Here is a 143,483-nt window from a genome sequence, read left to right on the forward strand (position 1 = left end):
GCTGGTGGCCTGTGTTAGGTGCAGATCTTCTGGGGCCCAGCCTGGGAGAGTCTATACAGAAAGCTTTGCATTTGCTTCTGCCAGGTGTGCCAGGCCACCACAAGCCTGGGATCACTTCATGATAGCATCTTAGTTTTAGGTGTCCCAGATACAGGTAGCAGAACTGTAATTCCCAAGGGTAAATGAGGGTCACTCTGTAGTGACACATCCTGTGGAAAGAGCTCTGAGGGAGAAAGCTATGCTCCCTGGCGCTCTCCATTTGCCGGCAGGGACATAGTTTCTAGTCCCCTCTTTCCTTGGACCTCTAACCTTCTGAGCGTGTGCTCTTTAAGCATGGACTCAGTTCCAATTCCCAGACAAAGCCCTTTGTCCTGTCCCTGCAGAGTGACCGAGGGCAGCTGGTCGGGTTTGGCTCTGCGCTCCAGCACCCTCTGGGATTTGTGGCCCCTTCCATGAGCTTCGGTCTTCATTTTACAGAGTTTTTGTGACTTTCTTGAGCATTCCTCGGTATTTATAGTGGATGCGTGGGTGGGATATCCTATCTGCCCCATTGCCGCGGCAGAATCAAGGCCACTGTGGGGCATCTGCTCCTCCGTGACAAGGCGGATCTCCAGATAGGCCCACCCAGCTGCTGAGACTCAGGCTGTCCTACGAGTTCCTGGCTCCCAACCCTTTTTCTTTTTGTCTTAATATTTCAGCCAGTGCAGCCATGTGTCTTGTTGAGATTTTTGCCTTCACAAAGTGTCATTTAGGCTCTGACTGGGCGCGTAGCACCAAAGTGGACACAAGAGCGGTTATTCTCTTGAGCGACATCCAGCAAACACTCGACAAAGAAAAATTACACTCGCTAGTTTGCAAAGGCCGTGCTGCGTGGTTCATTAATGTTAACGCCAGTCTTCTGAAAAAGAAAAGAATTTCTGCATTTTATTTCTGCTTAAAAGGCCTAACCCTTTGACTCTCAGCTGGCTCATGTAGAAGGTCTCTGATCATTTAATTTTCCAGCAGGAATTCTAAGTTCTGTTACTGTTCTTGGATATATTTATTATACGTTCAACACTTCTGCCTATGGCTGACATTTCAGGAAAAGAACCACAGAAGCCCCACTGTTTCCACTCCTTCCACTTACAGGTGCAGCTGTGTGTCACATGCATGGTTCTTATAAATTCATACAGATCAGCCAAGAGTCGTGCACTGATATGTACCAGGCAGTGAGTGAACTCAGTAGCACTCAGCTGTTGACCCAAAAAAGAGTTCCCAGTTTCTCCAGAGTGTTCCATTCATATACAACAGGAAAACCATCTTCTATAATTTTGTGCTAAGAATTATTTTAAGGGGTAGAATGTTTCCTCAGTTGTCAGATTTTTCACCGTATTCGTTGTTCTTAAATACATTTTGTGGGCTGGGCATGGTGGCTCGCGCTAGTTATTCTGATGCTTTGGGAGGCCACAGCGGGAGAGTCTCTTGAGGCCGGGAGTTTGAGACCAGCCTGGGAAACATAACAAGATCCTGTTCCTACAAAAAATAAAAAAATTAGCCAGGCATGGTGGCATGCACTTGTAGCATTGCTCAGGAGGCTGAGGCAGGAGGATCACTTGAGCCCTGGGTTTGAGGCTGCAGTGAGCCGTGCTCACATCACTGCACTCCAGCCTGGGTGACACAGCAAAGCCTTGTCCCTAAATATTCAAAGAGAGAGAGACACACACACACACAAATACGTGTGTGTGTGTGGGTCTCTCTCTCTCTCTATATATATATATATACACACACATATATACACGCTGCCCCTTATCTGCAGGAACCACTAACAGTTGACAATACAAATAAAAAAGAAGTGAAGATATTAAAGGAACAAATGGAGGCTGGGTATGGTGGCTCACACGTGATCCAAGCCCTGTGGGAGGCCGAGGCAGGTAGATCACTTGAGGTCAGGAGTTTGAAACCAGCCTGGGTAACATGGTGAAACCCTGTCTCTACTAAAAATACAAAAATTAGCTGGGTATGGTGGCACATGCCTATAGTCCCATGTACATGGGAGGCTGAGGCAGGAGAACCACTTGAACCCAGGAGGTAGAGGTTGCAGTGAGCCAAGATTGTGCCGCTGTACTCCAGCCTGGGAGACAGAGGGAGATTCCATCTCAATAAAAAGAAGAACAAATGGAAACTAATCAATTCAGTTTAATTCGGCAGCTTTTCTTTCTTTCACAAACACATGCAATCAGCTGTGAATGTAGACCACATGCAGGCACTGTAATCACGTCCCTGTCTCCATAATGAATTAGATGCAGGGCAGCAGCTTTTCAGCAGCTTCCACAGCGAGTTCGTCAGCATCCAAGGGTTCTGTCTCCCGTGCAAGGTGAATATCACTGTTATTCATCCCTGGAGGATGCTGTGGAGGGTGAATGACGGCTCTTTACTACCATTCATTATCCAACTGAAAACTGCAGATCAATATGAAAATGTAAAATTGAATGTTTACCATAACAAGAGTCAAAAGCATTCAGAAGCAGAGGGCACCGACCGTGGGGTTAATGCTGGACCTGTGACCTCAAACACAGGACTCAGAGAGTCAGAGAGCGTGTGGGAGGCAGAGGAAAATTTCAGCCAGGAAGATCACTTGAGCAAAGTTGGGAGAATCTAAATTTTGTATCTTCATGAGACCAAGATCATTCTGCCTAGAGCAAGATGTTCAAGTTTAAATAAAAAATGACAGAGCAGGTACAAAAACGCAGGCTGAATATCAGTTCTTTATGGGGTGTGCCTCATCCTGTTCAGGCTGGCCTGTCCACAGCGGTGCTGGAGGCTGGAAGTCTATGATGAAGGGGCCGGCAGCTTCCCTGTCTGGTGACGGCTGCTGCCTGGGTCGAAGACAGCATCTTCTCATTGCAGCTTCACATGGTGGAAGGGGCGAGACAGCTCTCTGGGGTCCCTGTAGTAAAGGCACTGATCTCATCCATGGGGCTCCACCCCTATAACCCCATCACCACCCAAAGGCCTCATGTCCCAACACCATTGCTTTGGGGATTAGGTTTCAACATAGGAATTTGGGGAGGGCACAGCATTCAGCCCATAGCAGAGCGGATCACTACAAAATATGTTTAAGCAGCTAAGTGACACACGTGCTCTGGTTTAGAAATATAAATTTACTGAATTTGCCAAGATAGGTACGTATGTTATTTACGGCCTGGTTGAAACAGTGAAACACAGCAAATGTGCTCTCAGGGGTTCATGCAGTTTTTCTTCTTGAGTATTTTCCTATAGTGTTTAAGTCCCTAAACCTTTATTATAAATAGGGTTGCCAGATTAACAAATAAAGATTCAAGTCTCTCACTGAATTTGAATATCAGATAAACAGCGAGTAATTTTTGGTATAAGAGTATGTTTCATGCAATATTTGAAATACACTACTGTTAAAAATTATTCATCATTTATCTAAAATTCAAACTTCATTGGGCATTTTATATCATATGTGGCAACCCTAGTTATAAAGCCAGATGATTAGAAAATACTCTGTCTCTATAAATCTCATGAATATTTTATAGATTATTTAATCTCATTAATATTTTATAGATTATTTAGATATAGCATGTTTCTAAACAGATTCAATGTAACATACACTTAAAAATGCATTCTGCAGAAAAATTCCGCCCTGATGGCTCCAGAGAAATTGTGTTTCCTGACGGGAGGGTGGAACGCTTCCAGGATGGACTGGAAGAGAACTTGTTTCCTGAAGGGACAATCGTAAGGGTGGAAAGGTTGGTAATGTCAGACGATGCGAATCCAAAACATCCCAATTTTTGGTTTTTGTATTTAATAATTTCTTTAAATTAATTTAGAATTTTGTAAGCATTTAAGTGCTTGTATAAATCATAGAAAATAATGTCATGGACTCTAGAAGTTTTGTCTTATAGCCTTGATTTGATCCCTTATTGGAGACTGTGGGATTCAAATTGACTTTTCGGTATTTACTTCCCGACATTAGCTGTGTTTGCATTATAACCATAAAAATCACTCCAGTCGGCCACGCTCGGTGGGACATGCCTGTAATCCCAGCACTTTGGGAGGTTGAGGCAAGCAGATCACGAGGTCAAGAGATCGACACCATCCTGACCAACATGGTAAAACCCCATCTCTATTAAAAATACAAAAATTAGCCGGGCGTGGTGGCACACGCTTGTAGTCCCAGCTACTTGGGAGGCTGAGGCAGAAGAATCACTGGTACCAGGGAGACACAGGTTGCAGTGAGCCGAGACTGAGCCACTGCACTCCAGCCCGGTGACAGAGTGAGACTCCGTCTCAAAAAAAAAATAAATCACTCCAGTCTTCAGTGTGTCCCCACCTCAGACCACGCGGTCTAGAAGCCCGAGCCTATTGCAGAGCACGTGCACACCAATGTTTAAGGCACACCAGGGAAGTGCTCATCAGAACTGCTATTTCAGTGCTGGTTTGTGCAGAGTCAAGATCCACCCAGCCGCCCGAAGGAGAGCGTGGGAAGCTGTTTTAGGTCTTCCCTTTCTTTCCCGATATCCAAGTCACCACGAGCTCCATGGGCTGCGTCTCCTCACTGCCCCACCTCTGCCTCTCTCCCAGTTCTGTGGTCCCAGCTCTCACCCAATCTCTCCTGGCCAATTACAATAGACTCCCCCAGCTTCCTCACAGCAGTCAGAATCTTCCCTATCACATCCAGGGCCACTGTTCTGAAATGATACTACGTGTGTCCCTATCACTCCCTGTGTCAACCCTGCCATCCCTCTCTCTGTCAGATCCAGCTGTCAGCACAGCCTTCAGCCTGCAGGTGAGCAGATGCGGCTGACTTCATGCCCTGCCTCCTGGCCCTCCCCACCTGCCCTCTCTCACCCACGCCCAGTTTCCACCGATGCCCTGAGCCCACCAGGCACCTTTCCTGCCCCTGCCCATGGCCTTCTGCACCTTCACCTACTGAGATTTGGAAGGAGGACTCCAGATCCGGGTAGAGGCATCGCTCTGTGCTCCCCAACCCCCATTACTGGCCTCCACACTGGCAGCATTGGCCCTGGCACAGGCCGCCTGACCACGTGTTTCTCCTCTCCCAGGAATGGAGACAAAACCATCGTGCTCAGTGATGGGCAGAAAGAAATCCACATGGCTCAGTTCAAGAGGAGGGAGTACCCGGATGGCACCGTCAAGACTGTGTATTGCAGCAGCTGTCAGGAAACCAAGTATGCATCTGGGAGGGTTAAGATCAAAGATGAAGCTGGAAAGATGGTCCTAGACAGGAAGGAGATCAGCCCTCAGCACGCAGCATCACATGGGAAATGCCAACCACGGTTTCTTCCTAAAACAGACAAAAACTAATAACAGATTAGCTGCCCCAAACGCCCAAACGATCTTGGAGAGCCACCAAAACTTTAGGACTACCCAAGCCATCTAGAAACTGCAAGGAAAAAGCCATTCTCTCCTGTATTTAGGAAACATGGTTAGAGCAGCATCCATCAGAGAACGGGAGGCTCACAAAAGAAGGACTTTAGTGCCAGGGGTTGTTTTCACCTTAAATGATACTGTGCATGCGTCATTGTCGTCCTCAATATTTTGGTAATGCGATTTAAAGTAACTCAAGAACAATGAGCTATCTTGGTTGTGAAGGAAAAAAAAAGGAATTCTACTCTGAAGACAGTGGATGGAGGCCTTTTCTCTTCAGATGAATGCCAGACCAATGCAAGGTCGTTTGTCAGGCGTAACTGGCAAAACAAATCCATTATTCAAAAGCCACTTTGGGTTTGGCTGAAAAAATGGACCTGCCTATTGCTTTGATTATTTTGAATCAGCTTGTACTAAGAATCGTCACTGAAGCAAACGGAACGATACACTCCTGTACTGAAGAAATGCACTTCTCATAATTCGTGGGAGATTGGGGAAGAAACAAACGTGCAATTTGATCAGGAAGCCACACTCAGGCATCAGATCAGCTGTCTGCCTGGAAGTTTCCATTAAATATAATCTGCAGTACATGCTCCAAGAGTGATGGGTGTAAAGCCTGTCATCCAAATAAGATGAATTCCCTGTGTGCATTCAGCTGGAAGCCCTTCGTGGAATATACATTCTGCAGCATTAGAAGTCAGTACAAGCTTATTAAAACAACATTTCCTACTGATTTGCAAAAAGCCAGATTTACTTTTCATTCTTAACAATCTCCTGAAGGCTTCTCATTAGATGTACAATCTGATTAGATTTATTACATAATTTTGAGGGGGGTCTCTATCAACCTATTTGCGGCACATTTATATGCAAATTGTACACAAGCACATTTACTTGGTCGAAAAGGTAGCATTAAGAGAATCACGAAATGACGGAGTACAATGGGCTGGAAGGTGGGGTGAGTCACCGCCCATCTGTGCCACTGTCTACTGTCACTTTGGAGAAAACCCTCTGCTGACCCCCACTTCCTTTTCCCGAAGTGACATTTCATCCCCTGCATGGCTCAGGGATGCTGTGGGGATGGAGGAGAAGGGACCAGCCACAGAGTGGTCCCGTCCGTTCCACCTGGGTGCTGCTCCTGAAGGGGGCCCCGGAGCGAGCCCTCCTCCCTCTCCCGAGTGGAGTCCTGCATGGCTCCATGTGTTCCTAAGGAGCACAGGTCCCTCTCACAGCACGACCCCCAAGTTTCATGGGCATTAGGCCCAGTCTGCCCCTCCCTCCTCTACTCTCCTGCCCCCCAAGGCCCACATCATGCAGAAGGCCCTCCTTTAGGTCAAGCCGGCTTCCTCTGACTCATTGTTCCTTCTGCAAACCTTCCTGGGCTCACCCCACCCCACCCCCAGGCTAAGGCCCCCAAGTGCTCCCTGATCCCCACACCCTTCAGGTCCTCCTCACACTGTTTCCCAGTGACCTGGGGACCTGCCCGTACCAACCTTGACAGCATGTTGAGGATGGAGCCCAGTCACCTTCACCTTCGCCCCCCAGCATCTAGAGAGGAGAGTGGAGCTTCAGAGGCTGAGAGGTACACGAAGAGGTGAGAACATGGAGAGGAGCCTCGTGAACTCTGATTATTGGTGTCAACGTGACACAGGTTTCAACGTGGAGGCTGACTCCCAAAAATGAGGGCTCTGTTCAGTGTTCAGATGATCAAATTCACCTTTGAAATAACCTTTTCTTGAACACTTAAAGATAGATGCTAATTGGATTAAATTTCCTTAATTAATACTGCACTTACAGGTTTAGCATGGCCCATTCTTTTGAACAAACACCATACACAAGAGACACAAGCCAGCAGCTAAGATTATCACCTCCTTTTTCCAAACCTCCACTTTGAACCTGTTCTACAGCGTTAACCGTTTCTTCCTTATTCTACATTTTCCATACTTTCCTAGAATCATTACTGTAGTTTTATTTTGTGGTCATTTTTACTTCTTTCCCTGCTTTAAAGAAAAAAGCAGAAAGCCAGCGGTTAGTCTTGCCGTGGGTGTGGGTGTGACGGCGGGACGGTGCGACTCCCTGGTTATTCCTCCTCCGGCATCTTACACCCCTGGACGTGGTACTCCACCTTTCACGGTTGTACTGCACATGCGACGTTAGCATCCTCGCGTTTCTAATGAACGCCGTTCACAACAGTTGTAGTTTTTTGCAACCTGGGATCAGGCCACATCATGACTTCCATTGCCTTTGTGAGATCTTTTCCATTTAAAAATCTAAGCATTTAAGTTTTTTTACTGCATTTGTATAAAGGTGGGTATATCAGTCGTGCATGTTAAAACATTTTCTTTTAGTACATTTTTTTCTTCTGATTTTTAAGAGACATTAAAACATTTTCGTGTGCTCCTAAAAGTATCGTAGGCCCTCATGTGCCTGATGGAGACGCTGGCCCCGCCTGGCGTCTTGCCTTGCAGATTTGAGTCTCCCCTGCCTGGAGTTCCATCACGCATGGTCCTGCTGCCCTGAGATGTCAGTGGAACCGTGGTGGCTGTTGGAAACACGGGCATTCTTAACCTCCCGCATGGGCAGTGCCGCCCTGGAGAAGGTTGATCCTGGAAAGGCAGGCTGGGGCTGCAGGGCAGCTCTCCGGGCTCATGCTCGGGGGTCCTCAGGGGTCCTCAGTCGTCTCTGTCATCGGGGTAGGCTTTATTTTCTGCTCTTGGCTCAATGCCCACTTTCCCCAGCCTACTTGGATTTCTTGTGGTTTCCCAGGTTTCTTATCTGCATCTGCAGATAGACACAGTTTATATCCATACTTTAGAAGCAGACAACAGAAGGAATAAAACCACATTCCCCATTTACTAAAGGGAATGAAATTAAATGTGTCTTAGAGTCTTTTATCACAACTATCTTTGTATATAACTTTTTTCTTCTGAATATCATTTTCAATTTGTACTTCATTTAACCATATTTCATTATTTATTTTTTGTTAGGAGTTGATTCTCAAATGATCAAAACTTTTCTGTCTTTGTGTCTCTTCCCCTGATATCTGTGGATGCATCCTTGCTTGCTGGGAACACGGCACCTGGCAGGCTGCATCAGTTCCTGGGGCTGCTGTCTCACCTAACGGGCAGACCTTGGGGATACTGTGGGTTTGGCTCCAGGCCATCACAATAAAGCTCACGTAGCAACAGAGCAAGTCACACTAATATTCTGTTTTCCCAGTGCCTGTAAAGTTTGGTTTACATAACACTGTAGTCTATTAAGTGTGCAATAGCATTAGGTCTAAGGCATGAATATACCTTAATTTAAAAATACTGTATTGCTTTAAACATGCTAATAATCATCTGAGCCCTCAGTGAGTCATAATCCTTTTGCTGGTGGAGGGTCTTGCCTGGATGTTGATGGCTGCTGACTGATCAGGGTGGAGGTTGCTGAAGGTTGGGGCGACTGTGGCAATATCTGAAATAAGACCACAGTGAAGTTTACTGTGTTGTTTGAATCTTCCCTTCATGAAAGATTTCTCTGTGGCATGTGATGCTGTTCTATAGCATTTTATCCACAGTAGAACTTCTTTCAAAATTGGAGTCAGTCCCCTCAAACCCCACCCATTGCCTCATCAACTAAATTTATGGAATATTCTAAATTGTTTGTTGTCATTTCAATGACGTTCACGGCATCTTTCCCAGGAGTCAATTCTATCTCAAGAAACCACTTTCTTTGCTCAACCATAAGAAGCCACTCCGAATCCATTCAAGTTTTATTTGGAGATTGCAGCAGTTCGGTCACCTTTTTAGGCCCCACTTCTGATTCCAGTTCTCTTGCTCTTTCCACCTCATCTGCAGTTACTTCCTGCACTGAAGCCTTGAACCCCTCAAAATCATCCATGAGGAACAGTATCAACTTCTCCCAAACTCCTGTTAAAGTTGATACTGTTTCTCCTCCCATGAACCATGAATGTTTTTAATGGCAGCTAGAATGGTGAATCCTTTCTAGAAGGTTTTTGATTGACTATGCCCAGATCTCTCAAAGGAATCACTGTCTATGGCAACTTTAGCCTTATGAGATGTATTTCTTGAGTAACAAGACTTGAAAATGGAAATTACTCCTTGATCCATGGGCTGCAGAATGAATGTGGTGTTAGCAGGCACGAGAGCAACATCACTCTCTGTGAACATCTCCATCAGAGCCCTTGGGTGACCAGGGACAGCAATATTTTGAAAACAGTCTTTTTTTCTGAGCAATAGGTCTCAACAGTGGGCTCAAAATATTCAGTAAGCCACTCTGTAAACAGATGTGCTACCATCCTGGCTTTGTTCTTCTACTTACAGAGCACAGACAGAGTAGATTCAGCATAATTCTTAAGGCCCTTAGGATTTTTGGAATAGTAAATGAGATTGACTTCCATTTCAAGTCCCCAGTTGCATTAGCTCTTAACAAGAGATATCCTGTCCATCCTGTCCTTTGAAGCTTTGAAGACAGGCAATGACTTCTCCTCTCTAGCTATGAAAGTCCTGGATGGCATCTTCTTGTAACAGCAGGCTGTTTCATCTGCACTGACAGCCTGTGATTTGGGGTGGCTGCCTCCATCACGCGTCTCAGCTGGGTCTCTGGATCACTCACTGCAGCTTCTCCACCAGCACCTGTTGCTTTACCTTGCACTTTCATGTTATGGACGTGGTTTATTTCCTTAAACCTCAAGAACCAGCCTCTGCTACTTTCAAACTTTTCTTCTGTAGCTTTCTCCCTTCTCTCAGGCTTTGCAGAATGGAAGAGAGCTGGAGCCCTGCTCTGGATTAGGCTTTGGCTTGAGGGAATGTTGTGGCTGGTTTGATCTTCTGTAAAGACCAGTCAAACTTTCTCCATATCAGCAATAAGGCTGTTTCACTTTCTTGTCATTGTTATGTTCACTGGAGTAGCGCTTCTAATTTCCTTTAAAAGGTTTTTCTTTGCATTCACAACCTGTCTAACTCCTTGGAGCAAAAGGCCTTGTTTTCAGTGTATCTCAACGTTGAACAGGCCTTCCCCACTAAGCTTAATCCTAACTGTCGATTGAAAGTGAGAGATGTGTGTCTTTTCCTTTTACTTGAACTTAGAGGCCATTGTAGGTTATTAATGGCATAATTCCGCAACTATGTCTCAGGGAGTAGGGAGGCCTGAGCGGGGGGAGAGACATGGGGGGCAGATGGTCAGCGGAACACTCGGGACACACGTGACATTTATTACATTTTCCGTCTTACATGGGTGCAGTTGTTGTTTCCCCAAAACAGTTACAAAGTGAAATCAAAGATCACTGATTACAGATCACCATGACAGATATAATAATAACGAAAAAATTCGAAATATTACAAGAATTACCAAAATGTGACACGGAGATATGAAGTGAGCACAAGCTGTTGGAGAAATGGCACCCACAGATGTGTCCCAACAGACTTGCCACAAACTTTCAATTCCTTTAAAAAAAAAAGTGCAGCACCTGCAAGGCACAGTAGAACAAGGCGCAGTAAAACGAGGGCGCTTGTGCCAGCCAAGCTCTCACCGCGAGCTGCCAACACAGCATGGGAGCGCCATGGGAAAGCCTGTTCTGCGCACGGGCGGCAGAGGGCGCTGTTCGCTAAACAGGCCCTGGCGCGCGCAGAGCAGCTCGGGGCGCGTCTCTGCAGTGACGCGCTCAGATGTAACTTCTCAGCGTGCACCGAGCCGCACGCGGGGTCGCTCAGGAGCGCAGAGGGTTATTCTCCCCCCGGACCAGGCGGGCTGCGCGCTCGGGGAGCCGCGGAGTCCCAGCGAGGCCCCTTCGCCGCCTGCATAGTTGCGCGTGCGGACCCAGGAATCTGGGGGAAAACGTGCACGCAGCGTCCGGACAGCGCCCGGTGGGTCCGCCCCGCGGAACCGAGGAAGGCGGCGCGAGGGTCCCGAAGGCGGGGCCTGCGGAGCCGAAGCACCGGACGGAAGGTCACTGGGGCCCCGAGAGCGACGCGGAGGCTCCCCCGGAAGGCGGGGCCTGCGGAGCCGGAGCGCCGGACGGAAGGTCACTGGGGCCCCGACAGCGACGCGGCGGCTCCCCCGGAAGGCGGGGCCTGTCCCAGCGTGGGCCGCGGTGTGCGGCAGCTGCGCGCTCCTTACCTGCGGTGCCGAGCGGGCTGCGGCCGCGGCTTGAGGACACTCGCGCCCTTCTCTGCTCCGCCGGAGGGGAATTTGGCCAGTGCATCCGGCGTTCTTTCTGGGGCCTTCGCAGCCCACAGCTAAGTTACCCTCAGGAGCATCTCCCAGGCCTGCCTTCCACTTCTCGCTGCCTTCTAGGCGGTTCTGACCTCGGCAGCCCTTTCCTCCTCTGCTTGTGCCCTCGAATCCCATATTAAGGGACATGGGGATCCTGTTTTGAAACAAAATGAGGAAGAACCATAACCTTCATCTTCACAACACTTCCAGTCTCTCGGAGCTTTGTCAGACTCAGAGACCTCCACGCATTTTCCCGGGGTCCTGGAAAGGCTTCCTGGTGCTCTGGCTGGAGACAGCAGCGGGGGCTGGTTTCCTCTGGGTCCTCGTGAGCACCCAGTTTGCGGTGGAAGAGGCAACAAGAACACCCGGGGACACTGGACCCTGTTCTCGGGGTCCCCCGGCTCCCCGGGCTGCCTCTCCGCCTCTCCTCTTCCTGCTTTGGTTTGATGGGCACTGCCCGAGGCTTCCAGTGCACCTGCGGCAGGAGTAGGAAAACGCAGCCTGTTCCATCTTCTCAGGAGGGGAGGCCTGAGGCTTTTTCAGTGACCATCGGGTATCGCCTTAATCCTCCACTTTCGGCGGTTCTGTCCGCTCCACCTCAGGAAGACCGTCTGTGTTCCTTCCTCCGTAGCCCGGGCACGGAAGGCAGATGCTGTGCATATAAATTTCCTGTCTCGTTTGAGACTCTGCGTGAGCTCGTTATGACTTCAGTTTAATCCGCGCACGTTTCACCCTAGGAGAGAGACTGCCCAGATGTGGCAGCGTTTCCTGACAGATGGCCCGAGGCTCTTGCCCTAAAACTTCAAACGCTCACATAAAACCGTCCTTCCTAACGACACCGGCTTTCCGTTTCTGTGAGACTGACCTTACACTTGAAGAGTCATGGAAACCCAGCTGGTGATAAAGAAGTGGATATTTTAAAAGCCTAAGGGAGAGTGGAATCTGGTCTCTGCTTTTCAGGTGGTTCCAGTTGCTTGATTTAGTCTCATTGGAATGTCTGAGCATTTGTGTAAAAGCCCTTAACTCGATTTGTCAAACCCCATAAAGCAGGAGCCGAACTGACATTTAAAATCGGAATAGCCTTGACGGGCTTGCGTTCTTACTTGTGTCCTTTAAATCTTTCCTGGAACAGGGTTGAGACGGTATAAATGTGTAAATGCAAGAAAACAGGCAACCAGCCGTGTTCATTCCAGCCTCGTGTCCCAACCCCTGAAACATGTTTTTACTCTTGTCTGTTTTTCTGAACTCCATGCAGGTCAAGTCATAGGCCTTTTATATTTATTTTTATTATTTTATAATTAATTTTTTTAGACAGACTCTCACTCTGTCGCCCAGACTGGAGTGCAGTGGCGTGATCTCGGCTCACTACAACCTCTGCCTCCCAGAGTCAAGCGATTCCAGTACTTCCGACTCCCCAGTCACTGGGATTACAGGCACGCCCCCACACCCCGCTGAGTTCATAGGCTTTGCCAGCTGAACCCGCAGCCTCCCTGTGCACCCCGCCAAGGTTAGGGTTAGGGTAGTGACCCTTGCTCTCCGCAGTTGTGACTCCCACTCTGTATCCCTATTTGAAGCAGCTCAGTCTTGCCTCTTTCAAAAACATTTTAGCCCACAATGTTTGTATATATTTATTAGGTCCAGTGTGGAGTTTCGATACATGTTTGCATTGTGGAATGACAGAATCAAGCCAAATATCTATTACTTCATAGATACCATTTTTTTTGTGAAGAAAACACTGAAAATCTATTATTTTAGCAATTTTGAAACATACACTACATTATTTTTAACTTTCGTCAAGGTGCTATACAATAGCTCACTAGAACTTCTTTAAAAAAAATAACATTTATTTCTTCATTTTTTGCTTAAAGCTTGATTTTATGAAACATAATTTTTTAAAGAGTTCTGCATCACAGGACACTAAACAGTAGAAATACCCATTGCTTCACAGGTTTAAGTGATATAAATTAAATCTGTAGATTTATTCAATATGGAAAGCTATATGATGATATAAATGTCAAAAAGACCCCATAGAGCAATATTGCATTGCTTATAGATCATTAGTTACTTTCAGGATCTAAACAAAGATTCTAAATATTTGGACTTATTTCGTTGTATTTTACATTTAAATATCTCCCAACCTGTATTGAGTCAAGCGACTTGACAAAAATGTCTGATTTAGAAAGAGCACTTCGTTTTACAGCAAAAATTCTCTCATCTACAGTTACCACCTTCAGAGGAACTGACATTACAGCGCTGACAAAACCTCCTGGTTCTTTGTGAACCATGTGCAGTAAATTCATTCTGTCAACCCCATGGTAAGGCAAACAGATACCGAAAAAATGGAACAATTACACACAGTTCATTAAGTATAATACTGGTTTTACCCATCTAAACATTAACCAAGAAAATAAAACATATGAGCGTCGCTGACCTGATTTCAGGAAAAGCACATTTGGAAGTTACATTATCGTCCTCATGTCATCCTCGGTCATTGACAGGATTTTGTGGGCCACCGTGCTGTGAGCTGTGCGGATGTAGCCATAAGTGAATGAAGGTGGACTTCCTCGGATCGGTCATAAGCTGTGGTCCCCACTCCTTCCATTTTTCAGATACAACCAGATCTTTGCATAAACCATAGATAAATGAACAAGAAACTTCAACAGTGGCAAAAATGTCAGTAACTGTGGTACATCTGATTGCTGGATGGATTTTGTCTTAGACAGCTTTCCGAGACTTTTCTCTGGATGCACCGTCGTCTTTTCTCTGGGTTTGCTTTCATCTTTGGGGCTGCACACGTCTCTTCGACATCTTCATTTCATTTCTCTTGGATATACACCCAGAAGTGGGATTGCTGGATCATATGGGAATTCTGGTTTTTGTTTCTTGAGGAACATCCACACTTTTTAAAACAATGGCTGTTTTAATTTACCTTCCCACCAGCAGTGTACAAAAGCTTCCTTTTCTCCACATCCCCAGCAAAACATGAAGTGTGATGTCACATCATACCTGTTAGAAGGAATATTATAATGGATCATCTTTTTAATATCCCTTCTAGCAGGTATGAAGTGCTACTGTGTTTTAATTTGCATTTCCCTGATGATTCGTGATGCTGAGCATGTTTTCATGTATCTCTTGGCCTTTTGTATGTCTTCTTTTGAGAAGGTCTATTTAGGTCCTTTGCTCATATTTGAATTTTTAAATGTATTTTTGAAACTTGCCCCTTATCGCATACAGAGTTTACAGATATTTCCTCCCAGCCTGTGGGTTGTGTCTCCCCTCTGTTAATTGTTTCTTTTGCTGTGTAGACGCTTTTTAGTTTGATCTAATCTCATTTCTTTTTGCTTTTATTGCCTATATTTTTGGAGTGATAGCCAAGGAATCCTTGACCAGACTAATGTCGTGCAGCTTTTTTCTTATGTTTTGTTCTAACAGTTTCACAGTTTCAGGTCTTTGGTTTGGGCTTCTAATCCATTTGAAGTTGATTTTTTTATACGTTGCGAATAAAAGGTCCAATCTCACCTTTCTGTGTGTAGATAACCAGTTTTCCCAGCACCATTTACTGAAGAGACTGCCCTGTCCCATTGTGTGTTCCTGGTACCTTAGTCGAAGATCAGTTCCCTGTAAGCATATGGCTTCATTTCTGTCCTCTCTATCCTGTCCCACTGATCAATGTGTCTGTGTTCATGCGAGCACCATGCTGGTTTGGTTACTCTAGCTTTGTAATCTGTTTTGAAAGCAAATAGTGCCATGCTTCTGGCTCTGTTCTCTATGCCCAGGATTGCTGTGGCTACTTGGGATCTTTTATGGTTTCCTACAAATTTTAGGATTATGTTTCCTATTTCTATGAAAAATGATATTGGGATTTTGATAGGAATCGTATTGAATCTGTAGATTACTTTGGCTAGTACAGACATTTTAATGCTATTCATTGTGGTTTATGGACACAGGATGATCTTTTAATGTGTGTCATGTTCAATTCAATTCCTCTCATTACATTTTATAGTTTTCAGTATATGTATTTTTCACCTCTGGTTAAATTTACTGCTGAGTATTTTTATTGTTTTGATGTTATTGTAAATGGGATTGTTTTCTTAATTTCTCTTTTACAGAGTTTGTTGTTAGTATGTAGAAATGCAACTGATTTTTACTTGTTGATTTTGTATCTTGCAACATTACTGAATTTCTTTATGAGTTTGCAAGAGTTTTTGAATGGGGTCGCTAGTGTTTTCTATATATAAGATTACGTCATCAATAAACAGAGAGAATTTCATTTCTTTCTTTCCTATTTGTATGCCTTTTTTTTTTTCGTATACTGTCTAGGACTCCAGTTTCATGTTGAGCAGAAGTGGTGAGAGGAAGTATCCTAATGTTTTCCTGACCTGAGAGGAAAGGCTTTCAACACTTCACTATTGAGTGTGATGTGATCTGCAGGCTTGTCATATATGGTCTTTTCTGTGTTGAGGTACCTTCTTTGATTCTACTTTGCTGAAAATTTTTATCATAAAAGGTTGTTGAATTTATCAAATGCTTTGTTTTTTGTGTCTCTATCAAGATGACCAAATGATTTTTGCCCTTTATCCTGTTAATGCAGGGTATTATATTTATTAATTTGCCTATGTTGAACCATCCTTGCATTCCAGGGGAAAATCCACTTGATTCTGTGAAGTGCTATTGAATTCAGTTGGCTAGTATTTCGTTGAGAACTTTTGCATCTATCTTCATTAAGGATATTGGTCTATAATTTCTTTCTTGTAGTGTCCTTGTCTGGCCTTGTAAAATGAGTTTGGAGGTATTTTCTTTTCTTCAGGTTTTTGCAAGAGTTGAGGACTACTGGTATTTGCTATTCTCTAAATATTTGGTAGAATTTAGAAGTGAAGTCATCAGATCCTGGACTTTTCTTTAATGAGTGACTTTCTATTATGAATTCAATCTCCCTACTTGTTATTGGTCTATTCAGGTTTTCCATTTCTTCATGATTAAGTCTTCGTATGTTGTATGTGTCTAGAAATTTATCAATTTCTCTTAGGTTATCCAATTAGTTGAAATGTAATTATTCACAATAGTCTCTTATGATTCTTTGTATTTCTGTGATATCAATTGTAATGTCTCCTCCCTCATTTCTGATTTTATTGTCATCTTTTTCGCCCTCAGTTAGTGAAAGTTTGACAATTTTTTAAAATATTTTTTAATAGCTAAGTAGTTTCACTGGTCTTTTCTATTGTTTTTCTAATGTCTATTTCATTAATTTCTGCTCTTTTTATTTCCTTTCTTCTCCTGACTTGGAGTTGAATTTATTCTTTCTTCTAATTACTTGAAATGAATTGTTCAGATGTTTATTTGAGATCTTTCTCTTTGTTTTGATGTGGACATTTATTAATATAAACTTTTCTTTTAGAGCTTCTTTTGCTGCATCCCATAAGTTTTGGTATGCTGTGTTTCCATTTTCATTTGTCTCAAGATATTTTAAAATTTCCTTTTAAATTTCCTCTTTGACTCAGTGGTTGTTCAGGAGCATATTGCTTAATTTCCACATATTTGTGATTTTTAAAAAATTCCTACTGTTTTTGATGTCTGTTTTTATTCCACTATCGTCAGAAAAGAAACCTGATGTGATTCCAGACTTCTTAAAGCTGCTAAGACTTGCTTTGTGTCCTAACCTGTGGTCTGTCCTGGAGCATGTTCTGTGCATGACTGTCAGGTCCAGTTGGGCCAACGTGAGCCCCAAGCCCAATATTTCCTTACTGCTTTTCTGTCTCATGATCTGTCTGCGGTTGAAAGTAGGGTATGGAAGCCCCCCTGCTGCTATGGTATTGCAGTCTGTGTCTCTGTTCAGATTGATTATTATTGGCTTTACATATTTAGGGGGCCCAATGTTCGGTGCATAGACTGTAAAACTGTAACATGCTCTTGATTAATGCCCCCCTTTGTTATGAAGTAAGGATGATCCTTGTCTCTTTTTACAGTTATGGACTTAAGGTCTGTTTTGTCAGATATAAGGATAGCCGTTCCTGTTCTCTTTTGGTTTCCCTTTGCCTGGAATATCTTTTTCCATCCCGTCACTTCCAGTCTTCCTAAACCACCTGCCAAGGAGTCCACGAGAAGTCATGCACAGCGATGCCCCAGCAGGCAGATCTGCCAACGTGGTCCCAGCCGTGGACCTGAAAATTGCCCTATGCCTTGGCACGAGCCCCATTCAGCTGTGGTTCCAGATCAGTCCTGCTTCCCCGAGGACCCAGAGAGAGACTCCCATCTGAAACACCCACAGGCTTGCGGTGGGTCTTGTTCCACAGCGGATGCTGATGGGGCCTCCCGGCTCTAGGCTATCTCAGCTGTGGCCCAGGCACCATCTTAAAACCAAGGGACCTGCTGGAGACTCAGCAGTTTGGGCCGCCGGGATAGGCTTGCTGACTTCTATCCCATTGCAGAACATGAACAGGCCCTGAGTGCTGGCTCCAGCCCCACTCTCCTGTCACCCAGGAGAAGTTCCAGTCACATAGGGAAACTGCTGGTGTCTCACCCAGCAGAACCCCTGGGTGGAGCTTAATGAATTTGGACCCTGGCAGATCCTGACACAGCCCTGGGGCTCGGGTCTAGCCCTTCCAGGCTATGGTCTAGGAGAGTTCTGCCCAGCCAGGGTTCTGCCAGGAGACACCCCGTTCTGTCACTGGAGTAGGCTTGCCAGCCTCTGTCCTATGATAGATCCTCAGAGAGTCCTGGACTTCAGTCCTGGCCCCTCCTGCCTGCAGACTGAGAGTGGTTCCGCCCACCTGGGGACCCTGGAGGCGTGCGTCCAGCTGTGCCCCTGCAGGCTGACTTCTGACCTTAGTCCACTGTGGGTCTTCTCAGCTGGCTCCAGCTCTTCTCACCTGTGACCTGTGAACAGGCCTGCCCACCCAGGAACCTTCTGAGAGATACGCCTGTCTGAGCTTCCCCCTCCCCACCTTTCTTTCTTAATTTAAAAAAGTTAATTTTTCTTAAGTGATAAGAGTCTTGTTATGTTTCCCAGGCTGGACTTGAACACCTGGGCTTAAGATATCCTCCCACCTTGGCCTCCCAAAATGCTGGGATTGAAAGCATGAGCCTCCATGCCCAGCTTTTAACTTTTTTTATTGTGGTAAAATATACGTAACAGGAAATGTCCCATTAGTGATATTGAGTGAATTTCCCATGTTGTGTAACCAGCACCTCTGTATAGTTTCAGAACATTTTTGTTGCCCTGAAGGGAAACCACCTATCCATTAGCAGACACTCCTCATTACTCCTCCCCTAAACCACCAAAGTGCTTTAGAAAGATTTGCCAGTTCTGACATTTCATATCAATGGAGTCATTCAGTATGTGGCCTTTGGTGTCTGACTGCTTTCACTAGAATAATGTTTTCAAGTGACCTACGGGAATTTTATGTCTTAGGACTGCAGGTGCTTTTTACCTGGCCGGAATGGCAGCATACCTTGATCTGGAGCCGTGACCTCGTATGCTGTGACGGTGACCAAACAGCAACGAGGCCAAGGGGAACCATTTAAATGCGGCTGATTGCCATTCTAACTGGTGTGAGATGGTATCTCAATGTAGTTTTGATTTGCATTTCTCTAATGGCCAGTGATGATGAGCATTTTTTCATATGCTTGTTGGCCTCATGTATGTCTTCTTTGTAAAGTATCTGTTCATGTCCTTCGCCCACTTTTGAATGGGCTTGTTTGTTTTTTCTTGTAAATCTTTTTTAGCTTGTTGTAAATTCTGGATATCAGCCCTTTGTCAGATGGGTAGGCTGCAAAAATTTTTTCCCATTCTGTTGGTTGCCGATTCACTCTATTGACTGTTTCTTTTGCTGTGCAGAAGCTGTGGAGTTTGATTAGGTCCCATTTGTCTATTTTGGCTTTTGTTGCCAATGCTTTTGGTGTTTTGGTCATAAAGTCCTTGCCTACGCCTATGTCCTGAATGGTTTTGCCTAGGTTTCCTTCTAGTGATTTTATGGTGTTAGGTCTTATGTTTAAGTCTTTAATCCATCTGGAGTCAATTTTAGTGTAAGGTGTCAGGAAGGGGTCCAGTTTCTGCTTTCTGCATATGGCTAGCCAGTTTTCCCAACACCACTTATTGAACAGGGAATCCTTTCCCCATTGCTTGTTTTTATCAGGTTTGTCAAAGATCGGGTGGTTGTTAGAATGGCAATCATTAAAAAATCTGGAGACAACAGATGCTGGAGAGAATGTGGAGAAATAGGAACACTTTTACACTGTTGGTGGGAGTGTAAATTAGTTCGGCCATTGTGGAAAACAGTGTGGCGATTCCTCAAGGACCTAGAAATGGAAATTCCATTTGACCCAGCGATCCCATTGCTGGGCATATATCCAAAGGATTATGGATCGTTCTACTATGGGGACACATGCACACGAATGTTCATGGCAGCACAGTTTGCAATGGCAAAGACCTGGAGCCAACCCAAATGCCCATCGATGATGGACTGGACAGGAAAGATGTGGCACATATACACCATGGAATATTATGCAGCCATTAAAAATGAGGAGTTCGTGTCCTTTGTAGGGACATGGATGAACCTGGAGGCCATCATTCTCGGCAAACTGACACAAGAACAGAAAATCAAACACCACATGTTCTCACTCATAGGTGGGTGTTGAACAGGGAGAACACATGGACACAGGGAGGGGAGCACTATACATGGGGGTCTGTTGTGGGGGAGTGGGGGGGACAGCGGGGGGGTGGGGAATTGGGGAGGGATAGCATGGGGAGAAATGCCAGATATGGGTGAAGGGGAGGAAGGCAGCAAATCACACTGCCACGTATGCACCTATGCAGCAACCTTGCATGTTTTTCACATGTACCCCAAAACCTAAAGTGCAATTAAAATAAATAAATAAATAAATAAATAAATAAATAAATAAATGCGGCTGAAGGATGCCCCTCCCCCGGGAGCTCTGCTACAAAGTCTGATTTAGAGCCCACGGTCTATAAACAACAGAGTCATTAGGGTTTTCAGTGATTCATCTCACTCTGAATGATTGTCTTCAAGTTAACAAAATAAGTTTCACCAAATATGGTTGATTGAAAAAAAACACAAAGAGTTAACTCCTGGCCTCTTTTGTCCTGTTTTCACCTAATAATCCTTTAAAATATAATAATCTTTTTCTCATGTTTAAATACATACATAGCATAATCACGGTGTAGCCCATTCAATTACAGGTAGGAGACTGGGTGGTATTTGTGGAAGTCTTTCAAGAGACCTGAGCAAATAAACATGTGACGTACTGTAGTTTAATCACCACTGGAACGTGCTATGCTTTGTCAGAGCTGTTATATTTATATATACGGCCACATCTTCAGTCCCAATGACAGAGTTACCATGCTGATGGCACGGGTTAGGGACGTGAACTGTCGCTTTCTCAAGGATACGAATCCTTGGTTTTTAAAAATCCATGTCACTTGTCTTGATTTTATTTCTCACCACTTAGGAATGTTGCTTATTCATGAGTTTCTGGAGCTCTCGGATTATTCTTTCGACATTTAGTCCATTCCTGGAATCTCCAAGCGTAGCTTCATTGAAAGGAAAAACAAGAACAAAGTTGCCTCCTCGGGGTTCCAGGGCTTTGCTGTGGTCTGAGAGGACAGGCGGGGAGTTCTTGGTCTTGCAGGAGTGCGAATGCATGAGGGACACGTAGGTCGTGAGTGTCTTGTGAGCTGTGTGCCTCCTCTGTAACTTGGGCTTGCTTTGTGGCATCTCCCTCGTGGACAGATGAAAATCCTCCTGCCCACTCACCACCCCTTCCAGCTGGGAGGCGGGTGCAGCTTCAGGACACAGGCTCATAGCTTTCTCCAGCACGGAGTCATCCTCGTTGTACATTCTGCCTGTGAACGAGAGGGACTCATAAGGAAGACAGTCGTGAGCATCAAGCCCACCTCTGTCACTTAGGGAAGTCTAATCAATGGTTTGCTTTTTTGAGGAACGTACTCATGCAAGCAAATTAATATCAATTTTCTTGACATTTACATCTGAAATCTTTGTTAATAAAAGCAACATCACATAAATTTGGATGTAAGTTACTTTTTTATCAGCATGAAGATGAAGAATGTATCTATTTATCTGAAGGGAGAAGAACAAATTATTGGCTACTTTAGGGAAATTCACGTTTTCGAAATAAATGTACTCATGCAGTGTGTGTGTGTTTAAAGGAAGAACAATTTGTAGTAGCACAGCCATGGCTTGAGAAAGTGTTTCTCTTACCAATGTTCCAAAGCACCTAGAACCTGGGTACGGGCTGACAACTCCACCTTCCCCTGGCTAGACAGGCCACCTCCTGAGCTGAGCCAGGCATTCTGGACTCCGGCTTCTTCCTCGGCCAAGGCCAACCCAGAGAGGCAATCAGAGAAAAAGCTCTGGGGCAAGGCGGCTGTGTCAGGCCCTCAGCAAGACCCTTAGCTAATTTCCATTACTTATCAGAGAGGGCAGAGACCCGCTGCCTGGCAAGCCTGGCTGGAAATACTCCCATCCTAACAGCGTGGTTGAACCCTTTGTGAACCCTCCCAGCCTCCACAGCGTGGTTGAAGCTGTTGGTGATGTCCTGGGATTCTGGGTCTTTCTCTCAGCCCACGTTTCCACCTGGAACATTGGAGTGGGCTGACTACCCAGCCAAGACTGTCGAGGGTCTGCAGAGCTCCTGACCGACAGCATCTGATTGGGCTAAGGCACCCTCATTTTGCACCAGAGTGAAGGAGAGCAGCAGCTCTGTGACTGATCACCGCCTCCCACTCTCCCTGTCAGGGCAGCAACGCTAGGTGAGCCCGGGAGCAGAGAATCTGGCCTGTCCCACTGTCATAGTCAGGGGGATCACGGAGGCCCTGGTTCAGAACACACTCGTGTGCACAGTGCACACACACGCACACGCATACACACACACACACACATACACACACGCTTGTTTTCCAAGCACATAGGTCCTCTTCCTTTCCCACGAGCCCTCTGCAGCCTGGGATACAGCACCCACATCTACAGTCAGTCATCCACACTATTTATCGAGCGTCTACCCTGAGCAAGGCATCCTTCGTAAGACACTGGGGTACCACACTGATAAAAATGGCCGGGAGTCCCCGTTCTCATAGAAACCTGGTTCTAGTGGAGGAAACAGACAGGGAACAGCTAAGCAAAATAGAGAACACAAACAAATTCCCACGGAGAGAAGCGTGATTCCAAATCAGAGCAGGTGGGACGACGGGGAGTGTGGGATGGTACACACGCTACCCACACCCCATCTCCACGCGGTGGCAGAGCAGCGCCTGGCTGCGGAGAGAGCAGCTCGGCTCACGCAGGCATCACCAGGTCTGCAGCCCCGCGAGCCCCGCAGCCCGGAGCAGGTGGCGCCTGGCGTGGAAAAGATCCAGCTGAGTGCAGACAGCGGCCGAGGAAGCCGGGCTGTGATTGGACGCCTGAGGGCAAGCACGGCTGTGATTGGACAGCCAGGGAATCTGGTCTGTGATTGGACAGTGGAGGCCAAGCCCCTCTTGGGTCCCCTGTGCCTGGATCAGGGGCACAAAGTGCTGAGCGTGCTGGATTTTCTAGCATTTTTCCTATCAGTTCTTTCTGTCTGTACAGACAGAGAAACAGTGACGATGGTAAATTATGTCCATAATCTCCAAAGGTAATTTTGTGCCTTTGCTCCCACAACCACACACAGCCACACACTGTAAGCTTTGTCCCCAGGCGAGAGAAGGCCGTGCTGGGTGGATGCGACCATTCGCAGCCCCTTCGTTCCAGCGGCTCTCGCGACACGTGGCTGCTGAGATCTCAGCGAGTGTCCGCGGGTGACACTGAGGCATTCTCCCCGTTTGCTTCCAACTGCGGTGCGATGACCGCCTCTGTTCAGTGGTCCCTCGAGCAGCCACCGTGCCGCGCTTCTTCCCTCCCAGCGGGCGACAAGGCCTGCGTGTGCAGTGTGGGCTGTCAGCAGCGCCTGCTGGAAACTCTCCACTGTCCTTGGAAAGGTTTTGCTGGAAAGCTCTAGAAGGACAGACTGGAAAGGTGCCAGATATGATGAAGGGAGAACACCTTGTAAAGACAAGCACTGAAAATTATTGCTCAGTGTGGAATAAAAATGCATATCCACATTTTGGATATATGCATATCCATATATACATGAATCTATATGAATATGTATTCATATAAATTCATATATCTTCATATAAATAGAGACATGTATGTATGGCATGCATATATACAGAATGTATTATTGTCTGTGTGTGTGTGTGTGTGTGTATACATATATATATGGAGAGAGAGATCAAACTCTTCTCTGGACAATAGAACTGCTGGGAGGAAAGGGGCATTTTACTCTTTTATTTCATGCACCTATATACTATTTATGTATTTTCAATAAGAATATCTCATTTAAGAAGAATATGATTTTTAAAGAAAACTGTACTTTTATAAAGGAATTGTCACACGTAGAACTCTACAAGGTAAGCTAAGCCCCACCTGCCTTCTGGCCCGCGCGTTCTTATGGTTGAGCTGCTTCCCCATGCCGCTCTCCAGAACCTCCACTCTGGTGGTCTATAAAGAAGCTGTGAATGGGAGCTCAGGCACCAGGCGCTGCCACCCGGGACAGCACAGCTGCAGGGAAGCCGATTCCACCACCCGGCCCTGGGCTTGTGACCGAGGCCGACTCTCATCCCTGCCAGCCCCACAGGCCGAGGCAGGCAGCCATCAAGGCACATGTGGGCACTGCAGTGTGAGTCCTGGCTTGTCACCCATCATTTAGGTCCCAGCTCGCTTCCCCCCCGGCTGGGCAACTCCTTTTGTCCTGACCGGGTTATGATGGGCTGGAAAGAAGCAGACAGTGGGGCTGGGCTCTGGGATGAACCCTGGCGGACGGCTGTGTACATGGCGATCCTGCCTTCAGCAAGTAGTTTCCGAATGCTGCACATTAGACACGGGAAGACATGTGACAAAACCAGCCAGGGACCCCCCCTTGGCCTAAACACCATGGCTCAGGGCCAGCCTGCGTGGCAGTGAGTGTGCCTGAGCACAGTGTCCCAGATGGCCAGCCACCCTCCCTCTGGCAGGTAACCACACACCTACGTGACCACTCAGTCCTGCCCCTCTGCAGTGGTGCCCCCTCCAGGGCCTGAAGGCTCAGACCTCGTGGGAAGAAATGGGAGCTCACACTGGCTCAGCCAAGGAGAAAATCAAGCTGATGATGTGTTTTGAGCACTGGGAGGATTATGACTCATAAGGCGAGTAAGAGTTCCGTGTTTACAGCATGGCGCCTCCAGGGGTCTGGGGTTGGGGGGCTGTGTGCACTGTGTCCAGGGCTCCCAAGGCGAGGACCCACGGACATCTGTAGCAGGATCCCCCAGTGTTCTCAAGGTGCCACGATTTGTCCACATGGCCACCTGTGTCAACTGCCCTGAGTCCCAGGCTGTGGGTCTGCACCCTGGACATGGGACCAGGGCCCTTCTCAGGAAAATGGGCTGTGTGTGAGCACCACAGGCAAAACTGTGTTTTTCCAAGGAATCCCCAATTTCCTGTGTCTTTCTTACCCAGTGTGTTCACTTAATGATATGATATTGAATGTTGTATTTCCAGTGGCCCAAAAGCCATCATCGGTACCTACTCAACGGGGCAACATGAGCTCTGTGTGAGAATCTAATGAAAAGAGCTTAGCGGAGAGGAAGGGTGTGCCCCGTCTTCCCTTTCTAGTCCTCTCCCCTGTACCCCACCCCTCCCCAGCCCAGGGTTTCTGAAGCTGTTTCTAAACCACTTTTCCCCCACTGCCTTCACGAGGTGTCTCTTAGTTTTTTAGGAGCTGAGTATCTTGACTTATTTGCTCTTCAGCTATTAATTAACACTGAGCCAGACAATATCTAGAAGCTCACACAATTGTTACCCTTGTGGTCTGTGAAGAAAAATGTCACATAAAGTTTAAAACATAAATCCATAGAAGAAAGAGTCCACGCCGCAGTAGAGGGGCTGTGGTGCTCACGTATCCATCGGCTTTGTAGATACAGTGAACCTCAAGTTTCTCTTCAAGGAATCAGTATGTCAGTATGTTCAGCTCTCTTATTCTTTAATTCTCTACTTTAAAGCTTAACTTTCTTGTAGTTTCAGTAAACGTTTCCACCAGTTCTAATCAGTAGTTCACATCTGTTCCCCCGGCCCCCTGCTCCATCCTGACTCATCCCCGTCACCTGCTCCAGTCACCTGCTTTGACTTCTGCTTACCTGCCCTGACCTGCCCATAACTGTCCTTCCCGCCACCCCAACTCTACCCCTGCTCCCTTTAAAATAGCTAATCGGAATTAGACTAGACGGTGAGGTCTAACCCTAGCCAACAGGGGAATGACAGAGCAGGAGGGGCAACCTCCATCAGGCATAAGTGCCCCGTCCCCTCCTTGACCAGGTGTGCGCTGGCCATTGTTCCATCTGTGAGCCGCACCCTTCTACAGAAGTAAATGGCCTTGCTAAGGAAATTTGTATTCGAGTGTTACTTCTTTTGCGGCATTGAAAATCCTACTTACAACAGGATTCTGGTGAAATCTCCCCCATCCCTAGTGTTTTGGAGACGGTACAAGGCTTGTTTTATGAGACAGCCCTGGGTCCAGAAGTAAGCAGGAGCCAGAGAGCATTTTGCCCTGGGTTTTGCACTTCATTTGCATTCAGCAAGTATTTGTTGGATTTTAGTAGAATTTTAGGAGAACGTACGCACTCTGCCGAAACAAGAGAAAGCCTGACCTTGAGGGTGAAGCTTTGCAGAGGAGATTTCACGTGCTGGGAGACCCTGATGCTACGAAAACATTTACTGAAGTGCCCACATACCAGAAAGACTCAATTCATCTTGAAATATCAACAAATTACTGTCTTTTTCATATTTTAAGTGTTATTGATGCAGGGTTTTGGAGATTCTTTCTTGTGACTATAGTCTTTTAACCACTGGGTATTTATAATTTCTTTCTGAACATGATGAAAGGTCTCTGTTACCTTTTATTCATCAGACCAACTATGAAAGAATGAAAATTAAAGTGTGTCTATCTCAAACTTGGCGCGTTCCACAGCTGATTCTAGCTGGCAGGCAAGGCGGGGCAGTGAGGGCGTGAGCATGTTTCAAAGGGAGGCCCAGTGCAGAAATCATCTCTGCAGATGTACCTGCACCCACTTCTTTCCCTGCCGCCTTACCCAACTCACTTTCAGATAACTGTAAACCAAAAATGAAATTGTAAGACCCCCAACTGACTGAAGGGCCCCCTCTTCTCAGCCAAGGGGATTCCGTAGAATCCTAACAATCTCTAGTTCAGGCCATCATGGGAAGGCATGGTCCATGGGCCTCTTCATACCCTCCTTGCTTTGGAATTCAGGAACAACAGGCCAGAATTAACATGAAAACAGAGATCTTAAGCCTGACAAAACACTCTTTGGAGAAATAAGATACCACATTCCAACCAAATTCTACCATGGCATCACATGACAGATAGCAGGCTTTGAAAGAAATCAAAATATTTTACCCCAAAAAACATTTCTTTTACACATTTTGAAGTGGCTCTGTAAAGCTGTCTCTTGAAGGGGAAATTTGCATTTTGTAGAAAATTCTCTTCTTTTTCCAGGACCCCAATGTGATTAGCACAGGGTCTAGCATTTCTTTAAAGGTCTGAACCGGAAACATTTGCTATTTATTGTCTCTAAGGGTGCCACCTATGAGACTTCATCTACATAATAAGAACCTTGGTCTTCACAACCGCTTAGCTGAACCTAGATACTCCTTGCTTTTCTTCTTCTTCTTTTTTCCTTTTTGATTTTGATGAAGTCTCCCCTGTCTCCCAGGCTGTAGGGCAATGGCGCGATCTCAGCTCACTGCAACCTCTGCCTCCCAGGTTCAAGCAATTCTCCTGCCTCAGCCTCAGAAGTAGCTGGGACTACAGGTGCCCACCACTGTGCCCAGCTAATTTTTTGTATCTTTAGTAGAGACGGGGTTTCACCATGTTGGCCAGGCTGGTCTCAAACTCCTGACCTTGTGATCTGCTCACCTGCACCTCCCAAAGTGATGGGATTACAGGCACTCCTGTCTATGGATTCCAGATCCTTACATAATAACTGTTTCAACCAATTATTAATCAGAAAATTTTAGAATTCACCTATGACCTGGAAGCCCCTGCTTCGAGTTCTCTTGACCCTGAGGACTGAACCAATGCACACCTTACATGCACTGACTGATGTCTTCTGTCTCCCTAAAACATATAAAACCAAGCTGTAGCCCGATCACCTTGGGCACACATTCTCAGGACCTGTGTTCTGGGTCATGGTCCTCATACTTGGCTCAAAAGAAATACCTTCAAATATTTTACAGAGTTTAGCTTTTTTCATCACACGCGGAATCCACATTTCACCTAATATTTGGGACACAAGAAAATCTATAGTCAACCCCACTGTTCCTTGAACATTTGCTACAAAATCTGTTGGTGTTTTTACTCGTAATAATGAACTTATCAACATTTTCAGGTGAACGTGAGCCCCTACTCCAAGAAAACAATGATAAGTCGTAAAATACCCCAACTTATTTTTCCAAACCTCCCACCGCCTTTTTCTATTCCAGGAAAGAATCAGCACAAAAAAATCACTCTCCCCCACAGACCTGGGCGGGGCCCCTGTGCCTCCACCGCAGACCTGGGCGGGGCCACATGCACACTTTCTCTTGACCCCATCAGCTGTGGGATGACCTCTTGTTTACCTGTGACGAGGCCAGACCCACACACTCTCTGTCTCATGGTTGAGTAGCTGAGAGTAGAGCCTCTAGACCCCCTGGAATGACGTAGACACATTGAAAGTGTTTCCTGGTCAGCTGATGGGCTGAGGCATCCCCCAGTTCCACATCACCCTGTCCGAAACTTATCTACCATCCCAGAAAAGTCCAAGACAAGCCACCCTGCGGAGACTGATTCCGGCAGGACGCCTCTCCCTGGTACAATAAAAATTAGTCTGCTAGTGTGTTTGGGTTTTATTTCTGACATCACACACGTATTTCCACATGAATCTTAAGGGAAGACTATGAAGCCTCAGTCCACTTTCTCAGGAAATAAGAAGTCTGTCGTCTAATGTCACCGTGAAATGGAGTTTTTTATTCCCTTTTCTTTAATTGGGAAACCAGAATCCTTATCTCCTCTGAAAGGAAATTCAAGGGTGAGCCTGAGAGTCAGCCACACGGGCCGAGCTCCACCCGCAGATGTGGGCACTGCTGCCGGCTGGCCCAGCTGGGCCAGCTTCTGAACAGCCCACTGCTTGGCTTGACTTGTGTACATCGGCACCTGTCAGATGAAGAGGCCGCAATCCACGAGGCCAGGAGCCCCGTCACCTTTCTGACAGCTCCTGATCCACGCAGACTTTAGTCACGGAGCCTAAATCTCCCCTCTCACCACACACAGGCTATGTTGTAAAAAGATACACATTTTATGGGAGTTTTGTGGAGCTGCTGGCTCTTGCACACACACTCTCCTCCCCACGTGCATCTAAAGCTCACCTTTCCGAGGGGCCCTTCAGGCCAGGGAGTGAGTATTAGAATCCTGCTCTGTGCTGGGCTCCTGGTTGCCTTTTATCTGCAAGAAATATTCACTTCATCTTTTCCTTGATTCCCATCCATTCTCCGTGCTGGCCAGGGAGGGCATGTATGACCTTCTAGTCTCAGAATAAACAGGCAGCTTGGGAGTAGGAGGAATTGTTAATGATGTGCCCTGAACCTCCTGGAGCTCCTCTTGGTGGGATGACCTCCTGGGGCTCCTCTCCATAGAGTGATCTCCTGGGGCTCCTCTTGGTGGGATGACCTCCTGGGGCTCCTCTTGGTGGGACATCCTGCTGGATAATCATGGTTACTTCAGCTTCAGAAGGAACCTCTGAAGAATAGGTTGATTTGCTTGTTTATTTTGCTAAGGGAAACAAGGATGGGTTGGGTTTCCTGTTGAAGGGGATTCTAAATGCTGTGATAGAGATAAATGTGTTCTCCTTTTTGTTACTGACACAGTAAGTTCAAGGTAAAGGCCTGCTGATGGGCGTTTCCAGTATCAACTTTGATCCAACAGTTACCTGACTGAGTAGTTCTCTATTTCCTTAACAATGGAGCGTACCTTTTTACTCCTAATTTCATTCATAAGGAAAAAGGGCCTCAGTTCTCTGTCAGTTCCAAAGCACAATTCTTAGAAAAGGAAGAGGCAGATAGTGATGCGCTTGAGTTGTGTATCCGCCCCAGGCTAATTCACCGGGCGTAGGAGGAGTTCAGAGGCCACCAACATGGCCAGGAGGCCGGTCCTTGTGCACGGGGTAGGAACAGTGTGCAGAACTCGGTGGCATTGTCTTGGGGCCACTGCAGGGACATCCTCTGCAAATGAACTTGGTAAAAATCCTACCCTCTTCTGTGAGAGACCAGAAGGGATCAACTTCCTTCTGTGAAAGGAAAATAAAATCTTGGGACCCCATTCACTATGCCAAAGGGAAAAGTTAAGGCGGAAGCTGAGTCATCCGAGAAACTGCCTTTCCTTTTGTTCCTAAGCAGACAACCTTAGGTAGAAGGCCAGCTGTCTCCACGGGCAGCTGCTCTGTGGTCACCTTATCTTAGGTAAAGTGACAACTTACTCAGCATGAGGTGAATACATAGTTGAGTGTTCCCCACCCCTCCTTTTCACACACAGCACGTGGATTCAGTAAGTCTCATCACAGCCTCACAGGAACGTGACCCCATGTTCCCTCTCTCCCCTCCTGCCCACTTCTCCTCTTTAAATGTTGAAGCCCCAGAATCCTCTTTGGAAAAAGCACAGATGGCAGATGTTCCTGTGGTTCTGTGTTCCCTTTTCCCAGGCACATCCTGGGAAAACTTGACAAAACGAACCCCTACACTGACTGGGCCCAGCCTCAGGCGCTTGTTGGTGTACACCTCCCGGGAAACCGGACTGTGGGATCTCTGTGGAGTCGTTGTTTGATACGTAAGTTCTTTCTTTGTTTACCACGCACGTACCATGACAGATGACTGAGTCAGGTTTGTTGTATAGTTTTAAACTCTGAAAATATGGTATCAATTTACGTGCAATATAACTTTCATGCAGATCAAATTTACATTATAAACAATTTTTAAATAATTGTGAGTTCTCAATTATGGGCCCATACTCAATATTCCCATCCAATCCAACCTGCTCACACAGCCTGTCACCTTAACCTCTATCGGAAGCCTTGCTTTCGTCTCTTATCTGAAGCCTACCGCATTCCCGTTGTCCTGGGGTCCTGTTGGCAGCCACTTCTCCTGTAAGATGCGGTGCAAATTGTGCCCTTTGCTTTGCTCCCCCTGTCACGGGTGGACTAGAGATTGTCAGCTGAAATTAAGGCTGTTGAGGCAGAAATAATTTTTTCAAGGTTTATTGAAACGCGAATGTGAGGCTGGACCTGGGAAGACGCACCCACAGAGTTGAGTGTTCTGGAGTCTGTCACAAGGTGAAAGGTTTTTGTAGGAAAGTTTAAATGAGTGGTCTTCTTTATTTGAGGATGCAACACAGAGGTCACAGTCATTAGCTACAGACGATGACATGCAGGCTAACAGTGCCCACATGGAGAAGACTCGGCATCCCCTGCAAGCTCCAGCTTCCGGCTCTGGAGGCCCTTATTCATCCACTGCAGAAAAGTCAGAGCCCAGGGTGTGGCCCCGCCACGTTCTGGCCTGGGGGACTGGGTGGGGAGGCACTCGGGAACCCACAAAGGGAGCTGCTCCAGGTGACCTCGACTGAGCGGCCTCGGGGCTCCCGGTCTGACTCTCTTAAGGACGGAAGTATCCATAATCCTTTTTAAATTGTCCATGGAAACAGCAGGACAAGAAGTGCATAGGCCTCCTGGTGCCTGGGTGAATGTGCTCAGCCCTCTTTGAAGGGAAACCTAAGGATAGGGAATTGAAGGCTTTGAAAGACAGGATTCTATTTAGACGGAAGGGCGCCTAGTCCCTAACAGCAAGGCGGATGCTGCTGTAATGAATTGGGCATCTTCCCTTGAAAGCACACAGCATCTTCCCCTCATTAACAAATGTGCTCCTGCTTCCCCTCCCCCAGCCTGTACAAAGGCTTCGAAGGCACCATCTGAGCTCAGGGAGAGCCTGCAGGGAGTGAGGAGCTGCTCTCAAGGCTGGTGGCCAGCTTTACTGACCCTGAGACCGCATCCTCGGCTTCTGAGTATCTAATGTACAGTCATATCTGTACCTTGAAACATGAGACTGGGTTTTGAGATCTCAAACTACTATGCGTCAATGAAAGGCCAGTGATGGGGCTGAAGAGGAGGCAAGGACGCTGGAATTCCCCAAAGCAAATACCTCCCTGCGCTCGTGGACTTCTTTGAGAACAGGGCTTATTACAAAATCACACAGTGAATTGTGGATTGCCTGGTTTTATCTTCTAGTTATTTCATGCAGTCTCATTTTCCCAGCTGGACTCCACTGAAATTCAACTGACTGTCGAATTCAGGCAGTCCGAATCCCTTTCATACCTGCCACCTTTTTTATTCTCCAAGGATAAGGGTCTAGCATCTTTGTTATGCTCTTCTGTGTGAAACTAAATGCTTTGTCCTTTGATTTTTCTGTTGCACTGCCCTGCTTGATGCAGAATACACCCATATTTTTCTGTGGATCATACCATGAGTATTGCATACTTCATTTATGGTCATACTCAACGGCATCAAGGAAAGAATATGTTTTCTGGTTCCTAAAGTCCATTCTTACTCACATATAACAAAATATAAGCAACGACTTAAAAGTATAAACAGTGCAGCATGTTCTTTACTTTGTATCTTTATACTATCTGAAAGATAATTTTCAGAAATAGGTAAAATCATGACCTGCACCAAGATATTAAAATGCAGAAGCATTAAAGATTTCATTTTACACATAGGACAGGAGGGATCTAGGGTTAGAAACAGAAACAGTTCAAAGGAAAAGTGAAAACATTTACATGGAGTAAAGAATTTTGAAATTAATTGCAAATGGAGAAAAACTGATTTTTTACAAGGGGAAGAAGCCAGTGAAATCACTACTAGACAGGGCAGAATCTCACTCTCTCTCTGTCTCTGTCTCTCTCTGTCTCTCTCTGTCTCTCTCTGTCTCTGTCTCTCTCTGTCTCTGTCTCTCTCTGTCTCTCTCTGTCTCTCTATCTATATGTCTCTATCAGTTACCTGCAATTTGCAAAGGATGTAAAATGGTTCAAAGACAATGAACAGCCCAGAAGTATGTGCTATAGTTTTCCACTGAAACACACTCTTTCAAACATATTTAACAAGAATGTCTTAACTAGAGAATTCACACCACTCTGCAGGAAAAGGACTCTTTTTAACTTCCTTTAATTCATCGTCTGCCTGTGTGCTGCAGGTTGGTGTCTATCTTTTCAAAATTCGAAGCAAAGATTTTCATTAAAAGGTTTTCACCAGAGTTAATTAAAAATCAAAACTCAAATCAAAACAGAACACACAACAAGCTGTTCTAATCCCATGGATGACAACTTTTCCTGGGGATTACAACTCTCAAGCTAACATCAGTGTAGATGATTCTGTAACTCTGTTAAAGAGAAAAACTGCCATCCTGTGGGAACAGAGCCAGGTGAGTCCTGGCTTCCACACTGTGCCACCCTGAGAAGGCCAGGTCTCCCTAGCATCTGTCTGCCGTGCTGCCAGGGCAAAGGAAGGAAGTGCCACATCAGGAAGCTGATGGCTGCATTTGCAGATAACTGATCTAAAGACTCTTGCAGCCCTGAGTTTCAGGGGAATTTGTCTAAGCAGCACCCTATTGCTGGAAGGCATCTAATGAACTAAGTTACTGGCATTCTTGCTTGTCAGATAGCCCTGGAACATGGTGTGGATTTTATCATCATTTTCTTCTTTGAGACTGACAAAGTGTGAATTCTTGCTGATCATTGACCAGTCTAAATTCTAAAGAATGCTACCCATGGATGGAAGTTTTTGCTTAGACTTGAGAAAGGGAGGACAAATAACAGCAGTAGTGTCCTGTGAAAATTTCCCAGACGTGGAGGAGTCCTGGAATAAACCATGGCTTGGATCCCATGAGCGGAAGGAGGAGCACAGCACAGCTGGAATCAGGAGGATTCTGAGGTCTCCTGGACGTGACAGGAGCAGGCTCAGACACTGTGCACAGCGTATGGGAAGAATAACACTGTTGTTCAAGGTTTAGAAATCATTCATAAAACTATTGGTGGGAAAGTAAACTCCTACAGCCACTGTGAATAACAGTATGGAGATTCCTCAAAAAACCATGAATCGAATCATGATATGAGCCGCTCTCCCATTCCTGGGCATTCATCCAGAGAAAAGGAAGTCAGTATATCAAAGAGACATCTGCCTCCCCACATTCATCACAGTGCTGTCACAGTAGCCAAGATATCACACCAACCTGGGTGTCCGCCACCGGATGAATGGTTGAGGAATGTGGTGTATATACACAACGGAATACTATTCAGTCATAAAAAGAATAAAGCCCTATCACTGTGGCCACACAAATGGAACTGGGGGACATGATGTGAAGTGAAGTAAGCCAGGAACAGAAATTTCAACACATGTTCTCGCTTATATGTGTGAGCTAAAAAAAACATGATCTCATAGAGTTAAAAAGCAGAATGGAGGATACTAGAGACTGGAAGTGGTAGGGAGAGGGGAGGGGTAGGGAGAGTCGTGTGAAAGGTCACAGAATCACAGCTGGATGGGAGGAAGGAGTCCCAGTGTTCTGTGCCACTGCAGGATGACCGGAGTTAACAGTAATACACATGGCATCCATTCTCATTGCACTCTCACTAATCTGAGAGAGATAGCCCAGGTCCAATCAAAAGACTCACTTCTTGAATAGTCAAGAGCGTATGACCCAGGAGAAGCACAAGGTCTGCGTCAGAGCTGGACACAGATGAGAACAGGGTAGCAACCCGAATGTGGACCCAGCGTCCCGTCCATGCTGGGTGGGGTGGGGGAGTCTGACTGGGTGAAACCTGCTGGTCCAGCCAGCCTGCTGGGACACATGCCTCACACAGAGCGGGGCCTGCTGATGCCGCAAGGCTGTGAGTAGGCTGCAGTGAACACACGCACTGCATTTGTGCAGGCACATCAGGAAGTCGCTGCTCCCATGGCCAAGAGTTCCTGGGAGACCCCCCACTGACTACCCTTGGGGGTGGGTGAGCCAACCACCAGGTATCATGAAAGCCCAAATTTGGGGAGTGCCAGTTCCTGGAAACTGATTTGCATTCTCGGGACAACCTTGGGAATCATTAGGGAAATAGAAGGATGTGAAGAGGACTGACCTGTACTCAAACAGAAAGTCACGGTGCCAAACGCCACCAAGGAGGCCACCTGCCTCGCTGTTGGGACTGGCGCTTTGTGGGCCAGCAGCTGTCCTGCCAGAGGAGAAGGTGGCAGAACAACAGGCTGAACAAGTCCAACAGGAACCCCAAAGACTGGGAGTTCCAGACGCCCCCGCAGAGTTTCACAGGCAACCAGGCAGCTCAGCGTGAAGCTGGAAGAGCCACATACCAGCCCCTGTGTCCTATGTGCAGCTGCCCAGACACCTGAACACACAGATGCCCACCCCAGTCAGCTCCTCCGGGAGAAAGCCCCTCAACACTTCCACGTGGCGTCACTGCCATAGGAAAAGCAGAAGTCAGTCTGTCTTAGAGCCACACTCTGGGACTCAGTGCCACATCTGATAACACCAGCTGATGTATGAAGAACTTGTTTTTTCTCCGTGTCTGAGAGATATTTATCTGGAAGAAGGTACAGTCATGAGCCTTATCAAAGTAGCTTTGCAGAGGCCATTTGCACCGTGAGCTTGGGCCTTGGGGAAGCTGACTGCATGGGGAATGGTGGCCACCGCTGTACCATGCCTTCATTGCTCGCCTGTCTCCGTGCAGGGCCGAGAAGCTCTGCACAGTAGTTTTGTTGTTTTGTTGTCACCGTTATTGTTTTTAAGGATGAGAAAACAAAGCTCAACAAGACTAAAAGAGGTGCCCACATCATGTAGTGGGTGCGTGATGGTGTCTGGATAGCCTCAGATCAGCTAAGAGTTTCGTTGAGAGAACATCAATTCTACAGGCACCAAAAGGAAGCAGCCTTCTGCATCCCGACCTTGGGTTAATGTACAAATAAAAATGAAAGGAACCCAGTGTGGGAAGCAGAAATTTGGGCAGGAGGAGGAGATAAACAAGAACAGGATGAAGCTTCCGGAAGAAATAACCATCCCCACTGTATCCCTACACACACCTAGAACCCTTTAGCCAGGAGGAGGGAGCACGGACCGTGGAATCTGCAGGATTTTTCCGTTAGCCTGAGTGTACTGCTGTTGGGGTCTGTGAGAATGGCACATCTGCCGGGGTCTCTTGACCTGCAAGAGGGTCCCAATACCTGGAAGAGAGAGTGCGTGGAAGAAAAGAGAGACAGAAAGCTGGAGTCTGGAGGGCTGGCTAGGCAATTGCCCAATTTAGCAATGCCTAAAACAGCAACTTTATTGTGCACATAGTTAGTATATACCTTTGTCCTACCTCATGTACAGGAACATTCTTTGCCCCACCTCATTTACATGAGCATTCTTTGTCGTATCTCATTTACCAGAACAGATGCCATTATCTTATGAAAGGGAAGAGAAAGCCATCGGGCTACAAGCTTAGGCAGCGGAAAACACACAATCGGGTACAATCAAGTCATGCAGGTGGGTCTGATTATCAGGGTGGGGAAACCTATAGTTAAAATGTTAATTATCTGTGCAAGGCACCAGAGAGGCAATAGCCCTATTATCTTTGCAAATAGCAGTCACAAGAACAAGCACGGGACCCATCAATAGAGGGTAAACAAAGCCATAAAACTAGCCCAGAGCAGGTACTTCAAGCCTAGTAAAACCACACAGCCTTCACCCAGCCCTTAGGTCAGTGGACCAGAGATAAACTTCTGCAAACTCAAGCTTCTTTCAATTCTTTCTTCCCCTTAGCTCGACTGCCTCCAGGGGGGAGAAATGTGTCTGGGCTCAAACTCCATTATGGTGGGGACACTTAGGGGTCTCTATGCTGGAGTGATCCCCACATACTGCCAGATGGAAGGAGGGTCACAGAACATAAGTCTCTGCCTTGAGGACTAAACTCTGACCTTTTTCTTCTCCTGCTCAAATTCCTACCTAAGGGGCCTGAGGAGTCTGCCCTACAGGCCACAGAGTCTCACCAGAGGGGTCTTACTAACCCTGTAACGTGGCTCTTTCCAACCTCACTCTGGTATAACTTCACATGGCAGATAATGAAGAAAATCAAAACATTTTAATTCCAAATATGTTTCTTCAGCATATCTTGAAATGTCCATGCAAAGCTGTCTCTTGCAGGGAAAGCTTCATTCTGTGGAGAATCCTGTTCCCTTTCCAGGACTTTTCCTGATCCAGGAGTGAGCCTACTAAGTTTCTGGCACCTTTGAAGTCTGATAAGAAACACTGACCATGGATTCTCTCTAACCTGCTACCTGGAGGCTGTGTCAGCATAATAAGAACCCTGGTCTCCACGACCCCTTATCCCAACCCACACATTTCCTTTCTATTGGTTCCAGGTCTTTAGAGGAACTCTTTCAACCAACTGCCAATCAGAAACTGTGAATCTGCCTATGACCCGGAAGCTCCTGCTTTCCAGCCTGAACTGATGGGCACTTTAAATTATTGATTGATGTCTTATGTCCCCATAACATGTACCAAACCTAGCTGTGCCCTGACCACCTGGGGCACATGTTCTCGGGTCTCCTGAGGACCGTGTCACGGGCCACGGCCACTCACGTTTGGCTCAGGATAAATCTCCTCCAATATTTTGCAGTTTGTTTCTTTTTGTTGACAATCTTTTAAAATGCCTACTTAGGAGACAATTCCGCTCTTACAGAGCACCCAAAGGCGTGCTGGCTGCACACTGATCAGTCTAGTCCCCAGGGCCAGGTACAGGGGTCAGAGCCACAGCAGCTCCCGTGGGCCAATGAGGACACATGGCTGGGGAGGAGGCTCCGTCTCTCCACACCCGACAGAGGCAACACTGCTCCTGAGCTCAGGGTGGGCTGCACCTGGCGTTGGGAGTCAGGGACCTGAGTCCTGCTTCCTCACTGCTCTGGTGGCTGAAAAGATAAGCAGTCACAGTGAGACGGGGCCTTACCAGCATGTACAAGACCAGAGAAGGAAAAAGGGCCGCTTCCCCAGGGATCAGAGCAAAGAGGAGAAAGAGAGTAGGTGATTCATGTCACCTGGGTTAGAAGGACCCAGTAGAGAGGAGCAGGTTGGTGTTATGGGCTCGCCTGGGCAGTCACCCAGGGACCCACACTCAGAAGGGCCTGCAAACCAAATATACAATTCTAAGGCCCTCCAACCATATGAATGAACCTCTTCCTTAGCCAAGACAACCTTAAAATTTAACCTAAGAGTCTGGTTCAGGCCATGATGGGAAGTGGGGGCAGGACAGACCTCATTACACCCTCCAGCACCAACATCAACAGAGACCTTATGTCTGATGAGAAACATTTACCATCTATTTTCTCTGAAGCTGCTACCTGAGGGCTTTCTCTGCAAAGAAGAACTTAGGTCTCCGCAACCTCTTACGGTAACCCAGACATTTCTTCTCTATTGATTCCAGGTCTTTAGATAAACTCAACCAATTGTCAACCAGAACATTTAAAAATTCTACCTATAAGCTATTAATAGAAACACACCCTCCAAACCTCCCACCCCCACTTCAAGTTGTCCCACCGTTCTGGACCCAACCAATGTATTTCTTAAATGTATTTGATTGAAGTCTCGTGTCTCCCTAAGATGTATACGACCAAGCTGTACCCTGACAACCTTGGGTACACGTTCTCAGGATCTCCTGGGGCTGTGTCACAGGCCATAGTCATTCACCCTCATCTCAGAATAAATCTCTTCCAATATTTGACAGAATTTGAGTCTTCATCGACAGGCCCCTTGCTGGCCTAATGCTCAGCTGTCACCACCTGGAAATTCTTCATCATCTTGGGATGTGTGTTCTGAACATGAAGTCCCCTGGGACTGGCAGCGTGCCTGCGGGCAGATTTGCACCACCTACTCGTCTGCCACTGCTCCTGGCCTCTCCATTTGCATACCATCTCCTCCAAGCCCTGTGGGATTCTGGGGCAGCCATGACGGTGGGAGTTTAAGGTCAGTGACGAGCAGCAGAGTTAGCCACCCCCAAAGATGCCACTTTGGCATAAGGATTACTTTGGGCTGAAGACAATTTTAAAAATGTGGATTTAAGTGACACTTTCTATCTTGTCCCTCTTCACCTAAAAGCGAAACATAATTAGTAAAGGTATCCTCCCTCCCCTCTCTACCAAGAAGGACAGAAGTCGGTCACTGGGACAAGTCTAGGCCTTGTCAGCCTGGATGGAGACAGCATGAAGGCATCTGCTTAGCAAGCCTGACTATTGTTAACTAGCCCTTATCCTCCGTGCATTTCCCATGTGTTACCTGGTTGCAGTTTGCTGCCCTAGAAGCTCAAAGGTCTTTTCCGTTGTCTTGCCACTTCTCTAAAATGTATCGTTATTTTGTTCAGAAGCTCTACCAGCCCAAGTTCTATCAAGCCCTTGGAGTGACTCACAGCTGAGTGCTCCCGTGTGTATGCATGGCGTGCGTGTTAATAACCTTGTTTGTTTCTCCTTTGTTAACCTGTCTTTTGTCAGTCTAATTTATAGGACCTCCACCAGAGAGCCTAGGATGGGTAGAAGGAAAAGGAAATTTTTCCTCCCCTACCTGTGTCCTGCTTATGACAGATAAGTGGGGGCCTGACTGCCCTGAGAGGCCCCGCTACCTCCTTGAATCAGAACTTCACAGACAGAAGGCAGGAAACACACGCAGCCACGGAGCCCATCCCACGCCGTCTCACCTGTGCTGCTTCCCTGAATGGCCTTTTCATTCATCCTGGAGACGATGGCACGGAAGGATGGACAGAGGCCAGCAGCCTGGCTCCTTTCCTTCAGTCCTCCTGATGAAGTTCTTGAACTCTGGCCTCAGCAGAAGCACCTGGAGAACTTGCTAAGACCTGGTACAGCTGGGCCCCACCCAGAATTGCAATTCCCTCAATTCACTTAGTGACTCCCAAGGGCTGCGATGCTCCCGGCCAGGGGAGTACTCTGTAAGAACCCATGCCTGGCATAATCCTCCCATCCGGGCCTCCGCCCACATGGCAGCCCATGCCGGCAGCACCTGTATCTTCCTGGACAGCTGAGCTCAAACGCCCCTTTGTGTTAATTTCCTGAGGTCACCACAACAGGAACCCTTGTCCCCCCGTCCTGGAGGCCAGAAGTCTGCACTCACCATGTCAGCAGGGCCACACGCCCTCCGAAGGCGCCACAGCGGCGAGGTGCCACGCCTTGCTCTTAGCTCTGGTGTTCTGGGAAACCCTTGCTTGCAGATGCGTCACCCCAACCTCTGCCTTCATCCTCACGTGCCACCTTCTCCCTGTGTGCCCCTCTCCTCCCATGACAACACTGGTCACATGGAACTTGAGGATCACCTTGCTCCAGTGCGACCCCATCCCAACTTGATCAGTTCTACAAGCGAGGGCTTGTTCACAGGCACCAGGTTAGGGCTTCAACATACCTTTCTGGGGGGCACAACTCAACCCACGACCCTTTCTCCTCAGAAAGTTTCTTCACTGGAAGGCCCCTCTTCCCCCGACCCCTGCCCCACTGCGTCCTTCACGATGGGGCCTGCTCCCTTACCCCACTGACAGCTCCCCGACAACAGCACTCCTCCTATGCACCCCTGGGTGCTCCACATCCCCCAGCATTGCACCCTCTGCTCATAGCTCGGGGCCCGTTTGTTAAGAGATGGCATCAGCAACTTTAACGCCTGGCCAAGTTGTGACAAGCTCTGTTTTAAGAACTTGATGTAGAGTTTCACAACAGTCACTAACAGGTATATGCTGTCATTATCTTCATTTTAGAGAAGAAAAAAAAAGGCACAAAATGATTAGGTGACTTTGAGAGGCCATGACCAATAGATGCCACAGTCAGATGTGAACACGGATGGACGGGCGCTCTAGACCACGCCAGATGTGAACGCAGGTGGACGGGCACTCTAGACCATGCCAGGCGTGAACACGGATCAATGGGCGCTCTAGACCATGCCAGGCATGAACGCGGGTGGACGGGCGCTCTAGACCATGCCAGACGTGAACGCAGGTGGACGGGCGCTCTAGACCATGCCAGATGTGAACACAGGTGGACGGGCGCTCTAGACCACGCCAGATGTGAACGCAGGTGGACGGGCACTCTAGACCATGCCAGGCGTGAACACGGATCAATGGGCGCTCTAGACCATGCCAGGCGTGAACACAGATGGATGGGTGCTCTAGACCACGCCAGACGTGAACGCAGGTGGACGGGTGCTCTAGACCACGCCAGATGTGAACGCAGGTGGACGGGTGCTCTAGACCATGCCAGGCGTGAACACAGATGGATGGGTGCTCTAGACCATGCCAGGCGTGAACGCAGATGGAGGAGTGCTCCAGACCACGCCAGACGTGAACGCAGGTGGACGGGTGCTCTAGACCATGCCAGGCATGAACACGGATTGACGGGTGCTCTAGACCATGCCAGGCATGAACGCAGATGGACGGGTGCTCTAGACCATGCCAGGTGTGAACACGGGTGGATGGGTGCTCTAGACCATGCCAGGCATGAACGCGGGTGGACGGACACTCTAGAACATGCCAGGTGTGAACGTGAGTGGACGGGCGCTCTAGACCATGCCAGGCGTGAACGCAGATGGATGGATGCTCTAGACCATGCCAGACGTGAACGTGGGGGCGAGGGGGTGCTCACACTGACCACCCTCCCTGACTCTGAAGCTTGCCCCGGGTTCATGGGCTCCTGGAGACACTGAGTCTTACCTGGTCTCCAGGCCACTCCCTGAGGAGCAGAGTGGAGCGGAGCCCCATTGCCCATTAGCAAATCAAAGTGGGACACAAAGACAGCTGCTGGGGGATTTGGGCAAATGGCCCGTGTCTGTCTCTAGTAGCCAGGTGATCGCGCACAGCGGCAGCTTTCTTTGCCTTAACCAGTCCAGCCATCCTGACGCTCTTGCCTTTTCTTTCTTGCTGGACGTTGAGAAAGGAACGCCCACTGACACTCTCACACGTACAGCTGGCTGCTTCCCAGTGTCCTACAGGAGAGCTACCGGCTTCCAGCAACACAGACTGGGCTCTGCAGGGGAATCCTGGCCACTCCTGGAGATTCCAAGATCAAAGAAAGGCATTCCGGATGCAACGGATTTTATCTTGGAAAGCTGCTTTGAAGATATGATAGTCACTCCTTATTGTTCACTTTAAGGCAAGCAGTTTACATTTTTCTGTGTCAGGCTCCTCTGTGAAGTGAGTGAAACTGTAGCTTGGTTTGCTCACATCTCCTGTTCTGTCCTGCTGGATTTGCAATTGCGCTTCACTGAATGGCCATCAGACGTCCATTCACCGCTGTGCGAGGCTGGAGTGGGAGGTGAGAGGCGGCCTTTCAGACGCACTCTGCTGTGAGCCCCAATTCAGAAGGCACCCTCTTTGTTGATGCTCCCTAAGAACTAAAGAGAGACTCCAGCAGCACCCTTTCTCCTGGTGCTCTGTCCATAACCAAGCATCCAGGAATGTCCTCTGCAGGCATTTTCTCTGCTCATTCTCCCGGCAATCCTGTGAAGGAGACGTTTTCTCCATTCTACAGGAGAGGACGCTGAGGTTCAGAAAACTCAAGTCAGAGAACGCGTGAACTTGGACTCCGCTTCCTGACCTGTGCCGGACTGTAGGCTGCTGCTGGAGCACTGTGGCGTTGGGTACCTGGCCAGGGTGCTATGTGTCCACCAAACACACTTCTTCCATCCTTGGTGCAAGGTGAGCTCCAATCCCAACCTCTTCTGTCAGGCTTAGCAATGGAACTGAGCAGAGGGGCCCTGTGCTCCACGCAGGCTGGATCCAGAACCTTCCGAGGACCTGAAGCCCTCAGAGGAGGACAGAATGGGGAGGCACAGAGACGGCCTGGAAGGAGCTTGCGGGAAGTCGCTTATCCACCAGGAACTCTGGTTCTGAACTTCTTCTAAGCAGGAGTTAACTTCTCTGGAGTAAGCCCCTGAGGATTGGGCCTTAACACCTGTGGTGTCAGCTGCACTCAAGGAAACCTGGGCTGCTCACTCAGCCCTTGAGAGCCTTGGCGTTCTCATCTCTAAACGGGAGGAGTTGTGATGCCTGCCTTGCGGCATTCGAGCAAGGTGAAATGACTTGAACTATCTGGGCGCTTCCGGACCAATGTCCCACCTTGGGAGGTGCTGGGTGAATATTATTGCTCTACTCTAAGGCAGCCTTTCTACCTTGTTCCTCTTCTCAGCTGCCTTTCTCTGAGACTTCTTCATCTCTCTGTTCGTTTCTGTGAGATGAAGATCGTTACAACTGCCCTAATATTTCAGGGCAAGAAGCACCGTGAGCTGACGTCGCCCTGCCCACCGCCTGCCATGATCATCCTTCTCTGGCAGTACTCAGTCCCCCAACTTCATTTCGTCCAGTGAGTGAAACCAGAGTCCCTACACCAGGGCGGCCGAGCCTAAGCCTCCACCTAATGACAGACATGCTTGAGTCCCACAGTCACAAGGAGGATGAAGTCTCTCCCTGGCTGGACCCAGACTGCAGTCACATCTAAGAGCTCAGCATTTCATGCCCCTGCCAGTGTGTGTTCAGTCAGGGGCAAGCTGTGGCACCGGGCCCGGAAGCACGTGAGGACTCTTACCAGGGAAGGTGGCCGCCCGGGTGGCCTGAGTGGCTGTGTGCAGCCTTTGCTTCCGAGACGTGCCAGGAACAGGCATCTCTGCAGGCCCAGGTTCCTCTGGCGGCCCTCGGAGCAGGGCCCTGTTGGACAAGGTGATGGTGGAGGGGAAGAAATGCAGAGGACTGCCTCGAAGATTAGAGCTGCCTGGAAGCTGGGTGCCCCCTTTCAAGGGAGAAACTCGGGGTTTTGCATCAGGAACCTGTTGAGGAAGTTCTCGTCAGGCCGAGGAACGTGACCAGGACCCAGCCCCATCACTGATGAATGACTGCATGTGTGTGGGAGCCGAGCACAGTGGCTCACGCCTGTCATCCCAGCACTTTGGGAGGCCAAGGTGGGAGGATCACTTGAACTCAAGATTTTGAGGCGGCCAAGGCAAAATAGTGAGAACCCATTTCTACAATAGTAATAATAATAATAAAGCCAGGTGTAGTGTTACATGGCTATAGTTCCAGCTACTTGGGAGGCTGAGGCGGGAGGATCTCTTGAGCCCAGGAGGTTGAGGCTGCAGTGAGTCATGATTGCACCACTGCACTCCAGCCTGGCTGACACAGGGAGTCCCCATGGAAGAAGGAAGAGAACAAGAGAAAGGAGAGAAAGAGAGAGAAAAAAGCTTTCCTTCTTAAACTAAAAAGAGTATGTGTCCATATATGCATCACACACAGACACACACACACACACACACACACACACACACACACACACCCCCTTTCATTAATCACTCGCTATGCCCCAGGCACTTACTGTGTGCTTTACGTCAGCTTCTTGGTACACACATCCATAAGCACATTTGAGGTGAAAACCCTAATCAGCCTCGGTGTCTGGTCCCAGGTGCCAGAGCCGGTAGCAGGGAAGCCACAGGCTGGAGCTGGGTCTGACCGCTAGGCCAATGTAACCACCATGCCGCATGGCCCCTAAAGGTCATGTCCGGCTCTGGATCAACTTGTCTAGTTAGTTCAGGTTTCACGGCGAGGCGCAGAGGACCTGACCATTCCGCGCTCACTGCTCTCTCCCCAGCTGGCTGTGGCCTGAAACTGCCTGAACACTGCGGCCGTCTTGCGTCAGCCATTCAGGGGTGGTTACTCATGGGAGGGCCTCAGCTGGGACAAAAGTCCACTTCTGTCCAATCAGTATAACTGTGAAAACAACCCTTTTGTGCAGGGACAGAGTAAACGAACGTTAAATGTGAATTTGCATCAAGCGGACATTTCCAAATGTGACACTTTTACCCGGTGGCCCATCAGGACAGGATGCGGCAGCCAGAGGGGCCCCAATATGTGACTGAGAGAGGAATGTGTGGGCAGCCGTGACCAGGCTGACAGGAGAGCAGGCTGGGAAAACCCAGCGAGGGGCATGGCTGGAGGCCGGGGAACGGGCAGGCTGTGCAGGGCTTACATGGGTGAGTGAGGCTCCAGGTCCGGCCAGAGCACACCAGCTCTGTGCTGAGGGAACCGAGGAGAGCCGCACCCAGAGACCCAGCCTTGGATCGGGAGCTGCAGCTCAGGGAGCTCTGTGCAGCGCTTCACTGCTCTGATAAGAAAACGTGTACAAGCTACAAACGGCAAATTGAGGAATGTTGGTGATTTTGCAAATGAGATAAATGCTCCTATATTTGCATTTGAAATTGGCATTTGCACAAAATAAGTTGACTAAGAATTTTTAATTTTCCTTCTTAGAATGACAATGTAGCAAATAAAAGAATTCCTAGAAAAGTGGGGTGAGAGACAGCAGAGGAAGGGAAAGAGCTCTGTATTTTAGTACCATGATGGCACTTTCTCCTGCTTCCTATACAGGCCACGCTAATTGTGATATGTCCTGGGGCTCTAGATTCTGCAGCTGGCCCTGGTAGAGAGCTGAGAAGTCAGAACAAAGAACACATGCCCAGAGGCCGCATGGAGGTGGGGGGCCGTGGGCCGAGGGTGTCTGCGTTGATGTTGATCCTGGAGGGAATAATGAGGCCTGTCTGACCCCCACTTTTCACGATGGCCTGAGCCTGTCTGACCCCCACTTTTCACGATGGCCTGAGCCTGTCTGACCCCAGGTTTCCATCACGGCCTGAGCCGTCTGACCCCCACTTTTTAGTTTAAATTTTAAGAGTGTCCTGACCGAGGAGGAAATCCATTCAGATGGTTGTGACATGGGATTTTTCCTTTGACCTTGACCCCCTTTGTGGACAGGAGCTGTAGAGGCTCATTTCACTCAGGTGCAGTCCGTGGACAGCTAAATGTTAACAGCCCAGCAAAGGGTCGGGGGCACGGCCTTCTGCACCTGCCCTTTTCGACACCCAAGTTTTTGTGTGGTATCCAGGTAGAAGCAGGTCAAACGAACTGTTTGAATGATGACAGAGGTGGAACTGGAAAGGGGACAGTGTGGAAAGAAGGTGATCTTCCCCTGAAGCCCCGCCCTCTCCGGCCAGGCTCCCCGCTAAAACACCATCTGAAGTGGTCGCTGTCTATCATAGTCTCTGACGCTCAGCCGCCTGTATCCCCAACGTTCAGCGACTCGCATCCCCACACTCAGCAGCTTGCCTCCCTGCCGGCCTGCCTCAGCAGCTTCTTTGTTCTGCCAGCTGAAATCTTTTGATACGGCCGCAGGATAGGGAACACAGATGGCCAAAAAGGCCAAAGGGTGAGCTGTTTTCACTTAGGACCAAGGTTCTAGGCTTGAGGGTGGACTTTAGCCGGGAGCCTGTCCATTCTGTACCAGTTGGGGGGGCCTTAGAATTGTATTTCTGGTTTACAGGCTGGTCTGCCCGTGAGGCCCTTTGTGACTGCCCAGGCAAGGCCCTAACACCAACCTGCTCCTCCCTACTGTGTCCTTCTTACCCAGGTGACATGAATCACTTACTCTCTCCTCTTTGCTCTGGTCCCTGGAGAAGCAGGCCCTTTCTCCTTCCTCCAGCTTGTGTATGCTGGACCAGGCCCTGTCTCTGTGACTGCTCACCTTTTTAAGAACCGGAGCACTGAGGAAGCAGGACTGAGGTCCCTGACTCCCAACGCCAGGTGCAGCCCACCCTGAGCTCAGGTATGGTGGTGCACGCCTCTAGTCCCAGCTACTCAGGAGGCTGAGGCAGGAGACTCACTCGAACCCAACTCAGGAAGTAGAGGTTGCAGTGAGCCAAGATCGTGCCACTGTACTCCAGCCTGGGCGACAGAGGGAGACTCTGTCTCAAAAAAAAAAAAAAAAAAGAAGAAAGAAAGAGCCAACTGAGACCCCCAGGAGCCAAACCAAGACAGACACCCCGAATTGGGTTACAGACAACCCGTGGTGGAGCTACAAACTGACACCCCTCAGTGGGACTACAGCCACCCCACCAGGGGATACAGAGCCCAATCGGCAGAAGGAAGGAGTCGTTGGCAATGCCTAGGATACGCACCAATCTAGACACCCTGCAATGGGGTGACAGACAGACACCCCACCACGGGGCTGCAGACAGATACCCTGTGATAGGGTGATAGTGAAGGGAGGTCTCCCAGGACTGTTTCTCTATCGAAGTGAAATCCATGCGCATTGGGTCGGCAGCGCGCCCCCCAGCAGAGAGAATATCACAGTTAGACCCCGTCCAAGAGAACTGGGTGGCCACTTGGTGTGGCCTCTGGATCCCTTGCTGGAGGGGGTTACTGAACTATTGGCAGGTGGCCACACGGGCGATCCTGGGTGACATTTGTAACTGCCCAAGGGGTTCCCCTTGCACACTGCATAGACAGAGCGGATTTTTCAATAGAGGGCAATTGCAATAGAGAAAGAGTACTTTACACAGAGTCAGCTATATGGCAGACAAGAGTTTTATCACAACTCAAATCAGTCTCTGTTTAGATTTTTAACCCATTGCTTATATTGTGTTGTATGTGAGTGAGAATGGGCTTCCAGGTATCAGAACACATATTCCTTCCTTAATCAGTTGAGTAAGACCATAAATGAAGTATGCAATACTCATGGTATGATCCACAGAAAAATATGGGTGTATTCTGCATCAAGCAGGGCAGTGCAACAGAAAAATCAAAGGACAAAGCATTTAGTTTCACACAGAAGAGCATAACAAAGATGCTAGACCCTTATCCTTGGAGAATAAAAAAGGTGGCAGGTATGAAAGGGATTCGGACTGCCTGACATGTGACACTCAGTTGAATTTCAGTGGAGTCCAGCTGGGAAAATGAGACTGCATGAAATACCTAGAAGATAAAACCAGGCAATCCACAATTCACTGTGTGATTTTGTAATAAGCCCTGTTCTCAAAGAAGTCCACGAGCGCAAGGAGGTATTTGCTTTGGGGAATTCCAGCGTCCTTGCCTCCTCTTCAGCCCCATCACTGGCCTTTCATTGACGCATAGTAGTTTGAGATCTCAAAACCCAGGCTCATGTTTCAAGGTACAGATATGACTGTACATTAGATACTCAGAAGCCGAGGATGCGGTCTCAGGGTCAGTAAAGCTGGCCACCAGCCTTGAGAGCAGCTCCTCACTCCCTGCAGGCTCTCCCTGAGCTCAGATGGTGCCTTCAAAGCCTTTGTACAGGCTGGGGGAGGGGAAGCAGGAGCACATTTGTTAATGAGGGGAAAATGCTGTGTGCTTTCAAGGGAAGATGCCCAATTCATTACAGCAGCATCCGCCTTGCTGTTAGGAACTAGGCGCCCTTCCGTCTAAATAGAATCCTGTCTTTCAAAGCCTTCAATTCCCTATCCTTAGGTTTCCCTTCAAAGAGGGCTGAGCACATTCACCCAGGCACCAGGAGGCCTGTGCACTTCTTGTCCTGCTGTTTCCATGGACAATTTAAAAAGGATTATGGATACTTCTGTCCTTAAGAGAGTCAGACCGGGAGCCCCGAGGCCGCTCAGTCGAGGTCACCTGGAGCAGCTCCCTTTGTGGGTTCCCGAGTGCCTCCCCACCCAGACCCCCAGGCCAGAACGTGGCGGGGCCGCACCCTGGGCTCTGACTTTTCCGCAGTGGATGAATAAGGGCCCCCAGAGCCGGAAGCTGGAGCTTGCAGGGGATGCCGAGTCTTCTCCACGTGGGCACTGTTAGCCTGCATGTCATCGTCTGTAGCTAATGACTGTGACCTCTGTGTTGCATCCTCAAATAAAGAAGACAACTCATCTAAACTTTCCTACAAAAACCTTTCACCTTGTGACAGACTCCAGAACACTCAACTCTGTGGGTGCGTCTTCCCAGGTCCAGCCTCACATTCGCATTTCAATAAACCTTGAAAAAATTATTTCTGCCTCAACAGCCTTAATTTCAGCTGACAATCTCAAGTCCACCCGTGACAGGGGGAGCAAAGCAAAGGGCACAATTTGCACCGCATCTTACAGGAGAAGTGGCTGCCAACAGGACCCCAGGACAACGGGAATGCGGTAGGCTTCAGATAAGAGACGAAAGCAAGGCTTCCGATAGAGGTTAAGGTGACAGGCTGTGTGAGCAGGTTGGATTGGATGGGAATATTGAGTATGGGCCCATAATTGAGAACTCACAATTATTTAAAAATTTTTTATAATGTAAATTTGATCTGCATGAAAGTTATATTGCACGTAAATTGATACCATATTTTCAGAGTTTAAAACTATACAACAAACCTGACTCAGTCATCTGTCATGGTACGTGCGTGGTAAACAAAGAAAGAACTTACGTATCAAACAACGACTCCACAGAGATCCCACAGTCCGGTTTCCCGGGAGGTGTACACCAACAAGCGCCTGAGGCTGGGCCCAGTCAGTGTAGGGGTTCGTTTTGTCAAGTTTTCCCAGGATGTGCCTGGGAAAAGGGAGCACAGAACCACAGGAACATCTGCCATCTGTGCTTTTTCCAAAGAGGATTCTGGGGCTTCAACATTTAAAGAGGAGAAGTGGGCAGGAGGGGAAAGAGGGAACATGGGGTCACGTTCCTGTGAGGCTGTGATGAGACTTACTGAATCCACGTGCTGTGTGTGAAAAGGAGGGGTGGGGAACACTCAACTATGTATTCACCTCATGCTGAGTAAGTTGTCACTTTACCTAAGATAAGGTGACCACAGAGCAGCTGCCCGTGGAGACAGCTGGCCTTCTACCTAAGGTTGTCTGCTTAGGAACAAAAGGAAAGGCAGTTTCTCGGATGACTCAGCTTCTGCCTTAACTTTTCCCTTTGGCATAGTGAATGGGGTCCCAAGATTTTATTTTCCTTTCACAGAAGGAAGTTGATCCCTCTGGTCTCTCACAGAAGAGGGTAGGATTTTTACCAAGTTCATTTGCAGAGGATGTCCCTGCAGTGGCCCCAAGACAATGCCGCCGTGTTCTGCACACTGTTCCTACCCCGTGCACAAGGACGGGCCTCCTGGCCATGTTGGTGGCCTCTGAACTCCTCCTATGCCCGGTGAATTAGCCTGGGGCGGATACACAACTCAAGCACATCACTATCTGCCTCTTCCTTTTCTAAGAATTGTGCTTTGGAACTGACAGAGAACTGAGGCACTTTTACCTTATGAATGAAATTAGGAGTAAAAAGGTATGCTCCATTGTTAAGGAAATAGAGAACTACTCAGGCAGGTAACTGTTGGATCAAAGTTGATACTGGAAACGCCCATCAGCAGGCCTTTACCTTGAACTTACTGTGTCAGTAACAAAAAGGAGAACACATTTATCTCTATCACAGCATTTAGAATCCCCTTCAACAGGAAACCCAACCCATCCTTGTTTCCCTTAGCAAAATAAACAAGCAAATCAACCGATTCTTCAGAGGTTCCTTCTGAAGCTGAAGTAACCATGATTACCCAGCAGGATGTCCCACCAAGAGGATCCCAAAGAAGTCATCCCACCAAGAGGAGCCCCAGGAGGTCACTCTATCGAGAGGAGCCCCAGGAGGCCATCCCACCAAGAGGAGCCCCAGGAGGTCACTCTATGGAGAGGAGCCCCAGGAGGTCATCCCACCAAGAGGAGTCCCAGGAGGTCACTCTATGGAGAGGAGCCCCAGGAGGTCATCCCACCAAGAGGAGCTCCAGGAGGTTCAGGGCACATCATTAACAATTCCTCCTACTCCCAAGCTGCCTGTTTATTCTGAGACTAGAAGGTCATACATGCCCTCCCTGGCCAGCACGGAGAATGGATGGGAATCAAGGAAAAGATGAAGTGAATATTTCTTGCAGATAAAAGGCAACCAGGAGCCCAGCACAGAGCAGGATTCTAATACTCACTCCCTGGCCTGAAGGGCCCCTCGGAAAAGTGAGCTTTAGATGCACGTGGGGAGGAGAGTGTGTGTGCAAGAGCCAGCAGCTCCACAAAACTCCCATAAAATGTGTATCTTTTTACAACATAGCCTGTGTGTGGTGAGAGGGGAGATTTAGGCTCCGTGACTAAAGTCTGCGTGGATCAGGGGCTGTCAAAAAGGTGACGGGGCTCCTGGTCTCGTGGACTGCGGCCTCTTCATCTGACAGGTGCCGATGTACACAAGTCAAGCCAAGCAGTGGGCTGTTCAGAAGCTGGCCCAGCTGGTTCAGCCGGCAGCAGTGCCCACATCTGCGGGTGGAGCTCGGCCCGTGTGGCTGACTCTCAGGCTCACCCTTGAATTTCCTTTCAGAGGAGATAAGGATTCTGGTTTCCCAATTAAAGAAAAGGGAATAAAAAACTCCATTTCACGGTGACATTAGATGACAGACTTCTTATTTCCTGAGAAAGTGGACTGAGACTTCATAGTCTTCCCTTAAGATTCATGTGGAAATACGTGTGTGATGTCAGAAATAAAACCCAAACACACTAGCAGACTAATTTTTATTGTACCAGGGAGAGGCGTTCTGCCGGAATCCGTCTCCACAGGGTGGCTTGTCTTGGACTTTTCTGGGATGGTAGATAAGTTTCGGACAGGGTGATGTGGAACTGGGGGATGCCTCAGCCCATCAGCTGACCAGGAAACACTTTCAATGTGTCTGTGTCATTCCAGGGGGTCTAGAGGCTCTACTCTCAGCTACTCAACCATGAGACAGAGAGTGTGTGGGTCTGGCCTCGTCACAGGTAAACAAGAGGTCATCCCACACCTGACGGGGTCAAGAGAAAGTGTGCATGGGGCCCCGCCCAGGTCTGCGTGGGAGGAACAGGGGCCCCGCCCAGGTCTGTGGGGGAGAGTGATTTTTTTGTGCTGATTCTTTCCTGGAATAGAAAACGGTGGTGGGAGGTTTGGAAAAATAAGTTGGGGTATTTTACGACTTATCATTGTTTTCTTGGAGTAGGGGCTCACGTTCACCTGAAAATGTTGATAAGTTCATTATTGCGAGTAAAAACACCAACAGATTTTGTAGCAAATGTTCAAGGAACAGTGGGGTTGACTATAGATTTTCTTGTGTCCCAAATATTAGGTGAAATGTGGATTCCGCGTGTGATGAAAAAAGCTAAACTCTGTAAAATATTTGAAGGTATTTCTTTTGAGCCAAGTATGAGGACCATGACCCAGAACACAGGTCCTGAGAATGTGTGCCCAAGGTGATCGGGCTACAGCTTGGTTTTATATGTTTTAGGGAGACAGAAGACATCAGTCAATGCATGTAAGGTGTGCATTGGTTCAGTCCTCAGGGGCAAGAGAACTCGAAGCAGGGGCTTCCAGATCATAGGTGAATTCTAAAATTTTCTGATTAATAATTGGTTGAAACAGTTATTATGTAAAGATCCGGAATCCATAGAAAGCAGTGTCTGTAATCCCATCACTTTGGGAGGCGCAGGTGGGCAGATCACAAGGTCAGCAGTTTGAGACCAGCCTGGCCAACATGGTGAAACCCCGTCTCTACTAAAGATACAAAAAATTAGCTGGGCACAGTGGTGGGCACCTGTAGTCCCAGCTACTTCTGAGGCTGAGGCAGGAGAATTGCTTGAACCTGGGAGGCAGAGGTTGCAGTGAGCTGAGATCGCGCCATTGCCCTACAGCCTGGGAGACAGGGGAGACTTCATCAAAATCAAAAAAGAAAAAAGAAGAAGAAGAAAAGCAAGGAGTATCTAGGTTCAACTAAGCGGTTGTGAAGACCAAGGTTCTTATTATGTAGATGAAGTCTCATAGGTGGCACCCTTAGAGACAATAAATAGCAAATGTTTCCGGTTCAGACCTTTAAAGAAATGCTAGACTCTGTGCTAATCACATTGGGGTCCTGGAAAAAGAAGAGAATTTTCTACAAAATGCAAATTTCCCCTTCAAGAGACAGCTTTACAGAGTCACTTCAAAATGTGTAAAAGAAATTTTTTTTGGGGTAAAATATTTTGATTTCTTTCAAAGCCTGCTATCTGTCATGTGATGCCATGGTAGAATTTGGTTGGAATGTGGTATCTTATTTCTACAAAGAGTGTTTTGTCAGGCTTAAGATCTCTGTTTTCATGTTAATTCTGGCCTGTTGTTCCTGAATTCCAAAGCAAGGAGGGTATGAAGAGGCCCATGGACCATGCCTTCCCATGATGGCCTGAACTAGAGATTATTAGGATTCTAAGGAATCCCCTTGGCTGAGAAGAGGGGGCCCTTCAGTCAGTTGGGGGTCTTACAATTTCATTTTTGGTTTACAGTTATCTGAAAGTGAGTTGGGTAAGGCGGCAGGGAAAGAAGTGGGTGCAGGTACATCTGCAGAGATGATTTCTGCGCTGGGCCTCCCTTTGAAACATGCTCACGCCCTCACTGCCCCGCCTTGCCTGCCAGCTAGAATCAGCTGTGGAACGCGCCAAGTTTGAGATAGACACACCTTAATTTTCATTCTTTCATAGTTGGTCTGATGAATAAAAGGTAACAGAGACCTTTCATCATGTTCAGAAAGAAATTATAAATACCCAGTGGTTAAAAGACTATAGTCACAAGAAAGAATCTCCAAAACCCTGCATCAATAACACTTAAAATATGAAAAAGACAGTAATTTGTTGATATTTCAAAGATGAATTGAGTCTTTCTGGTATGTGGGCACTTCAGTAAATGTTTTCGTAGCATCAGGGTCTCCCAGCACTTGAAGTCTCCTCTGCAAAGCTTCACCCTCAAGGTCAGGCTTTCTCTTGTTTCGGCAGAGTGCGTACGTTCTCCTAAAATTCTACTAAAATCCAACAAATACTTGCTGAATGCAAATGAAGTGCAAAACCCAGGGCAAAATGCTCTCTGGCTCCTGCTCACTGCTGGACCCAGGGCTGTCTCATAAAACAAGCCTTGGGCCGTCTCCAAAACACTAGGGATGGGGGAGATTTCACCAGAACCCTGTTGTAAGTAGGATTTTCAATGCCGCAAAAGAAGTAGCACTCGAATACAAATTTCCTCAGCAAGGCCATTTACTTCTGTAGAAGGGTGTGGCTCACAGACGGAACAATGGCCAGCGCACACCTGGTCAAGGAGGGGACGGGGCACTTATGCCTGATGGAGGTTGCCCCTCCTGCTCTGTCATTCCCCTGTTGGCTAGGGTTAGACCTCACCGTCTAGTCTAATTCCGATTAGCTATTTTAAAGGGAGCAGGGGTAGAGCTGGGGTGGCGGGAAGGACAGTTATGGGCAGGTCAGGGCAGGTAAGCAGAAGTCAAAGCAGGTGACTGGAGCAGGTGACGGGGATGAGTCAGGATGGAGCAGGGGGCCGGGGGAACAGATGTGAACTACTGATTAGAACTGGTGGAAATGTTTACTGAAACTACAAGAAAGTTAAGCTTTAAAGTAGAGAATTAAAGAATAAGAGAGCTGAACATACTGACATACTGATTCCTTGAAGAGAAACTTGAGGTTCACTGTATCTACAAAGCCGATGGATACGTGAGCACCACAGCCCCTCTACTGCGGCGTGGACTCTTTCTTCTATGGATTTATGTTTTAAACTTTATGTGACATTTTTCTTCACAGACCACAAGGGTAACAATTGTGTGAGCTTCTAGATATTGTCTGGCTCAGTGTTAATTAATAGCTGAAGAGCAAACAAGTCAAGATACTCAGCTCCTAAAAAACTAAGAGACACCTCGTGAAGGCAGTGGGGGAAAAGTGGTTTAGAAACAGCTTCAGAACACCTGGGCTGGGGAGGGGTGGGGTACAGGGGAGAGGACTAGAAAGGGAAGGCCAGGCACACCCTTCCTCTCCGCTAAGCTCTTTTCATTAGATTCTCACACAGAGCTCATGTTGCCCCATTGAGTAGGTACCGATGATGGCTTTTGGGCCACTGGAAATACAACATTCAATATCATATCATTAAGTGAACACACTGGGTAAGAAAGACACAGGAAATTGGGGATTCCTTGGAAAAACACAGTTTTGCCTGTGGTGCTCACACACAGCCCATTTTCCTGAGAAGGGCCCTGGTCCCATGTCCAGGGTGCAGACCCACAGCCTGGGACTCAGGGCAGTTGACACAGGTGGCCATGTGGACAAATCATGGCTCCTTGAGAACACTGGGGGATCCTGCTACAGATGTCCGTGGATCCTCACCTTGGGAGCCCTGGACACAGTGCACACAGCCCCCCAACCCCAGACCCCTGGAGGCGCCATGCTGTAAACACGGAACTCTTACTCGTCTTATGAGTCATAATCCTCCCAGTTCTCAAAACACATCATCAGCTTGATTTTCTCCTTGGCTGAGCCAGTGTGAGCTCCCATTTCTTCCCACGCGGTCTGAGCCTTCAGGCCCTGGAGGGGGCACCACTGCAGAGGGGCAGGACTGAGTGGTCACGTAGGTGTGTGGTTACCTGCCAGAGGGAGGGTGGCTGGCCATCTGGGACACTGTGCCCAGGCACACTCCCTGCCACGCAGGCTGGCCCTGAGCCACTGTGTTTAGGCCAAGGGGAGGGGCCCTGGCTGGTTTTGTCACATGTCTTCCTGTGTCTAATGTGCAGCATTCGGAAACTACTTGCTGAAGGCAGGATCGCCATGTACACAGCCGTCCGCCAGGGTTCATCCCAGAGCCCAGCCCCACTGTCTGCTTCTTTCCAGCCCATCATAACCCAGTCAGGACAAAAGGAGTTGCCCAGCCGGGGGGAAGCGAGCTGGGACCTAAATGATGGGTGACAAGCCAGGAGTCACACTGCAGTGCCCACATGTGCCTTGATGGCTGCCTGCCTCGGCCTGTGGGGCTGGCAGGGATGAGAGTCGGCCTCGGTCACAAGCCCAGGGCCGGGTGGTGGAATCGGCTTCCCTGCAGCTGTGCTGTCCCGGGTGGCAGCGCCTGGTGCCTGAGCTCCCATTCACAGCTTCTTTATAGACCACCAGAGTGGAGGTTCTGGAGAGCGGCATGGGGAAGCAGCTCAACCATAAGAACGTGCGGGCCAGAAGGCAGGTGGGGCTTAGCTTACCTTGTAGAGTTCTACGTGTGACAATTCCTTTATAAAAGTATAGTTTTCTTTAAAAATCATATTCTTCTTAAATGAGATGTTCTTATTAAAAATACATAAATAGTATATAGGTGCATGAAATAAAAGAGTAAAATGCCCCTTTCCTCCCAGCAGTTCTATTGTCCAGAGAAGAGTTTGATCTCTCTCTCCATATATATATGTATATACACACACACACACAGACAGACAATAATACATTCTGTATATATGCATGCCATACATACATGTCTCTATTTATATGAATATATATGAATTTATATGAATACATATTCATATAGATTCATGTATATATGGATATGCATATATCCAAAATGTGGATATGCATTTTTATTCCACACTGAGCAATGATTTTCAGTGCTTGTCTTTACAAGGTGTTCTCCCTTCATCATATCTGGCACCTTTCCAGTCTGTCCTTCTAGAGCTTTCCAGCAAAACCTTTCCAAGGACAGTGGAGAGTTTCCAGCAGGCGCTGCTGACAGCCCACACTGCACACGCAGGCCTTGTCGCCCGCTGGGAGGGAAGAAGCGCGGCACGGTGGCTGCTCAAGGGACCACTGAACAGAGGCGGTCATCTCACCGCAGCTGGAAGCAAACGGGGAGAATGCCTCAGTGTCACCCGCGGACGCTCGCTGAGATCTCAGCAGCCACGTGTCGCGAGATCCGCTGGAACGAAGGGGCTGCGAATGATCGCATCCACCCAGCACGGCCTTCTCTCGCCTGGGGACAAAGCTCACATTGTGTGGCTGTGTGTGGTTGTGGGAGCAAAGGCACAAAATTACCTTTGGAGATTATGGACATAATTTACCATCGTCACTGTTTCTCTGTCTGTACAGACAGAAAGAACTGATAGGGAAAATGCCAGAAAATCCAGCATGCTCAGCACTTTGTGCCCCTGATCCAGGCGCAGGGGACCCAAGAGGGGCTTGGCCTCCACTGTCCAATCACAGACCAGATTCCCTGGCTGTCCAATCACAGCCGTGCTTGCCCTCAGGCGTCCAATCACAGCCCGGCTTCCTCGGCTGCTGTCTGCACTCTGCTGGATCTTTTCCTCGCCAGGCGCCACCTGCTCCGGGCTGCGGGGCTCGCGGGGCTGCAGACCTGGTGATGCCTGCGTGAGCCGAGCTGCTCTCTCCGCAGCCGGGCGCTGCTCTGCCACCGCGTGGAGATGGGGTGTGGGTAGCGTGTGTACCATCCCACACTCCCCGTCGTCCCACCTGCTCTGATTTGGAATCACGCTTCTCTCCTTGGGAATTTGTTTGTGTTCTCTATTTTGCTTAGCTGTTCCCTGTCTGTTTCCTCCACTAGAACCAGGTTTCTATGAGAACGGGGACTCCTGGCCATTTTTATCAGTGTGGTACCCCAGTGTCTTACGAAGGATGCCTGGCTCAGGGCAGACGCTCGATAAATAGTGTGGATGATTGTAGATGTGGGTGCTGTATCCCAGGCTGCAGAGGGCTCGTGGGAAAGGAAGAGGACCTATGTGCTTGGAAAACAAGTGTGTGTGTGTATGCGTGTGCGTGTGTGTGTGCGCAGCGTGCACACGAGTGTGTTCTGAACCAGGGTCTCCATGATCCCCCTGACTATGACAGTGGGATAGGCCAGATTCTTTGCTCCCAGGCTCAGCGTTGCTGCCCTGACAGGGAGAGTGGGAGGCGGTGATCAGTCACAGAGCTGCCGCTCTCCTTTACTCTGGTGCAAAATGAGGGTGCCTTAGCCCAATCAGATGCTGTCGGTCAGGGGCCGTGCAGACCCTCGACAGTCTTGGCTGGGTTCCAGGTGGAAACGTGGGCTGAGAGAAAGACCCAGAATCCCAGGACATCACCAACAGCTTCAACCACGCTGTGGAGGCTGGGAGGGTTCACAAAGGTTCAACCACGCTGTGAGGATGGGAGTATTTCCAGCCAGGCTTGCCAGGCAGTGGGTCTCTGCCCTCTCTGATAAGTAATGTAAATTAGCTAAGGGTCTTGCTGAGGGCCTGACACAGCCGCCTTGCCCCAGAGCTTTTTCTCTGATTGCCTCTCTGGGTTGGCCTTGGCCAAGGAAGAAGCCGGAGTCCAGAATGCCCGGCTCAGCTCAGGAGGTGGCCTGTCTAGCCAGGGGAAGGTGGAGTTGTCAGCCCGTACCCAGGTTCTAGGTGCTTTGGAACATTGGTAAGAGAAACACTTTCTCAAGCCATGGTCGTGCTACTACAAATTGTTCTTCCTTTAAACACACACACACTGCATGACTACATTTATTTCCAAAACGTGAACTTCCCTAAAGTAGCCAATAATTTGTTCTACTCCCTTCAGATACATAGATACATTCTTCATCTTCATGCTGATAAAAAAAACGTAACTTACATCCAAATTTATGTGATGTTGCTTTTATTAATAAAGATTTCAGATGTAAATGTCAAGAAAATTGATATTAATTTGGTTACATGAGTACGTTCCTCAAAAAAGCAAACCATTGATTATAGACTTCCCTTAAATTAATCTTTAGCTTCTTGGCAGGAAGTTTGCTGATTTAAAACGTGATTCTACCGCAGGAAGAACCCGTGGAGCCTGCGGTGAACTCAGCGGTAGCAGAACAGTGCCATCTAGTGGCTGATGGAGTCACGGTTCTCCAGAACAGGCCTGCTCTGAGCTCTGTACCACCCAGAGTTATCTGTCTTTTTAAAGTCCAATGAGTGACCCCCAGATTCTAGCACAACTACAGAATCACTTCTTTTCTCAAGCTGATGGAGCCCAACTGTTAATTTTAAGGAGTGGAATGGTTATGGACCTTTCGAGTCCTTTCCACGCACATGTCTCCAGCCTTTGGGAGGTCAGTCCTGGTCCAGGTCATGGCTCCAGCACACACACGGCTCACGACGCCAAAACCAGCTGTGACAACCAAGCCACCTGTGGGTTTCTAGAGATTGCATTCTCTTCCCTCAGGCAGCCCCACGTCTGTTGGAATGTGTAGGCTGCGGGAAGGCAGCCTCAGGAATCGGGTAAGATAAGATGTCCCTTTGCTTATGATGAGACTGCTGGGCGACCATGTCTAAGACCTGCTCTGGTGACAGGAACACTGGCGGGGGCCGGGTGATCATCTCCTCTGAGAAGCATTTGATTCTGCCGCAGAGAAAAGGCAGAGAGTGAAATATACCTTTTTTTTTTTTTTTTTTTTTAATCCCTTTTAACATAGATAAAGGGAAACACTGGGAGGAAAAGAAAGGAAAAGCAGATGTAACTGAAGCCTTGGTTTCAGAAACTCAGTCCCAGAAGAAGCAGGGCTGCTGGAGGGACAGGGAGGGAGTGGCTGGGAAGGGTGGAAACAGATTGGGTTTATTTGCGCACAAAGGGAAGCTCCTCAGGAGACAGAGGCTGCGGAGGGGGATGGCAGAGCAGCTTCTAGAAACAGCCCCCAGAGCCAGAGAGCGAGTCCTAGAGGAGGGGGCTGGTGAGTGTAAGCAACCAAGGGAGAAAGACCAGCAGACAGTGCAATGAAACATCACGAAGTTCTCTAATATCAAAATAGAGGTCATTCGTGGGAATTACAGACAGGCTGGAATTGAAGTAAATGAAAGTGTTGCCAAAAAATAAAAATATGGTCAAAGTTGATTCATTGATGAAAGTCCAGGTTATCCTAATTTCTTTACATATTATTGCGACTTGTATTTTCTCTGAAAGTCAAAATATCATCTTAGTCAATTAACATTCATTGGTGATAGCATTTATTAGTGAAGTTGAACTATGTATCTTGAAGTTGACATTTATGCAGTATATCAGGTGCTGTTCTACAGGCTTTCAAAATTATCCAAGTCATGAACTTCTGCAAATCTGCTTTTTAAGAGGAAACAGGTTTGATGAGTCAGTGACCCACCTGAGATCACCCAGCTAAGAAATTATAGGATTAGGATGTGAACCCTTTGAGCTCATCTGCTTCCATGCTCAGAATCCCTTTGCTAGACTATGTTACTCTCATGATCATCCATGTGTGGTCAATCTAAGAAGCTATTTTTTTCATAAAACTTTACTTTAAACCAGAATATGTTAAGTGACAAGAACTTTACCCATTTATCATTGACCATCATCTTCCAATGGTTTGACAAGCTTCCCTGAGCAGTGTTGCCAGCGCATGAGATTTACCTGCAAGATTCGCCTTTAGATCTAAACTAGACAGAAATGGCTGACTTCACAGAACTTTGGAAACAATCTCCAAACATCAAGTTTTGCTTACAATTGAATAAAAAAGTGATTTTTCTTGCTTGTTAGCTGTGTTTGGGGTAAGTTGTTTAAAGCTCTAGACTTGCCCGGTCTAATACGATAGTCTCTAGTCACATGTGGCTATTTAAAACTTAATTTTAATTAACTAAAGGGAGATGTAGTTATGAGCTCAGTTTATCAGCTGCGCTTGCCACATTTTGGAGACTCAATAGTCACATGTGGTGAGTGGCTGCCATACTGGACAACACTGCCCCAGACCAAAATACCTAATCACTTCACTTTCCTGAAGCTCAGTCTCCTGTATTATAATGGTGCTAAGATTGCTAATATCATTATCACAGCACTGTGGCTGGTCACATGATAGAACGCATGAGACGCTTTGCATGTGGTAAAGGACTATGTCTTTGGTAATTGCTGAACGCTGCTGAGAAACCATACAGTCTTTGCAATACTAAGACTTTGGCCCCAGGATCTTAGAAGTTGAACTGTGCATCTTGAAGTTAACATGTATGTTTTGTTCCTTAAGACTGAAGTCCACATTCTGCACCGGTGACAATTTCTGACAGTTTCTCTTACTGTGGAAGGTACCATTCCATACACATATAAAAAGCGAAATGTATCACTTTACCATCTGGACCATGTCTGTCAGTCAGAATCTAATAGGAAAAAAGTGCAATGACCTAGAAGCTGGTAAGAGTCATGATCTTTCGCCCCGTAGAAAATGGATTTTGTGGATCCCAGAGAAGGTGAATGAGTAACGTGCTCCCGTGTGCTTCACCGGGTCAGTGATAACCAAGTTCAGTAACTGGCGACAGGCTTAATGACTAACACACCTCCAGCTCAGATGAAAGAGAGAATGGGACTTACCGGCACTGACTGTTTCTCCTGTTCCTCAATTGGTTCCTTTTAGGGAGCTACAAATTTCTGTGTCCACTGATGATTGACGTTTTCATCCAGCACAATGGAGAGAAGTCTGAGGAACGTCCTGGTGGTTTCCTTTGGGTTCCTGCTTCTCTTTACAGCCTATGGAGGTCTCCAGAGCCTACAGGTATGTGTCTCCGGTCATCCTGTTACCTGAACTTCTGAACACTTTTTTTTTTTGAGACGGAGTTTCACTCTTGTTACCCAGGCTGGAGTGCAATGGCGCGATCTCGGCTCACCGCAACCTCCTCCTCCTGGGTTCAGGCAATTCTCCTGCCTCAGCCTCCTGAGTAGCTGGGATTACAGGCACGTGCCACCATGCCCAGTTAATTTTTTGTATTTTTGGTAGAGACGGGGTTCCACCATGTTGACCAGGATGGTCTCGATCTCTTGACCTCGTGATCCACCTGCCTCGGCCTCACAAAGTGCTGGGATTACAGGCGTGAGCCACCACGCCCGGCCCTTTCTGAACACTTTTTATCCTCCAAGAATCCCCGTGGTCACAGACGATAATGAATTGGAATTTTAAAAAATCCAATTCCTCTAGTGTTTCTTTTTCACTCCGCACCAAATTCTCTAAAACACCCAGTGGTTCTCAGCTGAGTCCTGCAGCGTGCAGTTCCCACTCACGTCGGAATAGGATTCCACAACAGCGAGGCGTGCCTCGCTCTTGGACAAGGACAGCAGGGGTCTTGGGATCGTGATTTGTTGGGACATTCTTTGCCTTTGCAGGGTCAAAAGGAGACATTGTGAATTCTATGGTCCCATGCCCTTGGCTTTGCGTTTAGGGGCAGTCATGTGAATGTAACAAATTTCACTAGACCTTAGCGACTCCAAGCCTACTCTATGCAGAACTGTGAGACATTCTCTGAAAGGCTGCAGCATTCTTCATATGCACCGGGAAATAGATCTGACACATTTTCTCCAGCTAGTTACATTTCAAGTCTGATGTCTACCTGGATTCCAGTCTGAATTCCAGGGAATTCCAAAGGCTGGTCAGGAAGTAGGGCTATGGTTACTTCCCTGAGTGATTCATTCCCACAATGTTGTACCCTGTGGACTGGGATAGTCACATAACAAAACATTTCAGAGCTTCTAATGACAAATTAGTGTGGTCTCACATGGTTTGTTGAGAACAGCAATTAGGCACCTACTGTGTGCATCATATGGAACCAGAAGAGCACACCCAGGAGCTCAGAATCCAGGGTTTATTATACAAACACTTGGGACTCCTGGAATTCAGGCCCAAATTCTCAAGTCATGTTTTCTTTTGCTGAACTCCTACGTGGTCCTATTTCCGATCAGGCTTACAGAGGATAAAATGGCAGCCCACGGTGACTCTCCAAGTCAAGTCGAAGGGAACACGGTCTCCTTTCTTGTCGCGATGCTTCATTATTTTGGAGTCCTTGCTTTGCCCAGAGCTTTGTGTTGTTGTCACAGAATGTTCTTGTGTGTGAAATGCCCGTCGTATTGTTGAGTTAACTGAGCCCATGTTGAATGTGGTAGGTGCGTGCTTTCTGGAAGGAGGGCGTCACAAGGATGGGGACTGGTCAGTGGCACTTTCTCTTTAGAAAGCTCACCTTCTGCAGAAGGAGACCCTGCTGTCCTATGGGCACCACAGCCCCTGGGCTCACATTCCTAGGAAGCAGTTGTGGTGGATGTGCTGTGGCTCGGCCGCTGTCTGGAGTTGGCCTCTGGACTTGGAAGCCAGAGGAAGAGGGCAGGAGGGTCCTGGGAGTGCCCAGGGGTCCCTCCTCTCAGACTGTCACAGCAGGACCCGAGGCTGCTGGCAAATGTGGCAGAAAACCCTTTGCCTCTGTGGCCCCAGCTTGGCAGTGCCTAGTGGGGAATCACTCGCAGTGCTCTCTGGACGAGCTCCATGGCTGCCAGCAGCTGCATGGGGAGGAGACGCGCCCCACGCCCCGCCAGCACCTCCCGCTCCTCTGGGGCTGTGGGCAGTGGGAGCTGCTGTTGTGTAATGTGAGCCCTTTTACCTCAAAAGACTGGAGATGCAGGAGAGCCAGACCTCCCTCTCTGTAGGGTCCCCAGGCCAGGGAACAGTCCCCCCAGCTGCTGTTCCCCGCTGGGTCCCAGCCCCACCCAGCATATTGTCCGCAGCTGACCCTGAGCATGTGGATGTGCTTTAACCCTCTAACGGGACAGCCCTCTCTGCTCGTCAGGACCAGTGTGAGCAACACAGACTGCTGTGTGGGGAATGGCTGCGTCCCACCACGCGGAGGAGCCCTCCTCTCTCCATGAACCCGAAGGCTTCCGGGTGGTTCACTTGGCTCTCAGGCCCCAACGAGGCACATGCATCCCCAGGCCCCTCCTCAGAACTCAGCAGCCCCAATGAGAAGGCAGGGCCTCATTCCAGGGAGTTCCCATGAGTCCCTGCCTTGGTCTGGACTAGGTCCCTTCATCCAAGGACTGAGGACACTCACTTGTGGCACCTCCCCTGCAGCTGCCACCTCCTCTCAGCCTTCCTGGCTGCAGGCCTGCAAGTTTTCATTCAGCTCTCAACTTGAGGTCACAGCCTTCTCCCCACCCTGCCCAGGAGCTGAGGTCTGGGTGGGGCGCCCAGCACTCCCAGTGTTGGGGACACCCTCGTGGCAGCATGTGCCTGCCTGTGTCTCTACCAGTGGTGGTGGCCAGCGGGTTCCAGGACACAAGGGCCACGTCCCTGGTCCATTCTCGAACCTCAGGCAGTGACGGGCACTCAGAGGTGTGTGATGGCTATTTGGCAAAGAAAGAAATCATTCATGGCCGGGCGCGGTGGCTCACGCCTGTAATCCCAGCACTGTGGGAGGCCGAGGCGGGTGGATCACGAGGTCAAGAGATCGAGACCATCCTGGTCAACATGGTGAAACCCCGTCTCTACTAAAAATACAAAAAATTAGCTGGGCATGGTGGTGCGTGCCTGTAATCCCAGCTACTCGGGAGGCTGAGGCAGGAGAATTGCCTGAACCCAGGAGGCGGAGGTTGTGGTGAGCCAAGATCGTGCCATTTCACTCCAGCCTGGGTAACAAGAGCAAACCTCTGTCTCAAAAAAAAAAAGAAAAAAGCAAGAAATCATTCATGTGCACTCACCTGCTTCACATCCTTGGGGCCTTCCCATGGGCTGAGGACCCCTTCCAGTCCCCGGGAGGGGGCAGAATCCTCCAGATCAGGTCTGGCAGTGTCTCCAGCCCCGTCTGCCACACTGTCTTGTTCTCAGTCAACATGGGCAGACGTCCACAGAGGCATGAGCGCCTCTCACGGCCACCCAGCCCAACACAAGCCGTCACAGGGGCACCCACACTTCCCTGCCTGATGTTCGGATGCCCTGACGGCTTTATTCCGAATTCACAAGCGCTGTCCTCCCTCCAGCTGCAGAGGCGGCTTCCAGGGCAGCAGGCCTGTGGCTGGCGGTTCCTGGAGCTGTGGTGGCCTCCAGCCTAGGGGACACTGAGGACCTGATGGGGCCTCATCCCGCTGTGCCCATCCCGTGCTCTGACAGGGCTGGCTTTGTTCCCGCAGAGCAGTCTGTACAGCGAGGAGGGCCTGGGCGTGACGGCACTCAGCACCCTCTATGGAGGCATGCTCCTGTCCTCCATGTTCCTCCCACCGCTCCTCATCCAGAGGCTGGGCTGCAAGGGGACCATCCTCCTCTCCATGTGTGGCTACGTGGCCTTCTCTGTGGGCAACTTCTTCGCCAGCTGGTATGCAGCCCCCCACCCCCGGCGTCTCCCCACACTAGGATCGCTCACTTGGCACACAGCTTGCGTTTGTGCCTGATTACCATCCACTGCAGGCGTTTTAAAGTGAGCTCTGCTGCCCCCTCCCCTGCCTTGCTTCGGTGACAGACGGTGCTGGGCTTCCTTCCTCTTTTCCCACCAAGGCTCCTCTTTGCCCCCCACCTCTTCTGTCTCCTCCTCCTGATCCCCATGCTGACCGCTCCCTGGGATCCATCCTGGTCCTCAGCTTTCCTGGCTGGGCGAGGCTTCTAGTAACACAGAGGACTCTAACTCCAATGCAGAGTCTCGTGGGCACCTAGGCAGATGCCACCCATGGACCAAAAGCTGCCCCTCGCCCACCATAAGGAGATGGGTAAGGCCGGGTCAGGCAGCAGGGTTGGGAGCCCAGCCCGCTCCCTGGTGAGATGGACCACAGAGGCTGAGCTCTGCGGGTTTAAGCTGCACGCCCAGGCCTGGGCACACAGCCACGGAGCATTGCCTTGAGGGGCCCTGGCTGTGACCCAGGACATGCCAGTGGTGACGGCTGCACTTCCTTCTCCCCGGGAGCTGCCAGGTCTCACACAGCACCCCGCTGTCGAGGCGTGAGCTGGTCGCTTGGTCTGCTTAGCGGGTTGTCACTTGGCCTTCCTCGTGCTCCTCAGCTTGTGGTTTCTGGTCGCCTCCAACACAAGGAACCTCACTGCTGTGAATTTCACTTTTGCAAATCGATCCGAGCTGAAAAGGGCACTGGTTTCGCTCATTTATCTGAGTCAAATGGTGAATCCATCCGTGCAACCAGCAACACTCATCACCAAGCTTGCAACGGGCCAGGCCAGGCGCTTCCTTCTCCCACATAGACTAAAGAACCTCAGGGACACGGGTGCCACAGGCTTGCGTCTCCGGTCACCTAAGGCGCTGCTGTAGGTCTGCTTTCACCCACAGGTACACTTTGATCCCCACCTCCATCTTGTTGGGGCTCGGGGCCGCCCCGCTGTGGTCTGCGCAGTGCACGTACCTGACGATCCTGGGAAACACACATGCGGAGAAGGCGGGGAAGCGTGGCAAAGACGTGGTGAACCAGTATTTCGGCACCTTCTTCCTCATATTCCAGTCATCCGGTGTGTGGGGCAACTTGATCTCCTCGCTGGTGTTTGGCCAGACTCCCAGCCAAGGTAAAAGGCAAAGGGGCAAACCATTGTCTGCCAGTGGAGGGGGGTTTCAGCGATGGCCGCTGGGGGAGAGGGTTACTGATTTCAGTTGCACACCTGCCTTGATTCTGTAACCTGAGCAGGTGAGTCAGGCCCCACAGGGGAGGTTCTCAACCTGCCTGTGCTTCAGAGTCGCCTGTTACCTGCTCTTTTCTGGACAGTCAGGTGGGACTGGAGAACACCTGTCTCTTCCACAGATGCCTCTGCAGGGGCAGGGGAGTCCTTGGGAGAGGGCGCCATGGGGAAACTAAGCACCAGGCCAGCACAACTGGGGTTCGTGGAGTCACAGCTACACAACTAGCCTTTTGAGACTAAGCATCGGGTGGCCTGGTTACTTCTCCTCCTGACGTGATCCACTGAGCAGATTTTCACCTGTGTCATGGCAGGCCCTCATCCCACGAAGGATGTGGACATTGGCTGGGCCGATGCCCTGGCTCCTCTGTCTCCACTGGACCTTGTCCCATATAACGTGGACGTCTCATTCATGCCCACACCCTTAGTGCCCATGTTGAGGCTTTAAGCCCAGGGCAGAGGACATATATCTCTTTCATACTTATAGGAAACCTTTCTCAACGGGGCAAAAACCAATCCAGCATTCCTGACAAGTATCACGACTATTTCTATCCCTTCATCAGCATTCTCCACCTTGCTGTCCCATTAAAAAAACAACTCTGTAGCCAAAATCCCTCTCCCTTCTTCTCATGCAATGTCATGCTTACTAAGCACATTTGAATAAGGCAAGCTGGGAAGTGGATGCAAAGCAATTTTTATTCATTATTGCTGTGGCTGTCAGCGACAGTGATACAGAAACGGGGGTTAAAGCTCAGGCTGCGTATCAGGGCCTGTGTGAAGTGGAGTGATGGGCTTTTCTTCGGAAGACGTAGCTACAGGTGAGTTAATTCCCCAGGTGAGCACAGGAGACAGAATCTGGGGCTGGAGGGATTTGGAGAGCTTCACTCCTTTCTCCACCTTCTTGTGCCTTCTCTCGTCAGCTACACATCTCACCCCTTAGAAGATTTTCTGAAGCTTTCTGTTACATAATTTGTGTTAGTAAAATAATAAAAACACTTGAATATTCTCTCTCCCATGACATCTTTCTCCTCTCTCCAGAGATTCTGACGGGAGTTCTGACTGAGAGTCATTGCTAATTCAAATTTTATTCTTTTAAGAGATCATGGAACTAACATGAGTTTTCAAAAACAGAAAAGTTGTGAAATCACCTGCCCAAAGTCACAGAGTTGGTTACAGACGAGTCTGAAAGAGCGTCCAGAATTCCTGGCACCCAATCTCATGTACTGTTTTCCTTTGACTAAATTTGAAAACTGGAAAAATTTTAATTATGTCACAAAGGTAATATAACAAGTAACCAGCACTTTTCCATGTTTATTCTTCTCTGAATCTTTGCAGAACTCCAATATGATTTCCCACTTCCCAAAGTGTCTTAAATCTAGTTGAGGGGCATGTGCCTGGGGTAAATGTATTTTGAGACACTGGGTCTTTCCACGTGACCTGTAGTGATGTCTCCCCGCAAGCATCCACCATCCTTTCCACCGTCACTTTCATTCCTCAAGAACCTATGTCTTATCACATCTGTGGTCATCTCATGTCTCCTGTTTGCTCTGACTTCACAGAGACCCTCCCAGAAGAGCAGCTCGCGTCCTGTGGGGCCAGTGACTGCCTGATGGCCACCACGACCACCAACAGCACCCAGGGGCCCTCCCAGCAGCTGGTCTACACCCTGCTGGGCATCTACACTGGTACGTGCTCCACCGGCCCCGGGCAGGGTCCCGAGCAAAGCAGAGCCACGCCTCCTCCCTGGGCTGACAAAGACCATCTCCCCCATGGAGGAGTCATCTCTCTTCTTCTGAAACATCCTTGCAGAACGTGCTGGGTTGGGTCACATGCAGGCATTTTTCTCGTGAATCAAATGCAGTCCAGCAGTGCTGTCTAACAGAGGCTCCTGTGGTGAGGAGATCGCGGTACATCTCCAGAGCCCAACGCAGTAGCCATTCACCACTGGGCCTGTTTACCTCTTAACTGATTAAAGTTTCGGTTCCTAAGTCTCCCAGCTGCACTGCGAGTGCTCAGCAGAACGGGGGCTGGCGGCTCCTGCAGCAGACAGCTCGGTGGCCGGCCGGGACACTGGGGGTTGACTATTTGTGTTTCAGCTGTGTCCACGGGACCCTGAGCTTCCGTAATCTCTATGAACCACCATTTTTCTCTGAGAAACTTACTGAGTGCCTTCTGTGGAAAGGCTAGCGGGGTGCATGCCCTTCAGCTGGAGACGTTGCAAGCTCATGACGAAATGTCTGCCCAAAGGAAGTTAATTGTCACGACGAGGCTTATTCTTAGGAGTTCATTTTAATAGAGAATATTATGTTAATAGTTTCATATGTGACTTTAGTGTTATATTCAAAAGTTTATTACACCTTTGAAGGGAATACAGTCAGAGAGTTTTTAAAACCATTTTGAAAGGAATTTACATTCTTTTTGTCTGTGCACAAGCTCTCACCTGTAATGCCAGCAGTTTGGGAGACCGAGGCAGGAAGATCACTTGAGGTCAGGAGTTCGAGACCAGGCTGGCCAACATGGTGAAACCCCATCTCCACTAAAAATACAAAAATTAGCTGGGTGTGGAGGTGGGGGCCTGTGATCCCAGCTACACAGGAGGCTGAGGCAGGAGAATGGCTTGAACCCGGGAGGCGGAGGTGGCCGTGAGCTGAGGTCGTGCTGCTACACTCAAGCCTGGCCAACAGAGCGAGACTCTGTCTCAATATACATATGTATTCTTTGTCATTCTTGGATTTGGGGATTCATAAAGGCCTTGGAATGCGTCCTTCTTGAAGATCAAAGGCCTGGCAGCTGGGGCACCAGTCTGGGGCACTGAGTCTCGCGCTCTGCCGGGGTCAGAGGTGAGGAGGGTTCGTGCGCACTGCACAGCTTCTCCTCAGGCTGAGGCCATGCGCTGCACCCACCCTCAGGTCTCCTCAGGCCACTTCCAAATCAGAGGCTCTGAGCGAGCACTTGTAACGCAGTCACTGGCAGTCGACAAAGCGTACTGAGCACCAGTGTGTGCCATGCTGGGCCCCCTTGGTCCAGACGCTCAGATGACCAGAAGCTGGCCTTAGTGAGCTGAGAGCCTAGCGAAGGAGACAGACGCACTCCCAACTCACCAAGACGCTGTCCAACAGTGTTCTGAGCTCAGTTCCCAGCTGACTGGCAGCATCTCCCTGGAGCACTGGGTTGTAGGAAGCCTCCAGGGTGGGTGGTCCCTAAGGCAAGTCTGGACAAGGAGCGAGATTTGGCCAGGCAAAGAGGTGATGGCAGAGGGCCCTGGGGGCAGAGGTGCAGAGAAGTCCAGGAAGAGCTACGGGGCTGGGGCAAGGTGGAGGGGCAGAGATGGGGCACAGGACAAGCTGTGGTCCTCAATGTTGTGCCAAAAGGGTCTGGATGGGCACAGACTTGCCTCCTAGGCAGACCCTGTGCCAGCCTGACTTGGAGGTGTGGAAGGACAGCGGGCAGAGACCCACTGAGGATGGAGTGCAGAGTCCCGAGGAGGGAGCAGGAATGGGAGGAAGAGCCGGAGGGACTGAGGGGGAGGCCAGCAGGGCTCCTGTGGGTTGGACATGGTGTGGGGAAGAATGAGACAGCCCTGGGGTTGAAAGGAAGATGAGGTCAGTCCGGGAACACCTGGCTTGAGGACAGAGCGGGATCTTTGCGTAGTGTCCAGTGGGCAGTCTGATGCCATGCAGGGCTCAGGCCAGAGGCAGATGCAAGTGTGTACATGGAGGCATCTTCTGAGGGGGTGACTAGAATCATGACAGGGATGAGGATCTCGGGGAGAAAAAGCAGAGAGAATTTTTGGGGAGAAGGGAGTACAGCCGGACCCCTGGTTCATCAATGCTAAGGGCCAGGCAGAGACCCGGAGCCTTGGGAGGAGACAGAAAGCCACACCAGGGTCTGGGAGGACACCAGGGCTGCAGAACCAGCTGGGGAGGTGTTTTGAGAGTGTTGAGTGAGGAGGGGCTCCCGGGAGGCTCAGGGAGGAGGCTGGACCAGGCTCTCAGCCAGTGAGAGGCTGCTGACACCCATCAAGAGAGCAACCTGTGGGGATACTGGCATGCAAAGCCCAGATTGAGGGTTGAAGGGAGTGGAACGTGGGGACAGGGAGTTGGGAGAAGCCATGGTTTGTCTGGTCTGCAAGTCTCTGCTGACTTGGAATCCCCGTCACCTTTTCCCAGTGGGCCCTGATGTTCTCATTCACATGGTTCCAGCGAGCAGCCAGGCCTGTGCTTCCTCCACACTTCCAGCTGGGAGGCTGGGGGACTCAAGGACATTGAGCTGAGTCAAGAGCCTCAGGCCTCCTTCCAGCTCCACCGGTTCCTGTGCAGCCACCAGCAAGAATGTCTCCTGTCTATAAAAGAACAGAATTTTGGAGCAGGGCTGGCAGCCTTCCTCTGTGAAGGGCTGACCGCAAATATTTCTCCATGTAAAGACCTTTCTGAGGATCACAGGGTCCTTGTTGCAACTGCTCAACGTTGTCTTGTGGTGGGAAAAGCCACACACAACACGTAAGCACGTGAGCCTGCCCACGTGCCAATAAAACTTTATTTTCAAAAGCCGGCGGTGAGCAGGCTTTGGCCCGCAGATCAGTTTGTGGGCCCCTGCTCTAGAGGAACAGCACAAACATCTCCGTGGCTTCCAGGCCCTTCATTGCCCTCTGTCTTCCACAGGTGGCTGCTGTCTGCTGGGCCTCCCCTGCAGGGACACCCTCAGAGTGCTCCCTGGCCACAGCCACAGCCATGTAGGCCTCACAGACAGTTCTCGGTTCTAGGAATCCCTCAGGCTAAGGGGGTCCAGGTCTGGAAGTGACGTGCAGCAGAGATCACACACATGTAAATGAAGAAGCTGTCTTACCACTGTGATCACAACAATCTGCAGGATCCCATACGTCTCCTTTTCTAGAAAGCAAGGCCATGTCACCATCATGAAAAACACAGGAAAGGAGAAAAATGGACCTGAAAGAACAAGAACAGCCTCTCCCTGGGTAACCTTCCCAGCTTCCCGAGCGACCTTCCCAGCTTCCCGAGCGACCTTCCCAGCTTCCCGAGCGACCTTCCCAGCTTCCCGAGCGTTGCACTCATAGTCAAGTTTCTTGCAAAGAGCCGTTCTCTTTAGAACTTAGGACACAGATGCTCAGCATCCCCCAGTGCACGCCCCTCTGAGGGCTCTGAGTCACACGACATCTGGACATACATAATTCTGAACAAAGCGGTGTGGCTTCTGTGTCCGGGATCTGCCTCTCCCCTCCCAGGAGGCTTCTGGTGGAGATGGGAGGTCGTGTCCTATTGGGCTGCTTGACACTGAAGTCCTGGTCCAAAAGATGAGATGGTGGAGAACGAGCTGCCTTCAGTGAGTGGAGAAAAATGTGCCTTTTCCACATGGCCTACACACGGTCAGCAGGACAGGTCAGCTTGGAAGGGAGCCCCGACATTTGTAAACACCCTACGGCCTCCTGTGCAGGCGTGACAATCTGCCAGACCGTGCGGGGGCCAGGACAACGCAGAGGGAAATGAAGGGCGGCTGAGAAACGAGCAGGGCCACGGGTCTCCCGCTTTCATACGGAATTTCACCAACTTCATGACAATGTTGAATTGTCATGACACGGAAAGGGGGATATGTTTAGCCAAGATGGAATGTAGCCAGATAACAGAAAGTGAAGCCTAGAAATAAATCTGTGCATTTCTGGGTGGACCGGCATTAACAGTGGTGCCTTCTGAGACGGGTGCTAGGATTCTGCTGTGTCTGCGCACAGCGTGGAAGACAGCTGGCTTTGCAAAACCTCCCAGTTTCAGGAACGCTCAGCTGCTAGGCCGTCCTGCGGCAGCAAGCCCACTGCGTGGCACGTGAGGAGGCTGGCACTGAGAGAGGCAGAGAGAGCACTAGACAAGGCTGCTCAGACACAGGAAGATGATAATTCCCGTCTTTAGAGGAGCAGGGGTCTAAGCTCTCGGAGGTAGGAATGAGCCGCTCTGAAAGGTTCTGGCCAGGAGAGAAGGGAAGAATGGCTGCCACTGTTGAGTGACCTGTGCTGCCCCAGACACTGTATCGTTACCACTGCCAGGTGGGAGAGCAACAGTGGGGACGTGATGACATCACTGAGGGCACTCACAATCGTCAAGGGACAAAAGGGCTTCTGTGTTCAGTGAGAAACGTCCAGATAAACGTCACTTCTCCGTGGACAGAAATTAAGTTGTATCAAATAATCAAGTGCTGGACAGAGTGATGGACACTTACTCATCATATTTGGGAATTATGAGAAAGTACAGGGTGTTTCCTCATGGATGACATGAATAGTTACAATATTTTTGCATAGATAACCCATTTATATAGTTCACAAAGCAAATCCAGGAGTCCCCCTTGTCCCATTTCATTGATGTGGCTTCAGTGACCTGAGGCCAGCTGCAGTCCGAGAACCTTAAGTGGAAAATTCCAGAAATAAATAATTCATAATGTTCAAGCTGCGCGTTGTTCTGAGTAGAAAGGTGCAACTCTCGTGGTCCTGCCCGCCCTGCCCAGGCCCTGACCCTCCCCTCTGTCCGGCGTGTCCACACCATAGACGCCCTGCCCAGGCCCTGACCCTCCCCTCTGTCCGGCGTGTCAGCCCCATAGACACCCTGCCCAGGCCCTGACCCTCCCCTCTGTCCGGCGTGTCCACACCATAGATGCCCCGCCCAGGCCATGACCCCTACCTCTGTCCAGCGTGTCCACACCATAGACGCCCCGCCCAGGCCCTGACCCTCCCCTCTGTCCGGCGTGTCCACACCATAGACGCCCCGCCCAGGCCCTGACCCTCCCCTCTGTCCGGCGTGTCCACACCATAGACGCCCTGCCCAGGCCCTGACCCTCCCCTCTGTCCGGCATGTCCACACCATAGACGCCCTGCCCAGGCCCTGACCCTCCCCTCTGTCCGGCGTGTCCACACCATAGACGCCCTGCCCAGGCCCTGACCCGCCCCTCTGTCCGGCGTGTCCACATCATAGACGCCCTGCCCAGGCCCTGACCCTCCCCTCTGTCCGGCGTGTCAGCCCCATAGACGCCCTGCCCAGGCCCTGACCCTCCCCTCTGTCCAGCGTGTCCGCACCATAGACGCCCTGCCCAGGCCCTGACCCTCCCCTCTGTCTGGCGTGTCAGCCCCATAGACGCCCTGCCCAGGCCCTGACCCTCCCCTCTGTCCGGCGTGTCAGCCCCATAGACGCCCTGCCCAGGCCCTGACCCTCCCCTCTGTCCGGCGTGTCCGCCCCATAGACGCCCTGCCCAGGCCCTGACCCTCCCCTCTGTCCGGCGTGTCCAACCCATAGACGCCCTGCCCAGGCCCTGACCCTCCCCTCTGTCCGGCGTGTCCGCACCACAGGTGCTCCTGTGCCGTAGTCTCTCGTAGCCGCCTCTGTTGTCCGAGTGAAAATACTTGGTCTATGTCACATGTGACACTGCCTGTGGCTTCAGGCCTCCGCTGGGGGCTTGGAATGAACCCCTTTGGCAGGAACCACGGCACTGTAAAGGGGCATGTGGGGGGTCTCCCTCTCACCGCTGTCCTCAGACCCAGAAAGCTCATGTCTGCTTCATTTCCTAGTCACATTTAATGCACGTGTAAACAAACACATCTTTATGTCTTTCCTTACTAAATTCGAGTGGTGGCGCACTCTACACCAAGTTCTGCATCTGGGTTGGTTTTTGTCTTTTTACCATTTATGGTGGGGATTTTCCCATCCTTGCATAAAGAACTTCTTTTTTATTTTCTTCAAATGCACAACATTTCATTGTATTTGGGATACCCCTTAATATCTTTAAGCAGTTCCTACTGGAGGATTTTTGCACAAAATTGAACAAAAGTGTAGCAAAGCACGGTTGTGGGAATCATTATCCTAAAAAAAAAAAATCAATAAAAAGCTGGCTGCTGTTATAAATTGCTTAGAGGATTAGAATGAGGAACACTCTCAGTGGTTAAGCACACTAAGGACGTCTGGGGTCTCTCCCTAATTTTTTATATGTTCTGCCGTGAAGACAATACTGACCTATTGTGGCAGGTTTCATATGAAAGCTGGTGAGTCATGAGCTAATCATAGAATCAGCACAGTCAGTGCAACTAGACACCTGAGATCCTGAAGCGTGCCGCATCTAATGTCACTGAAATCTGGATCTGAATAGCCCACCCTCTGGAGAGGAGGATGAGCCACTGAAATAAATCCGTGCCAGGCACCCGCCTCTGGGCCTTCATAAACGCTGAAGCATTTGCTCTTTCCTCTCAGGGAGTGGTGTCCTGGCTGTGCTGATGATAGCTGCATTCCTCGAACCCATCCGAGACGTTCAACGACAAAGCGGAGGAGAGAAGAAATCACCCCCTTTCTGGTCCACTTTACTGTCGACCTTCAAGCTCTACCGAGATAAACGCCTGTGCCTCTTAATCCTGCTGCCACTGTACAGTGGATTGCAGCAAGGATTCCTCTCCAGCGAGTACACACGGGTATGTACGAAAGCCAGGCCCGGTGGCTCAGGCCATGTGTGGCATCACTGCCCCGCCTGTGTCTGAACCAGCAGGACCACAGAGTGTCTCAGGCCACCTCGGGGCTGGGGCTGGAGGGAACAGGATCCTGCGCTCCCAGTCCTGCCACAGCTGAATTCATGATTCCTGGGCTAAACTTCCAGGTCACTTCCAACTCCCAGGAGTTAGACTTCTTGTCTCCAGGGAGAACTTCTTCCCTGATCCGTGGCTTCCTGGGGAAAGAGCCAGAGCAAGTGACAGGGCAGCTGTGCTGACTCTCCACGCAGACACTCACTCGTGTTAACCTTCCCTGGGCCTCACCCTGTCACTTTAGAGTTTCTGGATAGGAAAGGCATTAAGTCCATGAGCACCACTGACATTCCTTCTCCCTCTAGTTTTCAAATCATGCTTCACAATCTAAAAGTCGATGTGGTTCCCCAGGCTTCTTCTCCGTCCACTCCTGCCCATTCCCCCCGACAAAGTGAGAGAGGCAGTGCCCCACCTCAGGGTGCATAAAGAAAGAAGCCTCTCTTGGGGATTGTTGAGAGCTGGGGGCCAGAGCCAGACCAGCGGCCTGTGTCTGCAGCCCCGCCCTCTGAGGCTCTCCTTCCGGAGGAATCTTCCCTGGTGTCCCCACCCCTGATCCCTCCCAGGCAAGACTGCCAGCTTAGCAAGATAAAACGCACCTGCAGGTAGAATTTGAATTTCAGATAAACTGCAGATGTTTCTCAGAGGAGTATACCCATGCCACAGTCCCGCACACTTGATTCTATCTGGCAATGCTACTTCTAGGACAGTCTTGAAGGAGAATCTTAGGGGCTTAGAAGAGTAAACACAAGATAACAGAAAGGTCCACTTGGCATTTTGGGGACAGCCCCTCCTGCTCCTCCACTGGACTTGCCCTTGTCACCCCCCATGTGGCTGTGGCCACAGTCTTCTCATCTCGGCCCCTGTCCTGTGTGCCAGCCCTGGAGGCCCCCGTGATGGGGGCGGGGCGGGGTGGGGTGGGAGCACAAATGCAGCCAGCGGCTGGCCTGCTCTGACCCCAGGGAGGTGGCAGGGCAACCGCTTCACTTTCTCTCTTTTTTTCAACTCTCTTTAGACCTCATAGGCAATGATTGGCCCCAGCAAGGGTAGGGCAAATTGGCTTCCATATGACATAATGCACATTTCACAGCAAATGGCATAGACTATATGGGGAGGAATTTCGTCCAGAGCTGCCCAAACTCCTCATTTTAGTTCTTCCCCAGAGAGGGTTTTCTTACAAACACAAGCTTTTCTCTTGCACGGGAGCCACAGAGCCGAGAGGAAGGCATGGGCCACACTGGCCTGCGGCCCTCTCAGAGGGGACATTCCAGGCACCCGACTGCAGCTTCAGCTTGAGCCCAGGGGGTCTGGGAGCATCCGTGACGAGGCTCTGCTCCCCCTCCCCAGTCCTACGTCACCTGCGCCTTGGGCATCCAGTTCGTTGGCTATGTGATGATCTGCTTCTCGGCCGCCGACGCGCTGTGCTCCGTGTTGTATGGGAAGGTCTCGCAGTACACCGGCAGGGTCGCGCTCTACGTGCTGGGTAGGTAGCAGTGGGGGTGCATCCCAGCCGTTCTCATGGTTCCAAGTGGCCAAAGCATGCAGCTCACAGACAGGGCAGGGCTGGAAGCTGCCCCTGAAACTGCTTTGAAATTAGTAATGCCCTGTAGAGATGCATTCATTTTCAGGCCTTCCTTCGTCCTCTCAATAAGCAGGAATCAGATCTCTCCCGGAGCTGGCTCTGGGCAGGCACTGTGCCCGGCACGAGGCCACACAGCAAGTGCCTGCTCCGAGTGGGCACTCGGTGTGGTGACCAGGCCAGGGTGGGATGGGGCAGGCTCTCTGCAGGCGCAATGGAGGGACACGGAGCCAGTGGTGAGGCCGTGGGTGTCACGAAAGGCCACGCTGGGGTAGGGGCGGTTCTGTTCAGCATCTGTTCACACAGCAGATAATGACAAACCTTCTAAGGCCACAGATTCCTCCCTAAACACACAGCGCCTTCCATTTTTCCTGGGAAGAGCAGGAAAGAAGAGTTTAAGATCATGTGAGCAATGAGGAATGTGGGCACTAAGAAACAGCGCCTGGCACGTCAATGCCCCAGGCAGGGCTGGGCGTGGGGTGCAGCCAGAGGAAGGGCAAGCAGTGATAATCCCCCAGTGCCATGGAACCTGAGGAGTCTCTGCCTGGGGTTTCCTATCCGTCTTCACAGTCGCCCTGTGAAGCAGACAGTGTCCCCTTACAGACAGGAAATCATGGAGCGGGGAAGTGGAGGGACTTGCCCCAGGTGGCACAGCTTTGGGCACGTGGTGTGGACCTGCCTTTCCGCCTCCCGAGACCCTGCTCTTCCTGCTCCTCTGTGGCATCTCGAACATCAATGGGCAGCCTCATTACTGTCTCCTAGGAACGCCACAGTCTGTGGAAATCGGGGCCCAAAGCTGTGACCTGCTAGGATGGGTCACGGGGTGGGGCCACAGATGCCACCTGCCTAGGAGGTCTGCGGCCTCCGCCCTCTTGTCCCCATGCCCCCATTTGGAAGCCTCAGATGACAGCATGGTACACTGTGTCCTATCCCCTGACCACTCAGAAGGGAGCTGGGATCCTTCAACTCATCCTTAATGAGAAGTCCTTTCTCTTTCTGACTTTAATCCTCATAGATTAGGGGCAACCTCAGGCCCAGACAGGGTGACCTTCCTTCCCAACGTGATGCCAGACCACACCCAAGACCCTCCAGGCTGAGGCTGAGGGCCACACAGCAGGGGTGCGGTGCAGAGCATTGACTTAGAGCTGGCAACAGGCAGACACACCAGCTCACAAATTAAATGTCAAGGTTCAAACTCAAAAGACACTTCCAGAGCGTTAAGGGAACATGGAACATGCAGCCAACGTTCCAGAGGATGGTGACTTCAGCGCTGATCCCTCAGAGGGCCCCTTCAGGCCATGATGACGACCCTCATCGCCCGGGGGTCTCCCCTCTGCACCCCCAGGTGCAGTGACCCAGCTGTCCTGCGTGATCGCCCTCCTTCTGTGGAGACCGCGTGCCGACCAGCTGGCAGTGTTCTTCGTGTTCTCAGGGCTGTGGGGCGTGGCAGATGCCGTCTGGCAGACACAGAACAATGGTGAGTACCCAGTCCACGCCCCTTCCTCTTGGGGGTCCCCGGCCCAGGCAACTGTGAGGCTCATTAGATGCCAGTGGACCAGAGGCAGGAGAGGTGAGATGGGAGAGACGGGAGGGCCAAGAGGGCTTTGATGTCACCTCTCGGTCTGATGTATTTACTCTGAGCTTTTACTCAGATTCATGATGCAAGAGGAAAACCAACCGAGGTTCCTTTTGGGCACCACTCCCTCAGGCTGATGTCATTTCCCTCAAGTCAAGTCTCCTGTTCAAGCCTGGGTGTGACCCCTAGGCTTGACCCCTAGGACAGTGGTCTCTTCATGACTAAAACCCTTTATTCAGACTTGCTCGTGAGCAGAGGCGCACTCCCCACACACCAGGGACTGGGGTGTAAACACACAGGGCCTTCCCAGGAGCCCTTGCGGTGATGGAGGTGGCAGTGTGAACCACAAGCCACATGCGTCACAGGTCACCAGGATCAGTGTCTGTGGAGAAGGCTCTGGGGCGTCCTGGGCAGTGGTGGGTTTTCTGGGAGCAGCAGGTAGGGGCCCTGTGGATGTTGGGGAGGAGGGGAGGCCAGGGTGGGCATTGTTCTAGAGACATCATGTCTGGGTTGACTGCTCTCCAGGGGAGTGGGATGCAGGAGGAAGCCAGGGCAGGAGGGGGCAGGGGCGCTTCAAGGCCTTGTTGAAACTGGGGTCCCCGAGAAGGTGGCCTGGGTAAGTGCAGAGGGGTGGGGTGGAGCAGCAAACCAGGTCCCCACCTGCCGGCTGGCCTGCGAGGGAGGGTCAGATGCACCCAGGCTCAGTGGAAGCAGCAGAAAGCGCTGACACCCAGGAGTGACCAGGAGCTACATGGAGTCCGGCCCGTGTCCCAGCAATCAAATCTGAAAGGCAGGTGACAAGGTCCAAGGTGCAGCCCTGGAGGGAGCGGGAGGGCTGGTTGTTGAGTGGAAGGTGACATCCCATGATGATGGCAGGAGCCAAATGCCAAAGTCCTCACAGAATAGGGTGGCCCGGTCCGGAGGTCAGGAGGGCAGCGAAGGCACTGGTGGGAGGTGAGCAGAAGCCCAGGAGGAGCCAGGGAGGAAGCAGCCCCGGGCTCGGGCCGTGCAAGAGAGGCCTCAGGGCAGGCGAGCCAGAAGGGGACGCAGCCATTGCACCTAAATCCCAGCTGAGGCAGGAGAATCACTTAACTCCGAGGACAGAGGTTGCAGTGAGTGGAGATCGCACCACTGCAGCCCAGCCAGGCTCTGCTGAGCCCTGCGTTGCTTTGTGCTGGCTGGCCGTGTTTTCCACAGGGAGAAGTGCGAAAGGGTTTTGGAGAAAGTCACTAGGGAGAGAAGGAAGCAGGGGCTTGTGTGTGTGGCCGCTGGCCGGAGGGTGTGCGTTGGTTGGAAAGGAGAGATGCGAGCTTAGGGTGAGAACCTTGAGTTTCCCAAAAACCCCATCTAAGGCCACGAGGGGTGTCAGAGGCCCAAAGAGGCAAGACTCTGCCTAAGACGTGCAGATGAGGCAGATGAAGGGTCCTCTCGGGGGTGAGCATGGCTCACACGAGAACTTCCTCCCTCTAAGACATGCAGATGAGGCAGATGAAGGGTCCTCTCGGGGGTGAGCATGGCTTACACGAGACCTTCCTCCCCCTAATACACATGCAGATGAGGCAGATGAAGGGTCCTCTTGGGGGTGAGCATGGCTTGCACGAGACCTTCCTCCCTTCCGGAGAGACATCACCCTTCTGCCTTTATCTGGCAAACACGTGGGGCTTAGAAAATGGAAAAAACAAATCCACAAACGAACTACAGGCCAGTGTTTCTGGGATGAGAGACTTGGTGCTGAGGGTAAAGAGCACGGGCAACCTCAGATCGCGGCGCAAACACTCCAGGCACTTCCTCTCCTGTCTTCCTGACGGTGACGGGTCGCCTATCTATAGGACAGCTGAGAAAACCCACACGGTTGGATTGAAGGAGCCTCAGTATTGCAGGCAGACGCAGTGAAGCTCTTTACCAAGATGGGTGTGTACTTGGCCGGGCACCACGCTCTGGCTTGTCGGGATGGAGGCCGGGAGCCTGGGACGGGTGGACGGGACGTTGGAGGCCAGGCGGGGGCATTCCGTCACAGAACAAACACTGATTTAATGGAGGGGAGACAACAGAAACTCACTGGTGTTTCTGGCAGTGCAGAATTATGAGCTAGTGTCATGTCACGTGGCTGGAGTGCGCCTAGGTAAGTGACCAGTCAGCTTCAAACAGCATCTATTCCAACCGCCCCCTGAGGCGTGGCAGAGCCAGGGTTTTACTGAGCTCCCCAAAGGCACATCCCATTATGAGAAATGCACAGTGACTTCTCTGAACTGACTTAATTTTAAAATGTGTTTACACATACACACTGGGACGAATATCCCCACAGTATTCTACACGATAATTCTCTAAATGCTCCCTGTGAATGCAATCATTTATATTTGATTTTTATTCTTCCTGAGACATTGAATAGTGGACTCAACTCTTCCCTTCCTTATGTGGACACAAGGTCCTCTCAGGCAAAACCTTGCTGAATTGTTAAAGTTACCTAAGGTCAAACAGAGTATGAATGTCCAAGTCCAGTGAGTGACTGGAATAAAGGCTCCCTTTAATAAGGGATGCTAATTTAAATGAAAATTATTTCTGCATTTTTGTATAGGGATAAAAAAGTAATATAAAAAAAAAACCAAATCGGCTGGGCACGGTAGCTCTCGCCCGTAATGCCAGCATTTGAGGAGGCTGAGGCAGGCAGATCACTTGAGCTCAGAAGTTTGAGACCAGCTTGGCCAACGTGGTGAAACCTCATCTCTACTAAAAATACAAAAATTAGCCAGGTGTGATGGCACATGCCTGTAGTCCCAGCTACTCCAGAGGCTGAGGCTGGAGGCTCCCTTGAACCCAGGAGGCAGAGGCTGCAGTGAGCCGAGATCTCGTCATTGCACGCAGCCTGGGCAACAGAGCAAGATTCTGTCTCAAAAAGAGAAAAAAGCAAAATGTTGGGGAAAATATTTTCATCTCCTTGAGAAGTTCCTGTGGGCTTTATACTCGCAGTCCTCCTGCGTGAGTAGCACTTGAGTGCCGCGTTCCTGCGCTTTGGGCAGGGTGGCTCTCCATGTGGCACAGTGCACACAAGGTCTCTGTTCTCTATTTTTTGGAAAAAACTGGAAATTTTGTGTAGCTTTGGCTCCATCTCAAGAATAGCTCTCTCTTTTTTTTTCTCAATAGCAAGTTAGATTTCTAATCCTGTTCTCCCCAAATGCGCGCTTTCTTTTAAGAAAATGTGGCACGCCTTTAATCCCAGCACTTACGAGGCTGAGGGGGCGGATCACCTGAGGTCAGGAGTTTGAGACCAGCCTGGCCAACATGATGAAACCCCATCTCTACTGACATACAAAAAATTAGCAGGGCATGGTGGTAGGCACCTGTAATCCCAGCTCCTCAGGAGGCTGAGGCACAAGAATTGCTTCAATCTGGGAGGCAGAGGTGGCAGTGAGCCAAGATCGTGCCACTGACCTCCAGCCTGGGCAACAAAGGGAGACCTTGTCTCACCAATAATAATAATAAAAAAGAAACAAAAAGAAAGAAAGAAAAGAAAAGAAGAAAGTGAAAGGGTAGGCCGGGTGCGATGGCTCATGCCTGCAATTCCAGCACTTTGGGAGCCCGAGGCGGGTGGATCACCTGAGGTCAAAAGTTCCAGACTAGCCTGACCAACATGGAGAAACTCCATCTCTACTAAAAATACAAAATTGGCCAGGTGTGGTGGCTCACGCTTGTAATCCCAGCTACTCAGGAGGCTGAGGCAGGAGAATCACATGAACCCGGAAGGCGGAGATTCTGCTGAGCTGAGATCGTGCCATTGCACTCCAGCTTGAGCAACAAGAGTGAAACTTAAAAAAAGAAAAAAAAGGAAGAAAGAAAGAAGAAAACATGTGGGCCACACTCCTTCCTAATGAACGACACTGAATAAAACCCACTGCAGTTTGTCCTCGCCTTGCAGTCATAGCTGCTCAATTGAAAGACGGATCATTACAGCCTCTCACTTGGAGGCAGGTCAGAGGACTTCCCTGTTCCAGCCCCTCCTTCCTGGGGCAGAATCCAGAATCCGTGGCTCACTGTCCCACTGGGCTCCAGGGATCCTCTGGTCTCTGCTAGGGGAGATCCCTGCCAGGCACTCCTGTCTGCTTGTTCCCTCCCACAGCCAGTGAAACATTGGTGTGGTCGCCATGGCAACCCTGCCCACCAATGTGCACCACTAAGATACAGAATGTGTATTCTAAAAATGCTCCTTTGCCCTGTTGGCTGTTTTCAAGCTGATAAACTCAGAAAATCTGACTTACCTTCAATGCCCCATTCACTCAACTGTCTTCTCTGACCAAACACGATTGCTGGACTTCTCATCCACGTCCCCGTGTTAGAGGACAGGAGCCACATCCTGGTCTCTTAACGCTGGGCCACCTGGGAAGAGCAGGTAGACAGGTCATGCTGAGAGCAATGCTTTGTCTTTTTAAATACACTTTTTATTGTGAAATAGTTTTAGGTTTACGGAAAAGTTGCAAACATAGCAGAGAGTCCTCTTGAAAAGTACCAACCAACCTATAGACCTAAGGTATTTACCCTGTAGGCCCTGTACCAGCTTTCCTGAATGCTGAGCATCTTACATAGCCCTGGCACAGTCCTACAGCTGGGAAGTGGCACTGCCAGGTGACAGTTAGTGGAGGCATAGCCTTTATTTGGATTCCTCCAGTTTTCCCAGGAGTGTTCTTTTCTCTGTGCCAGGATCCCGTCCTGGGTTCCCCGTTGTACTCAGTCATCGTATCTTCTAGGCTAGTCTGTGACAGTTTTTGATTTTCCTTGTTTTTCATGACCTTTTATGAAGAGCACCGTATTTTGTAGAGTGTTCCTTAATTTGGATTTGTTCACTGTCTTCTCATGATTAGGCTGGGGCTGTGGGTTTGGGGTGGACGGCCCCCTGGTGAGGCGCTTGCTTGTCCCGTCATATGGGGGGTACAGGAGAGTGATGGGCCTCCTCACCAGCGATGCGAACCCTGTTCCTGTGGGCACCGTGGTCCTCATCAGTAGAGAAACATTCATGATGTGAGTTTTTTTGGTATAAAAGCAATTAAGAAACCCTGGGACCAGCTGCGTTTCATCACTTTCTTTAAATCCAGTGGTGGGGGTGGTGGAACACCTCTTTGGACGGGAGTGGAAGGTCCCTGGGGCCTTGTTCCCAGGACATCTGTGACATTGCTGTTGAAACAAGCAGGCCGGCCCCAGGAAGGCGAGCACCTGTGTTGTGGGGGGTTTATCTGGGCACTTTGTTTCTTGCAGGGAATCCCTATCTCAGTGACATCATCTGTTTGCCTGGGATGGACCTGGCCTCACCCCCCAGGCCCTCCAAGGCTGTGGCACAAGCAGGAAAATCCTGGGGCTCCAAAAGCACGAAGCTAAAGGGAAAAGTCAGGCTGGGAATGGCTTAGCTCCAATGTGCCTCCCATCCGACTCAAAGTCCCCATCTGCTCACTGAGACAGGTGCAGATCTGGTTGTCTCCTTGGAGGCTAATGAGAAACTCAAAAACTGCAACCATTTGTCTGTATCTACCCAGGACTCAGAAGCCCCTCCCGCTTCCAGTCTTCCCACTTTGCTTGGAGTTGTCTCGCCTTTACGGACCAACCCAGTGTTCCTCTGATCTGTGTTGACTGATGTCTCAGGTCTCCCTAGAAAGGATAACAGTACCCTGTGCTCTGACCATCTTGGGCACACGTGGTCGGGACCTCCTGAGGCTGTGTCACGGGCACCCGTCCTCAACCTGGGAAAAACCATCTTTCTAAATTAACTGAGACCTGTCTCAGATTTTCGCAGTTCACACTGTCATCTGCCATGTACAAGCATTCTGTTGTTAGGAGAATGTCTTGATTTTGTTGAGAAAATGGGGCAGCGGGAAAGCCGTGCTCTTTTCATGAACAGGGTCACTGCGGGCCCAGCAGAGCTCTCACTCCCCTCTCTCCCCGCAGCTCTCTACGGCGTCCTGTTTGAGAAGAGCAAGGAGGCTGCCTTCGCCAATTACCGCCTGTGGGAGGCCCTGGGCTTCGTCATCGCCTTCGGGTACAGCACATTTTTGTGCGTCCACGTCAAGCTCTACATTCTGCTGGGGGTCCTGAGCCTGACCATGGCGGCGTATGGGATTGTGGAGTGTGTGGAGTCCAAGAACGCGACCAGACCCTGCGATCCAGGACAGGCCAACCCTGCAGAAGACAAAGAAGCAGAAACAAAAACGTGAGAGCAGCGAGGTCGGAGGAGGACGAATCCGAAAGGACCAGCCAGAGAGTCTTCTAGAAGAAGCCTCAGGACACAGAGCTGGCTCCTCACCACCACTCAGCACTGTTGGCCTTTCTGAAGATACATCATTGCACTCTCCATGCCCTTTCTTCTGTTCTAACACATTTTTAGCCCACCATCTTATCAACAGAGATCAAGTGTATATGGGAAGGTGTAAGTTAGTTAAATTTTAGATACAAAAGAAAAAGGTCTAGAGTAGAATCGGAATTTGCCTGAAATCATAGACTCACCCTAGCTTTTATTCTTGTAGTTATTTTGAGAATTGGAAGTCTGCTTAAAATAATGTAGTCTAACCCCATAATTTTACAAATGGACAAACTTTTAAACGCTAACTCTACTTGGATGAAAACATCAAACATTTTACAAAGGGGTCCTGACAGGTCAGCTGACTCAACCACACAGAGTCAGGAGGTGGCAAAGCCAGACTGGGGCTCAGGATTCTTGAAGGGTACGGGGGCTGCGTTTCTAAATAAAGGCAGTTGTTTAAGGGACACACCTCCCGCCCGGGTACTGTTGTGCTGAATACTCACATGGACACACACAGGCTTCATCTCATCAGTGCTTCACTGCGCTGTGGCCTTCACAGACCGAGAGCATTTCAGACGGAGACGCTCCACGTGTCTGTTAACGTGGAAAATGGCGCCGGCCGTGGGTTGGGTGATTTTGCCCGCTTCACAGTCGCCATCTGGTCCCTGGGCACCTGGTCTCCTCTCTCACTTGTTCACTGCACTGGGGTCCTCTGGGCCTTCCCCACCCTCACCTATCACCAGCACCCGCTCTGCTCAGCTCCCTCCAGCCTTCCCCCTCCAATTCCTTCCCGTCCCCATGATCCTCCCCAACAACCCACCCTTCCCCACCCTCCCTACACCCCCTACTCCTCCCCAGACCTTTCCCTGGCCCCTTCTCCAGCCCTGCTCAGGACTCCCCACCCTCCCCCCCACTCCCCTGCCCTCCCTGACCACTCTCCGCTCTCCCCCCACTCCCGGGCCCTCCCCACCCTCATTTACTCTTAGGAATTACAGTTCTGCTACCTGTATCTGGGACACCTAAAACTAAGATGCTATCATGAAGTGATCCCAGGCTGGTGGTGGCCTGGCACACCTGGCAGAAGCAAATGCAAAGCTTTCTGTATAGATTCTCCCAGGCTGGGCCCCAGAAGATCTGCACCTAACACAGGCCACGAGCACGGATATAAAATAGGCGAGGGAGCTCCACACCACGAGGGGGCGCCAGCAGAGACGAGCAGCAGCAGCCAGCACCACGTGGAGCCCCACGCAGCGAGCACGGTGCTGCCAGACACGGATGTCAAGGCAAATGTCCGTAGGGTATATGCTAAAGACTAAAGGAGGAGATTAAAATGAGAGAGAAAAAATTCTAGGTGAATTTGAAAAAGAACGAATGAAATGAATCTAATCTTCAAAATTAAAGCCAAGTGATGTATTACATAGGACGCAATATTCAGCTGAAGAGAAAACTCATGACCTAGATAAAGAATTGACCCAGATGGTAACAAGAAAGCATACCATGTGAAGAGGGAAGGAGGCTAGAAGGAGGTGGTGTCGTGCAGCTGTAATTGGAGGTCCAGGAGAGAGAGAATGGGAAAGGTAAGATTGGTAAAGGCAATCGTCGTGAATTTCCCTGAACTTGATACGGTTGCCAGATAAAATATAGGACACCCAGTGAAACCTGAATTTCCACATAAACTACGAATAACTTCTTAGTGTAATTATGTCCCACATACTGTATGAAATATACTCATAACAAAAGAACGATTTGTGTTTACCTGAAATTCAGATTCAGCTGGGCATCCTGCATTTTTATTTGCTAAGTCTGGCAACCCTAGCTTATGAAAGACGCAGTGATTATATTTAAGATACACAACAAATATCCGATACAAGGAACAAAATTAAATCCACAGCTAGACACATCATAAAGTAACTGGAGAAGAACGGTTCTTAAAAGCAGAGAGAGAGGGAAAGATCACACACGAAGGAAGAAATTAGGCCACTAGCGGACCCTCCAGCAGACACTGTGTGGGAGTGGAACAAAGTCCTCAACACACTGAGAAAAGTCACTGTCATTCCATTGCTCAAGATTCTCCAAAGGCTTCTCCACAGCAGTCTACACAGCCTGGCTCCTGGCGCTTGGACCTCATCTCCTCTACCCCTGCCACACCGGCCTCCTTGCTCTTCCTCAGACACACCACGCACTTTTCACAGCTCTCTCTCACTCTGGAATGTTCTTCCTGACATGCACACAGCTGCCTCTCTCACATCACTCACGGCCCCCTGAAATATCACCCTCAGTGAGGCCAACGCCCGCAGACGGGCCCCTGAGACAGCAGCCCGGCACGCTCCTTTTTGCCTTCTACGCGCTTGTCTTTCGCTGTAGCTTTTCCTACAGTCTGAATGTTTATATTGATTTTTGTTTTTACCTGATTATTTTATGCTTCCCTCCAATAAAATGTCATGAAATAAGAACTCTTTAGAGATTTGCTCGCTGCAGAATCCCCAGTCGTAAAATGCCTGCCACACGGTGGCCACGTAGTATCTGTGGGACGAGGGGTCAGAGGTGCATCAGGACGAGTGATCACTCATGAACAAGGCAAAACAAAGGACATTTTCAGATGAGCCGAAACTGAAAGGGTTGACTGCCCTGTCTCTTCATGCTCATCACGTAGAAGGAAATTGTGTCTTCAAGAAGAAAGGCCAAGATTCGAGAAAGAAGAGTGAGCCCCAAATTCTGCGTAAATTTAAAAAGTCTAAAGTAAACACTGGCGACATAAGCGGCACAGTGACAACCATTACTAATACTGAGGGTGCAAACAGCTTAGAGCGAAAATCCTGGCAGAAGCCAACACAGTGGTGTGAAAGATCGGGGAGGAGAATTCGAACTAAAAGACTCTGAGTTCCCTGTAGAGGACAGTCAGGACACGGATGCATTTCCCAGTTGTGAAATGAAACCTGAGGTTAAAAGGAAAGTTATTTTCAGATTTTATATTTAATGTCTGTTTCTTAGAAGAACACACTGAAATGTAAGGATTTAGAATCAGCAAAAGAGAAAGAATAGAAACAGATATACTGGGCATATGTTAACTAAAAGAAAGCCGCTGTACCTATTAGATTTAATGGATTTAAAGCAGAAAGCATTAAAGGTATAAAAATAAGCGTCACTGGTTAATGATTTTAGAAAAGAAACCAATTCATCAGAAAGAGAAAAACTACAAATGAATATTAGAAAATGTATAATCAAACTGGGATATTTTAAACACAATTCTCTCGTTATCTACTGCAGTGGTCCCCAAGCTTTTTGGCACGAGGGACCAGTTTTGTGGAAGACAATTTTTCCAGGGACTGGCATGGGGGTGGGGGTGGGTTGGATAATTCAAGTGCACTGCATTTATCGTGCATTTTATCTCTTATTATTACATTGCAATGAAATAATTATACAACTCACCATAATGTAGCATCAGTGTGAGCCCTGAGCTTGTCTTCCTGCAACTAGAGGGTCTCCTTTGGGGTTGATGGGAGACAGTGGTGGATCATGAGGCATTAGATTCTCCCAAAGAGCCCATAGCCCAGATCCCTCACATGTGTGGTTCATGACACGATTCATGCTCCTAGGAGAACCCACTGCTGCCGCTGATCTGACAGGAGGCGGGGCTCAGGCAGTCACAGAGTGATGGGGAGCCGCTGACAGTTCAGAGGAAGCTTAGCCGCTCACCTCCTGCTGTGAGGCCCAGGCCCGAAAAGCCAGAAGCTTGGGAATCCCTGATCTAATGGATCAGTCTGATTTTTAAATTTAGCAAAAATGTAGAACATATGAAAACAATTTTGAAAAAAATTCTAATTAAAGGCATTGGTACATTTATGCACCTCACACAGAATTCCCAAGCACATATAGAACATTGGGGGAAAATAATGATTTACTAGGCCAGACAGCAAGCCAGGCTTAACAGATTTCAAAGAGAAGGTCGTAATACAGGCTACAGTCTCTGACACATGCAACTAAATTAAAAATGAATAGCTATAAGAAAACGAAAAACTATCACACAATTGGAAATTTTCCAGCACTGTTTAAAAATAACTCATGGAGAAAAAGAGAATTAGGATGAAAATAAGTAATAGTTAATGCTTAATTATAATAAAACTAAATTTTATCAAAACTGGAGGGATATAACCAAAGAGAATTTACAACCTTCATGTTTATATTCACCATTAAAGACTACAAATTAAACAATACTTTTCTGTACCTTATGATTTTTTTTAAAAAAAGCGTCGAACATAGGGAACAATAAACATAAGAATTTAAATGTATGAAAGAAAAAGCTACAATAGAAAGTGTCCACAAAGTCAAAGGCTAGCAATTTGAAAAGAAACGCAAAGCCCTTTGTAAGTATTGGTTACAAAAGTATTTGGAAGGAGAAAGGAGACATTACTAGAGATGAGCGGAGATTGAGGACTTCCTGAGACAGTTCTGGGGAAGGGGCTCTGGAGGGCACGGGGCCTCTGGGACCCCGCGGCAGGAGCACTTACTCCCAGACTCGTCGCCGGATACTTGACCTTGGGCAGCCCTGCCCCTTGCTGTGCTTGGGCGTCCTCTTCTCTGAGCTGGGGATAAGGATAGGACCTGCTTCATCGGATTCTTTGAAGATTAAATGTGCATATGTGAAGCATTTAAAAGTGCCTAGCACGTGAGTAGCACTGCGTAACTCATAGCTGTCATTATTACCAGTGATACAATTTCCACTAGCTGGAAGCTTTAAGGGACTCTCCCACTCTGTAACAGCTGGACTTGGGGTATGAGGCTCAGGCAGAATATGGGGTTCAACAGAAATAGGAAAGAGATCCAGGGTCTCTTTGCTAAAAAAAAAAAAAAAAAAAAAAAAAAAGGCAAAACACAGATGAACACCGAGGCTGGAGAGGCGGGGGAGGGTGGGGACCGGGGCAGATGGAAGCCGTGGCTTCCGCGATGAGACTGTGCAGAGACTGAGCAAACAGATGTGAGAAGACACAGGACTGGATGCCAGGAGACAAACACGGAGGTACAGAGGAATGGTGACATTATCAGACAATGGGGACGGATTCTCTAATTTCGATGAAAAAGTGTGAATTCATAGATCTAAGACGTACAGCATATTCTGAGCAGAATAAAGAAGAAATTCCAGGCACGTGCGTGTGTTGAATTGTGTCCCTGCAGAATTCATGTTGCAGTTCCAAACCCCAGCACCTCCGAACGTGATCATAGTTGGGGACCCAGTCCGTGCAGATGCAGTGAGTGAAGATGCGCTCACGCTGCTGTGTGGTGGCCGCTCATCCAATGCCACAGACGCATTAGGGGAAAGGGACACGGACACACCCCGCTTCCCTGTAAGGAGATCCGAGAGCGTAAAGAATTTATATTCATATGTACACACACGCATGCCACATATGGGGGAGACAGAGCCAGATAAAGAAATGTGGCAAAAGGTTACAAATTGGTGAATCCGGGTAAAGGGCACATCCGAGTTCTCTGTACTTTCTTACAACCTTTCTGTAAGTTTGAAATTACATTTAAATAAACAGGATTTTTTAAAACTAAATTCAGGACAAACAAAATACAAAGGAGTTGAACAACACAAAGAGTTTGATCTGATGGCTAAACACAGAATGCGGTGCTCAGTAACCAGAGACCGTGCCTTCTTCCCAAGCAGACACCCAGAACATCGACAAGAGTGAAAGTCAAGAAAAGCAGGAGTCACGTAGACCACATCTTCAGAATACGACGCACAGACTTCTTCCAGATACAAGATCGTCCCGTCAACAGCATCAAAACACAGGGGAGAAGAGCACCCCGAGAGTCACTTCCAGCATCACCCGCATCGCGACACGGCCACTGTACCGCGTTCCACGGCGCCGGGCTGCGCGGGGCCCGGGGTCCTAGTCCCAGTCTGTCTGCGATGCTCACTCGGCTGCAGCGGTTCCTCTGCCCACACACTAGGTGCTCCTTGGCAATGCCAGCCTGCAATTGACACACCCTTTCTGGCTCGGTTGTTCACATTTCTTAGAGAGAAAAAGAGCAATCGTCTAAGTGTGAGAAAAGTAGAATAGGGAATGAACTCGGACTCCTTTACATGCTGTTTGTTTACCATGGCCGTTTAGTATCTGTGATGGTTTTGACCCTGCGCATTACAAACTGAGAAAGACGGACGCCCTCCTGGTGTAGGCAATTCTTGGCCCTGCTTAACTTCAGCTTCCTTGTTTTGAAAAACTGAGGACGATGCTAACCCACAATGACCGGGTCCTGAAGCCCCTGACAAACACAAAATTCATTTGTGGTTTAAATGCAGACACGGAGCACTTCACCTTTTTCAATTAAATCAGGAAATCGTCACTTGCATATGAAATGAGGAGCCCCGCCCCTGCACACAGTGACCCGGTGACTGTTCCCCAACTTCATCCACCGGTGCCACTACTACCCAGAGCACTTCTAGAACCACACCCTCTCTTATGACTTGAAAATTAATATTTCAGAACTTCAAAACAGTGCGCAGGTGTCCAAGAGGACACTTGACGATGTTACATGGGAAGTGCTATCCGTCCACATTTCAGCCCTGTGCACGTCCAGTTTCAGATGACCCCAAAGCAGGAAGTTACTCCTTTCCTGCGCAAAGAAGCCAGATTTAACCATTCTCATAGCCACAGATCAGGCGGGAAGTGACACACATATACAGAGTCCAGAGGGACAGAACGCTTTCCACAAGGAATGCAGACGGCTGGGCAGAGAACGCAGGAGGTTAGGACAGAGAGGTCACACAGACGTAAAGACGGAAGACCATTCCAAGGCTCATGAGAGGATAGACACAAAGAAACTTCACACAGCATATGGGACTTGGCATTGTAATTAATACAAATTCCTAATTAAAATGCAAGCCCTCGGCCCCCAGAGGCTGGAAGGAAGTTCAGTGCTTCCTGGCAGCAAGAAGCAGGCTCTGGGGGAGCTGGCCCAGGACAGGAGCAAGCGGGACCCCCAAGTGGCACAGGAGTAACTTGGACAAGGACAACAAGAATGGTCCAAAGAGACTGAGTTCCTGGCCCCAGCTTGCGCCAAGCACAGGCAACTGTTCTCTAGAGAGGAGGACCCGGAAATTCACACCAGACACAAATGCTATAGCTGGTCTTTGCACGTAGAGTGAGATGTACATGGAAATCACATCACAAAGTGTAGATTCAACTGATGTCACAGTAACCTCTTTGCTGATATTTTAAAGCCCAAGTTGGAAATGGACAGCGAGACCTCCCTGTGACTGAGCCCCTCTGTGTTTCCCATGAGTGATGTGGAGGAACGCATTGTTCATGAGTAATCTGAGCACAGTCCGGGGAAATGTTGCTACAGTTTCAAGGGTCAGAGCTCCCAGTCCACCGATACCGTCTGGATCTGGGGCACTGCGGAAGCACGCCTGGACCCGCAGCGGCCCGCATGGTCTGCCCTGATGAGCCTCATTCCCTGCAGCAACACCAGCAGTCCCGCCTCTCCTACTGGGGACGGCCCCAGGGGACCCTCCACACAGTGCTCCGGCTGGCGCTCTGACTCACAGAACGTAGATGACGAAGCTCGGGCGAGGAGGCCACCTGCCTGGGGTCGCCCAGCGAGGACCGTAGGGGCCGGGCTCAGAGCCCACGGGCAGCATTTGTCTGAACTCATGTCCCACTGAGCAGCGCCCCCGCCCCACTAACGTCCCCTCTGCCCATAGCAGAGCACCTTTCTCAGGCCGTGCAGAGAACAGTAGAATCTTTCCATGTAAAATGGGGGTTTGGTTTTCAGGTTTTGTTTTTTTTAGTTTTGTTTTACGATTATGATTAGACTTCTTAGAAGAAACTAATGAAATCTAGACCAAAATATCCATTTTTAGGACCCTTTTCAGCCTAGTTTGTTAAGTCTTGCAAAGAAATTATAACTGCCGGGAAGTTGACCTAAATGACTCCATTAGCCTAATCGCGTGTGTGTATGTGTGTGTGTGTGTTTTAAAAACAAATCTCAAGGCTTCTGCGTGGCAGCGCCCTCAGTGTAAACCACACCTTAGAAAAGCTGCCAGCAGGCAGATTTCAACAGCAGGACCGAGGCCACGGCTTTTGCTGTTAGGAGGTGTCCAGCAGCTGTGTCTCAAGGAAAGGTCGGAGCGAGGGGCCGATTTTATGATCTAAATTCAGCCCTTGTAGCAGCCACCCAGGCTCTGGCTATGTCCCAGAAGGCTTGCCTGAGGCCGGATCTGATAGAAGTCAGCGTGATGAAGAGTGACAGCCGGACCCTTCCTCACCAGGGTGGCTCTGGGACACTGGTCTCATCGTCAGGAGATGCCTTTCTCACTGCAGATCTGACCTAATTACACAACGTTTTGGAAACTACAATGCTTAGCGAAGGGTTCGGGCCTTGTTAGTTTCAAGGAAGAATGCAGCCGGTCAGGGAGCTGGAAACGTCTCACAACGCACAGAAACAGTGCAGAGAAGTGCCTGGCCAATGACAATGTCAGGAATACTACCTATTTATTTTAACACTTCCTAAAAATTCATTCCAGAGGCAAAATTCCATTCAAAGTTCAGGGGGACAGTAGTGTCATGTTGATGGTGGTGATGATGAAACTGAGCGGCCTCTGAATGGGAGAACCGGGGATGGGCTGCAGCCTTCTGAGAGCTGGGTTCTCATACGAGGATGCTCAAATGATGAGCATGAAGAAAACAGGGATTCAAAATAGAGAGATGCAATGACATCACGACAGGGTGAAGGAAAGTCACAAGGCCAGAAATCTGTAGTTTACCCAGAGGATTGGATTCTCGAGTCCAGGGGAGATTCCGGGAAACAATGTGGTGGCATGTAGGACCAGGAGCTGGCTGTGCCATGTGAACAAGTAGCACCCATTTATCTCGGTTGCTGCTCCGGCCATGTAGCCAGGCCCACCCAGAAGAGCTGAAACACACGTCCCCGACTGAGGTCTGATGGCGTTTACGGAGGTGTCCAGACCTGGGTGCGCTCACACACCTGCACGGAAGCCGCGGGGCTCACAGCTCTTGGATAAGAACCAGGAAAGCATGCATCGTCTGAGCATTTGCACTGTAGTAAATCCATAAGCGCCAGAAACACCTGTGTTGGGAGGCAGTTTGTGTTCTCATTTTGAACCTGGATTTAATCTAGTGAAGTTTTTCCTGTGGTGGGAAAAGTGCCATCCCAGCAGGTGGGAGAGGGCTGGCCTTGTCCATGGGCACACCCCACAGCAAGGGGGCACAGGGAGAGGGTTTGTCACCCACGCCCAGGAGTCAAGACACCGTGGCTCTAGGCTAGTGAGGGAGAGGACTGGGCCGGGGTGGAGTTCCCAGTCCTTCATCTGCTGGGCTCTGGGCTGGAGCCGGCTGGGCCTTGAACCTTGGTGGCCGGCAGGAGGTCCAGGTCCAGCACAGTGAGCATGAGTGGGGAGCCCCAAGACCCAAATGCCTTTTTGCGTTTCCCTGCAAAACAGGGAGCCTGCGAGTTAGTTCGGGTGAGTGGAAGAGCACGCGGCGGGCACACCACGGCTGTGTCCACACTCTGGGCTTCCAGCATTGCCCCCAGGAAGGGTCAAGAGGCTTAGCTGGAATAAAATCACAGCCACAATAGGCGCCTCTCGTTTTCTTTCTTTCTTTCTTTCTGTCTGTCTTTCTCTTTCTTTTTCTTTCTTTCTTTCTTTGCCTGTGAGCCTGTGGAAGAGGCTCCCCTCATTAAAGCAAGTAAAACAAAAACAGAGGCGAGCTCTGCAGTCTTTCAGGACTCCTGGACCCTGTGCCTCTAAACACAGACCCAAAGCTTGGTGAAAACAGGGAAGTTGGTCATTCTAAAGATGGAAATGTTTAGAACACAATTTCAAAATGTTTGGGTGCTAAGAGACTATTCTCAATGCATTACAAACCCGGCCCTGACCTCGCTTATCTCACCTTATTCACAATCTGTTTTGTAATTTATTCGTGTTTCCTTAAGTTAGAATCGAGTTACACCCTGAGGTAGCTGCACAATGTTGCCACCCTGGAGATCTTGCCTGTAAGACCTCCAGACTCCTCAGCGTCTGTGTTTTCCATATACAGTCCCTGCACACACAGAGACACACAGTGTGAACTGCGGGGGCCACAGCATCCTCACAGCCCCTCAGCATCAAGGGGGCCCCCAGCTCCTGTGATCTGTGGCTTTCCTCCACAACCACGTCATCTGCTTTTAGCGGGTATGCCGTCATGGAAACAGCAGCTGTCAGCTGCTGAGCAAGGCTGGCGCTCTCTGCTCCACCCACGAGGCGGCTGCCAGGCACGGTGCCTCCTCCCAGCTGTGAAAGCCTCTCCCTGGATTCCATCTCCAGCTTGTGCCAGGGATTAGCTCCTGACCTGCCTAATTTCGTGGCAATATTAGTGTTACTCTGCCATCAGCGCACATTTACTAAGTGTTTACCATTGTCTTTCTAGAGAGTTCCGCAGAGGAAACATTATTTAATGGGCTACATTACTTCATAACCATCTTTTGAGTTAGGTCCTAATTATCAGCCACATTTTGCAGAGGCTTGGAAAAGTTGAAAACAAGGACCGAACGATACAGCAGGAATTCAGAGCCAGGAGGGTGCCGGTGCACGTCTGTGTGGCCGCGCAGATCTGAGGGTCTCACTTGCCTGAGCACACCGAGGGGACAGAACAGCCTGGCTCACAGACAGGCCCACCCGACTCCACAGCCTGTGTTCTGCCAGCCCCCCTCACCCCATATCCCGAACACCAGAGGAACAGGGTATGGATTTGCAAAATTTTTCCTGATAAGTGACTTGGTTTTGGTTTGTTTTAAAAGATACATCCGTTGTACTCACCACTGTCTGATCGGGTGTGATCTTCACGTCGCCGTTAGAAAACGGGATGATGGTCGTCTTCTTACCGGCGCTCGGCTCCTTCTGGCTGGCGTCGGGGAAGGTGGTGATGGCACAACCTTTGCTCGGTGCCCGTCCTACCTTTACGGAAACACAAAAGGTCCAAGATGATTATTGTGGTTTCATTATTTTTTCTTCCATTCAGAATCGTTATATGACTATCGCCTACATGGCATTCTCTACACCGGCTGTGATATTTCCCTCAAAAACGTACTCACTAAATTGGTCAGGTGCAAATTCCCATCCCAAATGTGGTTATCAATAATGAATAAGTGTATGATTGTCACACAAACATCTGTCTTTCACAAAAGTTCAGGTTGTAAGGCTGGCTGCGTCGCGGAGATTTCGGACACTCCTCCTCCCCTCGTGGGGCGTTCAGACACACCCCCTCCCCTCGAGGGGAGTTTGGACACACCTCCTCCCTGCGCCGGGAGTTCGGGCACGCCTCCTTCCCTTGCAGGAGCTCGGACACACCTCCTCCCCACCGCCTGGAGCCCGGGGAAAAAAGTCCCATCAGGACCTACCTATACCATTTTGTCCCATCTGTAAGGTCCCATCTGTAAGGTTGGCTGCGTCGCTGAGAGTTCAGACACGCCCCCCTCCCCTCGCGGGGCATTCGGACACGCCCCCTCCCTTCTCGGGGCGTTCGGACACGCCCCCTCCCCTTGCGGGGAGTTCGGACATGCCTCCCTCTCTTGCTGGGAGTTCGGACATGCCTCCCTCCCTTGCTGGGAGTTCGGACATGCCTCCCTCCCTTGCTGGGAGCTCGGACATGCCTCCTTCCTTTGCCGGGAGCTCAGACACGCCCCCTCCCCCCCGCCGGGAGCCCGGGAATAAAAGCCCCATCAGGACATACCTGATACCATTTTGTCCCATCCAGGCTCCACTCCCTGTCTACTATTTTGTCCTATCTGGGCCCCACTCCCCACCATCCGGGTCCTACTCCCCTCCATTTTGTTTCATCCGGGTCCCACTCCCCTCCATTTTGTCCCACTCACCTTGGCCACAGCCAATCGGACGCCTCCACTCCCTATAAAACCCCGTGCCTGAGAGGAGTCTGGGTGATTTCTCCGGCCCCTCCTGTCCGGACCGCAGAACCTCACTCGGGAGCCTGTATAAATTCCCTTACATTGGATTATTTTCCTGCTGGCCTCAGTTTCTTCATTTTAAACGCGGCAACAACCCAAGGACAAGCCTTACAAGTGGTGCCGAAACCCGGGAAGGAGTTGTAAGACCCCTCCTAGGGGAAACTGACTCCTCCACTCAACGCCAGACCGGGGAGCAGCCCTTTCACCGCAAGGTAAGACTTCTGTTGCCCACTACTCCTCTCGCTGCTTGCCTCGTCTCGTGGAATCCCTGCTCGCAATCGCGGCCGCGTCAGGGACTCTTTCTCGTTGTTTGCTGTGGGCCTGTGGCCCCAGCCTCGTCGCGAGGACTTGAGTGTAGAGGAGACGTCCCTACACTCTTGTCCTCTCCCCGTGAGGGGTTTCTTAGGGTCAGAATTTTGAGGGAGACGTCCCCACTTTCCTGAACCCTCTCGTTGTCGTGTTAGGGTCAGGATTTTGAGGGAGACGTCCCCACTTTCCTGAACCCTCTCGTTGTCGTGTCAGGGTCAGGATTTTGAGGGAGAAATCCCCACTCTCCTGAACCCTTTCGTTGTTGGTGCTTGGTAAGCACGGCTTGGGATGCCTAGCCGCTCTTCCGACCACCCCCGCAGCAGCGATTGAGGTGTGGGTATTCAGAAGCCCCATTATCCCCGGTTCATACTAAATTTGTTGTTTTAAATTAGCCCATTTGGCATAAAAGGCTCCCGTTTATTTAAACAACTGTATTTTTGGCTTCTTTCTTTTTCTGTCTGCCTCTCAGCTTTCTCTCTTTCTCCCTCTCAAAATGGCGGCCGCTTCTTGCTCTTAGCTTTCTCTTCCACTTAAGATGGCGGCTGGACCGCACCTTTAAGGTGGCGGCTGCTTTCTATTAACTCTGCTTTCTATTAACTCCACTTTCTCCTGCTTTCTATTAACTCTACTTTTTCCCGCTTTCTATTTACTTTACTTTCTCCCACTTTCTATTAATTCCTTCTATTAACTCTGCTTTTTCCCCCGCTTTCTATTAACTCTACTTTCTCCTGCTTTCTACTTTTAACTCTACCATCTCCTGCTTTCTACTTTAACTCTATTTTCTCCTTTTTCTTCCTAATTCTGGAGTAAGTGACTGAGTGAGTGAGTGAATGTATGTGTAGTTCCGCGGCCTAACAGCTACAGGGCTTGTGTGGGCCTCAACCTGCGGTTTCACAGGGACGTGACCAGGAAAGCATCAGACTAGTCTCCCATCTGGGGAACACCCACCCTTTGTTTGTCAGTCTTGCATGTAGTACTGTCTTTATTGTAGCCATGTGGCATATAGCCCTGGCCATGTCTTTTCTTGGTTTTTGCCTAATTATGATTATTATAAACGTGCAGGCTTTCTGGTATCTTCGTTCCCAACCCACCCTCTGTTCCTCTTGCACCACCACCAAGGTACTTCTAGCCAAAGAAACCTCCTCTTCGCCCTTAGTCCCTCCACCATCCTCTTCCTTTTCTGACCCCGATGCGTCTGAGGAACTCTCCTTTCCACTGGCCCGACCCAATGATCCTCCGCCTTATGATAAACCTCAAACCCCTTCAGCTCCTCCACCTCCTAATTACAACCTGGTCTCACCTGTTAGTGCTCACACCCGCTCGCGCAGTGCTCCCAACGATGAGGCCTCCCTCCTTTGCCCCCTCCGTGAGGTGGCCGGAGCAGAGGGCATTGTCCGAGTGCATGCTCCCTTCTCCCTTTCTGACCTATCGGCCATTGAGAAACGCCTAGGTTCTTTTTCCACCAACCCTACTGCTTATACCAAGGAATTCCGTTACCTTACTCAGGCATATGATTTAACCTGGCATGACACGTTTGTCATCCTATCCTCCACCCTCACCCCAGACGAGCGTGACCGGATTTTTACAGCAGCCCGGGAACACGCTAATCAGGAACATCTTACTGATAACCAGATGCCAGTAGGTGCGGCAGCGGTCCCAGAGGCTGACCCTAATTGGGACAATCAGGACGGTGGAGATGGCCGCCGCCGCCGAGACCAGATGTTACGGTGCCTCCTGGCGGGCATGCAAAACGCAGCCCAAAAGGTAGTCAATTACAATAAGTTAAGGGAAATAACTCAGGGACCTGATGAAAACCCAGCTGTCTTCCTTGACTGCTTAACTAATGCTATGATCCTCCATACACGGCTGGATCCGGCCTCCTCAGTAGGAGCTACGGTCCTAGCCACCCACTTTATCTCCCAGTCAGCGGCTGATATAAGGAGGAAACTTTAAAAAGCTGAGGAGGGCCCCCAGATTCCCATGCGAGACCTGGTAAACATGGCATTTAAAGTTTTTAACGGCCGAGAGGATAAGGCTGAGGCCACCCGACAGGCCCACTTAAAGCAGGAGGTTGACCTCCAAACCCAAGCTCTTGTAGCAGCCCTGAGGCCGGCAGCCCACCAAACATCTGGTGAGGGAGGTCCATCAAAACCCTTCCGAAATGCTTCAAGGGCCCCGCCTGGGTCCTGTTATAGATGTGGTCGAGAAGGACATTGGGCCTGGGAGTGCCCCTGTCCTCGACCACCCCTTGGACCTTGCCCAAATTGCAAACGGACTGGACACTGGAAGGTTGATTGCCCATCCCGGACCAAAGGCCCACTCCCTGCACCTCTATGTGAGGAGCAGGCCGGTCCACAGGAAGCAATCCTTTCACCTGAATTTCTTGGCCTTCTGGATGACTGATGCAACCCAGACTTGAGGACTCCCATCACCCTTGCCGAGTCCAGGGTAAAGCTACAGGTAGTGGGTAAGTCCTTTTATACCTTCCTACTCACGGCCTAGCATACCTTCCCAGGTCTTGGTCATGGGAGTTGATGGAAGGCTTTCCTATCCCAACCAAACCCCTCCCCTAACCTGTCTCCTCGAGGGACACCCCTTCTCTCACTCCTTTTTCTACCTCCTAAACTTTGTAGATACCTTTTCAGGTTGGATTAAAGCCTTCCCTACCTCTCATGAAACAGCAGACACGGTAGCATCCATTCTTATTCAAGAGATCATCCCCCGCTTCGGCCTACCTGCCACCATCCAGTCAGACAACGGTCCAGCATTCATAGCCCAGGAATCCTGGAAACAAGGCCCTACCACTAGAACCCAATACAGCGCTACCAGCTTGTATGCGAGAAGTTGGACATGTCCGACTCTTCAGTTGAGGTGCCAGCCGACTGACCTGTCCCCCTTACTTCGCCCCATTCAGCAGGAAGTAGTCAGAAAGAGCGGCGCCCTCTATCTATCATCAAAAGGTCGGAATGTAAGGTTGGCTGCGTCGCTGAGAGTTCGGACACGCCCCCCCTCCCCTCGCGGGGCATTCGGACACGTCCCCTCCCTTCTCGGGGCGTTCGGACACGCCCTCTCCCCTCGTGGGGCGTTCAGACACGCCCCTTCCCCTCGCGGGGCGTTCGGACACGCCTCCTCCCCTTGCGGGGAGTTCGGACATGCCTCCCTCCCTTGCTGGGAGCTCGGACATGCCTCCTTCCTTTGCCGGGAGCTCAGACACGCCCCCTCCCCCCCGCCAGGAGCCCAGGAAAAAAAGCCCCATCAGGACATACCTGATACCATTTTGTCCCATCCAGGCTCCACTCCCTGTCTACTATTTTGTCCTATCTGGGCCCCACTCCCCACCATCCGGGTCCTACTCCCCTCCATTTTGTTTCATCCGGGTCCCACTCCCCTCCATTTTGTCCCACTCACCTTGGCCACAGCCAATCGGACGCCTCCACTCCCTATAAAACCCCGTGCCTGAGAGGAGTCTGGGCGACTTCTCCGGCCCCTCCTGTCCGGACCGCAGAACCTCACCCGGGAGCCTGAATAAATTCCCTTATATTGGATTATTTTCCTGCTGGCCTCAGTTTCTTCATTTTAAACGCGGCAACAACCCAAGGACAAGCCTTACACCATCCAGACCCCACTCCCTGCCTACTGTTTTGTCCTATCTGGGCCCCCACTCCACTCCATCTGGGTCGCACTCCCTTCCATTTTGTTTCATCTGGGTCCCACTCCCCTCCATTTTTGTCCCACTCACCTTGGGCACAGCCAATCGGACACCTCCACTCCCTATAAAATCCCGTGCCTGAGAGGAGTCCGCGCGACTTCTCTGGCCCCTCCTGTCGGACCGCAGAGCCTCGTCCGGGAGCCTGAATAAATTCCCTTGCATTGGATTATTTTCATGCTGGCCTCAGTTTCTTTGTTTTATCCTCAGTGAGAACAGACCTTACACAGGACACACAGTGGCCATCAGTCGAGATCATCCACGCGCAGTGATTTGGTGAGTTTAGAATCCTGGGCCATAGGAATTGCAGTAATTACTATGTAAAAATTATTCTTGGGACATTTTTCTTTCCTTTCAGCCCCATTCTTCTGATCTATACACTCCTACAGTCCACCTCAAAGATTTATTGATTTTAATTAGCTGTCAGCAAATAGTATATAACCTCATATGCACGATGCTGCACTAGGAATGTGGACAGAATATCTTCGTCTCCACATTGAAAATATTACTCATGTAAAGATTACCAGAAGAAAATAATCTCAAGATCTGGGGAGTTAAGATAAGTGCATGTGAAAATTCCAAAGTGCAAAATGCGTTTTTGTTTTTTATACCACATTGTCACTCTTAACCATAGCTCAGAAATGCGGGACTTAATTCAACTGAGAAAATACACAGGGAATAAGCGAATGCTTGGCTTCTTAAACGTCTTCAACCGTCCACCAAGCAAACCTTGACGGCGCGCGCCACCTGCTGGCCAGGATGACCGCGTCCTATTTGGGGTTGGAAAACTGCTCCTTCCCTTGCTCCCAAACCAGCCAATGAATGAAGCAAGATGTGTTCAGTTCCATATCCGAGGATGAATTTTTAACCAACACTAAACACGCCAACAAAGTTCAAAAACAATTACTTTCAGAAGTTAAAAAAGCACAAATAATGTTTTAAGTGTTCCACATGAAAAGAGTCATACATTCTAATCTGGAGTTTATATTATTCAAAGAAACAAAACACAGAAAAGCTGAGAACTTTGGCATATCCCATTCAAGATACACAAGAAGTAGATGCAAGATGAGTCACAGGAAGAGGAAAGTGATGAAGACCTGAGTGAGGGGTGGGGAGCCAGGGACGAGGGGCAGGCAGAGGTGGGGGACCGCTGGTTGTGGGGAGAAAGGATCGCGCCAGCCGAGGGCACAGCGTGTTACCTAGTTCCTGCGTCCTCATCTTCATGGCTTCGTGAGCGTGAGTGACTGATTACTCCACGCGCTTACTCGGCCAAGGAGGAACATCACTTACGTCTCACGGACCCACCTATGGAGACAGCAAGATCAGATACTCAAATGACCTGGGTTTCCTTTTCCCTGACAAACAGCCACAACCACGCACTAGAGACAACACAGTTAAATGAGTTCAAACTGTTCCTGCAAGTAGCATTCCCTGTTGTCCACTAATCCAAACGCTTTATCCGCTCACAAGTCATGAATCCACTTTACCGAGGCACAGTTCCCTCAGCAAGCACGAGGAGGGGTCCTCGTTTCTGACGGGCCAACCAGAGGCGCTACAGGAACGGACAGCTGAGCGGAACAAGGAGCAGCGAGGCGTCGCTCAGGCAGGACTGGGCTCCTCGGGCTCACAAAACACCAGGAGCTGCGGCTGCAGCCGGGGCCCCTCCTGTCCCCGTCCTGAGTCAGTGACGGCCACCGCCACCTGGACGCGTCCTTCAGGACCTGAGCTCTCTTCAAGAGTTAAAATGTGGTGGCCGGAAGGTACGGGACGCTATGGTTTTGGGGTTTTTTAAACTACGTAAAACGAACAAACAAGTGCTCCTCCTGAAAAGCGTGTTGCTTTGTTTCCTGGAAATGAACCAGCAGTCTACACTGCTAGAAGCATCTGGCCTCCAGCTCGGTGCCCGTGCGCGGCCCGTCTGGAGGGAGCAGCGTGCACAGCGCCTGGACATTCCCTCGGAGAAACGGCCACCGGCGTTCATCTGCCTGGCCCTCTGCGTGTCCATTTTCTTCCCGCACTTCCTCTTTTTCATATCAGCGTCCGTGGCCTGTGCTGTTTCTCAGGAAGATGCTGGGTTTACGGGAACATTCTGCAGAAAGAGCATAACCCTAGTCCCCGTGTCTCCGTGAACACTGCAGCAGGGGGCGGGAGAAACGCGCCTTGCCCTGGCGTCTGGCAGCCTCTGTCTCTATGTCGGTGGGAGCGGCTGGGCCCCGGACAGTCAGCACCAGGACTTTGGGCCACGTTCTGAGTTTCTTAAAGGGGTTATTTCCCACTTGTATGTGTGCTCTGGGGTCAGGGTGGCCACAGTGACAACTGCGACAGTCAACACCTGATACAAATAACACATAGAGACAGACATCACCCGCCGTGGCTGCGGCGCTGTTTCTAAGCGCAGACCGTCAGCCCCGAGGCTTCCAGGTCAAACAAAATAAAACCCCAGGAAAATGTTCCCGCTCATCCACCCACTGAAGATGTGGGAACAGACAGAACGGAACGTGGGCTTTTCCTGGGAGAACAGAAACAAGCGGGACCTGGGTTCTGATGCTTCCTCGCCAGGTGCCGACTTTTACAGCACACATAAGCTCACAGCCCACATTTCCTGCCGTAGAGAAAATCATCTCACTTCATTGACATTTCTGTAAAATGTAGCATGTCATGACTGGACCACGAGCTAGGGCTTAGAAGTATGTTTGCTGCGCTTGCCTCCGAGTCTATTAATGTCAATTGAGGACTGCAAATCAAAATGATAAAAACAAAACTTGGGGACCTCTGAAGTCATGAAAAATATGAATCTTGTCTGACTATGTGCTACATGTAACCAACTTAAATCTATAAGAAAATAATGTCTCTGTGTGAAAGGCTGAAGCTCGGGAAATAAACAGACATTTGGAGCCATCTTAATTTTCTGTTCTTGTCCAGAAGACGGGAAGATGCCACCATCTGTTGACACCTGCTCCAGATCTCACTTCCCCAGGATGAAAAGTGACTTCGCAGGTCTCTCTCAGGGGAGCCGGGCAGGTCACCCACGCAGAAGCCACTCAACCCACCTACCTGCAGTTCTGCAGCGTTTGCGGAAGAACCGGTGAGCTCATCAGGTTGAACGTGGCTGAGATCCGACTTCAGAACTCTCTAAGACTGAAGAGCTTCTGTCTAAAAGCAAGCAAGTTCAGTTTAAAAGGACAGTACTCATACACTGTGGAAACGTCATTACCCTAACGCAATTGCTAAATCCAATTTAAGCCGCTTGCGAACAGGTTCTCTCTCGTTCATGAGATTACGGTACACACGTCAGGTCCGTTCAACAACAAATGACATTTGATTGTGTAAGGAACGTTAATTGTTTAATGAATATGCTCAGTCGGCATTTCTTAGGCGTCACTGTCTTTCAAGTATTCTGATGGGTGAAGAGATTCACGATGGAAGGCACTGCCCTGGCGCTGAAGCTGATCACGGTCCCTCAGCAGACACGGGAGAGAAAAGCCGATCCCTGCGCCATTGGCTTATGGGACCTATGAAGGGACAGGGGCTGCAGTGAAGGGGCACCACAGGCTTCCAGGAGAGCCAGGGGTCAGGGGACCTTCCCCAGGGTGGCGTCACTGTCAGCTGAGATCATGCCTGGAGGTTGCAGAGGTGCTAGCAGGTGTGCGGGAGACAAGGCGTCCCCTTCTGCCGGGCCCCAGCAAGTAGACTGAGGACTTGTCCGGGGGCCTGAGGGGGAGGGGGCGGCAGGAGAAAGGCGGCCAGGCTGGTGCAGACCCCCTGGGAAGAGCTTCCCCACCCCGCAGAGGAGTGCTGAGGGACGCTGAGAGCACACAGAACCTGTGGGGGTCTGAGCAGAGAGAGGGCCCTGACCTCACATCTATGGAGCTCCCTGCAAAGGCCACGAAGCAGCCTGGGACAGGAGGCCCAGGGAGCAGACTTGGGAGGAAGATAGTGCCAGGCTCGCCCTGCAGGACCACACAGGCCTGGGCCGAGGATGGGAAGGAGTCCAGGTGCCAGGCAGCCCAGGGCGGTTCTGCCCACAGGCTAGGGCTGTGCTGTGCATAAGGGCCACACTTGAGGCTCAGCCACACCTGAGGCTCGGCCACCACATGGGTTCTGTTTCTTTACCGAGAATGGCTCCCATGGGAGTCCAAAGCTGCTATGATCAGTTTCTGGCAGTGACGTGGGGAAGGAGTTCTTTTCTGACTCACACAGGGGCAGTGTTGGCCACTCCTGGTGGGACCCCCAGTGCAGAAATTCCCACAGCTGCATGGACAGAGCTGGGGCTCGGGAAAGCGGCCGGGCAGGTGCGGGATGAGATGGCACTCTGGCAGGGCTGCAGGCAACCGCATAGGCCAGCAAACAGAGAAAGGGGAACAAAGACCCCCGAGTCCACACAGCCCCATCCAGATGCCTTCTGCTGGGAGTGCGCTCAGAGGGAAGCGGACGGAAGGATTCAGAATCTCCAGCCACGGCCCCTGGAGGCCAGCATGTGAGCTGTGTTGGGGGGGTAGGGCTGGGGATGTCGGCAAGACACACAAGTGAGGACCCAAGCAGGGAATCAGATAAAAGTGGCCAGAAATTAGGCAGCTCATGAACAACATGTCCTTGCCGTAGTGAGATGCTCTGCTCACGTGTATCCACAGGAAAGGCCCCTGTTTCACAGGAAGCATGGAAGCAGTTAGGGGTCCCTCCCCCGCTCACCATCTCCTCCGACTGCTGCCATCTTCTCCTGCAGCGTGGCGGCCTGGGAAGCCTGCGCTGGTGGTTTTCTGCCACTCGAGTTTTGTGGACTTTGGGAAGATGGATGCGTAGCCTGGGGCAACGACAGTCACAGGCCCGCCTCGTTACAAAGTCCCTGCAGCCGGCAATGCCTGGAGCCCAGAGGCCGGGAGCACAAAGCCATCTTCGGCCATGCAGGATTTCCAGCAAGACCCCAGGGCCCACCCAAAGCACTGCACTCAGCACTACAAGGTAGGTCAATTCTTCTAAAGACTCTGCAGAAACAGACCAGCCACAGGGCTCAGGAAGGCATTGGAGTTTAAAACCGCATTCAGTTTGTTTGCTTTCTTAGCACTAAAGACACGTCTGAAGAAATTCAAGGTTTTATCTGTAGAAACATAATGACTTTAATACATTACTAGGACTGTTTGAATAACAAAGTGAGTCCTCTCATTAGGCGGAGGTGGAACTTTATCTGAATCTCTGCTCTACAGCAAGAAGTGCTGAGGGTTAGGCTCTTGTTTGAAAGGCATGCACCCGTGTCCTTGGAAGAACACAGGACTCCAGGGAGCACCACGCTCGCCCAGGGAGGTGACACTGTGTGGTGAGGGGCTGATGGGATGTGTGTGTTGGGTTCAGAACCTCTGCTTCTCTTTACAGATGATAAGCACGAAGGGACGCCTCTGGAAGAGCTAAATTGTTAGATGACGACCTTTGTCCCAGGAGAGTGGCACTCCGACTCCTGCAGCCAGTGTATCTGGGCTTTTTCTCTTCATCAGCTGACAGAGGTGAAATCTTCTCAAAAGCAGGTTCCAATGCCTAAAAGACAAAGTGCAGGGAAAATTTTCATGTTTTCAAGGTAAAATAAATTATAATTCTAATACAATCAAGAATAATTGGAATGTCCTAGAAAAAAATAGGGTAGGAGGTCAGAGGACTTGGACTGGGTTTTCCCCCAACATGTTGATAAGAACAGGAACCCTCATGAACGTTCCAGAAGGAACCTTTGCGGAGCCGATGTTTGCTTTGCGTTTCTTATTGTGGTTCCTGGTTTCAAAATGATCACAGGATTCCCAAAGCTACAGAATAAACAATGCCCAACATGTCTTCCTCTAGGCTCAGGTGTCTTCCCCGGGAACGTGTTAACGAGGAAGAAATGTGATGCTGCTTCTAGTGCTGTCTCTGCAGCTGGTCTGAGATTCAAAATGCAAACTCCCAACTTTCCCTGTTATCAGCAGACTCACCTGCAACCCGTGATCCTTCGTGTGGGAGGAGGTATTTTAGGTCTGGAATGCTACATTATTCACCACTCTGCCCTCTGTGGAGGAGGAGGGAGTCAGAAGGGGAGAGGGTTGCTGTGAAGGAACCCTTGATACCAGATCCAGAGTGGCTCACCCGCACAGCCGTGCCCACGGTCCCTGGGTGCTCACGCCTCCGCCTTTCAGATGCTTGGTCCCTAAAATTGTGACTACACACAGATACAGCGATGCATATTTAAGGTGTGGGATTCACATAACCCATCGTCTTTCTTAAAATCAGGTGTGCTCTTGTGAGTGTAGACGCGGTTCTTATAAACAGCCCCATGGAGACCAGTACAATGCACACACTCAAAAATCTATTTGGAAATTACCAAGCTCTAATCTGGAAATAAGACAAGGATGGAAACTGCAGGGCATGGGAGGACTGAATGACACTTCATTGATTCTCAGGGCAATTGTTAAGGTGATATATCTCCTGACATACAATGACCCAAATGGGGCAGTATGCTATTTTTTAGGAACTGGCATACAATATACGCGGGGGAAACTCCCTGTGCGTCTTCTCTGCCTTCTCCCCATAGAAGGTAGAGAAACCCAGGCTGTATTTGTGGCAATTTCCCCCTCTCTGCCTCTGATGGAGGAACACCCTGCCCGGCTTCTGCTCTTCCCTACACAGAAGGACTGGGCGCTTTGCTGTACTGAGAAGCTAAACCTGCTTTCTTTCTGAGGCAACAGAAGCCACCTCTATGGAAGCAAAGCTCTCACAGAGCTCCCGAAGAGTGGGAATAACTTCCAAGATTTCCTGCAATTTCCTGTAGAGGAACCTGTGGCTGGTCTTGCTGTGCTGGGAGAACAGACCCCAGAGAAGGCTCCTCGGGACTGTATTCCATGGGTGCTTCTGTGTGTGTGTGTGTGTGTGTGTGTGTGTGTGTGTGTGTGTTGTAGTCACTGTGCCATATCAGAAATTTTCCAAATCCTGGAAGTACGGATTTAAAAGTTCCCACAATGAGTGCAGGTAGGAAATGTTAGTGTCCGACCTGCCCGGACCCTCGTTGCTTGAACCCCAGAGAGCGACCGAATTATATCAGGCAAATAGACAGTTTAGGAGTTCAGGCTTTATTGGAGAGCCTCCGGGCGGACTGGACTCGTGCCGGGGGAAGAGTCAGCAGTCTCGCGCCGACTTTTTTTTGTTTGGCGGTTTTTATAGGGGTAGAAGGATTGGGGGAGTGGGAGAGCTGATTTGGCAGGTGGCAATGAGTCAGGTTGGCTGTCGCGGGGGGGATGTCTGCCGGGCGGGGAGCTTGTCGGGCCGGAAGTTACTGGAGAGCTGGTGGGGTGGATGGTGATTGGTTTAGTTGGTTGCCCGGCCAGAAGGCTGCTGGAATCGGGCCGAGCCAAGGCGGTAGACAGAGTGAGATAAGGAACCCTCCTGGCGAGGGAGGAGGGGCTTTCCTCATCCGGAAGTTAGGCACTTTCCATGTGGCTGGGGGGGGTGCCCAAAGGTCCTCCACCAGACAGTTAGGACTTTTCTTAGTCCACTAAGAAATATCCCCACTCACATTTGGAGGGTGTTCAGGTGGTTTCCTGTGTTGTTACCTGCACATGTAATCTTAGTGATGCAAGTTGTTTAGACCCACGTGCAGGAAACAGAAGCCAAACAAGGCGGTGATAACACTGGCCACATTCACACTCTCTGAGGCTTCTTCTTTGAGCCATGTGATCAAACGTGAAAGCAGTTGGTGCTGGGACGCACCGACTGCTTCAGGATGAGAATGCTGGTCCTTCCTCCAGGATAGAGCAGGGTAGTAAGAGGGACAGGGGCAGGAAAGTCCTGGGCACAGAATGACGGGTCCCTGGCTAGAGCTCCTCTCCCGGGTCTGTGCCCATGGACCTCGGCATTTCTGCTTTCATGCCCAAATGTTGCATTTCCCAAGACCACCCTGACCCACCACGCTCCCATCCTGTGCCTATGAAAACCCTCAGTGGCAGAGACACAAGCAGCTGGACGTCGAGAGGAACACACGGGCAGAACGCACCGGCAGACACAGCAGATGCCAGCAGGCCACCAACTGGTGGAATGACACGGAGTTTGGTGGGGGTGGTCCGAGGAGAGTCTGGCCGCTGGGTGGCCCAGCTCCGGGGAAAACCACCTTCTCACTCCATCCCCTTCTAACTCCCCCTTCTGCTGAGACTACCACCACTCAGTAAAAAACATTGCACCCATCCTCCAAGCCCATGTGTGATCTGAATTTTCCGGTATGTCAAGGCAAGAACTCGGGATACAGAAAGCCCTCTGTCCTGTGATAAGGCAGAGGGTCTAACTGAGCTGATGAACACCAGCTCCCTACAGCCTAAACTGAAAGTGCCCTGTAACACACGCCCACTGGGGCTGCCGCTGAGAACATTCACCCCCAGACACTGCCGTGGGGTCGTGGGGCCTGCCCGTCTGTACGCTCCCCTAGAGGTTTCAGCAGTGGGGCACCATAGAAGCGAGACATACTCCATCACACACCCTGTGGGGCGGGAGAAGGGAACTTCTCCCATTTCAACAGGTCTCTACCTCATTCTACACAGCTGTCCTAGAAGATGAACAGAAGGCCGCCAGGACGCTGAGCTGGCTCTGGAGTCAGCCCGGGTTCAAATCCCAGCTCTGAGTTCTCCAGCCCATGGCTGTGATGGAGTTAGTAAGAGCATCCATTTCACAGGGTCGTCATCGAGAGTAAGACCGTAAAGCTCCCAATCTGGCCCGTGTAAAGTCCCCAGTAAGGCTTTGCTGCTGTTGTCCTGAGACACCGACGTGAGACACACACCCGGAGGGCTGGGCTTCTGTCTGCTGGAGCACCAGGGGAGAGGCCTCCTGCATCCAGCTCTTATCAATCATTGCTTATGGGAAACGGAGCTGATGGGAAGACAGCAAGCCCTCCCGCCACCTGCAGCGTGAGCGACACCGACACCACGTCATCCAGCAATAAAGCCCACGTCTTTACAAGGACGCTATGTTTACATAACGCAAACCATACAAAAACACAAACGCGCCGTTGGTGCCAGCGTGTGCGATCCTCGTCCCGCGTGTGGGGAGGCTGCAGGCTTCTTCTCGGCTTTCCCCTGCGGCCGCACCAGAGCTTTCAGCTCTTCTCTGAGCTCCAGGTTCTGCTTCCTCAAAGCATCTGTGTGACTCTGGAGCTTCCTGTGAACGTCAGCCCACAGCGACTCCTGTCTCCCGAGCTCTTGGTCGAGTCTGGTGATCTGCTGCTGTAAGGGCTGTTATTGGGAAGAGAACACCAGAAAACCTCTCAGACATCACAACACCACATTCCTCTGCAAAATACCCAAGCCCTCTGTGATGTAAGACTGACTATTTCTAGACAACAAGACACCTGATGGGATAAACAGGACTACCACAGCCTTTTCCTTTCTTTCCTTTTTTTTTCCTTTCCTTTCCTTTTTTTTTTTTTCCTTTTTGAGACAGTGTCTTGCTCTGTCAACCCAGGCTGGAGTGCAGTGGTGCAATCTCAGCTCACTGCGACCTCTGCTTTCCAGGTTTAAGCAATTCTGGTGCCTCAGTATCCTGAGTAGCTTGGATTGCAGGCACATGCCACCAAATCTGGCTAATTTGTGTATTTTTAGTAGAGACGAGGTTTTCCTGTGTTGTCAGGTTGACCTCAAACACTGCACTGGTGTGGATGTACAGTCAACAGTTTAAAAATTCTGGAATGCACTGCATTTAAACCTGACATGTTAGCCTTCCCATGATCCTTCACTGGACCGTAGAGGCTGCAGCCTTGCCCTGAGAAGCAGCAGGATGGTGATAAAGGTACAGTCCTGCACTGCGTGGCCCTGGCCACAGGGACCGGTGGGACTTTAATGAGAGCGAGCACTGTCCAACGGGGTCCGGCGAGGAAGTTGGTAAAAATCAGGAAGCTTGCTGGGACGATGTGAGGCAAGTCAACCCTCTGATTTTCTTTAATGAAGTTTTTCAAGTCCGGTGCCTTCTCCTGGATGAGAGGAGAGAAGCTGGAATGTTCATGTTTTCTTTAACTCCCGCCCTGCCTCCCATCCACCAAGAGAGAAGCTTGCAGAGGACAAGAGCCACGTGCCCTCGGAGAGGAGGTACGGCATCAGCGTCCTGGGGTGGCGCTTTCCTACGGAGTCTGGCGAGGGAAAGTCCAATGGCGGGCCTCAGGGACAGGAATCAGGGTCCCGCCTGGTGGGACTAACTCTGTCCCCACAGACCTCAGCTCACCGGCATCTCCCCGGCGTTGCTGTCCTCTCTGGGACCTCGGCTGCCACAGCTGTCTTCTCTGTGTCAGCCCCAGCTCCTGGGCACGGGTCCTCTGGGTGGGTGTCCTCCTTGGGCTCCCCGGCCTCCAGCTGACCCTCCAGCATCCTGGTTTGGAAGGGAAGGGCCATGGGGAAGCCTGAATGCAGTCACATATCCCCTGAAGGCTCAGCCTCAACTGAAAGGTGAGCAGGAACCACAGCCGCTCTTCTCCCCCGGGTCCTGTGCACATTCCCAAGCGGGAGGCTGACCAGGTGAAAGGACACCACAGACAGAGAGAGGGGACTGAGCGGTCCACACCTGGCTCTCCACCATCCTCCATGGAAAACGCTTAGTTTCTAGAAGATCAGTCTGACACCTAACACACTCTCACCCTCCAGAGAGAGGTGTGAGCAGGTGTGAGTGGGATGGTCACGGGGTGTAACCAGGATGTGAGCAGATATGAGTGGGTATGAATGTGATGTGAGTGAAGTGTGAGTAGGTGTGAGGGGGTGTGAGCAGGTGTGAGCTAGTGTGAGGTGTTAGTGGGATGGTTGTGGGGTGTGAGCCGGTGTGGGCGGTTGTGAGCAAGATGTGAGTGGAATACTTGGGTGTGAGTGGGGTGTGAGCAGATTGGTTGTGGGGTGTGGGTGGGGTCTGAGTGGGAGGGTCACGTGGTATGAGCAGGATATGAGCTGGTATGGGGTGTGGGGTGTGGGGTGTGAGCGGGTTTGAGTGGAATGGTCGTGGGGGTGTGAGTGGAATGGTCGTGGGAGTGGGAGCAGATGTGAGTGGGATAGTCATGGGGGTGTGAGCGAGTGTGAGTGGGATGGTCGTGGGAGTGGGAATGGGCTGAGTGGGAGATGGTCTTGTGGGTGTGAGCAGGGTGCGAGTGGGATGGTTATGGGAGTGGGAGCGGGTATGAGTGGGATGGTCGTGGGGGTGTGAATGGGTGTGAGTGGGATGGTCATGGGGGTGTGAGCGGGTATGAATGGGATGGTCGTGGGGATAGGAGCAGGTGTGAGTGGAATGGTCGTGGGGGTGTGAGTGGGGTGTGAGTGGGATGGTCGTGAAGTGTGACCAGGTGTGAACAGGGTGTGAGCGGATGGTTGTGTGCGACACTGAGGGAATTCTCGGCCCTTGAATCAGCACCCACCTGGAGGGGCGCAGGAGACCCTCCGTTGTGTTGAGTCTGAGTCTTGAACCGTCAGAGCGGCATTTGTGAACTCACGGTGAAGACGTGGAAAAGAAACACCTTTTTATATGTACAGCATTTATGCCAGTTCTAGGAAGCTCACAGCAATCAGAAAACAAAAACGAAAGAGAAAACGCAAAGCTTTCCTGCAAGCCTGCGGGGTCCTCTCTGAAAGCCGCCTCCACCCCTCCGGCCCTCTTGGTTGTAGGAAGCCAGCGGCCCCAATGAAACCCCGACTGTTTATTCACAAACTTCTAACTGTATAAAACATGAGAATGGACAGCTTCACCACAGTTACTGGAGAAATGCTGTTGGAAAGAGAGTCTCCTGATGGGAGCGAACCAAAGGTCAAGAGCAAGACCTGAGGTCACTGGGTCACTGGCCTCTCCTTCCCCGCGGGCACTGGGACAGTTTCTGCGCAGGTGGGCTCGGGTCCGCGGTCCTCACAGCCCTGAGAACGCGACTTCTTTCCTGATCCTCCGAGGGGATATCCCAGTGTCCTCGGCCCCAAACTCGTGACACTCTCAGTCCGGAGAAGACCCCTTCCCTCAGCCCAATACCAGACCTTGTCACCTCACCTGGTCCCTGATGCTCACCTCTGCCGGGACCGGATCATCTGCACCGAGTCCCCATGGCTGTGCCCGAGCCCTCCTGCCTCATCTCCAGAGCCCAGAGGGCAGCAGACGCTTCCAATGGACTTTGTGTCTGAAAGGGGTGTGAGCACCTAACTCATCGTCACCTCTGTGCTAGCTCAGATCCACGCCCGCAAGTCTAATGTAGAAGCTCGGTGTCAGTGGAGGCCATCCAGCCACAAGGGACGCTGGAGAGAGTCAGACGGCTCCTCCCAATTCACAAAAAGCAATGTGCTTAATAGCAAGTCTTCAATACGCAACGTATAGTAAGAGCTCGTTTCTCCGAGCAGACGTTCCTGAGAAAATATAGACGTTCTTTGGATGTCAAGTTATTTACTAGAAAAAGCATCTTTATGAAGGGAAAAGAATACATATGAGTTTGAGTAGGAGACACGATTGAGAATTTCATCATTTCACCCCAAATGCATCTCCATCTGAATTGTCTGTGTGGTTTTTGTGCTAGAGAATGTGGAGCAAGGAGAGTCGATGTTCCCATTAGACCCTGGCCGTCCTTCCCGTCCACGCTGCTGTGTGTGGAAACACACACCTGTGGCTCACCTGCGCCTGCCTGGGACGTGTGTCACTCAGATGGTTCTGCAAGAGACTCACAACAGGCAGCAAACGCTGGCGTCGTGAATAAATGAAGAAAATACCACAAAGAGGAAACAGAACGTACTACTGTCCCGGTGCCTCCTTCTCACCATGGGAGTGTGTGTGTCCTGAGGTGTGTGAGGGGTTGTGTGTGTGTCCTGGGTTGTGTGTCCTGAGGTGTGTGAGGTGTGTGTCCTGAGGTGTGTGAGGCGCTGTGTCCTGAGGTGTGTAAGTTGTGTGTGTGTCCTGAGGTGTGTAAGCGGTTGTGTGTTCTGAGGTGTGTGTTTCCTGAGGTGTGTGAGGGGTTGTATCCTGAGGTATGAGAGGGGTTGTGTGTGTTCTGAGGTGTGTAAGGGGTTGTGTGTGTGCCCTGAGGTGTGTGAGGGGCTGTGTGTGTGTCCTGAGGTATGTGAGGGGTTGTGTGTGTGTCCTGAGGTGTGTGAGGGGTTGTGTGTGTCCTGAGGTGTGTGAGGGGTTGTGTGTGTGTCCTGAGGTATGTGAGGGGTTGTGTGTGTGTCCTGAGGTGTGTGAGGGGTTGTGTGTTTCCAGAGGTGTGTGAGGGGTTGTGTGTGTCCTGAGGTGTGTGAGGGGTTGTGTGTTTCCTGAGGTGTGTGAGGGGTTGTGTGTCCTGAGGTATGTGAGGGGTTGTGTGTGTCCTGAGGTCTGTGAGGGGTTGTGTGTGTGTCCTGAGGTGTGTGAGGGGTTGTGTGTGTCCTGAGGTGTGTGAGGGGTTGTGTGTTTCCTGAGGTGTGTGAGGGGTTGTGTGTCCTGAGGTGTGTGAGGGGTTGTGTGTTTCCTGAGGTGTGTGAGGGGTTGTGTGTCCTGAGGTGTGTGAGGGGTTGTGTGTGTCCTGAGGTGTGTGAGGGGTTGTGTGTGTGTCCTGAGGCGTGTGAGGAGTTGTGTGTGTCCTGAGTTGTGTGAGGGGCTGTGTGTCCTGAGGTGTTTGGGGGTTGTGTGTTCTGAGGTGTGTGAGGGGTTGTGTGTCCTGAGTTGTGTGAGGGATTGTGTGTGTGTCCTGAGGCGTGTGAGGGGTTGTGTGTGTCCTGGGTTGTGTGTCCCGAGGTGTTAAGGGTGTGTTTGTGTGTGTGCTCCTCTCAGCTCCACATGGTGTTGGTTTAGGGGTGAGACCTGGACGGGCGTCCCTCCCTCTTGTGGGGCGGGCAGCTTCCGCCCCATCTTCATGGTGTCTCCATCCTCTAGTGACTGCGCCATCCCCGGACACCCAGGGCTCTCTCTGCCCGGGCCTCACAGCACCCTGAGAAGTCTGACTCAACTGGAAGCTCTGGCGCCCGTGAGTTTCCGGAAGCCTTTCTCAGTCAGCTCTACGAGTTGGGGAATGAGGCCCAGTGTCTCATGTCCACTTCCACCGAGTTTTACTTTTCCTCCCGAGGATGTGTGAGCTCAGACCTGTCCGTCTCGCCATCAGAGCAGGTCCGCCACACGTTTCCATCACCAGCCACCGTCGATGCGTTTCAGGCTTTGCAGATCCCCTCCTGAGCCCCAGCCGGGTGGCTCCCGCGGGCAGGGTCCCCCATCCCTCTCTCTGCTGTGGGTCTCTGTGTGCCTCTCTTCCCCGCCTGGCCAGGCCATTTTCTTCACTGAGTCTTCCCCAGATGCTCGTCCGGCAGCAAACACGTGTGGCCGCGGGTTAGGGCTGAGCCTCCTGGGGTTTGGACTGTGGGGACCTTCCCTTCTCTCTGATAAGTCCCCGTGTTCTGTTCAGCCTCTTGGTGCCTTAGCTGCGTTTCAGGCATGGTCTTCCAAGGCTGTTCTGGTCTGAACATTCTGTAGAGGAAATCACAGCACATCTGTCACTCATCTTTTAAAATCAGAAGCCAATTCCAGAGTCGGCTGCTTGGAGGAGCCGCAGATAGACTTTTTAAAGTAGCTTATCTTTTTACATTTCTGGTTCAAAGGACTGCTTCTCTAGTGGTACAGACCCTGACAAAAGAAATAATCTTTTCTGAATCTCATCGCTGCAAATGGTCAATGTGACCTGGGAACTAGTCAGACACATTGACATTGCAGCTTATCTCACGGGAGACAGTGGAGCGCGTCCGTGGATGACTAGGTGTCGGAATGCTAAGTTAGGGGCGGTACCTGTCACCCAGGGAATGACGTGAGCTCACACTAGGCTTCAGGCGACACAGATCATAGCAGATTACAGCGAAATACTTGCAGCTGTGTTGAGTTCCTCAAACTACCACACAATTCTTATGGTAAAACTCGTGAGAGGTGGAGATAAGAGAATATGAGCCTGTGGTAGAATCCAAATGTGAATTTTAAAATGTCTTTGTTAGACTTTTCGCCGAGTTCAATGAGGAAACAGAGACCGGAGTGAGGAAATTAAAAGCCAATTTATTCGGCTCCCGGGCGAGGTTCTATGGTCCGGGAAGGGGCCAGAGAAGTCACGCTTCTCTTCTTGGGGCGTGGGGTTTTATAGGGAGTAGAAGTGGCTGATTGACTGTGGGGGAAACAAAGACAAGGTAGTTCTATTGGGTATTAAAAGACTGGGGACGGGCGAGGTGAACAAAGCGGGGGCATTTCCATTGGGTATGAAGGGAGTGAGCACGGACGAGGGGCTGGCCGAGGATGTACGGGGGAGCTACCATAGGGCAGGCTCTTGGCAGGCCTTTTCAAAATTTATGGCAGGTGCAGGGCTGAGATTGGAATGCGGAAATCGGAAAGGGGAGCCTGTGTGTAGAGGGCAAATGCTGAGCAATGTGCTCAGTATGATGATGTAGTTTTTAGGCACGGAGAGAGAAGGGCATGTCCATTCGGCTCCCAAGGAGGCGCCGGCCTTACAGTCTTCATACTAAGAGCCCTGTGGTAGAATCCAAATGTGAATTTTTAAATGTCTTCATATTAAGAGTCCTGTGGTAGAATCCAAATGTGAATTTTAAAATGTCTTCATACTAAGAGCCCTGTGGTAGAATCCAAATGTGAATTTTTAAAAGTCTTCATCCTAAGAGCCCTGTGGTAGAATCCAAATATGAATTTTTAAATGTCTTCAGGCTAAGCCCTGTGGCAGAATCCAAATGTGAATTTTTAAGTGTCTGCATACTGTTACCAGTAGCTGTAGTGCACAGTGACAGAACAGAAAGAGAAAGCTTTTCTGCCCACTTTCTAGTTGTTCCCACAGTGGTGCATTTTAGCACACTCAAAACTCCACGTTTCTTTTGGATTTTATAAGCTAGGTCTGAATGTTATAAGTGACACATTGCTTTTTTTTTTTTTTTTTTTTTTTTAACAAGACAGGTTTTCGCTCTGCTGCCTAGGCTGGAGCACAGTGGTGCTAGCTCGGTTCACTGCAACCTCAACCTCTTAGGCTCAAGCGATCCTCTCACCTCAGCTTCCCCAGTAACTAGAACTACAGGTCCACACCACCACACCCAGCTGATTTTTGAATTTTTTGTAGAGACAGGCCTCACTATGTTGCACTGGCTAGTCTCAAACTTATGGACTCAAGAGATCCGCCTGTCTCAGCCTCTTAAAATGCTGGGATTACACTTTTTTTTTTAAGAGAAAGAAAAAGGGGGAGAGAGAACAGCATTCTTGCTCTATTGCCCAGGCTGGAATGCAATCTAAGAATAGGTATTAAAAACCTCTTTTATGCCGATAATTGTGCTTAACAACAGAGACAGGAAGGAATAAGGGAAGAAAATAACAAACAGCCAACCAATATTTCATTTAAATCTGTGAAATGCTATGCAAATGCTGAAGAGTGATTTACTTCCAATTATGTAGTCACTTTCAAAATAGGTGTAATGTGATACTGAGAAAAATGTGTGTTCTGTGGACCTGGGGTGGAGAATTCTATAAATATTCACTAAGTTTACTTATTCCAGGTCTGAGTTCTAATCATAGATGTCCCTCTGAATTTTCTATGTCGTTGATCCGTTGAATATTAACAATGTGGTGTCAAAATCTCCTGGTATTATTGTGCAGGAGTCCAGGTCTCTTTATAAGTCATTAAGAACTTGTCTTATTTATCTGGGTGCTCCTATATTGGGTGCATATATATTTATAATCATTGACTCCTGTTGTTGCGTTGATCCTTTTATCATTATGTAATGTCCTTCTTTGTTTCTTTTAGTCTTTGTTACTGTTAAAGTCTATTTTGTGAGAGACTAAAGTTACAATGCCTGGTTTTTTTTTTTCTTTTTTTTTTTTTTTTTGCTCTCCATTTAATTGGTGAATCTTCCTCCATCCCTTTGAGTCTTTGTATGTTGTTGCTTGTGAGATAGATCTGGATGCAGCCTACCAATGGGTTTTGACTTTTTATTCAATTTACCTATCTGTGTCTTTGATTGGGGCACATAATCCATTTAAATTTAGGATTAATATTAGTATTTGTGAGTTCAATATAGTCATTTAATGCTAGCTGGCTATTTTGCCCATTAGTTGATGTAGAGTCTTCATTATAAAGATACTCTTTACATTTTGGTAAGTTTTTGGGATGACTGATACTGGTTGTTCCTTTCTGTTTGTAGTGCTTCTTTTAGAAGCTCTTATAAAGCAGGCCTGGTGGTGATGAAATCTCTGAGTGCTTGATTGTTCGTGAAAAATTTTATTTTTCCTTAACTTATAAAGCTTGGTTTGGTGGGATATGAAATTCTGGGTTGAAAATTATTTTCTTTGAGGATATTGAATATTGATCCCCACTCTCTTCTAGTTTGTAGAGTTTCTGCTGAGAGGTCTGCTGTGAGTCTGATAGGCTTCCCTTTATGGGTAACCTGACCTTTCTCTCTAGCTGCCCTTAGAATTTTCTCCTTTATTTCAACCCTAGTGAATCTAGCGATTATGTGTCTTGGGGTTGCTGTACTTGAGGAATATCTTTGTGGTGTTCTCTGGATTAGCTGGAGTTGAGTATTGTCCTGTCTTACTAGATTAGGAAAGTTTTCCTGAATAATATCCTGAAGAATATTTTCCAACTTGGATTCATTCTCTTCATGACATTCAGGTACACCTATCAATCATAAATTAGGTCTTTTCACATAATCCCATATTTCTAGGAGACTTTGCTCATTCCTTTTTACTCTTTCTTTTCTAATCTTATCTTCTCGTTTCATTTCATTAAGTTGGTCTTCGACCTCTGATATCCTTTCTTCTGCTTGATCAATTCAACTGTTAAAACCTGTGCATACTTCGCAGTGTTCTCGTATTCTTCAGTTCCATTAATTCACTTAGATTCCTCTCTAAATTGTCTATTCTTGTTAGAATTTCATCAAACCTTTTTTCAAGGTTCTTAGTTTCTTTACATTGGGCTAGAACATGTTCTTTTAGCTCACTAAAGTTCCTTATTATCCACTTTCTGAAGCCTGATTCTGTTAATGGAACGCATTCGTTCTCCATCAGGCCTTGTTCCCTTGTTGATGAGGAACTGTGATCACCTGTAGAAGGAGAGGCATTCTGATCTTGGGTATTCTCAGCCTTCTTATGCTGTTTTCTTCCCATCATTGTGAGTTCATCCACCTGTCGTCTTTGTAATTGCCTACTTTCAAATTAGGTCTCTGAGTGGACGTCCAACTTGTTGATTCCCAGCACTGAAATCCGAGCAACCCACTGTGCCGGCCAAAACAGTGGCATTAAGATTCGTGGTGCTTTTCTGCCCGGGAATCTCCGGTATGGCCTCCCTTTGAGTCCCTTTTTCAATCAGGTAAATGGGCGACTCTGCCTTCCTGGAGCTCCAAACATTGACCAAAAGGGGACTCAGTCCCGTTTACTCTGCACCGAGAACCGCCGTGCCAGGGCGCCAGCAAAACCACCACGCCGGGCACAAGAGTTGCGCTGGTGACCCGTGGGTCTCCTCCGCTGGGAATCATCTGGTCCATGGGTAAAAAAAATTCATCTAAAAGTGTGGCGTCCTCTCATTCTGTGTGCTTTCTCTGGGAGCTACAATCCTGAGCTGCTAGTAGTCAGCCATCTTGGATCTCTCTCCAGGATGACACAGTCTTTAAGCATGTTCTCTGCAGTACTTTGTAAAGTTTAGAATAAGGAAAGACATTGCCCCTTTAAGCAAAGTGGTAAAGCAACATATAAAAACTATTCAATCCACAACAGTGAGTACTTCAATTAATTGCATTCTAAAGTTTTTTTGTTTAAAGTGAATTGGGGGAGTACGTGATGTTCTTCAAGATAATGAAGAGAGAAAACTGTCCAATGATTGCCAGCCATCCCAATGATTTATTTATTCTACGTTGTGTTATTTTGTTTTTATAGTAGGACCCAAGTGATTAGAAAGGAAATTACATAGTCAGTGATCAGCTGAGAATGAATATGAACAGGGGAAGGAGAGAGCTTAGACGTAAAGAGACCTGGGGTCAGGAGACATTTCTAGGTAAGCCCGTCCGCCAGATGAAATCAACCCATGACTTCCAATACCAGTGCTGAAGAGGCCACAGAGGAGAGAGAATGCTGAGAAGGTTTTTAAAATCTGAAAGTTCTTGATTAAAAGAACTGGAAAGTTTCTTGATATGTGTATGAAGCCTGAGGTTGAATAGGGTTACTGAGGGTGGGATGATGGCACATTGAGGCTGGGAGTTTTATTTCTTTTAAAACATTCTGTAGGTATACCTCTGTGGATCCCTACCACTTATGAACCATAGTTACAAGGCCAAGAAATACATAGAACAATGTTCCTGCTGCCTGTGGGCACCATGCTCTTCCTAATAATACACTAGGGACCCCTTATTACTCATGACCTGTGTCCACATGATGCTATCTGATTGTTCATAATTTTTCCTGGACCCGCTTGGTACGAAACATGGATACAGCCGTTTCTGAAGGAACATGGACGCTATAGGAAACAAAACCCCAACCCCGAACCTCAGAATCTGAGGATTCGTATAAATTTGGCCTTTACACAAAAAATTTATGTAATTTTGGGTAAGTCCCTTAATACAGTATTTGAACTCAATTTCATGCCCCTTCAAGGTCTAAACTCTCAGCTGTGAGTACTAATTTGTGGTATGATGGTGAGAAGAAATGACAGAAGTCCATGGCACGTCACGGCAGAATATCCATTTGGCTTCCACAGTCACCCAGCCATGGATTTCAGGATCTGACTGCTTGTCATCATGGGAGACATCAGGTCCAGCTTAACAATCGGCCACGGGGTTCATCTTACAGATTCCTCTAATTACTGCTTTAGCTAAAAGCCCCCATGAATGACACAGGGTTACCGAATCACAGGAACCCAGGGTAAAGACACAGGGTTACCATATCACAGGAACCCAGGGTAAAGACACAGGGTTACCGAATCACAGGAACCCAGGGTAAAGACACAGGGTTACCGCATCAAGGGAACCCAGGGTAAAGACACAGGGTTACCGCATCACAGGAACCCAGGGTAAAGACACAGGGTTACCATATCACAGGAACCCAGGGTAAAGACACAGGGTTACTGCATCAAGGGAACCCAGGGTAAAGACACAGGGTTACCATATCACAGGAACCCAGGGTAAAGACACAGGGTTACTGCATCAAGGGAACCCAGGGTAAAGACACAGGGGTACCGCATCACAGGAACCCAGGGTAAAGACACAGGGTTACCATATCACAGGAACCCAGGGTAAAGACACAGGGTTACTGCATCAAGGGAACCCAGGGTAAAGACACAGGGTTACCATATCACAGGAACCCAGGGTAAAGACACAGGGGTACCGCATCACAGGAACCCAGGGTAAAGACACAGGGTTACCATATCACAGGAACCCAGGGTAAAGACACAGGGTCACCGTATCATACGAACCCAGGATAAAGACGCAGGTTACCGCATCACAGGAACCCAGGGTAAAGACACGGGGTCACCGCATCACAGGAACCCAGGATAAAGACACAGGTTACCGCATCACAGGAACCCAGGTTCAATATTCTGTGACCTGATGCTTATCCAGTCAGAGCTCTCTTAGCCAGAACTAAATAGTTGCCAGAAAAATGAAAACTAATATTGATAATATTGGTCTTGAAATACTACAAAATCGTGGGATTTTTGAGTCATCAGTAAAGACAAAAGCTTAAGGTAACATGTCTTTCTTCTGCTCCTTGTTATTTTCTAATTTATTAACTATAAACTAATTGGCAGCCTCCAGTGCCTAGCATTGTGCAGCCACTGCAAGGCTTAAAGACGAGTATGAGGCATGGTCCCGTGTGCTTGAGAAGTCAGGGTGTAGCGAGAGAGATGAGGAGACTGCACTAGAACAATCAGCATCTAGATCCTGATAGCATAGTGCTGACAAGAATATTTCACACAGCAGGGGACAACTTTCCAGGTCTTGAGCTGAGGTAGCTTTCTACAGGATCAGCGAGAGAGAGAAGAGATAATTGCAGAGGAAGGTGTCCAAGCAAAGGCTGGGGGGAAGCGGTGGGTGCCTGCTCACCTGTGCTTCTGCCCCTGTGCTTTCTCATCTGCGCCTCTTCACCTGCGCCTCCTTGCCTGCCCATTCTCACCTGGGCTGAGCCTCCTCACCCGCGCCTCCTCACCTCTTCACCCACACCGCCTCACCCGCGCCTTCTCACCTGCGCCGCCTCACCTCCTCACCTGCACCGCCTCGCCCGCTCCGCCTCACCCACATGTCCTCAACCCCACCTCCTCACCCACGTGTCCTCACCTGCGCCTCCACACCTCCTCACCTCCTCAACTGCACCTCCTCACCTGCGCCTCCATACCTCCTCACCTCCTCAACCGCACCTCCTCACCCGTGCCTCCACACCTCCTCACCTGTACCTTCTCACCTGCACCTTCTCACCCATGCCTCCTCACCTCCTCACCCACACGTCCTCAACCCCACCTCCTCACCCGCGCGTCCTCACCTGCGCCTCCACACCTCCTCACCTCCTCAAATGCACCTCCTCACCCGCACGTCCTCACCCGTGCCTCCACTCCTCCTTACCTGTACCTTCTCACCTGAACCTTCTCACCCATGCCTCCTCACCTCCTCACCCGCACGTCCTCACCCGCGCCTCCTCACCTCCTCACCTCCTCAACCGCACCTCCTCACCCACGCCTCCTCACCTCCTCACCTGTACCTTCTCACCTGCACCTTCTCACCCATGCCTCCTCACCTCCTCACCCGCACGTCCTCACCTGCGCCTCCTCACCTCCTCACCTCCTCAACCGCACCTCCTCACCCACACCTCCTCACCTCCTCACCTGTACCTTCTCACCTGCACCTTCTCACCCATGCCTCCTCACCTCCTCACCCGCACGTCCTCACCTGCGCCTCCTCACCTCCTCACCTCCTCAACCGCACCTCCTCACCCACGCCTCCTCACCTCCTCACCTGTACCTTCTCACCTGCACCTTCTCACCCATGCCTCCTCACCTGGCTTCCTCAGCGGCACCTCCTCAACTGTGCTTCCCCACCTGTGCAGAGCTGTGCAAAGCTGGCCCAAAGGGAGAGGAGCTTTTCTTCAGGATATAAACCTGGAGGTATAGGCTAGGTCAGATGATGGTCCTTTCAAAATTCACTCAACCTTGGGCTTGACATGATCATCAGTAGGAATGTTTTTTTAAATTTACTGTGATGAAATTTGTGGATTATAAATGATGATTCTAGCAGAAACATGTAAATAAATTGGAAGAGGAAGAGAGAGAAGCCAAACCCAGTTAGAAAACCATTTAGTTACCCAATCATGTGGGAAGAAGGTCAAGGTCACTGTGATTACCTATTTGGTGCAGAAAATGTGAGACAGGCAGGATAATGGTCCCCAGAGATGTCCACCTCCTAATTCCTGGAACTTGGAAATATGTCACCTTACAAAAGGGACTATAGGGGTGGTGAAGTCAGGGAGCTCGACATGGAGAGGTTATCCTGGATGGCCTGGGTGGGCTCAACATCATCACTGGGGTCTTTACATGAGGGAGGCCAGAGGTCAGAGCCAGAGAGGTGATGTGACAATGAAAGCAGGGAGGCCAGGCGTGGTGACTCATGCTTGTCATCCCAGGACTCTGGAAGGCCGAAGTGGGCAGATCATTTGAGGACAAGAGTTCGAGACCAGCCTGGCCAATATGGTGGAACTCTATCTTTCCTAAAAATTCAAAAACTAGTCAAGTGTGGTGATGCACTCCTATACTGCCACCTACTTGGGAGGCTGGAGTGGGAGAATCACTTGAGCCCTGGAGGCAGAGGCTGCAGTGAGCTGAGATTGTGGCACTGAACTCCAGCCTGGATGAGTGAGTGAGACCCTGTCTCAAAAAGGAAAGAAAGAAAGAAGAAAGAAAAATAAAGACTTTGGGAGGCCGAGGCGGGTGGATCACGAGGTCGAGAGTTCGAGACCATCCTGGTCAACATGGTGAAACCCCGTCTCTACTAAAGATACAAAAATTAGCTGGGCATGGTGGCGTGTGCCTGTAATCCCAGGTACTCAGGAGGCTGAGGCAGGAAAATTGCCTGAACCCAAGAGGCAGAGGTTGCGGTGAGCCGAGATCGCGCCATTGCACTCCAGCCTGGGTAACAAGAGCGAAACTCCATCTCAAAAAAAAAAAAAAGAAAGAAAGGGAAAGGAAGGGAAGGGAACAAGAGAGGGAGAGAGAAAGAAAGAGAGAAAAAGAACAATGAAAGAGAGAGAGAGAGAGGGAAAGAAAGAGTGAATGCAGAGAGGTTTGAAGAGGCTGCACTCCTGCCTGAAGAGGGAGGAAGGCACCAGGAATCAAAGAGCTCCCAGGCTCGGAAAAGGCAAAAAAGCAGAGCCCACTTCCAGCCTCCAGAAGGAGCGAGCCTGCCAGGGCCTAAGCTGTAGCTTCACAAGACTCAGCCAGGATTCTGACATACAGAACATAAGAGAATGCACTCTTTCTCAATGTACATTTCCAGGCCTTACCCACACAATTTCTGATTCAATAGTTCTAGGCTGAGAATGTGAATTTTTAACAAGTGCCGCATGCTTCTCTGATGAGGTGCCAAGAATGACACTTTAAGAAACCATGACTGATGGTAAGCAGCAGAAACATGAAGAACGCTCCGGTACTACTAACTCTGCATGGACAGAAATGCGGGTTCCGGAGATGGATGCGGCTCTGATGATGAAGGAGCACCTGAGCCAGGATGGGTCTCATGTTTCCAGCCAGAGAGGAAGGGGGAGGCTGAGGGCCTGCACAGGGGAGACGCCTGCAGAGGGGAGTCTCCTCTCGGGTGCATTGGATCTGCAGCATGGCTGACCAGGTGCCCTCATGCAAGAGGCATCGGAAACTGTGGGCTCAAAGCTAAGCTGCCAGCCGGTTACTGAAGATACAGAGTAAGAGTTCGCTATGCAAGTCTGATAGTCGAGGAGAAGAAGTTAGATCGGGTCATTGGAGTTACAAGGAGAGAGGGGCGGGGCAACGATCTGCCTGCAGGGAGCCACAGACCAGTAGGAGGAGAGAGGAGGGCTGGCCAACAAGCAGCAGCTGAGAAGAATCGGGGCGTGCGGGCCCCCAGGGCACCAGGAATTGCGGGAGGGTGCTGCCCACAGCACTGGATGCAGCTGAGGATTCGGGGAAAATGCAAGGAGAAAAAGGACATGAACCAGGGAACCTGGTCAAGGTCACAGCAATAAATCTCTACAGGGCTTAGTTTCTTCATCTGCAAAATGAGAGATTTCAATTAATTTCTGAGGCCCCATTTAGTTCTGAAAAGCTGTGGTTCTATGATTTAATAAAAAGATCACTCGTGGTTAAGGATGAACATTGAGAAAAAGCACTGAAAAAAATATTAGTAATTGTGCCTTATAATCTAATCACTTTAATAAGAACAATTTCATAAATCAGATCATAACATTCTCCAAATATACTGGAGAATGTCTAGTTTACTGTAGCCAAGATGTTGTACTTTAGGGCATAATTTAAAATGCTCCCTTGACTCCCGCAACCCACGGAAGGTCTCAGGTGGAGAGGCCCTGCTGGCCCTGCATGAGGTCCTCTGTGAGCACCAGCTCCTCTTCTCCTCTCCTGCCCTCTGCCATAGTGAAGTTCTCTATTGTGGGAGTTGGGCATATTAGGGGCAGGCCCCCTCCTCCAGAAGTCACCTCTCTGCCTTCTGAATATCAAATCAGAGTCTTCTCCCTAAGATTCTAAAACTGTGGGGACTTACATAGTTTTTATATGATTATAGATACATAAAAAAGGAATATTTGATTGATAAAATCTGATTGTCTTTAAAAATTGTCCTCACCTCCAAGCCCTAGTTCTCCTCCTGCCCCCTGTGGGAACTCACCACTTAACACAAAGGCCTAACTCATCTAGCGTCACAGCTTGGGGAAGAAACGCCAGCTGTGAGCCAGAGAAACAAACATGAAGGGCTGTCCCTGAAATGCAGGATCCAAGGGCCTCGAGCTGGAGGGAAATCAGGCAGCACCTCACGAATCCAGGGGCACAGAAAGTCAGTTTCAATTAGAATTTAAAACACCCCATTATGCCGCAACTCTTCAGGCCACTGGCAAGGTGACAGGACCACACTTTGTACAGGACACAAACATATTCCCAATGGGTGGAAAAAACGAGCCCATAGCCCGCCTACACCGAGGAGCTGCACCTGTGCCCTGTGTAGCTGGAGGCAATTTTCTACTGTCAGAGAATCCACTTTAAGTTGTTCCTCAGCAAATTTCCCCAAAGTACTGTTTTCTTTCCTCAATTCCTGGCCGAGCAAGTCTAGAAAGAAAACACAGGTATATAAAATGTTGTTGGTTGACTTTATATTTAATTATTTAAAAGCAAACAGAGAAAATTAAAATCAGGCCAGGCGCGTTGGCTCATGCCTGTAATCCCAGCACTTTGGTAGGCAGAAGCAGTCTGATCATGAGGTCAGGAGTTCAAGACCAGCCTGACCAACATGGTGAAACCCCGTCTCTACTAAAAATACAAAAATTAGCCGGGTGTGGTGGCACATGCCTAAAATCCCAGCTACCCAGGAAGCTGAGGCAGGAGAATCGCTTGAACCCAGGAGGCAGAGGTTGCAGTGAGCTGAGATTGTGCCACTGCACTCTAGCCTGAGAGACAGAGCAAGACTCCATCTCAAAAAAAAAGCTAAAAAATTAATTAATTAGTTAATTTAATTAAAATCAACACATGCAAAAAATTCTTCTGGAGCCTTGCACACAATTCCAGTTCTTGAAATCATTCATAAAGCAAAGCTAATGAAATAAAGACATGGCTAAAAGGATACGCACTGTCCTGTGCTTATGGAACTAAATTGTTAATGTTCTAAATATTTCAAAAAACAATAATATAAGTTATTTAAGATTACAGATTAAATGGAGGGGAAAAAGTCAATGCAAATTACATGTACAGTAGCAGCCAATTTGCTTGTTTATATAACATACTAGAAGGAAATTTGCCAAAATCTTAGCAAGAAGCTATCTCTAGGTAGCAGCATTACAAATTACTTTTTCTATGTCACTTTATAGCTTCCTATATTTTCTATAACAGAATACATTACCTTGATAACAAGAAAATAATTATAAATTTTAAAATTAAGTTATAGAATTTGAGTTTAAACATGAGGAAGAGCTGCTGTGTTGGAATCCTCAGCCCGTGAGATAGAAAGCACAGGCTCACGTGCAGCCTTGCCACAGGATGAACTATGTTGCTGTGGGAGCACCTCTCTGGGAAAGGGAAACTGCGAGTTATTTGCAATGTCAGACATCACTGTCGTGTTAGTCCATCCTCACATTGCTATGAAGAGCTACCTGAAACTGGAGGCCTCAGGAAACTTACAATCATGGTGGAAAGTGAAGGGGAAGCAGGTACATCTCACATGGCCAGAGCAGGAGGAAGAGGGCGAAGGGGGAGGTGCTACACGTTTTTAAACAATGAGATCTCATGAGAACTCACTCACTCTCACGAGAACAGCACCAAAGGGGAAATCTGCCCACCATGACCCAATCACCTCCCACCAGGCTCCGCCTCCAACACTGGGGATTACAATTCGACATGAGATTTGGGTGGGAACAGAAATCCAAACCATGCCGTTGCTAACCCTGCGCACCTGTCCTCCGGATTCTGAGCTGAATGTGTCCTCCTTCTCCGGGAGAGGAGGGCTATGGTCCCGGTTTGGTTTCCCCCTCCCTCTGCTGGTGGAAGCTGGGTTTTGGTGAGAAACTTCTCCCGGCACGCTAAGGTCTACTCACAGCAAATGTAAAGTCCTAGAGGTCGAGACCCTGATGACTGCCTTTCCTGACCTTGCACTGTTTCTGGTGAGTTCAGTTTAATACAAAGTGAATAAAGTTTGATGATGGCCTCTGGCTGACTGCTGGAACCCACCACACACAGGAATTCATCACTGAGTGACAGCAGTGCCACTTCCCTCCTCACACACGACCACTCAGGGAGGCGCCTCATCTCCAGGTTGACAGTTCCTGGCTGACTGGGATCTGCCACCTGGAAGAGCATCTGTAATTCTGTCTTGTGGAACAGAAAACAATGTGCAGAATAAATTCTTTAAAACAGAAGTACAGAGTACATGGAGGCACATTTATCATGTTCCACATTCTCAACTTTATTCGCTTTTTTCTTCTCTTCCATGGATGTTCCTATTTCTGCCTCATGATGAGAGTGTTTTAATTTTTATAACCACAGAGTACACTTTAGTATCTCATTTTAAACGACGGTGTTGCATACGTTTACTTCTTCTTCCAAAAAACAATAACAGAAATTTCTTCAAGTTCTAAGAAAAATCCTGTCTTTCCTTTCCCCAGTATTTTCCCTATACCCATAGGAGTCCTTCAAATACTGCCTAAGACATTCCCTCTTGAGAAGGCCTCAGGCAGCCAGCTGTTCCCAGTGCTCCTGCCTCCACGATCACTGATGGGGGTCCCTGCAGAGTGTGGCTCCATGGGCAGAGGGCCCCTGCTTCACACTTCGCTGCACCCCCAGGGCCAGAGGGGTGCTTGCATGGCATAGCTACTCAATACGTTTAGTTGAATGAGGAAGCAAATGAATGAACAAAATATTGTTTAAAGTATCCCTTTCACATCAAAAATATAAGGCAATTTTCTGATATCTTAAATTCTCCAGTAGCAATTAACATAAGAACTCACCTTTTTGTTCACCGATAACGTGCTATCACTTTTACTTCTCTTTATAGCTTCCTGTTGAGTGTCCACTTTGGCAGGTCTACATCGGGGTTTTCCATCATTTTGAGCTGAAAACTCTATGTTTACGTTAACTCTGTCAAAATAAAACTGAAGAAAAAAAGCTGTTTTTACTAACAAGGACATTTTCACATTTCCTGTTTACACAGTGTTGGAGTCCCAATACAATCATTCAACTTTCATTAAAATTTTATTGTGTAGGATTAAAATTTTTCTATAACAATATAATTATGTTCAAAATGATTTCTTATACATGAAATGCTGATTTCATTAGTAACTCATTTCTTTGACTATATTCACATTGTGGAAATATTCTGAGGCTGCTAAAATTATTTTACTGCAAACTATAACTGTAACTGCCCCATAGGTTCCTCCCGCTCACTGCACAAAGACCATGGCGTCACAGTAAAAACAGAGTTTAATTGACACAAGGTCCCTGACACCATGTGACAGACAGAGTTATTACTCAAATTAATCTCACGGAAAGTTCAGAGGTTAAGGTTTTTCAAAGGTAATTTGGTGGGAAAGGATAGGGATAGCTAAACAATGGGGGTTTGCTGCTGATTGTGGGGTGTGGTCCTAGGGCTGTGGGAAAGGGTCCTCTTGTGCACTGAGTCACTTCTGGGTGGGACCACAGGAGCCGTTGCCGGGTCTAGGCTCTGATCCAGGTGGAGCCAGGTGGAGTTATCTGTGTCAGATGGGCAGAAAAACCTGAAATGATATCTCAAAAGGACAATCTCAGGTTCTATAACAGTGATGTTACCCGCAGGAGTGATTGGGGAAGTCGCACATCTAGTGTGCGAAGAATCATTCACGTCTATACCTTAGCAGAATTCAGGCTCCTCCTCTCCCCTAGCCTGGTGGTCTCTCATTAGCTTTACAAGGGTGGTTGAGCTTTGAGGAAGGGCGATTATGACTTCAACTATAAACTAAATGTCTCCCAAAACTAGCCCAGACTAAGCTCAGGAATAATTAAGGCAGCATGAAATCTAAAGGCCAGAACGGGGGCTGGCTAGATCAAGATCTCCCCCAGCCACAGTTTTCTCACTGATGTAATTTTTGCCAAGGTGGTTTCACAAACTCAAGCACGTGCTCAGGACCATCACAGGACGCGCAACTTCTAACCTCCAAGATTGTACCTTGCCTCTGACCACTCCCAGCTTCTTTTTCTACAGTGATTCCGGTTTTCTTGGAAATGACCATAGCTCCTTTCTCCTGAAGCTCAATTTCCCTGTGGCCAGAGGTGAAAACAAGAAAAGAGAAAGGAGGGATTAGGAAGACCTGGACCTGGGAGGGGAGCCAGGGTTAGGAAAACCAGGTGTTCCTGCCGGAAGAGGAAACGGTGGTATTAAAGAGACTGATGATCGTTTGGATATGAGAGCAAGAAAAGAAAATGAAACGCAATGAACTTGTGAGAGCCGACGAGAGAATCACTGATCGTGGTTGAAAAAAATGGGCAGTTCTTCCAGCTCACTCTAAGTATCTCACAACTGGGTGTTAGTCCAAACTGCACCATTTTTCAAGCTCCCTGCTATTTTGCAGACCTTAGTTAAAATGAAACAATTCACAGGGATTTGGGCCATGAGAAGCATCCTGCCTAACCACTTGACCACAAGGTGGAAAAAAGCCCCGATGAAGAAACAGCATGCTTCTTCTTATATTCTTCAGGAGAAAGTGCAAGGAGCACCACATTCAGCCCGAACAAGGCACAGAACTGCCTCATCACAGGAGCATCTGATCAATATCCCGATGGGCAGTAACCCATACTGCCCATACCCCTCCCGCCCATACCTATAAATTGCCCCAGCCTGTAAGCAGTGGTGGGCACTGGCCTTGGGTGGTTCCCGGCCTCGGGTGGTCCCCCACTTCTGTAGGTTTTATGCTGGACATACAGCCTGCATTGGCTGGCAAGCCACCCTCTTTCTGTGTGTGTGTGTCTTTCTTTAACCCTCGCCTTTCCTTTAAAACTTAACACTGGCACAAGCAGCGAGCAGTCCCCTCTGCCCAGCTGGACTTTCCCTGCCCAGAGCCTCCCCCATCCCTCAGCCCCTTAGCTGACTTCTCTTCATTCTCCTCCCTCCCTGACACTACTCCCGCCCACCCCCACTGCAGATGCACCTTCTAGCTAATTGTATCATACTGATCTCTACATTGGTCTTCCCCACTGGAACATAAGCCCCTTAAAGTCAGAATGTACAATTGTCAGAGGTTTTTGAACCAAAGTAATTCCATCTTGAATAGGGGCTGGGGAAAATAAGGCTGAGACCTACTGGACTGCATTCTGAGACAGTTAGGCATTGTTATCACAGGATGGGACAGGAGGTCAGCACAATGTACAGACCACAAAGACCTTGCTAATGAGTGTGACAAAGAAGCTGGCTGAAACCCACCAAAGCCAAGATGGCGACAGGTGACCTCTGCTCATCCTCACCGTTCGTTCTAATACGTTAGCGTGCTGAAAGGCACTCCCACCAGCGCCATGACAGTTTACAAATGCCATGGAAACATCAGAAAGTTACCCCATATGATCTAAAAAGGAGAAGAACCCTCAGTTCCAGGAATTGCCCTCCCCTTTTTCAGAAAAATAATCAAGAATCCACCCTTTGTTTAGCATATAATCAAGAAATTACCATAGCCAACTAGCAGCCCTTGGAGATGCTAGGCCTATGGAACAGCATTCGTTACCCCTTCACTTTCTTAACAAACTTGCTTTCACTTTACTCTGTGGATTCATCCCGAATTCTTTTCTGCGTGAGGTCCAGGAGCCCTTTCTTGGGGTCTGGATCAGGGCCCCTCTCTGGTAACACTATAAGTATTATAAGAATTTGTATTCTCAGTATAAAACGAGTCACGCATGTGTTCTAAGTTTGTTGAATAAATAAGAAAAGAACTTAACTTTGTCCAAAAGGCAAAGCTAAAGAGGTCTGATCTTGGCCCTCAGTAGCCAGGAGGTCATCTCCCAGGCTTGGGAGACGTCTTTGTTTGCCTGGGGACCCTCAGCCAGCCAGACAGTAATAATGTGGTTTAGGGTGGGGGCTTTGGTCCTGCAGCTTTGGCTGAGCCTCCAGAGCAGCTGGAGACTAAGCACAGCCTCCCAGGCGGCCAGTCATGCCTGGGTGAGGAACCCCAGTAAAGACTCTGGACAGGGAGACCCAGGTGAGCTTCCTGGGGTGGCAGTGGTCTATGCACCGTCATCCACGGATACTGAAAAAGTAACACTGTCCTGACTCATGGCAGAAGGACAATAGGAGCCCCATGCCTACAATTTTCCTGGGCTCTGTTCCATGCACCTCTCCCTTGGCTGATTTTTTTTTTTTTTTTTTTTTTTTTTTTTTTGAGACGGAGTTTCGCTCGTTACCCAGGCTGGAGTGCAATGGCGCGATCTCGGCTCACCGCAATCTCCGTCTCCTGGGTTCAGGCAATTCTCCTGCCTCAGCCTCCTGAGTAGCTGGGATTACAGGCACGCGCCACCATGCCCAGCTAATTTTTTGTATTAGTAGAGACGGGGTTTCACCATGTTGACCAGGATGGTCTCGATCTCTTGACCTCGTGATCCACCCGCCTCGGCCTCCCAAAGTGCTGGGATTACAGGCTTGGCTGATTTTAACCTATATCTTTTCAGTGTAAAAAAATATAGCTATGAATGTAACAGGTTCCTGTGAGTTACAGGAGAAGCAGTAGACCTGTAGGTCTCTCACAGTTCCTGTGAGTCCTTCTAGAGAATTATCAAACCTGAAAGTGGTCCTGGGGACTCCCAAACTTGACGCTGGTGTCAGACAGAAGGTGGTCTTGTGCAAACTGTACTGGCTCCTAGACTTCAGAGTGGGCTAACCTCCCAATAAGTAGCGGGAGAATCTAAGTCTGAATATTCATTCAGTCTTTAGAAATAACCATCTTTCTGACTATTGTAAGATATAACGGATAAATTGGAAAGGGAAAATGCAGAGAATGAAATCTATGTAGCTGAGCCTGGTGGCACACACCTGCAGTCTTAACTACTCAGGCAGCTGAGGCAGGAGGATCCCTTGAGCCCAGGAGTTGGAGATTACACTGAAGTACAATCATGCCACTGCATTCCAGCCTGGACAATAGAACAAGACCCTGTCTCAAAAAAAAAAAAAAAAAAAAACCCTTAAATGTATATGTGGATTTAAGTAATAATTCAGTTTTCATTTAAAGTTAGGTACACATGTGTAAATAAAATATACAACATAAAAATTGAAATGAACAGAGAAATTTCCTATACAAGTAGAGTATTGAAGAAATAGTAGTGATGAGTGAAAATAGAGTCTCTAGGGGTGATAAGATTTAATAAATCAAGACTCCTCAGGGAGAAGCTCAAATACTGTAACTTTAAAAGATGGACTGAAAAACAATTCAGTGTCTTTCAGAAGTAAAGAAGATAAATCAAAGTACTTTAAAAGGAGGCAGAAGTTTTTTTTAAGGGAAAATATGTAATTATTAATATTTACATACCAGTTGAGCTAAAATATTTATGATTTAGGAAGTTATTGGCATAAACTAAAATCTGAAATTAAGTGGTCGTTTCTACGGTCCGTTAAAGGTTTCAGTGTGTTGTAAGGAAGACAGTTCAATCCATTTCTTTCCTGCATTTATGAAACTTTAATCTCTATAGAGTTGAATTTGCTGCCAGTTCTGAGGGTCATTGTGTGCCTGACAACATTCGCCCACAGGTGAGTGTTGTGCCGCTCCCTTGTCCCCCGGGAACCATGTCATAACGAGCATGCAACTGGAGATCCTCGTTCATAGGAGGTGTCATTGTGCAGAGACCAGCTGGGACATTTCCACAACTCCAGATGCTCGAAGGTCTCTCCAAATTCGCCTTCTTAGGAAACAAAGAGGCATGCGAACTTGAACGACACAGAACTGGGGTGATCCGTGAGCTGGTGGTCCAGTTTGTAAAAATACTGGAATAATGAAAGCAAGAAGAATGCAAGTCAAGCAAGTCAAATTACCTCGATATCATACAAATTCACAGCCCTGTGGGACCTGAAAAGGAGCAGAGCCTGACCCATCAGGCACAGGACAACAGGGAAGCTGTGGACCCAGTTCTGGTTGAAATCTGGGCTGGGAGGATTCTGGTCCCACCACTTGCGTGCCTGTGACCTTGAGCAAATTACCTAGCCTTACCGTGCCTCCATTTCTTTATTCATAAAATAGAGCTTAACATTGTACCTAATTCCTCTCACTATTGTGCAGTTCACTGGAATAACTTAGGCCAGCACTAACAATGACATTATATAACCTAGTATACTTTACTAATAACAATGATTAAACCCTAAAGCCTTAAACTTGGATTTTATGATTGAAGGCATCAAAACACCATAGAACTCGTATTTACTACAGAAGTGTTTTGTTGTATTAGAAGATGAAGAATAATTTTTCTGAGCCTAGGCATCAGAGAGGCATTAATAAATACCCTAGTAAGTGCGTCAAACTCTCACAATGTCCAGACATGGTGCCAAGTGCTTTGCCCATCATAGCACCTTGACTACTCACGAGAACTGTACAAAAAGGTGTTATAAATGGAGAAAGAAAAATGATAACTAAAGTCTACTCGACTCCAAAATTCAAACCAGGCTGAATAGAACCAATATAAATTAGAGTCAACAGTGGGAGGGACCAGCATAAATTAGGGTCAATGTGGGTCAGGCCCAGGATGAAGCAGGGTCACCAGCTGGTAAGGATCAAGAGGAAGCAGGGTCAAGAGTGGTTAGGACCGAGACAAATTAGGATCTTCAGTGGGTAGGAACCAAGATGTTTTAAGGTCAAAAGTGGGTAGGATCGAGATGAAGTAAGGTCAGCACTGGGTACGGCCCAAGGTGAATCAGGTCAGTAGTGGGTGAGAAGCAAGTGTAACAGGGTCATCCGTGGGTGAGGGTTGAGATGTACTAGGGTCGACAGAGGGTAACGATGTCTGCACACATTATTCATCCCACAAATGCTGGTTGATAAGCTGTGTGCCAGGCATTGTCTGTCAATAGCGACACATGGATATATGGAGTATATCCGTGGCTCATGAACTTAACTTTCTAGTGGATTCTATGCACCTTGACAAGCCATTGATTCCATGCTTCCAGGGCTCACCCCAGGCCCTGCTGGTCCAGATCCCAACATAGAAGGTGTGCTAGATAGGAAAGACTCCAGCCGGGAAAACAAAATAAGTTTGTATTTAACAAAATACAAGTACAAATGAAACCGTCGGCTATGGAATGAGCAGTTGTCTCAAATCTCCTTTCAAGTAAATGTGGGGACCACATCTGACCAGTGTGTAAGATCAAACCCCACGCGGACGGATCCCAGCAAGTGTCCTTTATGTATGAAAAGGAAGAAGAAGACTTCCCCATGAAACGTATTCAGAGAACAATCTTTTTGATTTCGTCGTATTTTAACTGTATGCAGACATAGGAGTCCTTGCATAATTAAACGTTTCACGTTCCTTCTTCCATGACTGTGGATGCAAAGCGTGGTCCCCAGACATTGTAGGGCATCATCCCTCAGCTTTGCAGCCTGGTGATGTGAAGCGAAACACCATTTCCCCTTTTTTGTGGCAGAAGGAAACAGAACACAACTGCAAGGGGCTTTTCCCTCCCCTGCTCATCCTCTTTCCCCAGACAAATTTCGGTTTGCTATGGACTCTATTCTGCTGCTGGCTGAGGAACTCTTCTTGTTGGGGAAATACAGACCTCGTCTCCTCGTGGCAGGAAAAGCCCTTTTCTTTCATTTTGTGAGAGGGCGCACAGAGTTTCTCCTGCATCTGCTGCAGCTGTGCCCGCAGCCCAGCACGGCCGGGCGATGCTGCTCCCAAACTGCTCAGCCCCCAGCGCTGTGGTGGCCACGGCTGTGGGTGTCCTGCTGGCACTAGAGTGTGGGCTGGGCCTGCTGGGCAACGCGGTGGCGCTGTGGACCTTCCTGTTCCGGATCAAGGTGTGGAAGCCCTATGCTGTCTACCTGCTCAACCTGGCCCTGGCCGACCTGCTGCTGGCCGGGGCCCTGCCGTTCCTGGCTGCCTTCTACCTGAGCCTTGAGGCTTGGCATCTGGGTGACGAGGGCTGCCGGGTCCTGCGCTTCCTGCTGGACCTCAGCCGTGGTGTCGGGGTGGCCTTCCTGGCCGCCGTAGCCTTGGACCGGTACCTCCGTGTGGTCCACCCTCGGCTCAAAGTCAACCTGCTGTCTCCTCGGGCTGCCCTGGGAGTCTCTGGCCTCATCTGGCTCCTGATGGTCGCCCTCACCTACCCAGGCTTGCTCATCTCTGAGGCTGCCCAGAACTCCACCCGGTGCCTCAGTTTCTACCCCAGGGCAAACTGGGCAGACGGCTCCTTCAGCGGAATCTGGCAGGAAGCACTCTTCTTCCTTCAGTTCGTCCTCCCCTTTGGCCTCATCATGTTCTGCAATGCAGGCATCGTCAGGGCTCTCCAGAAAAGACTCCGGGAGCCAGAGAAACAGCCCAAGCTTCAGCGGACTGAGGCGCTGGTCACCGTGGTGGTGGTGCTGTTTGCTGTGTGCTTTCTGCCCTGCTTCCTGGCCAGAGTCCTGATGCACACCTTCCAGAACCTGGGGAGCTTCCAGGCCCTGTGCGCAGTGGCGCACACCTGGGACGTCTCGGGCAGCCTCACCTACCTACAGAGTGTGCTCAACCCCGTGGTCTACTGCTTCTCCAGCCCCACCTTCAGGCGCTCCTATCGGAGGGTCTTCCACACCCTCCAAGGCCGAGGGAAGGCCACAGAGCCTCCGGGTTCCAACCTCAGAGACTCCTATTCCTGACAATGGCAGGCGCCCTCAACTCCCGTCTTTATAAGAACTACCTGTGACCTAAATAGTAATTACTGCTACTTTGGGATTCTGGAAGAAGAGGAAATCTTGAGACTGCAATGCAAGGATCAGAGCTTCAACCTGGGCACAGGTGCTGCAGGCGTGGTCTTAGACTTTGTTGACCGGGATGGTGGTCCGTGATGTTACCTTGTAGAGTGGCAAATCAAAATGAACCGGCCACAGCCTCCTCCTCCCCGGCTGTGATGCGGACTCAGTTGCTGAACTGAAAAGTTGGCAGCTGCTGCATCTTCACACGTGAAGAAATGTAATTTGCTAAATCCGTGAAGGAAGAGAAGGCCGGTGCCGGCATCTTTCCAGTTCCACTCGGTCTCAGCAAGTCATTTTCATTTACTATGCTTCAGTTTTACATGCAAGAAAACTATGTTTTCTTCTCACCTGCTGTGCAGACAGGGGATGGTTGACGTCAGAAAGTGCCCTGGTTCTAAACAGAGGCTCTGCTGTATATAAGGTACTGTCATATATGCTGGGCTTTATCTGGAACATCACGTTTTTGTTTTCATAAAATTTTGCTTCATTTTTCTAGATTATACATTACGTTAAGGAAAATCCAGCGAGTTCCCTAGTTTGCTGTAAGAAACGCTTTCCTGCTGCATTTCTGAAATTTGCCTCTAGAACAGTTTTTTAAGCTTGAATGTCTAAAAGGCTTTTGAAATTTACTTTGCTTCCCCTGATGTGACAGAAAGGTCACAGAACCTTATACCTCCTGGGAGAAATGCACAATGTAAGCTGTCACATGGCACTGCCAAAACTGGTGGACAGGGTGCACGGGACCTGCTGGGGCTCCAAGGCCACCTCGTGAAGGCAGGCAGGCATCCAGCCCCAGCCCCTGGATGCCGTTGCAATGGCTGCATCTTTTCATCTCATTCCCTGTAAACTGTATTCCAAAACCGAGTCTCATGATGATGATAAAAGATTTCCAAAGTCACTTTCCTTGTCGCCTTATCTCTGTCTGCTCGAACCTAGAAGTTTGCTTAGGGCCAAAAAGCAGTCACCACCAGGCCCAGAGGAGGCAGAAGGCCTGCCTTGCCATGACCTGGGCCTCATGCAGCCGCCCATCAGCCTCCCTGGAGCTACACACATGTTATTCCTGTGCAGACACCACTGCTTTTCCCATGGGAGTAGTACCAGGCTTTCTGTCATATTCCAGGTCGAAACTGACTGCTTCAGGCAATAGAAAATGGCAAATCTCCCATCTTCAGAGCTGCTGACCTGCCAGGGAGGTTCCTAATCAGAAGCAAATTTGAAATGTGGGAGTGGGTTCCGCCTGTTCTGCTAAGGAAGGATGTAAAAATCTGCCTAATAAAAGGAGTGTAATTTGGAATTCTACTAGCATTACTGTGCACTGTCTCAGGTTTTATTTCCTCCTAAGTGAATGAAATTTCAAAGGACTAGGAAGGGAACAATGACCAGACAGCTGTGAGGTGTCTAAATTCTCTAATGTAGACACGGTCTGCACTGTGCCTGTTTTCTTCCCTTGAAACAGAAATGTCTTCATTTTTCTTCCTCTGATCTTAGTGCATATTTAATTTTAAATGCTGCTTTGAAAAACCTAACATTTAACAGAATCGTTTTCATATCGTAATAAATTGCCCATAAGCATTCTTTGCACGATTACACAATAGTCCTCACCATGGGTTTTTCCGAACTGTTTTTCTGCTGTTGGATGTTGAGATCCGTAACTCTCTGCGCAGGTGGAATCCACGCACTGAAGTGGCATGGTCACCTGAAGATGCCCTGTAGCAATAGACCCCCACAGCCAGCCCCTCCACTCACAGGGAAGGCTCTGCAGGCCAGCACTGTGCACGGGGCAGTCACGGGGCTACTGACTTTCCCAAACCCCATGATCTATGGCTTTTTCCCTGGGGTGCGCTCTCTTCTCCGGGATGCCGCAGCTTCCTGTACGCTCTGCCTTCCCTGAGCGCATTTTTAGCCTGGGAAAAATTCCCGTCTCTGGGTGGTCTCAGCTCCGCACTGCTGTCTCTCGAGTTCTGACATCGCCTGGGCAGAGCTGGCAGCCCTCCACTCTGCTCACAGGCGTGCCTGATGCAGCACTGCAGGCCTGGGGGGTCCAGAGCTTTTAGGAGGCCCTAATGCCTCTGCCAGCCCCGGGTGTTCTGATTCAGTTGCCTGGGGAGGAGCCTGGGCACTGGTAGGCCTGAAGTCCCCTTGTTAATTCCATCAATGGGCAGCCAGGTCTGAGCCGTGCCTGGTGAGTGGCTCAGGACCCAGGCAACAGCATCCTGCCCCATGACTTCTTAGCTCAGTGACCTGGGACAAATCACTGCACTGCTCTCAACTTGCCCCTTCTGTAAAATGGGGAGAGTAAAACCTACCTCGTGGGATTATGGTGGGGTTTAAGTAAAATAACACCAAGCATTTAGCACATAGCCTGGTATGTCATAAGCATTCAGCAAATACTAATTTGTTGTTTTTAAGTGATTATACAATTCTATTTTCATTGCTCACTTCCCCAACCAGATTGTGGAGCCGGTGGGGACATAGTTTTTCCCTCTATATTCTCAACACAGAACCTGGCATGGGAAGGGTGTCTCGTGAACTGCAGTTTGAAAAGTTCTGTTAAATCAACGGTTGATGATCATTCTTCTTGTGTAGTCGATCCTTTTTGGATATTTTATGGCCATTCTGTGTGTCTCATTTTGCTTCTCACATCTGTGAAGTGGAACTTTTATTGTCCCTCGGGAGGCTGAGGATCACACAAGCACCACCCCCACCCCCACCCGACCGGGGATGTTTCTCACGTGGCCAGCGCCATCCCATCAAAGGAGCAAAGGAGCACCCGCAGCACTGCACACACATGGGGGCTCTTGTTCAAGGCGATGAGATAGCAAGGGTCTGCTCTCCGGGTTATTGTCTCCGAATAAAGAAATTACTCAGAAGGAAACTGTGAACAGACAGTGAATGGCGAGCCTCAGAACCACAACTGTTTTCCTGCCAGTAGCAAGTTCCAGTTTCTTTTCTCGTGTGACTCACTTGTGATGAGTCGGGGCACCATCAAGTCTGACAGTCGTGAGAACCAGCACCGTGAGAATTCCGGCAGATCCAGGGAGGACAGCCAGGAGCTTCATTTTCCACTGGAGTGCTGAATGCTTCCCACATGGAGGCAATGCTCTCAGCTGCAAAACTCTGCTGTTGGTTTCTCTTCCTAAAATCTACTGGGTGACAGCTAGAGAAAGCTTGTCCTCCGTCTTCTCATAATCATTTCTGCCAGTAATAAAATCAACACTTTTGGCTTATTTAAAGGTCAGGACCATGAATGGACTCTGCATTTGCCTGTGGGCATGGCTGGGGACTGTGAAATGCATTTTGTGACTCTCAGGGGCTTCCAGAACATTCCACTAAGTGCTTATGAAATCCTCAAATAAGAGTCATCCCTGCAATGCCTCTTTTGTGTGTGGTAAAAGACACATAGAGTTTATCATTCTGATCATGTTTAAGTGGCATTAAGTACATTCGAGTTGCTGTGCAGCCACCACCACTAGCCACCTCCAGAACTCTCCTTGCTGGCAAAACAGAAGCTCTGCCCCTTTAGACAGGAACTCCCCACTTCCCTTTCCCCAGCCTCTGTCAGCGGCCACTCTACGTTATTTCGCTATGGATTTGACCACTCTATGTACCTCATATGATTGGAAACCTATAGAATTTGTTCTTTCATGGCTAGATTATTCTGCTTAGCGTAATATCCTCAAGGCTCGCCCATGTGACAGCATGTGTCGAATTTCCTTTTTGTTGAAGGATGAACAATATGCCATTGTTTGCATACACCACATACTGCTGATCCACTCATCCGAGGGTTACACTCACCTTTTGACTGTTGTAAATAGTGCTGTTGTGAACAGAGGTGTACAAACCTCTTGGAGACCCACTTCAGTTCTGTTGTATGTATATCCAGAAGTGAAATTTCGGAATCATATGACAACTCAATGTTTGATGCTTTGAGGAACTGCCGTATTGTTTTCCACAGCAGCTGCACCGTCCTGCATTCCCACCAACAGCACACGAGAGCTCCAGTGTCTTACACCCTCACCAACACGCGTTCTTTTCCAGTTTGTTTGTTTGGTTTCTAGAATAGCCATCCAAATGGTTGTGAGGTAGAGACATGCTTCTTTGAAAATCAGGAAGTGCTTAGAATCTTCAGAAACTGAGAAGGAATCTCTGTAGCTGGACACTGGACACTACAACCAGCCTACAATAAGTGTATGATGTGGTCACAGGACACTCCAGTCCAGGAAATCACGGGCCATTTACATACAACAGTGAGTGTATGACGTGGACACAGCACACTCCAGTCCAGGAGATCACGGGCCATTTACATACAACAGTGAGTGTATGATGTGGTCACAGCACACTCCAGTCCAGGAGATCACGGGCCATTTACATACAACAGTAAGTGTATGATGTGGACACAGCACACTCCAGTCCAGGAGATCACGGGCCATTTACATACAACAGTGAGTGTATGATGTGGTCACAACACACTCCAGTCCAGGAGATCACGGGCCATTTACATACAACAGTGAGTGTATGATGTGGACACAGCACACTCCAGTCCAGGAGATCACGGGCCATTTACATACAACAGTGAGTGTATGATGTGGTCACAGCACACTCCAGTCCAGGAGATCACGGGCCATTTACATACAACAGTGAGTGTATGATGTGGTCACAGCACACTCCAGTCCAGGAGATCACGGGCCATTTACATACAACAGTGAGTGTATGATGTGGACACAGCACACTCCAGTCCAGGAGATCACGGGCCATTTACATACAACAGTGAGTGTATGATGTGGTCACAGCACACTCCAGTCCAGGAGATCACGGGCCATTTGCATACAACAGTGAGTGTAAGATGTGGTCACAGCACACTCCAGTCCAGGAGATTGCAGGTCATTTACATACAACAGTAAGTGTATGATGTGGACACAGCACACTCCAGTCCAGGAGATCACGGGCCATTTACATACAACAGTGAGTGTATGATGTGGTCACAACACACTCCAGTCCAGGAGATCACGGGCCATTTACATACAACAGTGAGTGTATGATGTGGACACAGCACACTCCAGTCCAGGAGATCACGGGCCATTTACATACAACAGTGAGTGTATGATGTGGTCACAGCACACTCCAGTCCAGGAGATCACGGGCCATTTACATACAACAGTGAGTGTATGATGTGGTCACAGCACACTCCAGTCCAGGAGATCACGGGCCATTTACATACAACAGTGAGTGTATGATGTGGACACAGCACACTCCAGTCCAGGAGATCACGGGCCATTTACATACAACAGTGAGTGTATGATGTGGTCACAGCACACTCCAGTCCAGGAGATCACGGGCCATTTACATACAACAGTGAGTGTATGATGTGGTCACAGCACACTCCAGTCCAGGAGATCACGGGCCATTTGCATACAACAGTGAGTGTATGATGTGGTCACAGCACACTCCAGTCCAGGAGATTGCAGGTCATTTACATACAACAGTAAGTGTATGATGTGGACACAGCACACTCCAGTCCAGGAGATCACGGGCCATTTACATACAACAGTGAGTGTATGATGTGGTCACAGCACACTCCAGTCCAGGAGATCACGGGCCATTTACATACAACAGTGAGTGTATGATGTGGTCACAGCACACTCCAGTCCAGGAGATCACGGGCCATTTACACACAACAGTAAGTGTATGATGTGGACACAGCACACTCCAGTCCAGGAGATCACGGGCCATTTACATACAACAGTGAGTGTATGATGTGGTCACAGCACACTCCAGTCCAGGAGATCACGGGCCATTTACATACAACAGTGAATGTATGATGTGGTCACAGCACACTCCAGTCCAGGAGATCACGGGCCATTTACATACAACAGTGAGTGTATGATGTGGTCACAGCACACTCCAGTCCAGGAGATTGCAGGTCATTTACATACAACAGTGAGTGTATGATGTGGACACAGCACACTCCAGTCCAGGAGATCACGGGCCATTTACATACAACAGTGAGTGTATGATGTGGTCACAGCACACTCCAGTCCAGGAGATCACGGGCCATTTACATACAACAGTGAGTGTATGATGTGGACACAGCACACTCCAGTCCAGGAGATCACGGGCCATTTACATACAACAGTGAGTGTATGATGTGGTCACAGCACACTCCAGTCCAGGAGATCACGGGCCATTTACATACAACAGTGAGTGTATGATGTGGTCACAGCACACTCCAGTCCAGGAGATCACGGGCCATTTACATACAACAGTGAGTGTATGATGTGGTCACAGTACACTCCAGTCCAGGAGATCACGGGCCATTTGCATACAACAGTGAGTGTATGATGTGGTCACAGCACACTCCAGTCCAGGAGATTGCAGGTCATTTACATACAACAGTGAGTGTATGATGTGGTCACAGCACACTCCAGTCCAGGAGATTGCAGGTCATTTACATACAACAGTAAGTGTATGATGTGGACACAGCACACTCCAGTCCAGGAGATCACGGGCCATTTACATACAACAGTAAGTGTATGATGTGGACACAGCACACTCCAGTCCAGGAGATCACGGGCCATTTACATACAACAGTGAGTGTATGATGTGGTCACAGCACACTCCAGTCCAGGAGATCACGGGCCATTTACATACAACAGTGAGTGTATGATGTGGTCACAGCACACTCCAGTCCAGGAGATCACGGGCCATTTACATACAACAGTGAGTGTATGATGTGGTCACAGTACACTCCAGTCCAGGAGATCACGGGCCATTTGCATACAACAGTGAGTGTATGATGTGGTCACAGCACACTCCAGTCCAGGAGATCACGGGCCATTTGCATACAACAGTGAGTGTATGATGTGGTCACAGCACACTCCAGTCCAGGAGATCGCAGGTCATTTACATACAACAGTAAGTGTATGATGTGGACACAGCACACTCCAGTCCAGGAGATCACGGGCCATTTACATACAACAGTGAGTGTATGATGTGGTCACAGCACACTCCAGTCCAGGAGATCACGGGCCATTTACATACAACAGTGAGTGTATGATGTGGTCACAGCACACTCCATTCCAGGAGATCACGGACCATTTACATACAACAGTGAGTGTATGATGTGGTCACAGCACACTCCAGTCCAGGAGATCACGGGCCATTTACATACAACAGTGAGTGTATGATGTGGTCACAGCACACTCCAGTCCAGGAGATCACGGGCCATTTACATACAACAGTGAGTGTATGATGTGGTCACAGCACACTCCAGTCCAGGAGATTGCAGGTCATTTACATACAACAGTAAGTGTATGATGTGGACATAGCACACTCCAGTCCAGGAGATCACGGGCCATTTCCATACAACAGTGAGTGTATGATGTGGACATAGCACACTCCAGTCCAGGAGATCACGGGCCATTTACATACAACAGTGAGTGTATGATGTGGTCACAGCACACTCCAGTCCAGGAGATTGCAGGTCATTTACATACAACAGTAAGTGTATGATGTGGACACAGCACACTCCAGTCCAGGGGATCACAGACAGGCCATTTGCATTTTTAAGTCTTCTTTGTCACTGAAATCGCCGGTTAGAGGACAAGTGTATCAGGAATCCTGTAACATGACCATGACCAGCAGCATAGTCCTCCTGACAGCTCCGTGTGCCACCGGATCACCTCCTCTCGTGCCTCTGAGCTCTGCAGTTAGAACGGCAGCCTGGACCTCCCGTTCTATCACACAGCTAAAGAGCAGCAGAGACGAGACTCAGACTCAGGGCCTACGGGCTTCGAGGCTTGGGAACACAGCACCCCCTCGTCTCATACTCCACATTTTGCTTTGCGGTCCCCTGCACTGAAAGCTCGTAGGCCTTTAGTTTGAGTCTCATCGCTGCTGCTCTTCAGCTGCATGGCCTTGGGCACATCACCACATGGTGTCTACTTTTTTATCTGAAAAAATGAGGATACTGACACCTTCTTCAAGGGACTGTGGAGGTGGCTGGGTAAGCACACGAAAGTACCACTCAAAACCAGCCGGGGGTTCAGCAGCTTGCAGCCCAGACCCTGTCCCACATGCAGAGGAGGGATCGACGTTTCCCTCAGTGTAACTTAGAAGCCCACATTT

At 49.4% G+C, this 143,483-nt stretch overlaps 3 protein-coding genes across 5 annotated transcripts; 2 read left to right on the forward strand and 1 right to left on the reverse strand.

Annotated features, from left to right (window-relative positions):
- The first annotated feature begins 60,684 nt into the window (after positions 1-60,684).
- Positions 60,685-84,341, forward strand: UNC93A (unc-93 homolog A). Of its 3 annotated transcripts, none has more exons than XM_021667836.2 (8): positions 60,685-60,930; positions 64,320-64,501; positions 65,459-65,688; positions 67,356-67,481; positions 74,034-74,248; positions 75,701-75,836; positions 77,278-77,409; positions 83,437-84,341. In XM_021667836.2, the coding sequence occupies exons 1-8, from the start codon at positions 60,844-60,846 to the stop codon at positions 83,700-83,702; spliced, it is 1,374 nt and encodes a 457-aa protein (XP_021523511.2). In that variant the 5' UTR covers positions 60,685-60,843; the 3' UTR covers positions 83,703-84,341. The 3 variants fall into 3 exon arrangements, with proteins under 3 accessions (XP_021523511.2, XP_021523512.2, XP_012326459.2); XM_021667837.2 differs by having other exon boundaries at positions 60,701-60,930; positions 65,628-65,688; XM_012471036.3 differs by lacking the exon at positions 64,320-64,501 and having other exon boundaries at positions 60,828-60,930.
- A 17,995-nt stretch (positions 84,342-102,336) lies between these two features.
- On the reverse strand, positions 102,337-110,119 carry TCP10L (t-complex 10 like). The gene is given in 9 exon segments (XM_064361253.1): positions 102,337-102,369; positions 102,822-102,882; positions 102,884-102,920; positions 104,457-104,568; positions 105,012-105,018; positions 105,133-105,293; positions 108,779-108,994; positions 109,977-110,011; positions 110,014-110,119. Coding segments are annotated over 9 exon segments (768 nt in total).
- Positions 110,120-134,228: 24,109 nt separating this feature from the next.
- Positions 134,229-136,245, forward strand: GPR31 (G protein-coupled receptor 31). The gene has a single exon (XM_012471038.2). It carries the CDS (start codon positions 134,295-134,297, stop codon positions 135,261-135,263), a length of 969 nt encoding a protein of 322 aa, XP_012326461.2. The 5' UTR covers positions 134,229-134,294; the 3' UTR covers positions 135,264-136,245.
- Positions 136,246-143,483: the final 7,238 nt, after the last annotated feature.

The sequence above is a fragment of the Aotus nancymaae genome, unplaced genomic scaffold, assembly GCF_030222135.1.
Source record: "Aotus nancymaae isolate 86718 unplaced genomic scaffold, 86718_ANA_hifiasm-v0.15.2.pri h1tg000040l, whole genome shotgun sequence".
NCBI classification, from domain to species: domain Eukaryota; kingdom Metazoa; phylum Chordata; class Mammalia; order Primates; family Aotidae; genus Aotus; species Aotus nancymaae.

Coding starts and splice junctions, on each gene's coding strand:
- GPR31 (XM_012471038.2), top strand. CDS start 134,295: ATGCTGCTCCCAAACTGCTCAGCCCCCAGCGCTGTGGTGGCCACGGCT.
- UNC93A (XM_021667836.2), top strand. CDS start 60,844: ATGGAGAGAAGTCTGAGGAACGTCCTGGTGGTTTCCTTTGGGTTCCTG. Junction 74,249..75,700: donor TCTCCAGCGAGTACACACGG/GTATGTACGAAA, acceptor CCCCCTCCCCAG/TCCTACGTCACCTGCGCCTT. Junction 75,837..77,277: donor GGTCGCGCTCTACGTGCTGG/GTAGGTAGCAGT, acceptor CTGCACCCCCAG/GTGCAGTGACCCAGCTGTCC.